The sequence below is a fragment of the Notolepis coatsorum genome, assembly GCF_963971535.1.
Source record: "Notolepis coatsorum genome assembly, chromosome: 15".
Classification (NCBI taxonomy): Eukaryota; Metazoa; Chordata; class Actinopteri; order Aulopiformes; family Paralepididae; genus Notolepis; species Notolepis coatsorum.
This window is the reverse complement of record NC_140179.1, coordinates 6,073,113-6,217,291: the sequence shown is the minus strand read 5'-3', so window position 1 is coordinate 6,217,291 and position 144,179 is coordinate 6,073,113. Positions and strand designations below refer to the sequence as shown.

Genomic DNA, 144,179 nt, shown 5'->3' with positions numbered 1-144,179 from the left:
TTATCTCCCGTTAACCGTTTCCCCCCAGATTTCATAATAAAACATAAGATGACATGGCATTTTATCTTTACTTTCTATGGCATTTTTAAGACCTCTGAAAATGGATTTAAGACATTTTAAGACAAACTAAGGCCTTAATTATTGATAAACAAATTTAAGACCTTTTAAGACTTTTTAAGGATCCGCGGACACCCTGATACAATTTTAGAGACGCAGCAGCCGCCATCACCCCAGTCATCACACACATAATAAACCTCTCTATAAAACAGGGGCACGTCCCCAAGGACTTCAAAATTGCGAGAGTGACCCCTCTACACAAAAAGGGCAGCAAATTAGACCCAGGCAACTACCGCCCTGTTTCTATTCTTACCTCCATCTCGAAAGTCATGGAGAAAATAGTCTATGAACAGGTCAAAAAGTACTTGGCGGAAAAAAATCTAATCTACGAATTCCAATCTGGCTTCAGAACGTCCCACTCCACTGACACATGCCTCCTCTATTTGAACGACCACATCAAACAAGAGGTGGACGCGGGCAAATACTGCGGCATGGTCATGCTGGACCTACAGAAGGCCTTCGACACTGTCAATCACTCCATTCTAATGGACAAGCTAAAAGCAATTGGTTTTGATAGCTTATCAGTGAGCTGGATGCAATCCTACCTGGAGGGGAGAGAACAGATGGTAGAGGTAAACGGTACTCTATCCCCCCCCCCTCACAGTGAGCTGTGGTGTTCCACAAGGAAGCATACTAGGACCGCTACTCTTCCTAATTTATGCAAATGACATGTCGTCAGCCAGTGACTGCAACTTGTTCCTGTTTGCGGACGACTCAGCCCTGCTGGTCTCTGACAAGAACAAATTGCAGGTTGAAAAAACCCTCAGCACAGAACTAGGCAAAATCTGCATATGGCTTGCTGATAACAAACTATCATTACACATGGGCAAAACAGAGTCCATTCTCTTCGGTTCAAATAACAAACTCAGCAAGACCGACGGATTCTCAGTTACAGTGGGTGACAATATTGTCACAAGGAAAGACGAAATTACCTACCTGGGTTCCATCCTAGAGGCAAATCTTTCCTGTGACAAAATGGCATCCAATGTAATAAAAAAAGTCAACCAACGAACTAGATTCTTGTACCGGATCTCCTCTCTGGTAAACAAGAATACCCTGAAGACTCTGGCAGGAGCACTCATTCAAGGGTACTATGACTATGCGTGCACCTCATGGTACCAAAGCACCTCAAAGGCGCTTAAAACAAAATTACAAACATCACAAAACAAACTGGTCAGACTACTACTTGACCTGAACCCCAGAACCCACCTCACCCCTGCCCACTTTGCCAACCTAGGATGGCTTAGAGTAGACGACAGAGTACAGCAACTTGCAATGGGCCTGGTCTACAAGATACACTATACGACCGGGGTGCCCATGTACATGTCAAAATACTTCCCAAAGGTCAGTGAATACCACAACCACTACACCAGAGGAAGCTCAACAAATCATGTTAAACCCAGATTCGGCTCAAACAAGGGACTAAACACGTTTCGCAATTATGCCACAACAATGTGGAACGCCCTACCCAAAGCTGTAAAGGAATGTGAATCCCTGCCCACATTCAAAACCGCTCTAAAGAGCACCTACGGGAGGCTGCAATTCGAAACTGGCCACCGTAAATGCCCAAAACCCCCACCACCTCCTAATAGACAGTCTCCTCACCACCGCATGTATATATTCCCTCCCCGCCGTATGTATTTTTCCCTCCCACCCACCCCCTCCTAATGTACAGTCCCCTCCCCATCATATGTATATACTCTGTCAGGATCTAAGGGTAACAGTACTGTATATTTGAATACCGTTATGTCACAAATGTATCAGTACTAAATACCTATATGTCCCTATGCCATAAATGTCATGTATGTTGTGTATGTCATAAATGTCTATATGAATTGAAAATGGGGGACCCTGATGGAAACAAGACAAACGTCTTTCTCAGGTCTGCATCCCCTTAACAATTGTATGTATTGAGCCGTACTGTATTGTACCCATTCTGCTAAATAAAGTTTTCATTCATTCATTCATGGTTATCCGACCATCTGTATCAGACCATACTTCCTGCAATTATAATAACTTTAATAATAATAACTTTATTTGTATAGCACTTTTCATACAGAGGTTGCAGTTCAAAGTGCTTCACAACAGTAAAAACACAGGCATGGGTGAGCATAGCAGGGTATGGTAAATCAGTGTTTCACATTAGGATCTAGCATCCTAATAGGCTCTCTATTCAGTAATACAAATAATAAAGTAGTTTAAAATGATTAAGTTTAAAAATAGTCTAAAAATTATAAAATAGAACAGACATACAACAGTAAAAAATGTAAATAGCAAGGTTACAGTAAAAAGTGTGAAAAATAGTTTAAAATTATTCAGTTTAAAAATAGTCATCAGTAAGAAGTAAAAAGTGTGATAACCGACACATGAATTCAACTCAATATTCAACTTCCGTTTCACGACTATAGCAACTCCACGGGATCTCGTTCCAAAGGAAGTGTGACTAATGTTATGATATATGTTGTCCGCTAGCGTTGCTTTGTCTTCCACTAAAAGGTGCGTTTCGCTTAGAAGAGCCACATCAACCTGTTTGTTTTTCATCAGTGTGCGTTTGTTTATTTATTCCCCCAGTATTCCAGATTATTATATTGAAACTAGCCATAATCTATACATGTTGTTGTGTGCTTGTTGGTAATGCGTCTGGAGTACGAATTCACAATGGATATATATCCAATTATTGAGGTCCCGTTGAGAGCTGAGCTTAAAAACATACATATATACAAATAATCCCCTAAACCCCCCTCCCTCAAAGAGCTGTACAAGGCTGTGTTCCTTTGACACCACCTTCGCGTACAACTCCCTCCCTTACACCACCGGTTAGCCCAGAGTGAGCCATTTATCCTTAACTTTCCTATGCTAATTGCCATAGGATCGAAAACTTTAATTCTAATTTAATAGAATGTCACTTGTGGCCTAGCCACTCTCCTTTTAATGTAATAAAAAATAAAATAAAAAATATGCCTCAATTAGTATACTCATTTGAACCTTCTACTAACATGTATGTTGGAACCTTTCAGAAAACAGAGAAAAAGAAAGAAAGATGTTTAGAACTAAATTATAGAAATCCCTAAAGTTAGGAAACAATTGCTTAAAATTTTAAAATAACTTTGCCAAGCTTACACCTTTAGATGAAAATGAGGTTTTTAAATCCTTGTATGCAGTTAGTCCCCCGACAAGGGTGGGCATTAAACCGTTATGAAGGTTTATTGATCTTCCATATCTGGTTCATGTGCAGGTACATACCGAATGTTATTGTTCCCAGGCCTTCATTGTAAAAGTCCAGTGTATTCTAGAAAGTTAGCCACCGATCATGACTTGTATAAAACTGATGTTATGTTCCAGGGTATTCTTCCTGCCATAGAGTTATGTCATTCCAGTGTATTCCAGTATATTCCAATATGACAGAGCGATCGAAAAAGAATCCAGAATGTTCCAAAATGTCGACGTCAGATCATAACCTGCACAAAACCATAAATCTATAAATATAGTGTCTAGCGTTTCGTATTAAACTATTTGTACCTCAGTGTTGTCAAAAAGCTTGTTTGATGCCGTTTTTGAAGTCCGAGCCATAGCAAAGTTATCCAGCATAGATAAAAAAAAAAAAAAGAAAAAAAGATGAATAAGCTTGTCATCCACGATGTGTTTCCTTCATGTACTCTTCGGCCGCTTCAGGCGAACGTAGCCCGATCCTTTTTCCATTTTCCCCCACAATGGAAAGAAACGCTGGATAACGTAGGCTGGGATGGAGATTTTTCTCATAGAGCTGCTGCATCACATCTACGTGTGTTCTCAGTCCTGTACTGCTCAGGTTCTGAGTCAGATTCAGAAGTTGCCATGTGTTTGCCACTTGAAGTCGTTGGTGACCTGCGCTGAATGGCAGTTTTGGATTCAGCAGATTGTCCGTTTGTTATCATACATATCATACAATCGGACTCATCAGAAGTTTCCTTGCTTTCGGTTGTGGTTGGAAGTCTCCTCTCTTCGCACTTGCGTACATTCTTTGCAAAATCGCCATCATCATCTCTCAGAGTCAGACATCGGGTAAAGGAGGCCTCTGCGATAGGCTACGTCTGACGTGTCCTCGCCTTCTTCCTTACAATCTGACTTGGAGGGAGATCTTCGGAAGCTTTTTGGAAATGAATCAAGATGTTGAGTAGTCAGAACTGTGTTCAGTTTCAGATGTACTTAGGTCCCCATCACATTCAGGGTCAGACTCAACTTCACATGAAGGAGTCATTTGTGGCCTCGGGTTCTGATCCCCGGTCTGAATGTCGCTGTCCTCCTCCTCTGGGGCAGAAAAAATGGCACAGTGTGCATAATTTATGTCTTTCGCCTTTAGGAAACTGTTGAAAGAGTCAAAAACCTCTACGTCAGAGGAGGCAGACGCCGCTGCTAGTTTTGAGGTAGAGTCTAGATCCATGGATTGTTCATGTTGCAGATCTTCATGTTCCAACCCTTCCACTTTAAGTGAAGCTTCAGTCTTCACCGCACTTTCACACTGTGAAGAGTTAAAGAGTGCATGTTTAGAGGATTCAGTACATTATAGGCTCAAATCTCTGATTCATACATCCCATGCATACTGATGTGGATACACAGATACTGATACTGAAGAGGATACCAGGCTAAAATACTGCAGGTACTGAGGGTGATACCAGGCTAAAATACTGCAGGTACTGAGGGTGATACCATGCTAAAATACTGCAGGTACTGAGGGTGATACCAGGCTAAAATACTGCAGGTACTGAGGGTGATACCATGCTAAAATACTGCAGGTACTGAAGAGGATACCAGGCTAAAATAATGCAGGTACTGAGGGTGATAATAGGCTAAAATACTGCAGGTACTGAGGGTGATAATAGGCTAAAATACTGAAGGTACTGAGGGTGATACCAGGCTAAACTACTGCAGGTACTGAGGGTGATACCAGGCTGAAAATACTGCAGGTTCTGAGGGTGATAACAGGCTAAAATACTGCAGGTACTGAGGGTGATGCCAGGCTAAAATACTGCAGGTAGGGTATATTTGTAGTTGTGAAGATAATCTACCTCACTTGGAGTGTGAATGTGATATATCCCAGGAAACTACTCAACCTCTATATATACTAGAGAATAGTCAGATTTAACTTCAGTTAGTAAATATAAAGAAGTCAGATTTAACTTCAGTTAGTAAATATAGAAAAGTCAGATTTAATTTCAGTTAGTAAATATAGAGAAGTCAGATTTAATTTCAGTTACTAAATATAGAGAAGTCAGATTTAACTTCAGTTAGTAAATATTGAGAATAGTCATATTTAACTTCAGTTAGTAAATATAAAGTCCGATTTAATTTCAGTTAGTAAATATAGAGAATAGTCATATTTAACCTCAGTTAGTAAATAGAGAATAGTCCGATTTAACTTCAGTTAGTAAATACAGAGAAGTCAGATTTAACTTCAGTTAGTAAATATAGAGAATAGTCAGATTTTACTTCAGTTAGTAAATACAGTATAGTTAATAGTCAAGATTTAATTTCAGTTAGTAAATATAGAGAAGTCAGATTTAACCTGTTAGTAAATATAGAGAAGTCAGATTTAAGTTAAGTTAGTAAATATAAAGAATAGTCAGATTTTACCTCAGTTAGTAAATATAAAGAATAGTCATATTTTACCCGTTTGTAAATATAGATAATAGAAGATTTAATTGCAGTTAGTAAATATAGAGAATAGCTACTGATGTGTATGATATGGACCTTCCGTATGAATCCTACAATGTGATTGTAAGGAGGAAAAATTATTCACACATCCTTACATGAACATATTCTGTACACTATGTTCTCAATCACTCTATAGCCATGAATGGACTCCTGTCTCTGCTCAGTATCTGCTTCTGACACTATAAGGTAAACGGCCTATGATATATAAACAGCAATGGGAGATGTACCGTATGGACTAATATGGACATAGACGAGACACAGTATATGCATCATGAGAACTTACATGTCAGAATTTACATGTTAAAGCCCCCGTGCCTTATAAATGGCCTTTTCCAGTGTTTAGCATTGTTTTCTAGCAATGTGGGGTTGTATCAATGGGGTCTGTGTCTCTAATTCTCATTTTGGCTCATCAGTCCAGTCTCGAGTTCATGAGATCCTCCCTCACTGAACTAAGCTATTCTGAATTTCGCGTACCTGTGACGTCCAATAATTCTCATCTGCATAACTAACGCCTCTATGGTTGTATAACTAATGCCCCCTCTATGGTTGTAGAACTAATGCCCCCTCTATGGTTGTAGAACTAATGCCCCCTCTATGGTTGTAGAACTAACGCGCCCTCTATGGTTGTAGAACTAACGCCCCCTCTATGGTTGTAGAACTAATGCCCCCTCTATGGTTGTAGAACTAATGCCCCCTCTATGGTTGTAGAACTAATGCCCCCTCTATGGTTGTAGAACTAACGCCCCCTCTATGGTTGTAGCCACACTCAACCATTCGCTCAACAACAGAGCGAGTGGAAATACTGACACTTCCTCAAACTGGTTGAAATGGCGTGGGTGCCGACAGAGAGCAGAGAACGAGCGAGCGAGAGAGGAAGAGAGATAGAGAGGAAGAGAGAGAGAGACAGAGGGACACGGAGCATTTACACACACTCCCGACCGCGCGCACATGGGGAAACACACACGCAGTTGGGAGCACTCGCATATCACTGCCAACCTGCTGCAAAATATCATTGCGCACGTTCCCACACGCGCGCGCCCGTATTCCGATCCGTGCAATAATATTCACAGGGGTATATATTGTCATTTGAAACAAGTTACCAATGCATTATCCAACGGCGAAATTAATTAGTATCCCCCTCAATCTCTCTATGTCTCTGTCTGCCAGTGCAGACTGTGGGTGACTGTCACTCAAATCGCTTATGGGCGGAGCCCAGCCCAAAACAGCTTGAAATCTTGAAATACAAAACAATGAATTTTTTTTAAATACACCTTACAGATGTGTTCCATAGACTCACAGGAATTGTGTAACATTGCCCAAATAGTGAAACACGGGACCTTTAAATATGTATCAAGTAATATGATCCTTTGTCTGTGAGATATAAAACATTACTGTGTTACGGTCTCTTCTATCCTCTGCCCTTTATCCTCTCCTCCCTTCTTCCCAACTCTATTACTGATGAAAGAGCATTTTTACTGCACAAACTGTATGGATCCATATTAGGGCTGCATGATTTTGGGGAAATATCTAATAGCGATTTTTCGGACAGATTGCGATTCAATTTGCACACACACAGATGAAGGAAGAATGGCTTATAGTAGACTTAATGATTTTAGAATATTTCAGCTAATGAAGTAAAATGTTTATCATCATCAACTATCCACTTCGTTTTTATAGTGTAATGTTTTACTACTTAAATGATAATTGAACGTACAGTGGAGAGAGGGAGGGAGGGAGAGAGACAGGCTCAGCCCCGCCCACCCCGATCGATTGATAGCATGCTATACTCGAGCGATTGTGAATTACTTGTGGAGGAAAACACTGTACAAAATAAACGTCTTTTCCAGTGTTTTAGACTTTGCTCTTTTATTTTGAAACCCCCCGACCGGAAGTATTGTTGTTATTATCGCTAGCGGAACCTATCTATGAGCGGACAACTTGTGTCGTCCATTTCTATGTTTTTGAGTTAACATTAATACAAATGTTGAGATTGTTGGTGAACAACTAACTTTAGGTTCGTTTTAACATTAGATGCAGCTACAGGCAATCGATGAGGAGGAATCTTTTAATCGGCAGCGCGTCAAAGCCGTATATAATAGAATAGCCCTGTGGTGCATAGGCACGACAGCGCAGATCGAAACTACCTGTTGGATTAAATTAATTGATGTTTAACTTGTCCCTGTGTCCAGTCCTTTCGGTCACTAGCCCCACCAGTTCATTGTAAACAATGATGCATGTAATTGTATTAACGTTATTGTGTGTTGTAGCTATGTTATACATTCTGAATGGCATTAACGTTAGTTGGTTAGCTATTTAGCTAATGTTGATAGCATTGAATAGCATCTACGCTAGCTGGCTACAACGAATTCTCACAAGCTGGTTCGAGTTCTCATAGCCGCGAGTATTCTCATAGCCGCAAGTAATCGATTACTCACGCCCATCTCTATTCCCTACTATTGAAACTCCGGTTTTCTGTCTGTGAGCAGGGTTAGCTAGCTTAGGTTAGTTAGCGCCGTGGCTAACGTTAGTTTCCCCCGACGTGGGCATCAGGAATGACGAGGATGCAAAGCTTGTTAGACGCATTGGAGTTTTCACTGCACATAGAAAATACGACCAAATAGGCACACTCTGGAGCCCTGCTGTAACGTCTTCACACACGTTTCATGGGCTGTTGTTGTTGGGCGTATACGTAGCTACCTTGGGCTACTTCTGATTGGTGAGCAATGAGAGCACAGCACTTCTGATTGGTAAGCATGACTGACTAGCAAGAAAAAACCTTGAATCAGACTCGCTGTATAACGTATCCCAAATCGCAGGCTTTTCGATTTGCTAATTGCGTAATTTCAAATCACGATTTCGATTTAAAATCGATCAATCATTCAGCCCTAATCCATATTATAATTAATCGTTCAGCCCTAATCCATAGTATAATAAACAATCTTATTGAACTTCAGGAATGGTCTCCTAATCATTCGGATATTAATTTCAATATTAGTATTCCGATTTCTATTCGTAACACTTTAATCGCCGAAGACGCTGTTCAGCGTCTTTCCCCACCATGCTTATTCTGCCGAAGACGCTGGACGGCGTCTTTGATATCAATATTTCAAAAATCTGTGATCGAAATCATATTTCTCCCCCGGAGACATTATATGTACTGGTGAGCCCCTCTCAATTCTCCAACGGTTGAAGAGCGCCATCTGGTGGCCGATCGGCCGCTCGCCCAAACAGGAAGTGATGCGGATGAAGTGGTGCTCACCCATATTTCGTCCGGGCACTCGCTATCATTAGCAGGACTCCATCTTGACACAATGGATGTCGATCGGTTGCAAATAACTCTATAAACATCATGATTTGGACGTATATACTATTATACAACCTGGAAATGGATCGGGTATTTCTACATCCCATAATAGGAATATCTCTGCTCCACGCTCATCGCCCAACGCTATGAGGAAGCTACGGTAAGATTCAGCGTTTTTTTTTAACGTGTTCCATATAAACTGCTCTGATGATCATATCACCCACACTAGATGAATGATAACGTTGCCCACGGAATTATAAACGACCCCCCGCCCAACATCAGATCATACGTAGTAACTCCTAGAAGCACGTCCAGTTGACATTTTTTATCTCGCACAGATTCCTACCAAATTGTATTTGATCATCAATATAATGCATTTAGGGCTATAAATCAAGTTCTGGAGAAAGCTGCAGAAAACGATAAAAACATACTTATACTTTAGACCGTATTTTAGTATGAATATGTGAATGAAAAAGTATAACGTTGCTACACCCTGAACAATAGATATAGGACGTTGAATGGGCCATAGTAATGTCAATTTAGAAATACAATTTAAAAAGTTATAGCCCTGCAAAGAAGGGGAACTTCTCCATGTTAAATAGGGCTGGCGAGGGATGGTAAATTATGAATTTAACCCCGGTGATCAAAGTGTTAATACCTCAGACCACAGATCTTGATTTACATAGAAACACATCATTACAGTGATATAACCACCTGCATAAACAGTGGCTCAGGAGGGAGAGCAGTCGTCTGGTAATCAGAAGGTTCCCGGTTAGATTCCAGCTCGTCCTGGGCAGTGTGTCGAAGTGTCCTTGAGCTAGAAACATAACCCCTAACTGCTCTCGATAAGTAGGTTGGCATCTTGCATGGTGTCCTCTGCCGTCTGTAGTGTTGTTTAAGTTCTCTCATCGTCTTGAAGCTCTTCCCACACTGGTCACAGCAGTAAGGTTTCTCTCCTGTGTGTACCATGTGGTGACTTTTAAGATATGCCTTTGTCTTGAAGCTCTTCCCACACTGGTCACAGCAGTAAAGTTTCTCTGCTGTGTGTACCATGTGATGTCTTTTAAGTTCTCCCATCGTCTTGAAGCTCTTCCCACACTGGTCACAGAAGTAAAGTTTCTCTCCTGTGTGTACCATGTGGTGACATTTAAGATATGCCTTTGTCTTGAAGCTCATATCGCACTGGTCACAGCAGTAAGGTTTCTCTCCTGTATGTACCATGTGGTGACTTTTAAGTTCTTTCATCGTCTTGAAGCTCTTCCCACACTGGTCACAGCAGTAAAGTTTCTCTCCTGTGTGTACCATGTGGTGACTTTTAAGATATGCCTTTGTCTTGAAGCTCATATCACACTGGTCACAGCAGTAAGGTTTCTCTCCTGTGTGTACCATGTGGTGTTGTTTAAGCGCAACCTTTGTCTTGAAGCTCTTCCCACACTGGTCACAGCAGTAAGGTTTCTCTCCAGTGTGTACCATGTGGTGACTTTTAAGTTCTGCCTTTGTCTTGAAGCTCTCTCCACACTGGTCACAGCAGTAAGGTTTCTCTCCTGTGTGTACCATGTGGTGTAGTTTAAGTTCTTTCATCGTCTTGAAGCTCTTCCCACACTGGTCACAGAAGTAAAGTTTCTCTCCTGTGTGTACCATGTGGTGTCTTTTAAGTTCTGCCTTTGTCTTGAAGCTCTTCCCACACTGGTCACAGCAGTAAGGTTTCTCTGCTGTGTGTACCATGTGGTGTCTTTTAAGTTCTGCCTTGGTCTTGAAGCTCTTCCCACACTGGTCACAGCAGTAAGGTTTCTCTTCTGTGTGTACCATGTGGTGACTTTTAAGCTCTGACTTTCGCTTGAAGCTCATATCACACTGGTCACAGCAGTAAGGTTTCTCTCCTGTGTGTATCATGTGGTGTTGTTTAAGCACCCTCTTTGTCTTGAAGCTCTCCCCACACTGGTCACAGCAGTAAGGTTTCCCTTCTGTGTGTACCATGTGGTGACTTTTAAGCTCTCCCTTTGTCTTGAAGCTATACCCACACTGGTCACAGCAGTAAGGTTTCTCTCCTGTGTGTACCATGTGGTGTTGTTTAAGCTCTCTCATCGTCTTGTAGCTCTTCCCACACTGGTCACAGCAGTAAGGTTTCTCTCCAGTGTGTACCCTGTGGTGTTGTTTAAGTTCTGACTTTGTCTTGAAGCTCTCCCCACACTGGTCACAGCAGTAAGGTTTCTCTCCTGTGTGTACCATGTGGTGTCTTTTAAGTTCTCCCATCGTCTTGTAGCTCTTCCCACACTGGTCACAGCAGTAAGGTTTCTCTGCTGTGTGCACCACGTGGTGTTGTTTAAGTTCTCCCTTTGTCTTGAAGCTCCTCCCACACTGGTCACAGCAGTAAGGTTTCTCTCCTGTGTGTACCATGTGGTGTGTTTTAAGACATCTCTTTGTTTGGAAGCTCCTCCCACACTGGCCACAGCAGTAAGGTTTCTCTCCTGTGTGTACCATGTGGTGACTTTTAAGCTCAGCCTTTGTCTTGAAGCTCTCCCCACACTGGTCACAGGAATGGCGTCTCAATTCCTCCATGTCTCTATTGGTTGCCGGGCAGCAGGACAGGGGTTGGATCTGGGGAACAGAGAGAGACAGAAACATTCAAATGAAGAGATAGGTTTGTAAACTGGCAGTCTAAGGCTATGTGTAGATGTATACTTTAAGACATTCTGATGAACCCTGCCTTACAGTGAAATTACAGAGGTGACTGTTCATTCTCCACTGGAAACATAGCATGAGGTGACTGTTCATTCTCCACTGGAAACATAGCATGAGGTGACTGTTCATTCTCCACTGGACACATAGCATGAGGTGACTGTTCATTATCCACTGGACACATAGCATGAGGTGACTGTTCATTCTCCACTGGACACATAGCATGAGGTGACTGTTCATTCTCCACTGGAAACATAGCATGAGGTGACTGTTCATTCTCCACTGGACACATAGCATGAGGTGACTGTTCATTCTCCACTGGACACATAGCATGAGGTGACTGTTCATTCTCCATTGGACATTACAGGAAAAATGGCAATTTGTCCAAAACACTAATTATGATACTGTAGTTCTATTCTGGCAACAGCTGGTTCCATACAGTAGATGATTTGTGCATTTTTCAATCAGTACATATTTGTTTTTATTAAAAATGAGGAAGTAGCCCAGTATATACGCTTAGGCCACAATGTCTGACCACCTCCCTGCCAGAAGCACCATGACCTGCTTATTGTGTCAAGACACATCCCAACAGTGTCAGACAGACTCTCTAACTCTCTCCACCTGGTCAACCAAGACCACAGTGTCAAACACTCTCTAAAGCTCCCTACCTGATCAACCAAGACCACAGTGTCAAACAGACTCTCTAAAGCTCTCCACCTGGTCAACCAAGACCACAGTGTCAAACAGACTCTCTAAAGCTCTCCACCTGATCAACCAAGACCACAGTGTCAAACAGACTCTCTAAAGCTCTCCACCTGGTCAACCAAGACCACAGTGTCAAACAGACTCTCTAAAGCTCCCTACCTGATCAACTAAGACCACAGTGTCAAACAGACTCTCTAAAGCTCCCTACCTGGTCAACCAAGACCACAGTGTCAAACAGACTCTCTAACTCTCTCCACCTGTTCAACCAAGACCACAATGTCAGACAGACTAAGGCTCTCCACCTGATCAACTAAGACCACAGTGTAAAACAGACTCATGCTCTCCACATCAAGACCAAGATAGCGGTGCGAGCAGGCGCAGCGGCTACCCTCTGTCCCGATAATGCGGCGTTTACATTTTTTTATTGTTATTACTCGTCGTGTGCGAGTGTTGATCGCGCTTATCCACCTCAAGGCAAACATACAGCCATGAGAGCCTGATCGACATCGGCATATGGTATTTAGTGAATTAAATCCGGTGCACGTTGAGGAGCTACGGGCCATTGGATTACTCCGGCAGCCCACCACTCCACCACTGAGTCGTGCCCGCTGAGGACGCGCCGCAGGCGGTGCAAGAGGAAGCAGAAGCAGGGGCAAGCGTGGAGGTATACGAGCTAGGCTAGCGGCTAACCCAAACAAGCCAGCTATACCATCTATCTATCCTACTCGCTAACGTACGCTCCCTGGACAATAAACGGGACCACATACACCGACACAGCAGGCGGCGAGAGAGTGTCGTTTTTCACCTTTAGGAAACTGTTGAAAGAGTCAAACATGAGCTAACATGCTACCGGGCGGACATGTTCCTCACGGAAGAAGGCAAGACCTGCGGCGGCGGGGTCTGTGTTTACATCAGAGATGCTTGGTGTCAAGACACTGGTGGTACGTAAACACTGCTCAGCCCTGGTTGAGTTAATGTTCCTAAAGTGTCGGCCATTCTACCTACCGAGGGAGTTTACATCCCCCCCTGCTCTAACAACAACGACAGAACTATAGGAACTGAACAACGCCATCTGTGAGCAACAGACAGCCCATCCAGATGGATTTCTCATCATGGCTGGCGATTTCAACCAAACCTTAAGTCTCTATGCTCACAACTTCAACATGTTGATTTTCCTACACAGGTAAAAAACACACTGGACCTTGTGTACAACCCTGAGACGAGTATACAAGGCTACACCCCTCCCCCACCTGGGTGCTTCTGATCACACTACTGTCATGCTAATGCCAGCATACAGGCCAAGGGCTAAAGTCACCAGACCAGTTCAGAAGCAAGTGCAGGTGTGGCCAGAGGATGCCTCCTCAACACTTCAAGACTGCTTTGACACCACAGCCTGGGATAATGTTTAAGCAGGCAGCCACCTATAACCATCACACCAACATCCGTGAATATACAGAGACAGTCACTGCCTACATCAGTAAATGCATCAATCAGAAACCATGGCTGACAGGGGAAGTCCATGGTTTACTGAGGGCCCGGAATAGGCTTGGGCGGTATGACGGTATTACGATATACCGGGGTATTTAGAAATACCGACGGTATTGAAAATCAATACCGTCCGTCACCGTCAAAATCACAGATGCGCTTCAGCTTCTATTACAGTGAAACAGAGTTGAGTGTAGTGCACACACGCGCCAGCAGAGGGCGAGACCAGTCTAGTGGAGCGAGTGGGTCACAACGGTGTTCACGTGTTTTGAATGACCGACAGAAACAGGTTGAATGGGGGTAGAGATGGGGGGAAGACACTCTGAGAAAGTTACGGCTTTGTCCGGGAATCGAACTTGCTACCCCAGATCCGTGACGAGCACGGTTGTCCCCGGCGCCGAAATAGCGCTCGAGGTACGCGGTGAGCTACTGGAGCTCCCCCGGTGTTCACGTTTTACGGTAATGTTGCGACAGTGCTGTGAAAATACCGTAAAGCGTTGTGACGAGAGTTGGTGTGTGTTGTTGTGGAGTGGTGCACTGGTGGAGCAAGCAAATAATCAGTCTATTATTATATGTGAACTAAAGAGTACAAGGTTTACACAACAGCCCCCACCAGCCTTTTTATTGTATTTGTACCGTCCTGTACTATCCGCTGTCAGCTGTTTATCTCTCTCTGTGAGCTACTGAGCTTGATTAGCTAGCGTTAGCTCACGCTAACTAGCGTTAGCTCTGCGGCTAATCTTAAGATTACCCTGAACTAAATCAATGACTAGGTTATAAAGCATTAGAGTAGTTTTCACTGCACATTAGAGTAGTTTTCACCCCCCCCCCCCCCCCCCCGCTGATGAAAATGAAAGTCATACCGTCAAATACCGTGCACCGGGGTATTATGTGATAAAGGTATAACGGTGTGAAAAAAAGGATACCGCCCAAGCCTAGCCCGGAACACCGCCTGCCCTGGCCTGAGAACAGCCAGGGCCGACTTAGACATTGGCATCAAAAATGCAAAAAGGCAGTACACGAGGGCGGTTAGGTGGCCGAGCGGAGATTGCGTTCGTCACCAACCCCGGAGCTGTGAGCTGGATTCGCCTGTTCGAATCCAGCTCACAGCTCCGGGGTTGTCACCAGCTTGGCTGGCCGTCCACACTAATACAATTGGCTGTATTAGAGGGTGGGAGAAGCTGGCGGGGTGGGTCCGGGTCGTTGTAAACAGCGACTCCTACAGTTCGGTCGGGGCGCCTGCTAAGCGCGGATAGGACCTGAGGGGGATAGTGTGGTCCTCCCACACGCTACGCCCTCTCAGTGTGAATCCACGCTGCCAGGTGAAAAGAAGCGGTGATTGGCTGGACGTGTGTCGGAGGAAGCACGTGGTAGCCTCCACTCTCCCAGATGATCTGACTGTGGGGGGTAAGTGCGCAGCGACCAGGAAGGGATTGGGAATTGGCATACGACTAACATTGGGATGGGAGAAAATCGGAGAAAAAAAAAAAAAAAGAAAAAAAAAAAAAAAAAAAAAGGCAGTACACAAATAGGCGCGTTCACACCGGGATTAATTGGTTCAGAAAATTGTTGTTTTTTCCTTGCGAACGGTGACATCATCAGTGGACGTGTCATATTCTAGGCTGTCAGGACAAGCAAAAACTTTTTCGAGGTTCAGCATTGCACTCAATCGATCCATTCAACAGGAAGCGATTTGTGACTGATCTCAAAATGAGATTAGATTCCAATGTATTGTTATTATACAGCACAAGTACAATACACCATCCAACCAGAGAGGATAAAGAAATGCTACAGAAATAAATATGCATGGAGAAAGGTAGTGAGCCAAAGTGTGCAAGCACACACACACACGTACTGTATACGTTCAAAATTAATCATTCCAGCAAAGTAGGCTTCTATTATTCTAATGACTTGTTTTATTGCGTATCATAGTAGTAAGTCCTACTGTAGAACATGACATATTAGCATGACATCTGATTTATTAATGCCAATACTAACCGACTGCGCAATCGGCTCTTGACAAGTGTAAACTATGGATTAGTCAGTTGCAGTCAACGTCGGACCCTTTAGCTCAACTGGTTAGTGTGGCTGCCTGTGGATCCTATGGTCACAGGTTCAAATCTCTTGGTTTCACAACTTCCTTTCTTATTTCATTCATTTATTTTTTTCTGGAGCATTTCTTTATCCACTTTGGTTGGATGGTGTATTGTACTTGTGCTGTATAATGACAATACATTTGAATCGGATCTCATCTTGAGATTGCTACCTGTTGAGTACATGGTGCAGATGCAATGCCGAACCTTTGAAGCTGTTTTGATGACGGAGGATGGTGGAGCGTTGGGTTCTGTTTAAATAGGTGTACACACGGGCTGGTTCACCAGAAAGCACCAAGGTTCAGAGGCTCCAGAACAGAGCCGGAGTCTTGCCGGAGTGAAAACGCCCAAAGAGGATAGAGCACCGTTTCAGTGACAGCAGAGACACCAGGAGCCTGTGGCGGGGGATTCAGACCATCACAGACTACAAACCCTGACCACAGACCTGTGACAGTGACACCATTCTGCTGAACAACCTGAAGCGCCTCTACTTCCTCCGCAAACTGAGAAGAGCTGGAGCCTCAGTTCCCATCTTGTGCTCCTTCTACTTGGGCACCATCGAGAGCCTCCTGACCAGCTGCATAACCGCGTGCAGGGCTGTACAGTGCGACATATATATTGCACGTGCTACAGCAACAGCGGTCTGTGCGATGGATGGATTTACTTCGGTTCATATAGATACTCTTATTTTGAAAATCCTGTAGCGGGTCTCATTTCTGCCCACGCGCAGCTCCAGCTAGGCTCCGAAAGCTAGCAACGTTCAGGTGCATATGATACTCTTATTTAAAAAAAAAACTCTTGTGACAACTCGACGAGTCATATCCGCCCTATCCGTGCTTCTGCAAGCAGAGCAGCGCGTTGGTCGGTTGGTGCGCACTGCTGCCTTAACACAGCAGTGCGCCTACACGTCCCGAAATAAGTCTGTGGTGTTTTTTTTTCTCTCGCAACAGGTCAAATGCATCTACATGCTTTGCCCCGTCGCCATTCCTTTATGCGCACATCGCCCGAAATTAACGTTTATGTACCATTACAATCACTACAACGTTAGCAAGCTAACAAGCTAATCCTGATCAGAGGCAGATGCGCAGAGCCAGCAGACACAGTGTGGACTGGGGAAAGGGAAATGGGGGGGCACTCTCTCCCCTTCCCTGTGTGTGCGTGCGTGCGGAAAGACGATGAAGTCACTAGTCAGGACAGGAGTATATTATAGTAAACTGAGGATGGACAGATAATGTTGATATTCAAATATAAACAAGTTTCGAGAGGAGTGGAAGTTTGAAGACAGACTAGACTACAATATGATGCGGGGGTGGTGAGTTGAAACAGTGTGTGTGTGTGAATGAATGAATGAAAACTTTATTTAACAGATTGTAGAATGGGTACAGTACAGTACGGCTCAATACACACAATTGTTAAGGGGATGCAGACCAAAGAAAGACGTTTGTCTTGTTTACATCAGGGTCCCCCATTGTGTGCGTGTGTGTGTCCCAACCGACCCCACTTCTATGTTTCAATAAATTATTTGCATTTAAAACTATTAAACGCCGACTCATTCCTTCAGTCCACTAAAAATTATGCTAATATTCCTTATGTTGTTTATGATATTAATTGAAAATAGCATATGAGAGTATCATAGTAATAATAACACATGGCGATATACTAAATGACAGCCAAACATGGCACTGCAACTAAATAACAAATACAATAGGCACATTTGTGACTGTTACAAATATAACACGTTTTATGCTTGTGCTACAAGATTTTGGCCTGTGCTACAAAACTATCAACCTCTGTAGCACCAGTGCTATGTGCAAAAAAAGTTAACGTACAGCCCTGCGCGTGGTACGAGGGTTGCACAGCATCCTGCCACAAGACCCTGCAACGGTCAGAACAGCTGAGAGGATCGTTGGTGCCCCCCTCCCCTCCCTCCAGGACATCTACAACACACGCCTGGCCTGCAAAGCACTCATCACCCACCCTGCCCTCCGGGAGAATGAGGAGCCTCTGAGCTAGGACGAGCAGACTGAAAGGCAGCTTCATCCATCAGGCTGTCGGGAAGCTGAACTCTCTCCCAGCTCTGCCCCTCTCTTACTCTGCCCCCACAGACTCTGGACTAGGAACCCACAACCCACTGACACACACACCATCCCACAGACACACACTGCCACTTTACTAACTCACTGCCACTTTATTTTATTTGACTATGTACTACCGCTGGTAGGAAGATTTGCACTAAGTTCTCTTTTACCTCTTTTATTTAAGTCACTCATGCATTTATTTTTAGCTACTGTTTATATTGTACATAGAGCTGCCGCGGTATTGATGTTTTCCTTACCGCACACATTTGCAAAATATTTCCTACCGCCGCGGTATTACCGCACACACGCACACACAAAAAAAAAAGTTTGAATGCATTTTTTTTGTAGTCTACTCTTTATATAGCATATAGCCTGCCTCTAGTCTAAATGTCTATCTTTAGAGGATGACTTTGCAGCATGAATATTGTTTGGGATTCGGCATGCACGCATTCGTTATTAAAAGTGAAACACGGATTCGAAGTCTCCCCTCGGTGTCGCGCCCGCCGGTTACCCCCCCGACCCTTTCTTCTTCTTCTTATTATAACGTTACTACTTATGATTACAAAGGCATTCGATTTGTGGCAATAACGTTAGTATAGTTACACGTTCGTATTTACCGGACCACATAGCAAGGCAAGCGTTACTCAATTAATATCTAAGTTCCTTTCTTTGCTCAGAGCGTGCCGAGTTGTACCCATTCTGCGGTCTGTTAATAAAGTTTTCAATCAGACAAGTGTATAGAACGAAGGGCTTTTATTATAACATTTCGTTGCAGTAAAATCATTATGCCTCGTTCCCTGAGGAGCGACGGCGTCGGTAATCCACTCCGGTCTCCGGTGGGAGCTAACGTACTATTAGCCGTGTTGTGATGGCTGAGATTCAGGAAGTAAACGCACTGCAAGATGCTCCAAGCATGTGACGCGTATCTCTTCTGACCAATCAGTGGTCTGCAGTGTTTCATGTGACTTTTCTGGTACCCAATAGGGTCGCTTGGAATCTCGACAGAGAAGTAGGGTATATCTGCAGAGCCGCAAGCCCAACGAGAGCGTAATAATAATAATAATATAATAAAAAACAGCGGTGATGCCGGTATTCAGCCCAACGCTGCGGTGGGCATGATGTAACAGCGATACCGCGGTAATACCGATATCGCGGCAGCTCTAATTGTACATAGTCCTGTATATTGTGTTGTATATTGTGTCCTATATTACTTTGTTTATATTGTAGAGATCTTTTTATATACACTGTGGGAAGGGGGGAACGTAATTACATTTTCTGTATGTCTTGCACATTATGGGAAATGACAATAAAGTTGACTTTGATGATCAACCAAGACCACAGTGCCAAACAGACTGGGGCGGGATCCACAAAGAATGGATTGCACAGTGCTAATTGCACCCTTACTTACAATTCATTATGAATTGAAAATGGGGGACTCCAATGGAAACAAGACGAAAGTCTCTCTCTGGTCTGCATCCCCTTAACAAGTGTGTATTGAGCCATACTGTATTGTACCCATTCTGCAATCTGTTAATAACATTTTCAATCAAACCTATCGATATTTTTTATTAGTATATTTTTTTAATATATATATACTTTTTTTTATTATTATTTAAACACATTTATGTTAATCTTGCAGCAATTCTTTGTCATTGCCGCCATCTTTAGTGTTACAGATTTCCCCATTCAAAACGACCACAGTGATCCTTCTCATTTTATAGTCGGAGGTCTCTGGATGTGATGGAGGAGTGCACTGCATATTGAATGCACAGTGCAGAGTTGCAATTCAACTGAATTTACATGAAATGGGGATGTTTTAACTAAAACATGCCACAAGACCTAGTATAGTATAAAGTATTATTTTTTTTTACACGTGCAAAGAAAATCGATAAGTGATGCCACTTATCGATTTCACGCAGTTATCGATAAATCAATAAGTGGTCTCAGACTTATGTCAAAAACAGACTGAAATTCTCCACCTGGTCAACCAAGACCACAAAGTTTCTCTCAAAACTCACCTGCACACTGATAAATCAGCCCAAAGACATTGTCTGGACTAATGAAATGCATGAAACATCCACACGCTCCACACTCATGGTCGGAAGATCACCGTTTCAGGCCCCAGTCAAGGCCGTTGTGGGAAAGTGGTGTTGCACTCGGCCCTCTGGACCTGGTGGTGTTGTTGTTTAGCAGGGAGCACTCTGTCCTCTGGACCTGGTGGTGTTGTTGTCCAGCAGGGAGCACTCTGTCCTCTGGACCTGGTGGTGTTGTTGTTTAGCAGGGAGCACTCTGTCCTCTGGACCTGGTGGTGTTGTTGTCCAGCAGGGAGCACTCGGTCCTCTGGACCTGGTGGTGTTGTTATCCAGCAGGGAGCACTCTGTCCTCTGGACTTGGTGGTGTTGTTGTTTAGCAGGGAGCACTCTGTCCTCTGGACCTGGTGGTGTTGTTGTTTAGCAGGGAGCACTCTGTCCTCTGGACCTGGTGGTGTTGTTGTCCAGCAGGGAGCACTCTGTCCTCTGGACTTGGTGGTGTTGTTATCCAGCAGGGAGCACTCTGTCCTCTGGACTTGGTGGTGTTGTTATCCAGCAGGGAGCACTCTATGTATCTTAGCTAACTGACTAATCGTTCCAAGAATCAGGAATAATCCAACATCAATCTCTGAGCAGGGTTTCACTCACACTAGTCTGAGCAGGGTTTTGGTCCGAGATGTTAGAAAAGGTACACAACAGGGGTACATTGTACATCCCACTATCAAAGTATCTACTTTAATCTGCTGTGCGAACTAAGTGTGGTTGGTTAGAGTATCTCTCTCTCCACGCCTCTCTCTCGCTAAGAGACAATAGGCTACAGTAGACACCAAGTCAAGCCCAACCCAGCCAAGAACAAGACTAGGCAAGCCTAGTTAAGCAAGACCCAGCCAAGAATGAGACTAGGCAAGCCTAGTTAAGCAAGACCCAGCCAAGAATGAGACTAGGCAAGCCTAGTTAAGCAAGACCCAGCCAAGAACGAGACTAGGCAAGCCTAGTTAAGCAATTATTTCTTTTTTTAATACACTATATCTATATTTTTTATCATGTAAAGGTTGTTATATAAAATGTGCAAATGCATTATGCAAAAGAAACTCACTGTAATATTTTCCTCCCCATCTTACCGTTGACAATCTCTTGAGGCGGATTTCCAAGAGTCTTGTCTGTAGTTTAGCTCCACTTTTCTCTCCAAGCTCCTCGTAACCTTGGATTACAAACCAGTCTGTGTCCTTTTCTGAAACTGAGAGAACCGTCATAGCCACACTTTTGAAACTAAATATTGAAGAAATTCAAATTCGAAATAATGTATTCCCATCCCACGTCATTCTCACCGTCCTCTTTTTCACTTTCTGCCTCATCTTCCTCTTCTTTACCAATTTCATCTTCTCAGTTTTCACCCCCTCCCTTCTCTTCCTCTGCTGCAAGTCCACTATGTGAGCTCCAGTCTTCATCGCTCTCATCGTCTTCTTCCTCATCCTCCTCCGACGACTCTGGACAGTAAAAAGATATACAGCCAACATCTGCATCAAGCAAGAACACTGCAACAAGCCAGCAAAGTACTATATCTATGTTGGGGAAAATACTAGGGCTATCACTAAGGATTATTTTGTTATCGATTAATCAGTTGATTATTTTATCAATTAGTCGATTCATCTAAACCAGCCATAAATACTACATCTATGTTGGGTAGGGCTGGGCGATATGGAAAAAAATCATATCGCGATAACGATATGATAATTTTATTTTATTTCTCGATATCGATAATTATCGAATTGTTATAAGTATAAAAAAAAATTAATTTTTTTTTTTAACAACAGATGTATGTTTATTTTGCAGCAATTCTTTGTCATTGCCGCCATCTTTAGTGTTACATCCCCTCACACTCCAGTTCTCAGGCTGCAGCTGGTTTAAAAGCTAAAGTAAACCGGCTTCTCTGCTGGCTGTGGCTCCAGAGGAGTTGAACAGTTCTGGCTCTGCTAGTTTATTTTCGATCTTTTGGCGCTTTTTTGGTGGACAAACCACCGCACATGTGCACTGTGACTCGTGACTGGAGTCTAGTTCTGCTAGCACACATAGCCTACTGTGTACAGACGGTTTTAAAATGTATTTTAAATTAGAAAGCAAACAAAATAAATGGACAAGAGAAAAAGAAATCTGAATTTGGTCAGTATTGTCATTTGGACAAGCAAAGCCATTACTTTAAGTTGCAGGCAAGAAAGACAAGTCTGTCCACTGTCTCTGGTTTTAAAACTGCCCTGTTGCAGGTAAAACAAAAAATAAAAAAAATAAATAAAAATAAAAAACGATTTTTCGATTTCTTTTTTATTTCGATATTCGATATCGATTATTAAAATATATCGCGATATTTATCGTTATCGTTATATCGCCCAGCCCTAATGTTGGGGAAAATACTGATGTCTCTGTTCTCTCAGTTAGTTTACTATGTGTACAGATGTAGTGAAGATGTCTTTGTTCTCCGTTAGTTTACTGTGGGGCAAATTCACAAAGGGATTGCGTGGCTTTTTCTGATGCTATGCTTTGTGCAAATAGCTCCGAAACACAGTTTGTTATTCACAAAGCAAGCGCAAAGGGTGAAATGCGGTGCTAACTGCGTTGCCATCAGCATTGCGTCGGTGCCATCTGTGGGTATTTAAATGAGGTAATATGGGCGGAACATGTGCCCCTTTCTATGCAAATTAGCCTCATCGCAAAAACACAAATTCACAAAGATCTGTGCTAATTGCCACGCAACGCTATTTACGCCTTCAGAGATTTGGTGGTAACTAAGCACATTTATAAAGGGGTGTCATTGCCAGCGTCTCGGGTGATCATGGCAGCAGTAATTGTTGCCAGGAAAAGGCATCGTAATGCCAGGCGTGCTCGTGAAAGAATATTTCTAATGAGAATATAATTTTTTGATTTAGGCAAGACCGAAATCATCCGGAGACACAGGTTGCCAGCTCAAGCAATTCTTGATATACTCTATGAAATCAAGGATGATATTGATCCAACCACCCAGAGATCTTATTTATTATTTAAATATTGTTATTTAACGTTGTCGGCTTCCCCAATGTTGTCGGCGCTATTAACACTTTGAGTGCCAACGACGAGATTTCTCGTTAGTTCATGCCAACCGTTGAGTGCCAGAGTGACCTCATTTTTGATAGTTATCTTTTTATTATCGATTTCCATTCATTTTTCATCAATGTAGCTTCACGTTACCAGTGGGGATCTGTCTGAACTCGAACAGGGAAAATACCGCCCCCTATCGTCTCTCTCGGATGGTACTGCACCCCTTTGGATTGGATTGAATGAAACACATGGAGAAAAAAAAGTCCTGCTTCCACATTTTATTTGTCAGACAAGTAACCGGAGACGATCCAAGTAATCGACCACCACCAGAACAGCGGAAAATGTGTGATTCCAGTACCCAGCGTTGGATCAATAAACGCGATCGATATTTGGAATGGCGATCAGGAATTGGAATAATCTTTTTGGAGAACATCTGATCTGAGGTAAGGAATCTATTTTACCAGTCTTGGGATAATCAGAGCTATTTTCACCTATATATCAGCGTGTGCCATATGTGTGTATCTGTGTGTGCGATCAGGAAATAAGAGAATCGACTTTTCAGCCCGCTTCTATAGCGTGCATAAGTACACATATACTATCGATAATCGAGCGTTTATTTGAAAACGATTCATAAATAGGCCGAAAAATTACAACGTGTTTTGTGTATTCCAGTGTATTTCCAGTAAAGGGCGATTATCACAGAATCTTCTGACATTTTCTGAAACGTTCAAGAAACAAGCGTTTTTCAAAATGGTATAAAACGGAAATGAACAGATTAAAAAACTATCCGTTTCGACAATGTTGACTGCAAACAAGTCATTGATAAGCGACGGCCCTATTATACACATAGCCATAATTTAAGATATAGTTTATGCGTTAGCAAATATGAGAGCTCTATCATTGAAGTGGGTGGTGGCACGCAACAGAGTTCCGGGGCACCGGACCCGTGGCACTCAACGTGTTAACACATTGGGTGCCATGCAGTATTCTTTGCAGGGCTATAACTTTTTAAATATTATAGCTATATCAACATTACTATGGCCCATTCAACATCGGGTATCTATCGTTCCGGATGTGGGAACGTTATATTTTTCCATTCATACATTGTCGTGTTAGTACCGTCGAGAATATAAGTATGTTTTTAGACTGTATAGCAGTAATTCCTAGAATGCGCGTTATAGGCCCCGACGGCGTGAATATTAAAGGCAACCAACTTGTGTTCAGCCTTTCGTTCAGCGTTTCTGATTGGCCACACGGCCACGTGACCGCGCTACGTGACCGCGCTGCCGCGCGGCAGAGAGTTGCACCGCCCGCGGCAGCAGCCGTCTTCTGTTGTAGAATTGTTTACATCAGGGTGAACGCTATTGTATTCGCAAATATGAGAGCCAGCAATACGCAGCTCCAGTTAACCTAATTTATACCGTAATGAATCATTAAAAAAATATACCGTTAACTGGAATATGTTGTTTCTTTACACATATGTTGGGATTATGTAATTGGTTTGTCATGACAAAACAATAAAAATAGCTACTTTACATCAGGGTGAACGCTGTTAGTAACGCTGCCACCACCCACTTCAATGACAGAGCTCTCATATTTGCGAATGCATAAACTATATCTTAAATGATGGCTATGTGTCTAATATGGCTGTCGTGAAGTCATTGATAAGCGACAGCCATATTAGACACATAGCCATAATTTAAGATCTAGTCCTAACAGTTATTTATTCTAGTACATTTGTGATGTCATAATCAAACAATCTAGAACATTTGTGTATCTATTCAACAATTCTCTCAGAAGATCTCATTGTGCATCTTGAAACAGTACTGACCAGTAGCCTACTGAACAGATGGACTAAACAACATAGATTGAAGCCTGCATTTCATTATCACTGGAGATACATTTCTCACTCACCATTGTATTTTATATGAAAATAATTGTAAGTAGGTGAATTCTACACATCTGACAACGCCATCTGACAATATCATAATGATGTGTTTTCTATATTATATCCACAATCATTAATCTAAAAAATTGTATGGGCGTAAATACATGTTAAGATATTCAAAATCGTCACAGCAGTATAGTTTGTTTATACTTCAGAAGCAGGGAGCGAAATTAACTTTTTGACTCACCGGCCAGTGGCGGGTAGATGGGAAGAATCTACCCGCCAAGCATATTTCTTACCCGCCAACTTTTTTTTGATACATTTTTTTCTTTTTTATTATTATTTTATATATATTTTTTTTTAATAAAATATATATATTATATAATCATACTTGTGGTTGTGTTATCTGCGAGACATCGCCACCTCGCTGTCTGCAAACAGCTCCACTGTGTGTATACTCAAGTGGCCTCCAGCTCCAGCAAGGATTCTCCGGGGGTGCAGCTGGACCCTAAACGCTACATTCAGCATGCAAAAGAATTCTCCGGCGCTGCACCTGGACCCTAGTCAGCAGCCCTCACTCATGCGATGTAAACCAGGGACTCGAATACGCATGTTGTTGTTGTTATGTTGTAGGACATTGATGCCAAGAGCTATCTGTAGCTACTGCTGGATGGCGTTGGGACAACGCCTCAGTGAACTATTTAGTTTACTGCGACATTTCGTAGTGACTAGTTACCTAGCCAACGGAGGTATTATGCACTGGACTATTGCTGGAGGATTTGTTGATGTCGGGAGCTATACGTAGCTAGCCGGCTGGATAACGTTACACAATGCCTCGTGTATTAAACTAAGTGAATAGTTGACTGGGTCATTTTGTAACGGTAGCTAACGTTATCTCACGAAGGTCCCACACTGACTAGACTAACGTCACGGTGAGGCAATAGCCTCTGTTTACATGCAGGCATACAGGGGTAGGAGCAGCAGTGCTAAGTGCTAACTAACGTCACGGTGACTCGGAGGCAATAGCCTCTGTTTACATGCAGCATACAGAAACAGGTGGGGAGGGGGTAGCAGTGCGCGGTGCGCGCTTCATGTCTGCTGAGACAGTGAGTGAGAACTCCGCTAAAGAATTTGATCATGATTTTCGGTTTTCACATGACTATTTGATTGAGCGCCACACGGCGCTCAGACGTCTCAGTGGGAGGCGCCAAACGTAAAAACTGAGCGCAAATGGCGGGTGGCGCTCTCTAATTTCGGTCCCTGTTCAGAAGTGATGTACAGTGACGAGTGAATCTGGTAGTTGGTTGTTAAAAACGCGAAATAACATAACGTTACAGCGTACAGTTTCTAGTTCAGTCAGCAGCCTCCACTGATGTTATGATGTTACAAACGCGAAATAACATTATACATTATGCTCCGCGAAATAACATTATACATTATGCTCCGCGCTTCATTCATTCATTTCATAATCAGTCAGCAGCCTGCGTCCTCCACTGATGTTATGACGCTTCCTCCACTGATGGATTTCATTTGGGACCGCTGCCGCTTGCCTGCCGTGTTCGCGGCAAAAGGGGGCGGGGGGGTCGTGGCCAATCAGAGAAAAGCTGAACACAAGTTGGTTGCCTTTAATATTCACGCGCCCCGATGCGTATAATACATTATTGATTGGTGTTTCGTCACTATACACGCTATATAAGAAATGTCAAATGCATATGATCGCTATACATTATGCTCCATCATGGGTGAAGGAAAGGGGGGGGGGGGTCGTTTATGATTCCTTGATTGTCACCAACGGCTTTCTTTAGTAAGACACCATACGTTGATCGGACAGATTGCAATGAAATAAATGGACAATCGAGCTGGAAATAACGTTAGATTCCTCTTACTTCTGGCCGATGCGTCTGGAGAAAAGAAATTCCAATTATTTGACGTCGATCTGCTAGATTCATTTTCTGTTTGTATGACGCAATAAACGCCGAAAGCGGGGGGAAAAAAAGTGTCATTCCCACAAAAAAATACCGAAAAAGCTTAAACTCAAAATATTTCTAAACACGTTTTATATTAACTTAATATGTCAACGAAAATGTAACAGATAATAGAATATATAACGGATAATAAATAACAGCCACCAACCACCTCAAACTGAACCTAAGCTAAACAGAATTGCTCCACCTACCGGCCAAATCCTCCCCCCTGACCGACCTTTCCATCACAGTCGAGAATGCAGCTGTGACCGCGTCCCCGACCGCCAAGACCAGTTGAACTTCTCCGCTCACATCGCAGCGACAACCAGGACCTGCAGATTCCTCCTGAGCAACGTCAGAAGGATCCGCCCCTTCCTGACAAAAGAAGCCACCCAACTCCTCGTCCAATCAACAGTCATCTCCCGCCTCGCACTACTGCAACGCACTGCTTGCTGGCCTCCCGGCCACTGCCACCAAGCCTCTTCAACTCATTCAGAACGCAGCGGCCCGCCTGATCTCAAACCTACCGAAGTCGGCCCATGTCACCCCACTTCTTAGGGACCTGCACTGGCTCCCCATTGCTGCACGAATCCGCTTCAAGGCCCTCGACCTGGCATACCGTGCAGCAAAGGGAACCGCTCCCGCCTACCTCCGGTCAATGGTCTCTAACTACACACCCTCAAGACCCCTACGCTCTGCGTCTTCTGGCCGTCTCAGACCCACTCCTATCAGAGCTCCGGGAGGGTCATCAAGGAGAACCTGCCTTTTCTTTTCTTGTCCTAATAAACTAACCTACACTGTAGCACTCAACACTTTGATGAACATTGTTACTCAGCTGACAGAGTTGTGCCCTTCCTGATGACTTGTCATACAGAACTTGTAAGTCGCTTTGGATAAAAGAGTCAGCTAAATGACATGTAAATGTAACAGATAAGCGCATAAAACGCTGAAAATAACCAACTGTACTAAGCACCAAGAGTATTTTCAAAGAGGCTATTATTATTATTATTATTATTATTATTATTATTATTATTTTGCAACAAGATAGCCTAATAGAACATAAATAGCCTGTCTCAGCTGACTCACATGGTCCCGGGGTGTCAGACATGAGCGCATGCAGCCTGGTCACAATCAGTCCAAACACACTCACTCGGATGGTACCGATGTCGCAGACTTTGCCAGCTCTGCCAGCCGGGGAATCCCCCCGCAAGTGACGGTAACATAGCTTTCGGTCGTCAGGGCAGTCCAGCTGCCTGTCGTCAGGGCAACCTTGCGACCTAGTTCTCTCCACAAGAGCTCCTCTCTCCATTACGCACGTCTGACGGCCGAATCTGTCCGACGGCGCACTTGAGTATATATGAAATTATATTAAATATAGAAATAGATGTGTTCGCGGGGCGGCTGGGTGGCGCAGAGGAGATTGCGCTCGTCACCAATGCAAGAGGCTCCGGTCTCGAATCCCGGTGTCAGCATTGCCTCCGGCTTGGGCCAGTCGTCATACTATCTCAATTGGCAGAGGTAGCGGGTGGAAGTCGATGGGTGGGGATTGGACGTTGTGGACAGTGACTCCTACAGGTCTGTTGGGGGACGCCTGCACAGCAGAGACAGGAAGTAGCGGGGTTAGTGTGAGCCTCCCATGCGTTACACCTCGCCACTGAGAGTCTGCGCTGTCTGGTGAAAAGATGCGACAGGCTGCCTCCTCATGTACCGGAGGGGACACATGATGCAAGGCTTCTATCCTCCCTACGACCGACCAGTGGGAGGCATAGTCGAGCAACGTTCAAGACGGGGGAGGGGAGAATTGGAAATACGAAATTGGGATGGGAGAAAAATAGAAAATAAGGAGAAAGTGGATAAAAAAAAAGTATATGTGTTCGTTAGAGAACAATTATTTCAATAATATATGCCATATTCTATGCCTACTGTACAGCCAGCCTTTATGCACGGAGAGATACTTTCAATTTTGACAGAGAAGATAATCTCCCGATTCAGATATAATTGAATACAATCGGTTCCAAAGATATTTAATGTTGTAGGAATATTTTCACACCACCAACAAAGTACTGGGTCCGTTGTCTCTTATTCAGAATGGATTTGTTGCCAGCTGTCATTTCTGCCCGTCTCCTCTCCGACACTTGAGACCGAACGAAAAATAACAATGGGTACATACTAGGGGTGTAACGGTACACAAAAACCACGGTTCGGTACGTACCTCCGTTTTGAAGTCACGGTTCGGTACAGGTTTTCGGCACAGTGAGGGAAAGTTTGGCTTTCTATGTTCCACTCAGGGGTGATGTAGTTAGTGTGCAGTAACTAATTGTACTTGTAGGGATGTCAAAGAATATTCTATATTGAAATTAATAATTGACTTGTTAAAAAAATATATATATATATATTAGATTAGATTGTGAAAAAAGACAGCCCCCGGTGGGCGGTCGTTAGTGGTTAACATACTGTTGTATTAGTTCGGTACACAGCCGTATTCAACCTAAGGTCCAGTACTGAAACGGTTCGGTACGGATACGTGTACCTTTATACCCCTAGTACATACTAGAAATAAGCTTTTGAATCAATTCCAATCCCTCTAGTCCAGGGGTGGCCAACCAGTCGGAGACTAAGAGCCACAAAAATTACTGTGGTACCACAAAGAGCCACACCATATACCAGCGTTTCTCAACCTTTTTTTTCAGTCACGGCTAGGGATGGGTATCGTTAGGATTTTATCGATACTACTACTCTTATCGATACTGCTTAACGGTTCGGTACTTTATCGATACTCTTATCGGTTCTTTTTGGTTATTTTGCACACAAAAAAAACATTTATTAAGAACAGAATCGACATTGCTTTATTATTCTTTTATATAACTAAATATAAATAAATATAATTTCTTCAGCAGCAAGAAATGAGGAGGTACTGAGAAGAGCGGATATGCAAGGAGGACAGCTGCTGAATATATATATATATATATATATACCTATCTGTTTGTATTCACAGCTAACATGTACACATGATCGACATAAGTATAATACTAGGCATGTCTGTAGGGAAACGTTCACACTGCTACTACCAAAAACCAATGCAGCAAAGAAAACTGTTATATAGAGCCATGTCATATTGGAATAAACTGCCAGTACATCTTACTCAGATAACCAGTAAGATAAGTTTTAAAAATAATTTGAAAAGAGCATTGAGAGAAAAAGAAATTAGTTTACATTAAAGAAAAACAGATACTGTAGTTTACACTGTAAATATATGACTGTCTGAGAGTTTAATCCCTTTTATTGTATTTTCTGTGATCCGATACTCTGTGTACTGTAATGCTATTTGGAAATATTTTTATATTTTTACATGTAGGAATATTGGAATATATTTTTTAAATGTATGCTACTATAATGTTATGTATGTATGTACTGTTTTTGTTGTGTGTGGACCCCAGGAAGACTAGTTGTTGCTGCGGTGATGACTAATGGGGATCCGAAAATAAAGATAAAGATAAAGGAGAGGTTGAAAAAGAGAAAGATGGAGTTGTGCGGGCATGTTCTGAGAGGATCCAGCGGGGAGATGTTCAAGAAGGTGGTGATGGGGAAGGTGGATGGAAAGATAGGAAGTGGAAGACCAAGAAGAGGCTGGGTAGACGACGTCTGTGATTGGAGCGGAGTGAGAGGCGGAGTCACGGAGTTGGAGAGAAGAAGTGGGGACAGAATGGGTTGGAGAGTGATAGGCAACCTTCGGAACGAAGAAGCCACCTAATGATGATGAGCAACAGCAGCAGCAATGTTTTAAATGTGTCTGAATTATAGACTTTTTATAATTAACAACAAATGTAATGCTGTTGTACAGCAAAAGTTCAAACAAACAGTTGCATGCCAACAAATAAAATAACAATAAAATGAATAAATAAAATATTAAATAAATAAATAAATAAATAGGCTACACATCTCTCTTTGTGTTACAAATTGTGCTCACTGATATGAACATGGGCCTCTTTACTTACTTAAAAAAAAAGGAAACATCAAGAAATATGTTTATGGTATTCCACCATGCCTTGTGTGTTTTTATTTTATAATCATGATGCTGAAGTCGGAGTCATACACAGCGATGCAGTCGTGCACACACGCCGTTACACGCCGTTGTAGTAGATCACTGAGGCAGAAGTGCGCGCGGATGTGCATGCGCGCACACAAAAATGCGTTCACAATCGTCACTGGACTCGTCGCGCCGTGCGGCAAGTACCCGGCCGGCACTTATCACCTAGACTTTGCATAATAATAGGATACCGATAGCATAACAACGAGAAGAGCCAAACCAAAATACAAGCCCTGTACCAATTGGTGGGGGGTTGCTTGATCTGTGGTCCCGACTGGAAGGATGAGACATTAAGTTTACATTTTACATTTACATTTAGTCATTTAGCTGACGCTTTTATCCAAAGCGACTTACAAGTTCTGTACGACAAGCCATCAGGAAGGGCACAACTCTATCAGCTGAGTAACAATGTTCGTCAAAGTGTTGAGTGCTACAGTGTAGGTTAGTTTATTAGGACAAGTGCATGACAGTATGGTTAGTTAGGGTTAGATCATTTTTTTTTTTTTTTTTTTTTTTAATTCAGATAATGGTTGAAGAAGTGCGTCTTTAGTCGACGGCGAAAGATTGGACGTGTTTCGGCTGTCCTAACTGGGGTGGGTAGTTCATTCCACCATTGTGGGGCAAGGACTGAGAATAGGCGACTTCTCTTTGATGACCCTCCCGGAGCTTGGATAGGAGTAGGTCTGAGGCGGCCAGAAGAAGCAGAGCGTAGGGGTCTTGAGGGTGTGTAGTTAGAGACCATTGACCGGAGGTAGGCGGGAGCAGTTCCCTTTGCCGCACGGTATGCTAGGTCAAGGGCCTTGAAGCGGATTCGTGCAGCAATGGGGAGCCAGTGCAGGTCCCTAAGAAGTGGGGTGACATGGGCCGACTTTGGTAGGTTTGAGATCAGGCGGGCCGCTGCGTTCTGAATGAGTTGAAGAGGCTTAGTGGCAGTGGCCGGGAGGCCAGCGAGCAGTGCGTTGCAGTAGTCGAGGCGGGAGATGACTGTTGATTGGACGAGGAGTTGGGTGGATTCTTTTGTCAGGAAGGGGCGGATCCTTCTGACGTTGCTCAGGAGGAATCGGCAGGTTCTGGTTGTCGCTGCGATGTGAGCAGAGAAGTTCAACTGGTCGTCGAGGACAACACCAAGGTTCTTGGCGGTCGGGGACGCGGTCACAGCTGCATTCTCGACTGTGATGGAAAGGTCGGTCAGGGGGGAGGATTTGGCCGGCAGGTGGAGCAATTCTGTTTTGCTTAGGTTCAGTTTGAGGTGGTTGGTCGTCATCCAGGCGGAGATGTCGGACAGACAGGCCGAGATCCGCTCAGAGACGTGGATATCTGAGGGAGGGAAGGAGAGGAAGAGTTGAGTATCGTCGGCATAACAGTGGTAGGAGAAGCCATGAGACGTGATAATGTTACCCAGTGATTTAGTGTAGAGGGAGAAGAGAAGGGGTCCTAAAACCGAGCCCTGGGGGACACCCGTCCGCAGGGGGCGGGTGGCCGACAGGGTCCCTCTCCATGACACTTGGTAGGAGCGGTCATTGAGGTATGATGACAACCATGTCAGCGCAGAGCCAGCCACTCCCATTCCTGCGAGGGCCGCGAGGAGGATCTGGTGGTTGACTGTGTCGAAGGCTGCAGATAGATCTAGGAGAATCAGGACAGAGGAGAGGCCTTTCGCTTTTGCTAAGTGAAGTGCCTCTGTGACCGCAATGAGGGCTGTCTCTGTGGAGTGACCAGTTCTGAAGCCTGACTGATTAGGGTCTAGGAGGTCATTCTGTAAGAGATAAGCAGTAAGTTGGTTGGATACAGCACGTTCAAGTGTTTTAGAAAGGAAGGAGAGAAGAGAGACAGGACGGTAGTTGCCTATGACGGTAGGGTTCAGGTTGTGCTTCAGTCTCTGAAGGAAACTGTCTTTCTGTAAACTAACTCCAAGTTACATTGTTAATTTAGTTTGTATTTACTTTTCTTGTTTAAGTTAATTCAATTAAAGAAATTGTAACTACAATTACATTAAAAACATTTATGCATAATCATTAGGGATGCACCGATATGAAAATTGGCCACCGATACCGATTGTTCAACTAACACAATCGGCCGATACCGATACTTGTGGCAAAAAATAAGTATTTGTAAAAAATTTGTGTTTTATTTTTTTACTTTTTTTAATTAAACTACTGTATATTTGTATGTGTATGTTTGTATTTGTAGGCCTCTTTACTTACTTAAAAAAAGGAAACATCAAGAAATATGTTTATGGTATCACTATCCCTCTACCAGTATCGTCTGGCGGCCTGCAGAGGGATACTATTTTGTATTTTCTCAACCAGAGCTTTCAACCAAAGCAATGGAACCATTTTGATTGACAGTCGATTCGGCCAATTACGCCACACCGCTAGCACCCACCTCCTGCTGTTCTTGCCACCAATCGGCAAGCGTTTATTCATTTTCTACTTCGGGGCATGCCGCCATTGATCTGCTTGCGAGAATGCGAGTCAAACTCAGAACCACAACAAGCTAATACGTTAGCTGCCCGGCAGTGCCCGCCGACCAGCGCGCTCCACAGGATGGCCAAACGAGACAATGATTTTACTGCAACAAATGTTATAATAAAACAAAGCCTTTCTATACATTTGTCTGGTTGAAAACTTTATTAACAGATTGCAGAATGGGTAGTTGGGTACGGAATGAGCAACGGAATGGAACCGAGCTATGAACGGCTTGCTTGCTATCTTCGGGTAAATACTATGCTGATGTAATTGAACGTGTAACTAACTATATAACGTTAACACTTTAACTGCCGAGGTTAAATTCATGATATACCATCCCTTGCCAGCTCTATTTGTCTATGGAGAAGTTCCCCTTCTTTGCAGGGCTATAACTTTTTAAATTCTATTGCTAGATTGCCATTATTAGGGCCCATTCAATGTCCTATATGTATTGTTCAGGGTGTATGAATGTTAAACTTTTTCATTCACATATTCATACTAAAATATGGTCTAAAGTATAAGTATGTTTTTATCTTTTTCTGCAGCTTTCTCCAGAACGTGATTTATAGCTCCAAATGCATTATATTGATGATGAAATACAGTTTGATAGCGATCTGTGCCAGATAAAAAATTTCAACTGGAGGTACATCTAGAAGTTACTACACGTCATCTGATGTTGACCGGATGGACGAGGGGGCGTTTATAATTCCGTGGGCAGCGTTATACCATTCATCTAATGTGGGTCATATGTTCATCAGATCAGTTAGTAAAGAAGACGTTAGAGAATAACGCTGAATCTTACCGTGGCTTCCTCGCGCCACTGGCAGATGATCGTGGAACAGAATTTTTCCATTATGGGATGTCGAAATACCCGATCTATTTCCAGGTTGTATAATAGTATATACGTCCAAATCATGTTGTTTTTTCGAGTTATTTCCACCGATCGATGGTCACTGTGTGAAGACAGAGTCTCTCTAGCATTAGCGAGTGGTCGGACCCCATATGGAGTGAGTCCTGCCGGGTTAAAGGTTGACATCCGGTTTCGATCTGCCACCAGATGGCGCTCTTGAACCGCTAGAGGATTGAGAGGAGATCAGAACTGTGTGTCAAGGCTCCAGAACGGAAATATGATTTCGATCACAGATTTTTGAAATATTGATATCAAAGACGAGTTACGGCGTCCTCGGCAACTTGAGCATGGCGGGGAATGACGAGTTCCGGCGTTTTCGGCAGTTAAAGTGTTAATGCCACAAAACAAATGTTTGTGTCATTTTAACAGCAGATACTTTCTTAAATGCCATCCTCCCGACAGAGCGGTGTTGATGGGGAGCTCTGATGGGTTCGCTTGGTTGTGTTATTAGAATTGAACAGCTAACCGAAAGCTAGCATTAACTAATGTTAAAGGTTTAGCCATAATGTTACGTTGGCTAAAGTTGGGGCTATTCATAATCCAGCAATAATGGCTGCAGACCTGCAGTACAGCAAGTTGGCAAAGGAGTATTCCAACGTAAATCACATTTTCACCAGTAACGTTAGTCTTCTGCCTCCCCGTAGCTCATGCTAGCTAACCTAGCTCATGTTAGCGTAGTCACTGAGCGACCACCTCGCGTACACAATTAATGACATGTTGCGGACAGCCATATCGGTGACAATGTTTAGCTTTTAGTGCCAAATGATAAGAGTCTGAAGCGGAGTCTCAAAAGAGAATGTTGAATATTTAGTAGTAACTTTGATGCAGTAGCTTGTGTGTGTGTGGGGGACAGTGGACTGGACGCGACGCCGTTGCGCGACTGAATTTATCGGCTACTGCCATCGGCACATTCGAGCTTATCGGCCGATAGGCCGATTGCAGTCAACAAGGCACTTATCGGCCGATACCGATACCCGACAGATACATCGGTGCACCCCTAATAATCATCTGTTCTGTGCGCAACTGAAGGAACATGTATGCGCATGCGCGGGAGGGCGCGTGGCGTTTGGGCAGTTCCCATATTACGACTGCACCACTGGTCATACAATACTATTTTGATTGACAGTCGATTCTGCCAATTACATCACACCGCTTGCACCCACCTCTGCTGTTCTGGCATTGAGTCGGAAACCGGTGCATATTGACAGGAGGAAGTGGCACAGCCAAAAGTGAATGTAGTCTTTTGAAGGAAGAGATTTAGGGCTTTCGAATTTCGAAAAACTACCCTACCCAGCTCACACCAGCCCCTGTCAATCATCTGACTTCCGGATTTACTTTTTTATTTCTCTTATTTTTTGGGATTATCTCCCACAAACCTGAACGTTATTGCCATAAAACAGAACACAGTTTATCTACCTTTCTTTGAACGTATTGCAAAAAACGGTGTTGCAATACGATAAGAAATGGTGGAGAAATTTACATTATAAAAAAGATGGCAGAATTCAGTACTGCATCTACAAAACCTTCCGTTTAATCATCTTCCCTTTATTCATTTGCTTAGATTTTTCAGGTCTGGTCAATTTTAGCATGGTGTTATTCACAGTTAAAGATAATATATATATATTTTTTAAATAGAATTGATATTCTCGTTTGGTTCATTATAATTTACTCAAGCCTAGTAACAGACACTATTTCTGACACCGATCTTAGATTCAGATACCAAGAACATGCAAATGGACCATTTAATTTTTTTTAAATGTTTATTCTACGTCATTATGGAATGAGTGACATAAAAAAAAGTTTAAAAAAAACAATAATTTTTTTTTTTTTATATATACATTGTCGGGCAAAGAGCTGGGTTGGCCACCCCTGCTCTAGACCTACCTGACCAAAAATGTCAGGAATGGGACAAACTTATTTCAAGGTACATCTGGCAAGGGCGGAGACCTAGAATTAGATACAAGTAGTCTACAACTAGCAAAAAGCAGGAGAGGGGTAGCACTTCCATGTTTGAAGGACTATTATATTGCAGCTCAATTAAGACCAATGACGTGTTGGTGTAATCCAGAATATTTTGCCAGGTGGAAGGAGATTGAGATGGCGGTAACAGAAGAGTATCCAATTCAAGCTGCAATTGGGGATAAGGCTTTGTTGAATGATTTAAGGGAGTTGGGAAATCCATGGATTAGTTTACCACTTAAGTTGTGGAGTAAGGTACCAGCTCCAAAAAATATAAAAGTAGCCATAAAAGTTTTGGGATGGTGTGCGTATGACCCAGATTTTGTACCCAAAAGAATGGACGTAAGGTTTAAAGGGTGGGAGACTCTAGGCCTAACAGCATATTGTACCTTTTTACATCAGGGGTCCATGAAGAGCTTTCAAGATCTGAAGTTGCAGCATGGTTTGAAAAATTAAGATTTTTACATATATCTTCAAGTTCGGCACTATATCGAGCAACTACTGAAGCGAAGTAAACAAACGCTTTATGAAAATATTTTATTAAAAGTTGTCAGAGAGGCTCATGTCTCGAACTCAAACCAAAAAAACATCTCAAGACTCTATATGGGATTACAACAGACGAAAGGTCATTCATTGTATGTAAAAACAGAAATGGGAAAGGGAGGGAAACCTAAATATAACGGAAGAGGAATGGGAGGATTTATGTGAAATACTGGAAAACATCACGTTCACCAGTATGGAGAGAATTTTGTTGGAAATCCCTGATTAGGTTCTTTAGTACTCCAGCTCAAGGGAGTCATCATACCAAATCTTACAAATGCTGGAGACAGTGTGGCCTCTCAGAGGCAAATCATTACCACATATTCTGGTCATGTCCCTTGCTGATGCCTTTCTGGAGGGAGGTCCATACAAGTATTCCAGGAGGCGGTCAGGTGGCGTAGCGGAGATTGTCACCAATGCAAGAGGCTGCGGTCTCGACTCCCGGAGAGTCAGCATTGCCTTGGCTCGGGCTGATCGCTATACTAACTCGTTTGGCTGAGTTAGGGGGAGGGGAGCCTTGGGTGGGTCCTGGGCGTTGTGGACAGCGACCCCTACAGTTCGGTCGGGGCGCCTGCTCAGCGAAGGTAGGATCTGGTGAGAGGTAGTGCGACCTCCCACACGTTACACTCTCCCAGTGAGAATCTGCGCGGCCAGGCTGGCTGCCAGCTGGTTGCACATGCGTCGGAGGAAAGCATGTGACAGTCTCCGGCCTCTCGGACCAACAGTAGGGGAAAGTGCGCAACAACCAGGAAGGGGGTTGGGAATTGGCATAACAACTAACAGTGTTTGTTTAAGGTGTACAGAAATGTCCATTCGGGATAATTGTCAAGTGAACCTTGTGTAAAGGGAGTTGAGTGTCAGGAAGATGCACCCCAACATATTATCTGTTATTTTTGGTTATTGTTTTTGTTTGTCTAGAAAAAAATAAGTATAGGATGTTATTGACTGTATGGGTCCTCAATGTACTGGTACTTCTGCACTATAACTTAGAATTATTAACAATTGATGCAATTTGTACTGCAGAAGGCTGAGATAAATGAAGGAGAAGTCAAGATATTGTTTGTATGGACCATGGTGAAAATCAATAAAAAGATAATAAAAAAAGCAATGCGTCAAATAAACAAAATAAAATACGAAATACAAATGGTGGAAAATACTGTTATGTCTAAGAGCTTCCCTCTCCCTCATTTCGGGTTTATTTTTTAAACTGCTCTGCGAGCCAACTGCGCCGACATATATCAGGAGCAAATTGCACACCTATGGGTGTGTTTGCGCCAAGATATCACCTGCGCAATATCTTTAGTGAATAGCTCACAAAGACAAATAGAGCGAATTGCGGGCACTAATCGTACACAGTTAAGGGTGCTATTAGCATGCGCAATCCATTCTTTGTGAATTCGCCCCTATGTGACTTCCTTCCCAAGTAGTCTAGTAGATAGAGGGGGGTATCATGCACCCCCCAGAAATATACTTCTAACCAGACCAAGTAAGAAATCTTATGTATAAATGTATTTGCCGGGTAAATGACTCTGTAAATGAGATCTTCTTGGTTCTGTCCTTCAATCCCAGCAGTGGAAACACTGAGACAGTTGTCTTTATGCAAGACATTAATCTGTATTTTCTTTTCTTTTATGGTGCTTTTATATGTAATTTAGTCAATGTATTGTCCTGTCTTTTATATGGACCCCGAGTCCGTAATGAAATGTAGATTGATTGACATCCATGAGGTGTTTAGGAATGATAGAAATTAAGAACAAAATTACTTAAATGAAGTGGTAAAATAATCACCTCTGGCAAGCTTGTCTTTGTCCAGCAGACCATCCTTGTTGCCACGGGTGATGGGAAGCGTGTGGACGCCTGGACAATCCATTAGGGTTCTCTAGACATTGACACAAAGATGCCCAAAACAAATTCATCATGGTGGACGCAGTGGATTATTTGCCAAAAAACTAAAGGCTAAATTACAGCAGGTTAAGAGAAAAAGATACCTTCATGTCATGGTTCATAATGTACCGAAAATAGCCTAAATCTGCCAGACTTATTGTTGTTGTACTGTACTTGTGCTGTATAATGACAGCTAATCTAATCTAAATGATGGAAACCTCCACTTCCTAACTAGTTGAAATAAAGGAAAACGGGAAAAAAGGAAATGTTAGCTTTAGGCTAGAGCATGTTTACTTTAGTCAGTCTTACTTTCACTTTTACACTAAACTCTGAGTCTCTTCTAAGGTAGCCTCCAAACCATGCAACGTAAAATATGATTGTTCTAACAGAACGGAACAATCACAAACTGAGAAGGTTTAAGCAAACAACACATTATTGGATATGTGACATGTTACAATATGACTGTAGTGTCTACTGTATGTCAATGTATGTAATATATGTTATGATTAATTGAAAATGGGGGACCCTGATGTAAACAAGACGAAAGTCTTTCTCTGGTCTGCATCCCCTTAACAATTGTATGTATTGTGCCGTACTGTATTGTACCCATTCTGCAATCTGTTAATAAAATGTTCAATCAATCAATCATGACTTACCAAAGAGCAGATAACTCGTTCCAGATGTGAAAAAGGCAGATGTGTATACTGAGTGACCACAGACATGTAGGATAGTTCTATATACTGACCACAGACATGTAGGATAGTTTTATATACTGACCATAGACATGTAGGCAGGCCTGTACAGTGCGACATATATCTCGCACGTGCTACAGCAACAGCGGTCTGTGCGATGGATGGATTTACTTCAGTAGCACTGGTGCGATAGGGATTCGGTTCATATAGATACTCTTATTTTGAAAATCCTGTAGCGGGTCTCATTTCTGCCCACGCGCAGCTCCAGCTAGGCTCCGAAAGCTAGCAACGTTCAGGTGCATATGATAATCTTATTTTGAAAAAACTCTTGTGACAACTCGACGAGTCATATCCGCCCTATCCGTGCGCCTTCTGCAAGCAGAGCAGCGCGTTGGTCGGTTGCTGCGTTAACAGCAGTGCGCCTACACGTCCCGAAATAAGTCCGTGGTGTTTTTTTCTTCTCGCAACGGGTCAAATGCATCTACATGCTTTGCACCGTCGCCATTCCTTTATGCGCACATCGCCCGAAATTAACGTTTATGTACCATTACAATCACTACAACGTTAGCAAGCTAACAAGCTAATCCTGATCACAGGCAGAGCCAGCAGACACAGTGTGGAAAGGGAAATGGGGGGGCACTCTCTCCCCTTCCCTGTGTGTGCGTGCGTTTGGAAAGATGATGAAGTCACTAGTCAGGACAGGAGTATATTATAGTAAACTGAGGATGGACAGATAATGTTGATATTCAAATAAACAAGTTTCGAGAGGAGTGGAAGTTTGAAGACAGACTAGACTACAATATGATGCGGGGGTGGTGAGTTGAAACAGTGTGTGTGAATGAATGAATGAGAACTTTATTTAACAGATTGCAGAATGGGTACAGTACAGTATGGCTCAATACACACAATTGTTAAGGGGATGCAGACCTGAGAAAGACGTTTGTCTTGTTTACATCAGGGTCCCCCATTGTGTGTGTGTGTGTGTGTGTGTGTGTCCCAACCGACCCCACTTCTATGTTTCAATAAATTATTTGCATTTAAAACTATTAACGCTGACTCATTCCTTCAGTCCACTCAAAATTATGCTAATATTCCTTATGTTGTTTATGATATTAATTGAAAATAGCATATGAGAGTATCATAGTAATAATAACACATGGCGATATACTAAATGACAGCCAAACATGGCACTGCAACTAAATAACACAAATACAATAGGCACATTTGTGACTGTTACAAATATAACAAGTTTTATACTTGTGCTACAAGATTTTGGCCTGTGCTACAAAACTATCAACCTCTGTAGCACCAGTGCTATGTGCAAAAAAAGTTAACGTACAGCCCTGCATGTAGGATAGTTTTATATACTGACCATAGACATGTAGGATAGTTTTATATACTGACCATAGACATGTAGGATAGTTCTACTGATCACAGATATGTAGGATAGTTCTATGAATGAATGAATGAATGAAAACTTTATTTAACAGATTGCAGAATGGGTACAATACAGTACGGCTCAATACATACAATTGTTAAGGGGATGCAGACCTGAGAAAGACGTTTGTCTTGTTTCCATCAGGGTCCCCCATTTTCAATTCATATAGACATTTATGACATACACAACATACATGACATTTATGGCATAGGGACATATAGGTATTTAGTACTGATACATTTGTGACAAACGGTATTCAAATATACAGTACTGTTACCCCTAGATCCTGACAGAGTATATACATATGATGGGGAGGGGACTGTACATTAGTCCCACACTATGTGAATGAATGAATGAAAACTTTATTTAACAGATTGCAGAATGGGTACAATACAGTACGGCTCAATACACACAATTGTTAAGGGGATGCAGACCAGAGAAAGACGTTTGTCTTGTTTACATCAGGGTCCCCCTTTGTACTGATCACACAGACATGTAGGATAGTTCTATGTACTGATCCCAGACATGTAGGATAGTTCTATATACTGATCCCAGACATGTAGGATAGTTCTATGTACTGACCACAGACATGTAGGATAGTTCTATGTACTGACCACAGACATGTAGGATTAGGGCTGGGCGATATGACGATATTATATAAATATCGGGTACAGTTCATTAACAATACACTTTTTCAACGTATCGTGGATATCGTGATGTTTTGCCCAATAGGATTGTGTCGCGTCAATCTGGTCCACACGTTACTCGTTCATATCTCAGCCTGTGTTGAGATATGCCCATTCCGCAGTCTGTTAATAAAGTTTTCAATCAGACAGATGTATGGAAAGTGTTACAAAGGATCAGATTAAACCGAATATATATATTTATTTATTGATATATATTGCATAGTATTTGTATATCGTTTGATATCCCCTGTATATTCCTTGTACATATACACGGAATATCCCTTTAGCCCAGACCATAATAGTTCATTCTCCTATTGGACAGCGGTCCACCGGCGCCAGGGACCGGCCTCCGGAGTCAGGTTCAAAGTCACCGTCAAGACGTGTCTGGACATGCCCGGCCTTGCCCAGGGATACGCGACAGAAATGAGATTGGAACTAGTTTGTTCACTGTGCGTATAAATACGGCGCAGGTGAATATAGAAGCCCCTTACCCCCTTACCCTTCTTAGCCCCTTAGCGAGTTACCAATAAGTTGAAGCCTCACCCACGATACAACGTGCGGTGAAGTATGGCCTGTTTGGCCCCAGAATAGAGCATTGAGACCGCGTGCGAATTAGCAACTGAATTGTCAGAGTTTGGCGCTATACCGTCGAGTGCGACATATTTCTATTAAGTCATTAATAGTCTATTTGTGTATAGTGTATTGTGCGGTTAAAGTTCTACAGTGACCAGCATCTCCAACGCTTCCTCGTGTTAGCTAGAGTTCTTATCCAGGCTGGGCTGACCACATGGCGCTTTCACCCGAGGAGACCTAGACGAGAACCGTATGGACATGTACACTGGATTAATCTACCCGACGACTACATAGCCCTTTGCGGCTGGAATATATTTGCTTTGGTCCTGTGATTTATGGAGCGGATAATCGCCGACGCCTGCACGTGTTGGATTTACCCCGCGAGGAGTCAAGTCGAGTCGGCGCCTCAGAGAGCCTGAGGCCGACTAGCTTTCTTCACTGTGGAGCTACAGTCTACGGAGAACCAAGCTGTATTCGTCTGTGGATCAAGAGGCTACTGCACCGGCTTCTGTACCTGAAGTCTCCCTAGTCATCGTTGACCAGACGTTCTACTACCGACAGATCTTCTACCCCTGCTGGCTTACAACCAGGGGGAACCCCTTCCAGTATCTCCCGCTATATTACTAGTGTACCATAGATATAATTCCCTAAGATTCAGGTTGTATAATTACCTCCTGCGTAACCAGAGAATGGACATTCGTTATTGATTTGCCTACGCATATTCCTTTGCCTTACAAGTGCATTCGAAGAATAATGTAAAGTATCCTATGTACCTTTTGCTCCATTAAATATTTGATTATACCTTTGTTTGGAACCGATTTCATTGTGGGAAGTGTTCATCATATTCATATATCGTGTACTGTATGGCCAGTAATTAAAGTACATAAAGCGGTAGTGGTTTAATGATACCATACTTATCAATACAGTCAGGGAATTGTACCCCTCAGTTACAGAAAGGCTTTTATCATAACATTCGTTGAGGTAAAATCATTATGGCTCATTTAGTCATCCTGTGGTGCACTGGTCTCCTACTAGTCGGTTGCGGGGAGCTAATGTAAGTAGCTTTGTTGATGTCAGCACACCGGACATTCAGGAAGTCAAAAACTAATGGCGCTTGCCGATTGGTGCTAAGAACAGCAGGGCGGGTGCAAGCGGTGTGACGTAATTGGCAGACTCGACTGTCAATCAAAATTATTCTGTTGTCCGTCAGAATGAATGAATGAAAACTTTATTAACATATTGCAATGGGTACAATACAGTACAGGAGGATGAAGACCAGAAAAAGACTTTCGGCTTTTTTACATAACGGTCCTCCATTTTCAATTCATCAAAACATTTAGAGACATACAAATATACAGTAGTTTCATAAAAATTCTAAAATGCTATTGATTGATTGATTGATTTATTTATTTAAAACTTTATTAACATATTGCAGAATGGGTACAGTACAGCTCAATACATACAATTGTTAAGGGGATGCAGACCAGAGAAAGACTTTTGTGTTGTTTACATCAGGGTCCCCCATTTTCAATTCATCATATTTCGTATCTAAATCATATAATATCTCATTGCTAAATATATGCAATATATTATAATCTAATAATCCAATAATCTAAATCTAATATATAATATAAAAATGCTAAATGCATGGGTATTTTATTTTGTCTTTAATGTTAGCTTGCAAACTCAAATACTGTCTTGGTAAGCCTCATAATGAATCGTTTGGGGTAAAAAAGAAAAACATCGTGATGTGTATCGTGTATCGCCGAAAGGTCAGAAAATATCGTGATATCATATTTAGGCCATATCGCCCAGCCCTATGTAGGATCGTTTTATGTACTGATCACAGACATGTAGGATAGTTTTATGTACTGATCACAGACATGTAGGATAGTTTTATGTACTGATCATAGACATGTAGGATCGTTTTATGTACTGATCACAGACATGTAGGATAGTTTTATGTACTGACCACAGACATGTAGGATAGTGTTATGGGAGATTAATAATATAATAATGAGCAATAACTTGTTCCGAGTCCAAAAGTTGAAATAAGGAAATAGAAAATAGATTTAATTCCTCACATAGATCAATTGATAAGGAATGCACAGTTGAAGATCAGACCATGTAAACAAATGTCCGATCACCAAGTGAGGACGATCTCTCGTTCGGCAAGACCGTTAATACAAAATTAATATATACATATGACGTGGAAGGAGCTGGAACATCACCCTGAGGATTGGCTGAAATGACTATTATGGCTGCCTTACAAGGAAAACAGAGCGGATCCCATAACAATGTCACTTATGGCCTTATAGCAAGGATCAACATAGTTCATAACCATATTGTTTTGACTGGCTAATGTGTGCTTCTCTTAAAGAGAAACGCACACATTACGTTGATATCTGATGACAGCGCCCTCTCATACAATACCACAATGGTATGATAATATATTTCCACGACAATAGTTATATGTACTGAACACAGACATGTAGGATAGTTCTATGAACCGACCACAGATATGTAACTGTTACTAACAGTGTTAGGGTAGTTAAGTACCAATAACAGATATAGTTAACTTAACTTATATGTACTTGTGTTAATTTGCGTATCGTAAATGTCTCTCGTCGCCTACTTTATCAATTTCGATGGAAGCTGGAATCAAAATGCTTGAATCTTCCGAGAGATTGTATCAAAGCTTCGTAACAAAGACCTGCTGTGTCAAGCTAGCGACAACAATCACCATTTTAATATCACCAAACCCTAAACACCACCAACACGTAGTCCATAGTAAACTATAGCTCAATACAGCAGAAACACCAGTATAGCATCACTTGTAAAAGGTGTAAGACATTTTAAAACATTGCCTACCTGGCATTATCCAGTTTGATAAAAGATAAGTGGTAAAGGAGTGTAGGTCCGCATCAGGCCGCGGTCCTAGAGGAGGAATGATGACGCAGCTCCTTATGTGGTTACAATGCGCATGCGTGCCGAACGGTGACAGACCACCGCGACACTTCCGGTATTCTGAAATCATTGGAGAGAGAGTGGCGTCTCTACCATAGATATCTATGGTCTCTACTGGGGGGGAGAAATTAATGAATGTGGATGAATGAATGAATGAAAACTTTATTTAACAGATTGCAGAATGGGTACAATACAGTACGGCTCAATACATACAATTGTTAAGGGGATGCAGACCTGAGAAAGACGTTTGTCTTGTTTCCATCAGGGTCCCCCATTTTCAATTCATATAGACATTTATGACATAAACAACATACATGACATTTATGGCATAGGGACATATAGATATAGGTATTTAGTACTGATACATTTGTGACATAAACGGTATTCAAATATACAGTATTGTTACCCCTAGATCCTGACAGAGTATATACATATGATGGGGAGGGGACTGTACATTAGGAGGGGGTGGGTGGGTGGGAGAGAAATATACATACGGCGGGAGGGAATATATACATGCGGTGGGGAGGAGACTGTCTATTAGGAGGTGGTGGGGGTTTTGGGCATTTACGGTGGCCAGTTTCGAATTGCAGCCTCCCGTAGGTGCTCTTTAAGAGCGGTTTTGAATGTGGGCAGGGATTCACATTCCTTTACAGCTTTGGGTAGGGTGTTCCACATTGTTGTGGCATAATTGCTAAACGTGTTTAGTCCCTTGTTTGAGCCGAATCTGGGTTTAACATGATTTGTTGAGCTTCCTCTGGTGTAGTGGTTGTGGTATTCACTGACCTTTGGGAAGTATTTTGACATGTACATGGGCACCCCGGTCGTATAGTGTATCTTGTAGACCAGGCCCATTGCAAGTTGCTGTACTCTGTCGTCTACTCTAAGCCATCCTAGGTTGTCAAAGTGGGCAGGGGTGAGGTGGGTTCTGGGGTTCAGGTCAAGTAGTAGTCTGACCAGTTTGTTTTGTGATGTTTGTAATTTTGTTTTAAGCGCCTTTGAGGTGCTTTGGTACCATGAGGTGCATGCATAGTCATAGTACCCTTGAATGAGTGCTCCTGCCAGAGTCTTCAGGGTATTCTTGTTTACCAGAGAGGAGATCCGGTACAAGAATCTAGTTCGTTGGTTGACTTTTTTTTATTACATTGGATGCCATTTTGTCACAGGAAAGATTTGCCTCTAGGATGGAACCCAGGTAGGTAATTTCATCTTTCCTTGTGACAATATTGTCACCCACTGTAACTGAGAAGCCGTCGGTCTTGCTGAGTTTGTTATTTGAACCGAAGAGAATGGACTCTGTTTTGCCCATGTGTAATGATAGTTTGTTATCAGCGAGCCATATGCAGATTTTGCCTAGTTCCGAGCTGAGGGTTTTTTCAACCTGGATGAGAGGCGTTTTGCCCATTTCCACGCCAAACAACCTGCAAACTACCTGGCGTTCTATCTGTTAAACAGAGTGCGTTGCGGTGGCGATTGAATAGAACTCAATTGACTCATTGATCATCTTTAGCCTCGTAGGCATATTTATTTCTCAGGCGGGGCGAGATGCGGTCGTAGTGCCGCTATATATATCAACAACAATCATTGACAAATAATAGACCGGAACAGGAATGGAAAGGAAACGTCAGTGACGTCACGTACTGGATTTACTACATCGCCCTCTGTAGAACACAAATGAGCAAGGGCGTACATAATAATAATACATTTAACACCCCCACTCGAACTTAGCTTATTGTGGTACAAAACAAATATATATATATATATATATATATATATATATATATATATATATATATATATATATATATATATATATATATATATATATATATATATATATATATATATATATATATATATATATATATATATATATATATATATATATATATATATTCTCCCTCTTTGGCCTTCAATACAAAATAAACAACAACAAAAAAAACATATTGGCACATCCATGCTTTTCTTTCAATCTAACTAAGTGCCAAACAAATACTGAGCAAACTTCTTCAGTTGTAGCTTAGTGGCTGGTTGTCATCACATCAGCAATCATGTTTGTCAGTAGGACAATATTCCAAACATATCCTCCCACTATTCACAGTTTCTCTTATGAAGTGATATTTTATATCAATATGTTTACATCTTTGCCTGTTTACAGGATTCCTGGCTAGTGCAATAGCTCCTTGGTTATCATCATAAACCTTGGTTTGTGCATACTGACATCCATCAATACCCTTGAGTAGCTGTTGCAAATACATACACTCCTGTATGGCTGATGCTAAGGCCATGTATTCTGCCTCGCAGGTAGAAAGTGCAACTGTTGGTTGTCTTCTACTCTTCCATGAAATGAGAGAGCTTCTCTCACTTAGACTGGCACAGTACCCTGTGGTACTACGTCTGTCTACAACGTCTGATGCCCAGTCAGCATCACTGTGGACTATTAGGCCTAGTTCACCTGTATCATTATTTTAAAAACATAAGCCACGGTCTGTTGTACCCTTAAGATACCTGAACACATGTTTTACAGTGTTCCAATGCTCTTCACTTGGTTCAGAAAGATTCTGGGAAAGTTTACTGATTACAAAACTTAAATCTGGTCTAGTGCATGTAGCCAAATAGATCAAACTTCCCACTGCCTCTCTATACATCCTCGGGTCTCCAAATTTTTCTGCATTTTCTGTGTATTCAAGTTTTGATTCACATGGGGTCTCTCTGGACCTACACTCTTGCATTCCAAATCTGGAGAGGATTTTGTTCACATACCTCTGTTGTGACATTGTGACTTGACCCTCTGACTGGTTAAAATCTATCCCTAGAAAATGTTTTAATTTTCCCAGATCCTTCATTTTAAACCTCTCAGCAAGCATCATTTTGACACCTTTCACAACCTCCTCATTGTTACCAGCAATGATTAAATCATCAACAAATACAATTAGAATCACTTTTTCATTTTGTTTTTCCCTTGTGTATTGGCAGTTATCAGCAGGATTTTGTTCAAAACCATTCTCAGTGAGATATGCATGTAACAGAGCATTCCAGTTTCTGCCTGACTGCTTTAGACCGTATAGGGATTTCTGTAATTTGCATATTAGCTTTTCTCCTGTTTCTGACTTTATCTCATAACCTTCAGGTTGTTCCACATAGACCTCACGATCAATTGGTGCATGCAGGTATGCAGTTTTGACATCCAATTGATGTAAAACTAAATCTTCCTGCACTGCCTTTTGCATGACCACTCTAACCGTTGTCATGTCATAATCATCAACATCAACATACATTTCTGTACATAAATGGATTCCTTTGGTTTCTTTGTATTTAATATAATGCATTTCATTGTTATTTCTGTGTATATGTAGCAACCTGAAAAATGACTATTATTCAGATGTGCTGACTTGCCTTTCTATCTCCCCTGATGCACCAAGACATTCTAATTAGTCTCAGCTAATATTCTCTCGAACAATGATGCTCGCCCCTCCTTGCTCTACTCACTGGAATATGGATTATAAACGGCATTACTGGATTCTATTCTACCATCCTTTTCCCTGTGTGGCTAGTTGGCGGCCAGCAGGGGGCGGTGGCAGGCAGAGAGCGTACGTGAGAGACGGAGAAGGAAGTGGACGGGAGTGCGAGGAAGCAGCCTCTTCGACATTGAACTTGGACCGGAGCGGTCGTGTCTGGAGAGCCCCGTATTGAACCTGAGGATATTACGGGTTATCCTATGAATGTGCTCGTAGTGGAGCCTTGCATGTTTCTCCCTGAATAGCCCTAGTGATATACCACGAGTTATCCTAGAATAAGAACGGTATAGCCGAGTTGGGCTTAAGTTAAAGTTATTCCCTCTAGCGAGGCGTCCCCGCCAGCGTGGCGCGAAGAGAACCGGTGCTTAGGAGCACCCTGCGTATTGATATATCCCGTCTAGCAGAAGGGCTGTTTGGGACCCAGAGTTTAGCTGCAGTGTGAGTGAGGGCAAGGTAGATCCGCGTGCCGACCCAGCACCAACTCTACAACCAGATCTGCACCCGGCTGCCTTCAGAGACCAGATCTGCACCCGGCTGCCTTCAGAGACCGACAGAGGTCGCTACCACCCAGCACATGCTCTCAGCCCAACACTGCCCTCTGCTCCAACTCCGCCGAGAGCGTTCGACGCCATCTTGCCTTCCGGACGACGGTGGCGCGGCGAGGCCGCCATTTTGGATGAGTACAAATGAGCGTCTATGCTCCGGAGCCTTACACCGTACACAGTGTGGTGCAGCCCGCGGGCGAAGTCAGCGTTGCTATTATTACAGTTCATAAGGGGAACCCCAAACAATATATGCCGGCATTAATATAGGACCTGTGTTTGGTACAGTGGGCCCACATTTTTTAGTTCTTTTGAGTGTGATAAAGTGTATGTTGATTGACGGTCATGCCTCTTAACTTCCTGTCTTGTTCAAACTGTTTCTCCCTGGGGTCGAAGGTATTATTGTATAAGTGTTATATGTTATTATTCTAATTATTAGTAATTGGGAATAATGATAGTGTATGCCATTTGACTCATTGCAGTAATACTTGTCACTGCCCAAGTGCCCAGTATAATTAATACTAAACAACTAAGACAGGAATTGTTGTGTGTGCGTGTCCATTCCTGTGCCCAGTATTAACTCTTTTGGTGTGGGTAACGTATATATGATTGACCCCTTCCTACCCAACTCTCCCCTTTTCATTGTAAGGTTTCTAGTGGTCATCAAGGGAGGGTACTGCTTGCGGGAGGGACGAATCCATTTAGGCATATCAGTCACTAGGTGTGGGAGGGCCCACGGAGGTAATCAGGGAAGTGAGAGCGAGTTGGGGAGTACTGCTGACCGCCCCGGAGAGGCGAGGAGGACCAGAGTACCAAACCAGGTTGGTAAATCCCGGGCCCCATTCCCTCCCACTACCGGGTCCCGGTTTGACGCTCCAGGCCCAAAGACGAGGGTGCAGTCAGACGGAGCTCTACTGTGTCCAGCTACCTTGTGACTGCCAGCAACCGTTCCCACGAAGCAGGGATAATCCACCCTGCTACATATAGTTATTCTATTGACCCTTTTCATTATCTTACCCTATTGGTTGCTGTGTGGCGCTGTCGCCAACGACACAATCCTCCCATTGAGAACAAAACAAGTCAAAGTCAGTCAGCTTTATTGTCACTTCTCGTAATGTGCAAGAGATACAGAGAAATTAAAGTTGAATCTTCTCTCATGTTATGCACTACTTATTGACTCCAGTGAATATCTACTCATTGGTATAATAAGTCAGATGATCAGCCAGAGAGAAACTTAATTTTACAAAACATAGCAATTTTATGCATGGACCCATTGACCATAATTATTCACACAGTGGTCATTTTGCTCTTAAGTCATGCTCAGGTTGGGAACAAGAAGGAGAAGAAGTGTTTATTTGTCATGCAGCAACACACACATGTAAGATGGGCGACACACAGGAACACACACATGCATTGGGTTGCCAATTAAATGCCTCTCTGTGCCCATCCTTCCGCCCAAGGACAGCCAGGAGCAGACATGGCCTGCGGCGTGGGAAACCCTTGCGAGCACCGGGAGAACATGCAAACTCCACACAGAAAGGCTACCTGGCAACCTGGCAACCCGGCAACCTGGTCCCCAAGCCGTAATCGAACCCAGGACCTTCTTGCCGTGAGGCGACAGTGTTTTAACCACTACATCACCAGGTGGAAAGGAATCTCAACCTGAGCTTGACTTTAGAGCAAAATGGCCACCATGTGAATTGAAACAGCCAGGCCTGTATACGTCCACTCTGCATCACCTCTATCTCTATCCTATCTCTATCAGCTGTTGTGGACAGTAGCCTGATCCAAAAGTGTTTATTAAGAGTCAATTGGCATGTCTTCACCCATTCCCAGTATGAACACGAGGGGACTGTAATGAAATGACATGTTTTTAGTTTGAGGACATTGGTCGTGGAGTTACCTACGTGCAGTTAGCTTGATTGTCCAGCTGGTGGAGCCAGAGCTCCTTGTGTATCTGCAACGCGAGAGAACAGAACAGAAAAACAGGGAGAGATTGGATCGTAAAGTCAACTTGATGTCATCCGCTGATCGTTCGGTTAAGGTTATTCGTGTTCTTTGTCTATATGATTCAGATTCGTAGAAAATATATGCAACTCTTCCTCTTTTAGGTGTTTTTGAGTTTTGATATTTAGCTCGCATCCTATTGGAGGGTGGCTGCCACGTGACGAGGATGTCTTGGGAAGTATACTTGAATAGCGTTACATTGTTCTTAAATAATTCCTCTACGGTTACATTTGTATAAATGTAGACATATCCATATTATATCGGTCGCTACACGCATGTGGCCTGAGAGTATTTATCTTACACGTCAAGAGATATTATTATGCATCATCTCTGCATAAACCCACGACCGAGAGTGAGTTGTCTGGAAATGACGTCACTCCGCCTGAGGGTTGTTCGATCTGATCGCCCGCGATTACTTTTAAATTTTCAGCAAAAAGATTATTCCAATTAAACAATTTTTGGAGCAGTGAACAACTGCGCATCTTGTCAAAAATCAAGTCCTTCCTCTCCCCCACCGATAAAGTTTCAATTTTGTTTATTATTTCACATAATAAAATACAGAATACTTTATGATGAAATGCTTGTTTCTGTATGAGCCCCTGAGAGCGTGCTACATACAGCGAGCCCACAGTTTATATACTGGTACCCACAGTTGCTCTCGTGCCTTTTAATCCAATCGGAACATAAAGTGAGTGGGCCAATACACAAAATACCCAATATGCCACACATGGTAACAATTGATCAGCCAAATGTTATGATGGCAATATATAAAAAGCTGTCAAATATATGTAACATGTTGACATACATTTTCATGATCAATCACCTCTAATATGAAACACCATCTTCCTGACTGCTATTATGGAAAAATCACGTGTTCTTCCTTTATTACAATATTTAGTGTAATATTCCTTTACCCCTTAAAATATTAGGGACTCAGGTCCTGCTACCCAGATCCAGCTTATCAGTATTCATCCCACACCGTTATCATATGAGAACTGCCTGACCTTTTTTTCTGTATGCAAAACCTTGATTTATTTTACTATAAGGCTGAACGTATCCTTGGCCTCGTGGCTCACTTCTCAGATTGTCTTCCGCTCTCTGTATCGAACTGAGACTGTGTGCACAGAATAAACTATCTTTTTTTCCTATCCATTGACTATATCAATTTCTCTTAAGTTCACCAGACTTGGGGGGGGGAGGGGATTCCATAAGGGGGGGGGGGGTCCTTTGGAACAGTTTGGAATAAGGATGGCACTTGGGATAGTATCTTTGCCAGTAGCCACCAGTAGTTCCTCAAATGACACTGGTTGGTCTGAACCACTGTGGTTCATACTGTAACTTGAAGTCTGACCAACCCTGAACCCCACCGTCATAGGCAACTATCGTCCTGTCTCTCTTCTCTCCTTCCTTTCTAAAACACTTGAACGTCCTGTATCCAACCAACTTACTGCTTATCTCTTACAGAATGACCTCTGACCTAGACCCTAATCAGTCTGGCTTCCGGACTGGCCACTCCACAGAAACGGCCCTCATTGCAGTCACAGAGGCACTTCACTTAGCAAAAGCGAAAGGCCTCTCCTCTGTCCTGATTCTCCTAGATCTATCTGCAGCCTTCGACACAGTCAACCATCAGATCCTCCTCGCGGCCCTCGCAGAAATGGGAGTGGCTGGATCTGCGCTGACATGGCTGACATCATACCTCAACGACCGCTCCTACCAATTTTATTAACAGATTGCAGAATGGGTACAATACAGTACGGCTCAATACACACAATTGTTAAGGGGATATCCTATATATGCTGCCGCTGACTCTCCCGACTCAATTACTCAAACAGTATGACAAAGTCATTAATGTATATTTGTGGGGGGGCAAAAGGCCGCTATTTGGACGGGGCAAAATGTATTCAGCAAAGGAAAATGGCGGCTTATCCCTGCCTAAGCTAGACTGGTATCACTATGCGTTCTCACTCTCCCAGCTCTCCAAATTGAATCACTCGACTGAGGAGGCACCTGCTTGGGTCAGGATAGAAGAGGAAATGGTATATCCCTCATCTCTGGAATCCTTCCTGACACAATCAGACAGACCTATACCTTTTAAGAACCCTCTAATGGCGTTTGCCAGGGAAACTTGGAATCAATCGCACAGGCTGACTGGTGATAGCCCATATCTGACTACAAGAGCCTCTATATGGTATAATAAAAAACTAAAGATTGGTAAGAAATCAGTCATATGGGACGACTGGATTAAAAGGGGGATACATGTACTAGGTGATATAGCCGGGGAAGATGGGGTATTACCTTTTGAGGATATTAGAGAGGACTTTGGTATAGATAATAAAAACTTCTATAAATTCCTACAGATTAGACATTGTATATCATCATCAATGGGAGGGCCAAAATGTGGCCCGATTACTGCAATTCAAGAAATATTTTATAAAGGATGGCGTAGGAAAGGCGGTGCGTCAAGATTCTATGATGTTATAAGGGAACATAATGCACCCAAGTTGGCGGGTCTGAGGTTGAGCTGGGAGAACGATGTACGTGAGGATATTACTGAGGAAATATGGGAGAAGCTGGTGTCCAAATGGGGTAAATTCTCTCGGGAGGCACAATCACAACTTATCTTTTACAAAGTTTTAAACAGAAGCTATTGGACGCCTAGTAAACTGGCCAGACTAAAATTAAGGGACAGTGACATCTGCTGGAGATGTGAGAAGGAGACAGGCACTTTACTACATGTTATACGAATGTGAGAAAGTCCGGAAAATGTGGGATCAAATTGTGATATTCCTAAGTAAAGTTCTGAATGTAAAGGTAAATAACTCCCCAATGGCATGTGTTTTGGGTATAGTACCGAAAGGGATTAAACTGCCTAAATACGGGGGAATGTGGTATAGAATGGCCATGATATCAGGATGTAGAATTGCATTACGACATTGGAAATCACCCATTGATATTACTTTTAAAGAATGGATGGAACTAATGTTCCGGACAGCATCATATGAAAGGGTGACATATAGAGTCGCAGGGAGAGAGGATATCTTTGCTGAGGTATGGGACAGTTTTCTACACCTGACTGAACGGTCTGGGGACGAATGATTAAGGTGGGGTTACAGTGTTATCAAGGATGAATGTGAAAAAGGGGATCTGACCTGATGGTACCTATACTTTATATTGTATTATGTATGTATATGCATAGATTGTATGTCCGGATGGTGTATCTATGGAATGGCCACTTTCTCTATCACACTCTCACATGCGCATATCTAGCCAGCCGCATACGCATGTCTAGGACACACATACTCGTATCGTATGTGTACATAACAGAATTACACACACTCATATGCACAAGGCTGAGATATACATGCCAGAGGCACACATACATGCACATACTCACTTGTAGGAAACAGGCATACACACACGTACTTATACACATAGTTGAAGCATAAGCTCTCACTTACACATATAGGGGATATACACATACATAGGGGACACACACATACATAGCTGAGACGCACATGCATATACATACCTGAGATACTGTTGAATGCTACAGGTCGCCTCTATACATCTCAATCACCTACTCGAGATATAAACCTGCGGCCGCTCGATATCCCCCGGCGAGGTGCTAAACTCGCCAAGTTCTCGAGTCAATTTACTATTTCTGTCTAGATTACTTCAAGTCACTGGTCTTGTGATATCCAGTTGATATGAAATGTAATCATGAAGAGTTGTTAATCTCTTCTTGTTTGAAATAAACCGAATATTTTGTTTAGGAGAACTATTATATCATGTAATAAAAATAATATTATTATTATCATTATCATCATTATCATCATTTTACGAAAGGGCTTGTAATACTGCTCATTTGAAAGCTTGGTTGTATTACTACTTTTTTAATAAGTATTACCACTGTACTAACACGTAATCATTGTTTGCACTCCCTGGCCCCTCCTGTCCTCCTCCTCCTCCGTCAACGGAACCGACCGTCTTGAACCCTGCAGTGATTCAGACGGTCGAGGTCCCACATTCGACAGAGTCAGTCTGGACACAGAGACACCGGAACCCGCAAACAACACTCATCTACATGCTTAGTATTTCTTATCAGTACATAGCATATACATATATAAATATATATATTTTAGCTGAAAAGCATTAACCAGTCAATTGATTCAATCTGTATTTCAGGACATAGTCACCTCAGAGGAAATCAGGGCGCGGCTGGTATTTGCTGGCAGGGATCAGTCCAAGAACTCAATGGATTATAAAAAGTCATCTTTATTTCAATGAAGTTACAGAAAAAGACTAAATAAAAAATATCCATTACAGTTTAAAAGATTATATAAAAACAAAACATGTCATCTGCATCTTGTCTTCCAAGTCACACACTGGTAAAAACTTCAAAATCTCTCAAAGAAGTCTGTAGGCACCATTCTTCTTCTCTCTCCTTCTCCGTGTAAAAAATCCCTTTGTGCTCTCGCCCGTTGGCCCTTTTTATAAGGTCCGTCACGTCACGCCATCATCAGTACATAGCTCCAATCACTGTACAGTACGTGTCATATCCCTCCTTCAGTTATTTGTTACTTTGCAGTTACATATCAAATCAAGTAATTCATAAGAATACAATGCCCCTCTGACTAGAGCTCCCTCTTCTTGGCCTTGCATTCCAGCCGGTCACTTCCCTACTGCATGGGGCCTCTTTCGTTCTGAGACGAGGACGAGGCAGACTGCCGTAATATATCTTACATAGCCCACCACATACATATACAGATATATACAGGTACAATAGGTTACAGGTACAATACAGTACTCGGTGTACTATATTACATTAGTTTACATTACATTATAGTCATTATAGTCTGCTCTCCTCTCCTTCCTCTTCTGATTCAAGACTTCAACCAGCAACCCTTCCCGTCTGAAAGGGTTAACATTACACAGCTCTTTCTCCTCTGTCTCTGTCTCTCTCCTCTCCAGAGGCCCACATTCCGCTGGTTCACTCCCTTTTCACAGCTTTTCACAGACATTTTCTATGGAGACATTTAAAGGCTCAGTTCCATTTTTTTATAAGTAGAGCCATCATAGAGCTGTCTTTCCAGAGTTCAGTTTAAAGATTTATAATGGTCATATAGGAACGACCCAGGATGTCATTGTCAAAAAGTGTCACTTGTTCTGTGGCACTTCTCACCCACTCTGTCATTCTGGGCGGTCATTGTCCATCATCAACTGAATAATGAAGCATATAATTACATGTGAAAAATAGGTATATACGGCTATATTGGAACGACTCAGGATGTCATTGTCAAAAAGTGTCACTTGTTCTGTGGCACTTCTCACCCACTCTGTCATTCTGGGCGGTCATTTTCCATTGTCTTAATAGCGTCTGTACTGGGGGACGAGATGGCGATTGTGGGGTCACGTGGCTGTGACTCTCCACACCCCCTCTGCCATCTCGGTACCTTGTTACCCTGGTAGCCGGCGGGAAGACTTGCATCTGTTGTTCCCTGGCTGGACGGCTCGACAGGATAGGGGTCACGTTGTTGCTTGGTATCCGGCGGGAAGACTTGCATCTGTTGTTCCCGGCCGATGCACCCAGGCTGTTGTCGTCTCGGTCATCTTGGTCATCTTGGTCATCTTGGTCATCTTGGTCATCTTGGTCATCTTGGTCGTCTTGGGGTCGCCCCCTCTGACCTCTTGGATCTCTCCCATAGTTTGAGGTAGGTTGATTTGTCACTTCTCGGGCGACCCCCACGGGTCCCCGAGAATTGTAGCAGCAGTCCTCTATTGAAGTGTGGTTGCCCTGGTCGTGTGACCCTGTCCGTAGGCCTCGCAGGACATCACAGATACAGTCCACAGAGGACTCATTCCTTTTCTCTCTTTCAGGTCCATTCAGGGCTCTCGTCGCCCTGTAACCTGGGTCCAGGCCGATGTCTCTCTGTCCGGTCTGGGAGGTCTAGGAGGTCTGGGAGGTCTAGATGAGGACCCTGAGGATGCTCTGGAGCTTGACCTATCCCGGTCTTCCTCCATTTCCGATTTCTGACCTGAGTCAGTATATTCCTTTTTGCCATTCGCTGCGTCGTCCGCTGACTCCGGGGGACCCCCCCCCCCTGTCCAAGAATGCGGCACTGGTTCAGGTTTTGTCCCTTTACCAGCGCACCTTTACCAGCGCACATTGTTCACAGGCCTTTCGGACTGTTATCGCTCTTTGTTTGGCTTTATGTATGAGAATGTTGTTAGTTCTCAGGTATACCAACATCCTCCTGCTTCCGGCATGTCCAAGGTTATCATATACCTGTCCGATCATGTGAGTAGCCTCGTCCTGTTAGCAATGGCTAGTTAGCCTGCTATTCGCTCCTATTCGCAATGGCTATTTCAGCCTGCTCGCAATGGCTATTTCAGCCTGCTATTCGCAATGGCTATTTCAGCCTGCTATTCGCAATGGCTATTTCAGCCTGCTATTCGCAATGGCTATTTCAGCCTGCTATTCGCAATGGCTATTTCAGCCTGCTATTCACAAAGTAGAGTTTTTTCTACTTAAGTTCTGACTTTAAGTAAGCATTTAGTTACTTCAAGTTCAAGTGACTTTAGGGCTCCCTAGCCCTATTAGTCGCGAGTAAACGCCACTTCAAGTGGTTTCTTATGAACCCTCTCTTGTTCCTGATAGATTTTTTACCTCTTAGGCTGTCTGCTGCGCTTTGCAGACCTCTACGTCACTCATTGTTCCAGATCTCGAGCACTTAGGAGGAGTCTTGGTTGGAGAGGATTGCTTGCTGATAAGATCACACTTGAGTAAGGTTTTAACTCAAATCTGTAATAAATTTTACTCCAGAGGCCCCTGACCGCAGTTATTTCAGTTCATATTCTTTCGGCTTTTGATACCTATTCAATTAGCATAAAGCCCAACTCACGAATGTTCTAAGCCCCAGAACCTCCAATCCGTTTTGACAGACCTATAAACCAGTGACTCGGCCGCCCAAGCATCACAGCGTCCTGTATGCTGAAGCTTCCGAGTCCCCACAAATCTGATAGGCCCGTCGGATATAGAGACCCTGATGCTCGCTCTGTCCCCCCGCGTCAAGGTGCTAAGCTTGATGAGAGTTTGCAGAGTCTCAATTTTTATCCATAGGCGCTGGTGAGTGTACATCTCACGCAGCTGATATGGTTGGTACAGGTGCTAACCTACCAGATGGTAGCTGTCAGGAAATCCCCTTTGCATGAAATAGATTACAAATTCTTTCGTCCTCTCTACTCTGGTTTAGAGAAAAGACGGACATCTTTACAGTATTTGTGTTGAGAAAGCATTTTGACTTGGTCATACAGCATGCATTCCGTCCGTAACTGGTCTCGGGACCATGCTGCGCATTTGGCTGCAAGACGGTTACCACCTGGTACACCGATGAATAGCTTTTCAAGCAGTAAGCCTGATCTTTGCCTAGGCGTTCCACGTATGACTGATTCTGCTGCAACAGTGAGAGACAAGCTCCCGTCTCGCACCTGTGGGATTAGTTTCTCCACCATATTTTCCCCTGGATCTTGACCGGGGATTCTTACTTCCATTTCCATCATTTGGGCCATTGAAGCCCCTTCGGGGACCTCCAGTCCTTTGAGGTGTCTCAAAATGCGAGCGGCCTCCGGGTCATCATAGAGAGGTGACCCATGGAAAATCTGAGCACACTTATGGATATAAGCAGCCTGGGTCTCCCCTCGAAGCATTTCTGGGGCCAGTTTTTTGAGCACTTGGGTTTTGCTTAACAATTCTTGTGCTTTGTTGCTTTCTCCATATTGGGTGCTGTCACGCAGACTCCTGCCTGTATGTGAACTCTTTCCTCTCGGTCGGTAAATGTCTCCGGGAGATTGGGCTAGTATGGAGTGAGGGCTCACTTCCGGTCGGTGTTCCTCTGTGCTGTGTCTCAGGGCTCGGATTGGGCTTATGGACGGGGCCTCGTTCAACCAGTTTCTTTCTCTCTTGGCTATTTCAGCCATGGCCCTGTCTAGCTTGTACACCTGTTCACGTAGTATGTCATAGCCTGCATGTAAGTGTGCATGCTTGTATGGTTCTGTTACCCCAGGGTGAGACAACACTTTTTCTGCCACGGGTGACCGGGCTAAGGCCTGAGCCGTTCCCCATCTCACGGGATATGCTGGCATAATATCCCCTGTTTTCTTTCCTTCCAAGTCTCCTTCACTCTCTTCGGAGACGTCCTCCAATCCTGAGCTCCAGGTCAAGCCCGAGGGTGACTGAAAGGTGGTGCCTTTCAGAGTGGGCCCCTTGCCTATAGGTCTCAGTTTGACCGGTTTCGCTCTCTTGTTTCGAGGTCTAGGAGGTTCGCCCCTCGGGTACCGAACTCTCTCCCTAGATCTTGATCGAGATGAAGACTTGGAGGATGCTCTGGAGCTTGACCTATCCCGGTCTCCCTCCATTCCTGAGTCCTGATTTAGGTCAGTATACTCCTGTTCGCTACTTGCTGGGTCGTCCCCTGAGTCCGGGGGACGGCCTAGAAGTCTATGGATACTCCTGGCCTGAGATCGCGCAGGTTCCGCCTTTTCAGGTTCGAACGGTACTGTCGGTCTCCTGGGTGTGGATGATCTCCCTCTCTCCGCTGCTCGGGAGGAGTTCTGGGAGTTGGACCTTTCTTTCCTGGGTACGGGTCCCGATCCCTTAGGGTTCGGAGGGGGAGTGAGAGGTACCAATGCAGGCTCATCGTCCTCGTCTTCCTCACCCTCCCCGGCTCTATCCACGGCCAGGGTTATTGACTCATGGTCCCTAGGTTCCATCATGAGACGGATCTCCGTGTGCCCTGCACTCCTTAGGCTTGAGATCGCGCTGATTACAGCTTTCCCCAACCATATGCCTCTTTGGCCATATCCTCGAGACCTGCCCCACATCAGGTTTATGGCTAGTCGGTAGGGCATGTCCTTAGTACCGTGGCCAGCATAGATTTCCCTTTTCTGCAGTAGTTCCTTTATACGGGACACCAGTCTGTCCCAGTTTATGTGTGAGGACTCTATCTCCTTGTATTGGTCTTGACTTAGTGTCACATGGACAATTTTCTCCGCGTGAAACACCTCATAATCACACTCTGTGATTACTGCCTTGCCTGGTTTCAGGGGCTTTTTGGTCCTTTTTTCCATTACCTGTTTCCTCAGGTTTCGGTAGTAAGAGCCTCCTGCCGTTACCATGCTTGTTTCCCATCTACCATAGTTCGTCAATGACGGTCCAGTGAAGGTGAGGATTGACCATGGTGTATCAGAGTTATCGGTCCAGACTGGGTGGTTAGTGACTGTTATGTTTGGTGATTGTCTGTGAGACCTTGTAGATGTCACTCTCACCCCTGAGTGTTCACCACGGGGAGATATATAGGTTGCTCTCGCTTGCCTCACTTCCTCGTGACCACGTGGTCCTGGGCTTATGCACTGCAGGGAGTGATCTCGCTCCTGCAGCTCCTTCAGCTCCTCCTCAAACTCCTCCTTCTCCAGACGAGACTGCAGCAGCTCCTGTTTGGTGCTTCGCAGTTCGTCTCTGGTGGTGTGGAACTGCTCCATCCAGTGGGCACTCTCGTCCCTGCAGTCCTCTAGCTGCTGCTGCAGGGAGCGCACCGAGGTGTTCACACGCTGCCGCTCTGCCTCGATACCTGCCAGAGACTGGGACACCTGCTCCATGCTGCTCCTCAGCCTCTCCATGTCGGTGCTGTACTGCTCCCTGAGGGTCTCGGATCTCCCGGTCGTGCGTGGCCACCTCGTCCTTCAGCGCCCCCTTCAGGGCCGTGAGCTCCCGCTCCCGCTGCCTCAGCGTCTCCTGGAGCTGGAGGTTGTCATCCAGTTAGCATTCAGTTCACTCCTGGCTTGTTGGCGGATGGCGAGCTAGTTAGCTTCCGTCTGGCTAAAGCCAGCTCATGGGTGTTAGCACTGGCTTGTTAGCCGATGTAGTGCTAGTTAGCTTCCGTCTGGCTACGGCCAGCTCCTGGGTCTTCCGTCTAGCCAGCTCATGGGTCGCACCGTCTGGCTAGCTCATGGGTCTTCCGTCTGGCTAGAGCCAGCTCATGGGTGTTAGCACTGGCTTGTTAGCCGATGGTGAGCTAGTTAGCTTCCGTCTGGCTTCGTGTCACGTAGCCTCGGGCTAGGTAGCCATCCAGTTAGCATTCAGTTCACTCCTGGCTTGTTGGCGGATGGCGAGCTAGTTAGCTTCCGTCTGGCTAAAGCCAGCTCATGGGTGTTAGCACTGGCTTGTTAGCCGATGTAGTGCTAGTTAGCTTCCGTCTGGCTACGGCCAGCTCCTGGGTCTTCCGTCTAGCCAGCTCATGGGTCGCACCGTCTGGCTAGCTCATGGGTCTTCCGTCTGGCTAAAGCCAGCTCATGGGTGTTAGCACTGGCTTGTTAGCCGATGTAGTGCTAGTTAGCTTGCAGTTCTGTGAATTCGTTTTGGCTCGCTTCACATCCACACTCCGCTCCTTACAGGGTGTCTCTGGGCTAGGGAGCCCTCGCCTTTCTGTGAACGGCCGTTTTGGCTCGCTTCACATCCACACTCCGCTCCTTACAGGGTGTCTCTGGGCTAGGGAGCCCTCGCCTTTCTGTGAACGGCCGGTTTGGCTCGCTTCACATCCACACTCCGCTCATACAAAGTGTCTCCCTCGCCTTTCTGTGAACGGCCGTTTTGGCTCGCTTCACATCCACACTCCGCTCATACAAAGTGTCTCTGGGCTAGGGAGCCCTCGCCTTTCTGTGAACGGCCGTTTTGGCTCGCTTCACATCCACACTCCGCTCCTTACAGGGTGTCTCTGGGCTAGGGAGCCCTCGCCTTTCTGTGAACGGCCGTTTTGGCTCGCTTCACATCCACACTCCGCTCATACAAAGTGTCTCTGGGCTAGGGAGCCCTCGCCTTTCTGTGAACGGCCGTTTTGGCTCGCTTCACATCCACACTCCGCTCATACAAAGTGTCTCTGGGCTAGGGAGCCCTCGCCTTTCTGTGAACGGCCGTTTTGGCTCGCTTCACATCCACACTCCGCTCATACAAAGTGTCTCTGGGCTAGGGAGCCCTCGCCTTTCTGTGAACGGCCGTTTTGGCTCGCTTCACATCCACACTCCGCTCATACAAAGTGTCTCTGGGCTAGGGAGCCCTCGCCTTTCTGTGAACGGCCGTTTTGGCTCGCTTCACATCCACACTCCGCTCATACAAAGTGTCTCTGGGCTAGGGAGCCCTCGCCTTTCTGTGAACGGCCGTTTTGGCTCGCTTCACATCCACACTCCGCTCATACAAAGTGTCTCTGGGCTAGGGAGCCCTCGCCTTTCTGTGAACGGCCGTTTTGGCTCGCTTCACATCCACACTCCGCTCATACAAAGTGTCTCTGGGCTAGGGAGCCCTCGCCTTTCTGTGAACGGCCGTTTTGGCTCGCTTCACATCCACACTCCGCTCATACAAAGTGTCTCTGGGCTAGGGAGCCCTCGCCTTTCTGTGAACGGCCGTTTTGGCTCGCTTCACATCCACACTCCGCTCATACAAAGTGTCTCTGGGCTAGGGAGCCCTCGCCTTTCTGTGAACGGCCGTTTTGGCTCGCTTCACATCCACACTCCGCTCATACAAAGTGTCTCTGGGCTAGGGAGCCCTCGCCTTTCTGTGAACGGCCGTTTTGGCTCGCTTCACATCCACACTCCGCTCACACAAAGTGTCTCTCTAAACTGCCAGACATTTTAGAGAGAGGGTTTTTTTTACCCCTTTTTTTTTTTTTATCCAATTTTGCGGGCTCAACCGCTCCACCAGCAATGCCCCCACTATGCAGATGCCTTTAATTTGCCACTGCTCTCCATCGAGGGCCCTACAGATCAATATCCTTTGACTGGTGTATTCTAAAACTCGGTTCTCCGTTTTTTTTTTTTTCAATATTTCTAGTTTATTTTATTTTGGCTGTTATCTTACCGATCTCAGCCCTAACCAGGGACGCCATGTTGAATGCTACAGGTCGCCTCTATACATCTCAATCACCTACTCGAGATATAAACCTGCGGCCGCTCGATATCCCCCGGCGAGGTGCTAAACTCGCCAAGTTCTCGAGTCAATTTACTATTTCTGTCTAGATTACTTCAAGTCACTGGTCTTGTGATATCCAGTTGATATGAAATGTAATCATGAAGAGTTGTTAATCTCTTCTTGTTTGAAATAAACCGAATATTTTGTTTAGGAGAACTATTATATCATGTAATAAAAATAATATTATTATTATCATTATCATCATTATCATCATTTTACGAAAGGGCTTGTAATACTGCTCATTTGAAAGCTTGGTTGTATTACTACTTTTTTAATAAGTATTACCACTGTACTAACACGTAATCATTGTTTGCACTCCCTGGCCCCTCCTGTCCTCCTCCTCCTCCGTCAACGGAACCGACCGTCTTGAACCCTGCAGTGATTCAGACGGTCGAGGTCCCACATTCGACAGAGTCAGTCTGGACACAGAGACACCGGAACCCGCAAACAACACTCATCTACATGCTTAGTATTTCTTATCAGTACATAGCATATACATATATAAATATATATATTTTAGCTGAAAAGCATTAACCAGTCAATTGATTCAATCTGTATTTCAGGACATAGTCACCTCAGAGGAAATCAGGGCGCGGCTGGTATTTGCTGGCAGGGATCAGTCCAAGAACTCAATGGATTATAAAAAGTCATCTTTATTTCAATGAAGTTACAGAAAAAGACTAAATAAAAAATATCCATTACAGTTTAAAAGATTATATAAAAACAAAACATGTCATCTGCATCTTGTCTTCCAAGTCACACACTGGTAAAAACTTCAAAATCTCTCAAAGAAGTCTGTAGGCACCATTCTTCTTCTCTCTCCTTCTCCGTGTAAAAAATCCCTTTGTGCTCTCGCCCGTTGGCCCTTTTTATAAGGTCCGTCACGTCACGCCATCATCAGTACATAGCTCCAATCACTGTACAGTACGTGTCATATCCCTCCTTCAGTTATTTGTTACTTTGCAGTTACATATCAAATCAAGTAATTCATAAGAATACAATGCCCCTCTGACTAGAGCTCCCTCTTCTTGGCCTTGCATTCCAGCCGGTCACTTCCCTACTGCATGGGGCCTCTTTCGTTCTGAGACGAGGACGAGGCAGACTGCCGTAATATATCTTACATAGCCCACCACATACATATACAGATATATACAGGTACAATAGGTTACAGGTACAATACAGTACTCGGTGTACTATATTACATTAGTTTACATTACATTATAGTCATTATAGTCTGCTCTCCTCTCCTTCCTCTTCTGATTCAAGACTTCAACCAGCAACCCTTCCCGTCTGAAAGGGTTAACATTACACAGCTCTTTCTCCTCTGTCTCTGTCTCTCTCCTCTCCAGAGGCCCACATTCCGCTGGTTCACTCCCTTTTCACAGCTTTTCACAGACATTTTCTATGGAGACATTTAAAGGCTCAGTTCCATTTTTTTATAAGTAGAGCCATCATAGAGCTGTCTTTCCAGAGTTCAGTTTAAAGATTTATAATGGTCATATAGGAACGACCCAGGATGTCATTGTCAAAAAGTGTCACTTGTTCTGTGGCACTTCTCACCCACTCTGTCATTCTGGGCGGTCATTGTCCATCATCAACTGAATAATGAAGCATATAATTACATGTGAAAAATAGGTATATACGGCTATATTGGAACGACTCAGGATGTCATTGTCAAAAAGTGTCACTTGTTCTGTGGCACTTCTCACCCACTCTGTCATTCTGGGCGGTCATTTTCCATTGTCTTAATAGCGTCTGTACTGGGGGACGAGATGGCGATTGTGGGGTCACGTGGCTGTGACTCTCCACAGATACATACTCACACATGGATACGAGACACACAAAAGGTAGGATTACAGTCACATACCTGAGAGATGCACACACACACACGTATGAGACATACACACATACTTACGTGATACACGTACCCACATACACATATCGGAGACACACATTCATACATGCTCTCACGCACACCTACATATATCTGAGACGCATCCTCTCACATGAAATATGGAGAAAGATGGCATCCCGATAGAAGATGCAGCACATACCTGCTCGCAGGTAGATCGGTCTACATATAAAGCATGTGCATCAGGGATATATATGCACAATGTATAGTAATGTAATGTTTTTAATTTCCATGTCAGTTGTTAATGTGTTTGTATGAGTCTTTTACATGTTTTGTATGTTGTTACAAAAAAGAAAAAGACGAATCTTGGATGTTGCATATTATGCTGTGGAGAGATATATTTTGAATATTGGAGAGATTTGTGCAAAAATATCAATAAAAAAAAATTGTTAAGGGGATGCAGACCAGAGAAAGAGGTTCGTCTTGTTTACATCAGGGTCCCCCATTTTCAATTCATAGTGTAAAGATAAAGCAGCTCTACCCGTATCTCTCCGAATAGCCTTTTAATCAAAAGCCTCAATCCAGGGATGGAAGTTTTTTTAGTGCATTGTAAATGGTAATAGTGGAATATTCCAATGTTAACAAATATTTCCAGTGTAAACAAACCACTTACAGCCACAAAATACAGAAGATATAATTAATAACATTAATAATACTAACTTAATAACTGCATCAACAAACAACCCATTAAGATTTAAGATTTTAAGATGTTTATTAAGGACAATGCAAATTAATGAACATCATTTACACGAGTGTATGCATAACATCACAGCATGATAGGGACGTAAAATATGCCGGGAATAGCACAGGGCTAATTTCCACCCGTAGTCCGAACATTAAACAAACACAAAACGGACCTTACAACGTTAATTCATAAAAACTGACATCACTGAGACAGAGGTCTCTTTTTCAAGGGTGATCTGGCCAAGAATTCAAGAAGAATCATTGGTACCCCCGACCAGATCCAATCTTCCCCCATCACCAGCATCTCCTTCACAGGCCATGACCTTCCCCTCTCATCCACCGTCACCAACTTTTAATCCCTTTTCACATTCTGCAGTGCTGCATGGAATGACCTTTGTGCACTACACTGTAGTGTAGTGGTTGGATAGGATAGGATGGAATAGACACAGAGCTCCCTGCCCCCTCCCCCTCAGGTTTGGTGTGAACGATGGTCTGACTCAGGCCATGGTTAGACTAGGTGTTTTTGTTTTGTTTTGTTGCTGAATGAATACGTTTGCTGTCCCTGTTAAATAGAAATGCCGTTTTGGCAGGAAAACGCATTGCCCTACTGACACAGCTGAAATTGTGTTTCCGTTTTGGAAAAACACCAAAACTCGCAGACAACGTGTCGTGTAATCTGCGCGGAGCCGTTTTGCCCAATGCCCATGCGCAGTAGAGACCAAGGCCAAATCCTCCGCCTCCCAACATGCATGTCAACAAACCAGCAGCCACGCAAGAGTCGATTGCATGAGCAGCTCAGAGCTCCTCTTTCAACATAACAAGCATTAAACAAAATGGCCCAGTCATCTATTCACTTTTGTTTAATACATGAGGCGTTGTCTCTAATGTTATCTAGCTACTGATAGCTCCCGATATCATCAGTTTGGTGCTGGCTGGCTAACTAACGTGAGCTAACGTTAGCTGCTAGCCACAATGCTATACTGTTATACTGGCATATTCCATTCACGTTAGCATGTAAGCTAACAAAATCGGCGCCGATGAGACTAAACTCCGGTTTTGGTGTTCAATTGTGTTGATATTAGTTTTGTTTCATCAACAAATGAGGCAGAACACAGTGAATGTATCCGTTTTGTTTATTGCACGTTCTTTGCTGAAAAATAAGTGATAAATCAAATCAAATTTATTTATAAGGCCCGACAACACACATTAATGTCCCCATGGGCCGTACATGTCTACATGCTACAGTGGCTAAATAGCTCAAGGAGGCATTTAAAGATGGCGGCTTGTTGATATTTTTTGCAGGAAGTGTATTGGCACATTCAAGTTCTGATTGGTTGAAAATTGCCTTCATGTTCGCCACCTACTTCTTTGGCATTGTACTACATCACTGCTCAGGAGGCAAAACGAAAGTGCTCAGGTTGCAAAACGAATGTCTAACTCGGCTGCCGCTACGTTGCGACCTGGAAAAGCGAAACTCATCCTGAAAACAAAACGAAAACACCCTCTGTGTAACCGACGCCTCAGGCAGATCACCGTTCACACCAAACCTGTGAATGTGAATACCATGAAATGGGTTGCATTCCATGCGCTATTGTTATGCGAGGTAGCCATGTACACGCGTTCTTGAGTGCACGAGCATGCGCGCGCACACATCCGTGCACGCGCTTCTGCTCACGTCGTGCAACCCCGTCCCATGAGCAGGAATGCATTGCTCATGGGACGGGGTTGCATGACGTGCAACCATGCTTTTGAGAGCAGAAGCGCGTGCGTGCACACAGGAATGTGCTGGCTGCACTCGACTGATGCGCTAAGTACTTTGCATATCAATAGCGCCGGTCGTCAGGTGTGTTCAAATACGTTCTGATACATTCACACAAAACTAGTTAATGAAATGTGTTACATTCCTTTCGTAGAGGCAATTACACACTGTCTTTAGTATGCAAGGGAACATTTATGCGCATGCGCGGGAGCGCGCGCACGTTCCCGGGAGCGCGCGTGTACGTGGCGTCATTAGCGTGCGTGCACCCAGTGTTGAAAAGTGTTGAAATGAGCAACGAAACACTGAGCCTGACATACTGTAATACACAAACTATAAAGTAACCATCATGGTGCTGTTCTCAAAATACCCTCTAGGAGGCAGCATTGTGTAGCTGTGTAGCATGGTGTCTCACTTGAAGTTACACTCATGAACACACACACACGCACGCGCGCACACACGAATGCATGCCTGCGTGCGCGCACAAACACACACACACACTGTACAAGAACTGTTATTCCTTTAGAGATATTCCAGGCACTAGATTGCAGAAGGTTTAAAATAGAGCAGGTGTGATTCACACAAACCACCACCACTCATTAGGATGTAATGCCACATTTTTTACACTCTGTACCCAGTCTCTGGCCATCATATTTAATGTCAGTATGTTGATGTTAGGTGTGTCTGTGTGTGTGTCTGTCTGTCTGTGTGTTAGGGCTGACCTCGACTAGTCGAATAATCGATCGAAAGGAGCCGTAGTCGACTGCCAACCTCTTAGTCGAATGCAAAAAATATAAAAAATCATTCTTTCCAAAAGCAAAGAGGCCTAGAAGCATGGCTAACGCTAATGGCGCACATACCAGCGAGGCTAACTGCCCCAGAAAACGGGCACAGAGGCACTGAAAGAGGATTTCACACACTAGACATATCAAGATGTATCCATCAGTGGACCAATTGCATGCTTTTGCAGAGAACAAGAAGCCTTCAGTCGACTCCTTCAGACATTAAGCACCCCCCACAGCCCAAATGGAATGACCCCCATGGAATGACCCCCCCCCCCCATTTGAATATCAGTCGACTATCTGCAAATTTCGGCCAATCAAAGTCGACTATACAAATCCTTAGTCGGGGACAGGCCCACTGGCTGGACATGCATCATCAGGCTATAAACTGTTCCAGTCGTGAACTGAAGAGAAACTGAATTGATTTAATAACATCCTGGATTTTGTATTGAAATAAATATTAAATGGCGTTTTTTATATATATGTTTCATTGTAGCCCAATCCCACTCATTGACTATAGCTATTGGGGGAGGGAGCATGAAGCTTGCAAGTAAATCATTGATTTAAAAAAGCTAAATATGAGAGGCCTACCACCTTATTCCTTTCAAATAGCTGTGACTCCCCTCTCTGCACAGGGGGCCCGTATTCATAAAGTCCCCTCAAAGTAGCAGTGCTGCTGATCTCATAGCCGGGCCTTAAGATTTAGCGGGCCCGTTTCAACATCAAATGAAACAGCAAATAATGAGGTTCATGAACTGTATACTACCTCAAATCAAATGTATTTGTAAAGCCCACAATCACAAGGTAATGTCCCTGTGGGCCGGACAAGTCTTCTTTAAACAAGTCAAGAAGAAACATCACAATAAATCAATAACAAAACAAAAACACCATAAAATCCAAAATAAATGTAAAATAAATAAATGCAACACTCCCAGACATACCCCAGTGAAGGTAAGGAAAAATTCACTAAAAACCTAGCAATAGGAAAAAAAAACACCACAGGCAATGTGGAGGAGAGAAACCTTAGAAGGGGATCCTCCTTCTTGGATGTTGATGATAGTGTTGCTATGGATGATCGATGGGTGGAGAATAAAACAGGCGAAATAGTTGGTATGTATGTATATATATATGTGTAATAATTTTTTTTTTTAAAACAACAGAATCACAATAGGAAGCCAATGAAAATAAAATATTTCAGGCAAATCTGTGCATCAGGCAGGAAGCTGGCCACTGTGTCTAACTTGGCACGACACAGTTCAATTCGATTTCCATGACTTTCGTTTATTTTTTAGATTAGATTAGGGCCTTCTCTGGAGGGCTTAGAAAAGCCTTCTTTTGAAGAGGGCAAACCTTCTCTTGAAGAGGCCATGCCTTTTTTTGAAGAGGCCGAACCTTCTCTTGAAGAGGCCGAACCTTCTCTTGAAGAGGCCGAACCTTCTCTTGAAGAGGCCAAACCTTCTCTTGAAGAGGCCAAACCTTCTCTTGAAGAGGCCGAACCTTCTCTTGAAGAGGCCGAACCTTCTCTTGAAGAGGCCGAACCTTCTCTTGAAGAGGCCAAACCTTCTCTTGAAGAGGCCAAACCTTCTCTTGAAGAGGCCGAACCTTCTCTTGAAGAGGCCGAACCTTCTCTTGAAGAGGCCAAACCTTCTCTTGAAGACGACAAGCCTTCTCTTGAAGAGGCCAAACCTTCTCTTGAAGAGGCCAAACCTTCTCTTGAAGAGGTCAAACCTTCTCTTGAAGAGGTCAAGCCTTCTCTGGAGGATGATGTGCCTTATCTGAACTGAAATGTTTTCTAGAAGTTTTCCCTCTGGTGCAGTGTACATCAGTTTCCTCTTCAGCCTACATGTGTTATTTTTTTTTTGTATTTTATTTTTTAATTATTTTTTAAACATAACATCAAATTAGACACACAAGCATTAACAGTAAACATCCAATGAAATCACCATTTGAATCATTATAAATGTAGTATACGAGATATATACCTAATACTTGCTATCTAATACCCTACATACATATGCTCTCGCTCGCTCGCTCGCAGTAATAATCAACAATTATTTGTAAATAGAAGAAAATTCATTCATTGTCCTTGTGTTACATAAAACCCATCTGTGGCCTCGCGTAGAGGAAGGGCGTAAATACATGTTAAGATATTCAAAATCGTCACAGCAGTATAGTTTGTTTATACTTCAGAAGTATGATATTTGAACATGGTCCCCAAAATGAATGGAAGCGAATGAGGAGCCTGACACCTGGGAGGAATGCGGGTGTTGCAGCGTTGGGGATGTTTAAAAAATATAATTTAATATAGGGTAGGGTGAACAAACGTCCTCTTTTGCCCGGACATGTCCTCTTTTCACGCCCTGTCCGGGCCGTCCGGGGGGGGTTTATAAATTCATGATAATGTCCGGCTTTCACGGACCGTTTGCATATACTTAAAATGTCTGGCGCATTGCACAGAATACTACAGTAATCTGTTGCGTGTGTGACGTAATCCCTGAGAAGCTTTGTGGGCGGCTCTACAACTACGCTCACAAACAGAGGAAGAGAAAGGATACACGCAGAGGGGACAGAGCGCACCGCAGCTCACGTTCACAATGCCAAAGAATGTACTGGAAAACAGAGGATGCTGTAAAGTAAATGCAGCGGAGGGAGGGTGCGTTTGCATTTCATACTCTGAAACATCACAATCTATGGATTGCACAAGTGCCTTGCTAAAAAAGGCATTTCCAGACTCTGACACTGCCAAAAAGTTCAGTAGTGCGCGCACTAAATCCGAAGCCAATTGTTATAGCGCCCCACTCGACTCGATTGATGTCGCACATGAAGCACTCAAATCAAACCACGGAGCAGTGAAAATATTGCAATCATAATACAGTACTTTGACTGGAAGAGGGGTGGGCATGCAAACAAAATGAATCAAGGTTAAATACATCAAATGAGACAGCAGAAACCATTGCACAATATCTCATTGAAACATGGCAAGAAAAAAACGATTTGTCTGAAAAATATATTTGTTAACTGGATTTTCTATTTTCTATTATTTCATATATTTTGTTATTTATTTTTGTCCAGTAAGACTTGAAAAGAGAGCTATTATTTTGTTACAGGTTGATTTTTAAGTTATTATTGTGCCATTGAGATTTGTCTAGGCATAATCAAGCATGCTGATTGTTGAGTAAATTTGGTTTGGTGTGTCTTTGGTTATAGAGAGATATTGTTGTGTTATACAGTAAAATAATACTTGTATATCCATAGAGAGGAGGCATACTTTAAATATATTAAAACAATAATTCATCTTTGAGTAAACGTTGAGTATCATCAGGCATGCGTTGCTCATGGGACGGGGGTTGCACGCCGTGCAACCAGTCTGTGAGCAGAAGCACGCACATGCACGGATGTGCACACGCGCGCACACAGGAATGTGCTGCACTCGACTGATGAGCCAACTCGCTAAGTACTACTTTGCATAACAATATGGCCGGTCGTCAGGTGTGTTCAAATACGTTCTCAGATACATTCACACAAAACTTGTGAATGAAATGTGTTACATTCCATTCGTAGAGGCAATTAGGCACTGTCTTTAGTCTGTGCTATGCGAGGGAACATCTATGCGCATGCGTGGGAGCGTGCGCACGCGGCATCATTAAAACATAGTGCAACCAGTCGTCCCATGAGCAACGCATGCTTGAGTATCATTAAGTATCTCGAGGCTGGGGGGACATGTCCTCTTTTTTGGAAATCAAAATATGGTCACCCTAATTTAATATATAATATAATATAATAATTTGTGCTTCACCTAAAAATCTGGTCAGCAGCCTCCACTGATGTAGCGTGATTCAAACCCCCTCAATGTGCAGTTTCTAGTTAATCAGTCAGCAGCCTCCACTGATGTACAGTGACGAGTGAATCTGGTAGTTGGTTTATGACGTTAAAAACACGAAATAACATATAACGTTACAGCGTACAGTTTCTAGTTAATCAGTCAGGCGTCAGCCTCCACACTGATGTACAGTGACTGACGTTAAAAACGCGAAATAACATAACGTTACAGCGTACAGTTTCTAGTTAATCAGTCAGGCGTCAGCCTCCACTGATGTATAGTGACGCGTGACGCGAAATAACATTATACATTATATAACATTACAATGTACAGTTTCTAGTTAATCAGTCAGCAGCCTCCACTGATGTACAGTGACGCAAGAATCGCGTAGGTGTTTTGATAAATGCGTTGTGTATTCGCGTGATTCGATTCGGACAAAGATTACAGCTCCGCATTTAATTTCCGGGACCTGCCGCTCGCAGGGACCTCTGCCGCGCTTGCGGCAAAAGGGGGCGGGCTAGCGGCGTGGGGTCGTGGCCAATCAGAGAAAAGCTGAACACAAGTTGGTTGCCTTTAATGTTCACGCCCCCCGGACCCCCACTTGGATAATCCATCCATTTTCATTCGTTTCTAACCAGGCACTACAATTCATAATTATGCTAGCTTTTATTCTCTCCACCATTTCTAACCAGATTGCAATTTTGGTTTCACTGACACCTAAAATTCTTGCTGTAGAAATAGATAAATCACATCGAGATAGGTAAGAACCCATACCTTCCGGCACATTTTTTCCGGTTGAAACCATTGTGATGTTATCAGCTTTTTAGCCGCTGTGAGACCAAATAAAACTAGTCTCTTTAGCTGTATAGGGGCTGCAAACTGAAAAACATCATTCAACAGCAATACAGAGGGGTGTACAGGTATGTTCAGAAATAAGAATTCTGATAATTGTTGGGACACTTCTTTCCAGAATATCTTAACCGGTGGGCAATCCCAATACATGTGCATAAATGTACCCTCATCCCCATTTGTACATAAGGAACATCTGGAGTCTTGTTTAAGTCCCATTCTGTTCAATCTTATAGGAGTCAGGTATGCAGGGGCGTAACTGACGCCGGGGACATCGGAAAGTGTCCCCCCCACGTTTTACCGTCCAAAGAGCTGAGTCTGACTACCTTTTCTATTATTATGCAAAGAGCAGTAGATGGGGGTCGCATTCTTGCCCTGCACGGGCCAAGTACCCACTCGCTAAAGTACTTGTCTTTGCATAATAATAGCTCGGGTCGTCAGCCTAGGTGTGTGTTAAAATACGTCAAACATATTGTTTACACTGTCTTTCTTCTATTATAACCCTCCCAAATCATATTCAGAAAGTATCACAGAGACTTCTATTGACCAAGGAATTAGTTATTATTTCGCGGTTTATTCACATAACGTTATATTGTTTACACTGTCTTTCTTCTATTATAACCCTCCCAAATCATATTCAGAAAGTATCACAGAGACTTCTATTGACCAAGGAATTAGTTATTATTTCGCGGGTTTATTCACATAACGTTATATTGTTTACACTGTCTTTCTTCTATTATAACCCTCCCAAATCATATTCAGAAAGTATCACAGAGACTTCTATTGACCAAGGAATTAGTTATTATTTCGCGGTTTATTCACATAACGTTATATTGTTTACACTGTCTTTCTTCTATTATAACCCTCCCAAATCATATTCAGAAAGGCACACACAACATATTCCAGTTAACGGTATATTTTTTTAATGATTCGTTATGGCGTAATCAATACTTCCATGCGTATAAATTGCGTTCGCGACCTCCGTGTTTTGGGGGTAGTCATCAGAAACCTCGGATCCGGGATTCGCTCCCATCCGTCGGGCAAGAACTGTGGGTTTTCAGCCTCTCTCTCTGGAGCTTAACGGAGTTTCTGGAGGAGTTTCTGGAGGAGCTTGTCGCGGCTTCGCTCAACCAATCAGAGAGGGGTCTGCAGAAATAGAGTTCAACCAATCAGAGAGGGGTCTGCAGAAATGCGGCTACGAAATGTAGAGACGCAGAGGGGGGGGGCGGTTAGGGCCCCCCCCCCCCATCGACGTCACTCGCCACGCCCCCAAATCTGTCCCCGGCACACATTGAGAGAGAGTTACGCCACTGCAGGTATGTCCTATGAATATAATTAAGATTAATTTGTTGATGGTCCGGGTTTACGTGACGCAATTCGAACGTTTGCCCAGACTTCTTGCCAATCAAAATGTATTTCCAAGTCTGGTATATCCCTCCTCCAGACTGAGTCTAGGGGGAGGATTCCATACGAGGACGTTAGTAAGTGATGATAAAAATCAGATACGAAGCCTCTCGATGTCTCTCTTTCATAGAAGAATTTGTGATATCTGTGGTGCTCAATTGGTATCCTTAATGGGACTCCATGAGCCTTCAAACAATCCAATAACTGTGCGTAAAAATAATATGTGGAACTGGTGAGGTTAAATTTTTTATGTATGTCTTGATAGCTACAAAAACCCTGTTTGTTGAAAACATCTCCCAATGTGTGTATGCCCTGCTTTTCCCATTTGGGGTATCTTATAGGTCATTTTCCAATCAGGAGTGCATTGTTATTGAATAGGGGAGTATGACTATGCCATTTATGTTGGTTAGAATATTTGTTGTGTGTTTCACACCATATCCGGATCACATGAGTAATAAGGGGGCCAAATTTCAATTCGCATTGCTTAATTAATAATATGGTGTATACCAGTGGTCACCAACCCGTCGATCTTGATCGACTGGTCGATCTTTGAGACTGTCCCTGTAGATCTTTCCATGAAAAAAAAAAAATTATCTTACCCTGAGAGTCCACATTAGTTCTAATTTTGTTTTGATGTGAAAAGTGATGCTGCACTTAGCACTGACTGAGAAAGTACACATACAGTTCTACTTTTGTTTTGATGTGAAAAGTGATGCTGCACTTAGCACTGACTGAGAAAGTACACATACAGTTCTACTTTTGTTTTGATGTGAAAATGATGCTGCACTTAGCACTGACTGAGAAAGTACACATTACAGTTCTACTTTATAAAATGCTAATTGTAAATATGTTTGTCAATGTTAATAATATGAGAAAGTCCACATTACAGTTCTACCTTTGTTTTGATGTGAAAAGTGATGCTGCACTTAGCACTGACTGAGAAAGTACACATTACAGTTCTACTTTATAAAATGCTAATTGTAAATATGTTTGTCAATGTTAATAATATGAGAAAGTCCACATTACAGTTCTACTTTTGTTCTGATGTGAAAAGTGATGCTGCACTTAGCACTAACTGCACTTAGCACTGACTGAGAAAGTACACATTACAGTTTTACTTTATAAAATGCTAATTGTAAATATGTTTGTCAATGTTAATAATATGAGAAAGTCCACATTACAGTTTGTTGAATGCCCACGCTGGCTCTTAGGTCAGATCGATAACTTCATAACTCATTGGTCTGCCTATCTACACCTCAAACAGCGTCCTGTGAAGTGGTTGACACGCAGAACCAACCGAGTCTACAAAATGTTGTTGTTACCACTGACCGACAAGAGACAGCGAATGCACCGTTCCGACCCCCGTCAGTCATCGACCTTAGGTCGAGTGATTGAAGTTGCGGAATCTTTTATTTTATTTGCACTGGGACGGGCTCTCTTTAATTAGATGAGGTCCATTTTCCCTATCCTATGTACACGTATTATCACTATATGGCTTTACTTGATAATCCCAGAATGCACCTTTAGTCCTTAATGCATAATCATAAGTCTCCTTTTACTCCGTAGGGATAAAGCCTATAGTTATAGTTATATCCCCATTATAGCTAGGGATAAAGCCACTTACACATATTATCACTATATGGCATTACTTGATAAAACCAGGTTTATCAGAATCCACCTTTAGTCCTTAATGCATAATCATAAGTCTCCTTTTACTCCGTAGGGATAAAGCCTCTTATTCTATTGTTTTACATCATTAATAAAAAATGCATGGGGTGAAGTTACAAATGCAGAACACATTTCAATGCTTACCCGGCCGTCTGAGAGTGAAGAAAAGATACAAAGGATATTTATAGAGGTAATTTTAATTAGAAAAAGCTAGTTACAAAAAGATACTGAAGTGGAAAGCACCCAATTCAGTTTAAAATAAGCACAGAACAAAACATCTCATCATGGACGGCTTGTGCCCCGTGTCTGGCAGCATTCTTCTCATCTCTCAAAAAAGTCTCTAAGCACCATTCTTCTTCTCTCTCCAGCTCAGTGTAAAATCTGGCTCTTGAAAGGGCAACCGTCCCTTTTATATCCATCTTACAATATTTCCGATTGGTCTAAACACAGTGAAGTCACAGGCTGTCATTTACGTAATTCGTATGAGCTCCTCCTTCTTGGTACTAACGTTACTTCTCGTTACCTAGTGGTTTTTTAAGTAACAGAAAGTCCCTTATTCCTTCAGAACAGACAACGGCTTTGTCTATGGTGACCACGTGATATCGTACCATGTACGAGGCCTCTCCAGTATCTCTTAAGGATCCCTCCAGACAAACAGTTTTTACACATTATTCTGTTAGTATTATTCTCTACTGACACTCAATTTATAAGCATGCCATTTTGAAAACTTTTACTGTACACATCAAACATTTAATTGTTATATAGTTTATTTTTTTAAGATCTCCCTCTATAGATTCAAGACTTCAACCAGTAACCCTTCCCGTCTGAAAGGGTTAGCCTCTTACAGCTCTCTCTCTCCTTTGCTGGGGCCCACATTCCTCAGGGTGCCTCCCTTCTGCATGTGGTCTGTGAAGAACAGACCCTTCTTATGGAGATTTTAAAGGCTCAGTTCCATTTGTTTTTAAAGTAGAGCCCTCATAGAGTTATTTTTCCAGAGTTCAGTTTATACTGGTCACATAGGAACGACTCAGGATGTCATTGTATTGTCCAAAAGTGTCGCTTGTTGATCTGTGGCACTTCACACATACGATACTGGTATAGGGTTCAATTCCCTGTTCTACCTAATACCATACAACTATTCGGTCTCTCTCTCTTTGTCTATGTCTCTTTCCTTCTCTCCATCTCTGTCTGTCTCTCTGTCTATATCTCTGTGTGTGTGTGCGTGTGTGTGTGTCTCTCTCTCACACTATGTCTCTTTCTTTGTGTGTGTGTGCGTGTGTGTGTGTCTCTCTCTCACACTATGTCTCTCTCCTTGTGTGTGTGTGCGTGTGTGTGTGTCTCTCTCTCACACTATGTCTCTCTCTCTCTCCCCTCTGCTGAGGCCCACATTCCCCAGGTTGCCTCCCGTTTCACAGACACCAGGCACCTTTTCTGCAGATATTAAAGGCTCATTTCCATTTTTTATAAGTAGAGCCAGCATAAAGCTATCCTCCAGAGTTCAGTTTAAAGATTATACTGGTCACATAGGAACGACTCAGGATGTCATTGTCCAAGAGTGTCACTTGTTCTGTGACACTTTACACCCCCTCTGTCATCCTGGTCGGTCATTTTCCATTGTCTTAATAGCGTCTGTACTGGGGGACGAGATGGCGATTGTGGGGTCACGTGGCTGTGACTCTCCACACAGTTCTACTTTTGTTTTGATGTGAAAAGTGATACTGCATAAGATGACTGCACTTAGCACTGACTGAGAAAGTACATAATAGTTCTACTTTGACGTTTTAATGTTGGACCAAAGCATTGCATGTAATTAGAATACAAGCAAATAAAAGTAATTTAGTTTAAAGTACAATCTTGGCTGTCTTTTTCTCTCAACGCTTCAATAGGTAGATCTTGCCTTCACCAAAAAAAAAAGTGATCTTGGGCTTAAAAAGGTTGGTGACCACTGGTGTATACTATGTCCTGCAGTCTATGTGGTGCTACTATATTTTCTTCTAAGTTTCTCCAGGATACAGATGCTTGGGAATCAAACCAGGTTGTCAGTGGTCTTAAAGAGTACGCTTTAAAATAGTGGTAAAAGTCTGGAAATGCCATACCTCCGTCGGCTTTGTTTCTCTGTGCGGTGGATCTTTTTATTCTTGGAGGTTTGTTATTCCAAATAAATTTGTATGCAGTGGAGTGTAATTTTTTCCAGTAACCATCAGGAGGGGGTAACGGTAACATTGAGCTAATGAAGTTGATTCTAGGTAAAACATCCATCTTAATTATTGATACTCATGCCTGTACTGAGTTTTTAAGTTTGGACCACCTGTCAAAGTCGTATTTGATCTTATCTTGGAATTTTATGTAATTGTACTTGACCGTTTGGCTTATAGTAGGGAATACCTCAACTCCTAAACATCTGAAGTGTTTAACCATTGGTATTTTTTCTGGAAGGAGTATATTCTTTGCAGGGGCATTAAGTGGAAGGAAGGCCAACTTTGGCCAATTTATCCTAAATCCCGATAGATTACCAAAGTCATCAATCAACTTGAGAAGCTGAGGCATTGAAGTGTTAGGGTTTTGCATGAACAATATTACGTTGTCCGCATATAAACTAATATGTTGTGTGCCCTTAATTTCGATTGGTTCTATGGATTGGGATAGTCATATATTGTGCTAAAGGCTCTAATGATAAAGCGAATAGTCCGGGACTAAGAGGGCAACCCTGTCTGGAAGAGCGCGATACCGGAAAGATTTCGGAGGTGATTATACCTGTTGTAATCATGGCCGATGGGTCTTTGTATAATACTTTAATCATATCAATGAATCCTTTTCCTAATCCCATCCTTTCTAGTACTGCCCATAAATAAGACCATTCCAACCTATCAAAGGCTTTCATCGCATCCAGGGACAACATCGCTATAGGTGGGGTGTCATCCTTGCTGGCATCTAACACGTGTAATAACAGTCTTATATTATCCGTGATCAAGCCTCTTATGAAGCCAGTCTGATCAGGATGAAACAAAGACGTCATATGCTTTTGAAGTCTGATGGCTAATACCTTGGAATACAGCTTGATATCGGTTCCGAGGAGGCTCAAGGGTCTATAACTACCGCAATCGGTGGGGTCTTTGTCTTTTTTAAGGAGGACTGTTATGAGTGCAATATTGTCGATCTTATGGAAATTCCCCTCCTTAATTGAGTATAAAATCATATTAAGTGTAGCTGAGGGGCTACACAACCCGGACTGTATTAAAGATTGTTTAGATTAAACCACTACTAAATATTATTACTTGCCAGACAGTACAGTTAGATAAATATGGCAGACACTCAATTGACGGCACGGGGACAAGGATATCAAGTTTACAGTATTTTAATCGTCATATCAATATACAACTGAATTATCACATTGCTCTTTTAATAGTAGAATGTCAGAGTATCAAAGTCAGGGGGAATGAATATTTCCTAGGTTAAGAATACTCGACCGGAGCTCTGCAGGGAGTGAGAGTAGGTGATACAGGGCAAAGCAAGGGGGGTAGCTGGAGACGATGATTTCCCTCTCTGGAGTTGTAATCTCCGGAGGAATTGAAGAATGGTCGGATAATCCTGTGGTCACTGAAGAAAAGGGGTCTCGTACGGAACCGGTCCTTGTAATCCTAGCGCCCGATGGCAGGGTTAATAGCTCTTAATCCAAAGCCCGATGGCATAGATGGTAGCTAGCTAGCTTCGTTTGTACTGGAAGCTAGCCCGATGACGGTCTTCAGGGAGTAGTTAGATCCAAACGCAGATGGTTTTAACTATACGTTTCTCCACGTTACTTCGCTTACACCAGTCACTATACTGCGCCAATAATGGCTCTACAATATTATGGTCGTATCTAAGTAGCTACTAGCTATCCGTAACGATACACCGCTGGTAGGTCTGTGTACAACTGTACCAAACGTATTACAATCTCGCTCTGCTGCTTCTCCTGTTCTGATACTGCCGACTCGTTACTTCCACTGCTGTTAGGTTACTGCTCACACGGCTGCTTGCGCCATCTACAATATATATACTCAGACTGATTTCTAGAGCGCAGCCGATTTACCTGTCCGGAATCAATGCGCCTGCTATGGGCATGTCTGAACTTGCCCGGACACGTCTTTGAACTCTGTCTGAGGGGCTCGTCTGCTGGCGCCTCCAATGTCAAGGGCGGTGCCCAATGAGGCGAGCGAATAATACTATGGTGCAAACGGATGGCTTAAAGGTATATAGCTTATATATATAAACAATATACAAGTTATACAAAATAATAAACGCAGACTTTCAGTATTAATCTGGACCCTTCAGAACATAATAGGGGTCCTATTACATCCCAGCATGAGAGGTACATTTCTGGTGGGATACCGTCCCTTCCAGGAGCCTTACCACTTTGCATTTCAGATATGGCCTCCCTAAGTTCAACTAGTGTGATGGGTGTTTCTAGCTGTTTAGTGTCATCCTCTGATAGTTTAGGAAGGTTAATTTGATTAAGATATATGTCCATTTTGTTTTGATCGAAGGCCATTTCTGATTTGTACAAGTTGGAGTAAAACTTTTTGAATGTCTCGTTGATTTTTTTAGGGTCTGAAAGAAGTCCTTGCTGTGCCTTAATAGTAGGGATATCTGCAAATTTTGCGTTGGCTCGTATCTGCATAGCTAGTAGGTGACTTGGTTTAGAACCATGAAAGTAATACTGTTGTCTTGTGCTACGTATTTGAACTTCAGATTGTTGTTTTAAAATGGCATTAATCTCTTTTTTTAACAGTAATTTGAGATTCCAATCGAACCGAGTAGTTGTATTGTAAAGAGGAAAATAACGTAGAGTAAAGCGTTTCCAGCTCTGCCAGTTTTGAACAACAATTCTTGCGTATTTGAGGAAAAGACCCCGGTAAAATTCTTGATAAATCCCTTTACCGACATCCATAATATTCTGGGGTCCTGTACCGATTGCGCATTCTCCAGCAGGAATACAGCAAGAGCTTCTTTGAATTGTGTAATGAATTCCTTGTTTTTCAGCAATATCGAGTTAAATCGCCATCTTGGGGCTCGGGATGACAGTATACCAAATGATCCTTTTAAGAGTAAATAACAGTGATCTGTGCATTGGGTACCATTTCCACGTCATAGTTATCAAATAGTCTAGGGGATGCAAAAACATAATCTATTCTGGAAAATGTGTTGTGTCTTGCAGATCGACAAGAGTACTTTCGGATCGTAGGGTTGAGTGATCGCCATAGGTCATTTACACCTATATTCTTAGACCAATCCTTTAATGCATTAGATTAGAATGATCATTGGAAAAGGTGGGATAAGATTTATCCATTCCGGGATCCCAAATGGCATTAAAATCCGCGCCAATTATAAATGAGTATTCAGGAAAGTTTAACATTGTTCTGGTAAGTGTAGCGTAGAAATTGGCCTCGTAAAGATTTGGGGCATATGCCGCTACCAACGCTATTTTCCTGTATACACAGGGTATCTGCAGGTTTAGCCCAGTCATATTTAATGCTTTTTAAGACTTTTGAATGCCACTCAGAATTAAATTTAATACCAATTTCACAATAACAAAAATCATGCAACGACACCAATTAGTTTAAGTTTAGGGACACATTGGTCCAAAGATGTTTATTAAAACATAACTTGGAAACTTAAAAATCTTGAACTTAAAGGAGTAACTGGATTGGATGAATTTCAACAAAGGGGTGACCAAACATAAATAGCAAATATAGCTATACAAAATATACCAGGGGCCAAGCAGCAAGTGCAACAGCCACCGTCAGAACACATAACTATTACCACCCTCCCCAGGGTATCAAAAAAGTCAACCAACAAACAAGATTCTTGTGCCGGATCTCCTCTCTGGTAAACAAGAATACCCTGAAGACTCTAACAGGAGCACTCATTCAAGGGTACTACAACTATGCTTGCACCTCATGGTACCAAAGCACCTCAAAGGCCCTAAAAACAAGATTACAAACATCACAAAACAAACTGGTCAGACTACTGCTTAACCTCACTCCTAAAACCCACTTTACCCCTGCCCACATTCAAAACCGCTCTTAAAGAGCACCTACGGGAGGCTGCAATTAGAAACTGGGCACCGTAAATGTCCAACCCCCCCCCCCCCCCCTAATGTACAGTCTCCTCCCCATCATATGTATATATTTTATGTTAGGATCTCTGGGTAACAGTACTGTATATTTGCATATCGTATGTCACAATTGTAACACTACAGTACTATATAGTATACCTGTATGTCATGTATGTCCCTATGCCATAAATGTCATGTCATGTATGTTGAGTATGTCATAAATGTCATGTCACTATAATTGAAAATGGGGGACCCTGATGTAAACAAGACACACGTCTTTCTCTGGTCTGCATCCCCTTAACAATTGTGTGTATTGAGCCGTACTGTATTGTAGCCATTCTGCAATCTGTTAAATAAAGTTTTCATTCATTCATCCAGTTGTTTTGTTTTTGTGGTTTTGGTTGAATTAATGAATACTTTGTTTAACAGATTGCAGAATGGGTACAATACAGTACGGCTCAATACACACAATTGTTAAGGGGATGCAGACCAGAGAAAGACGTTTGTCTTGTTTACATCAGGGTCCCCCATTTTCAATTCATAGTGACATTTATGACACTCAACATACATGACATTTATGGCATAGGGACATACAGGTATATAGTACTGTACCGTTACATTTGTGACATATACGATATGCAAATATACAGTACTGTTACCCATAGATCCTAACATACATGGGAGGATACTGTACGTCATTAGGAGGGGGTGGGTGGGAGGAAAAAATACATAGTGGGTGAAGCTCTCATCGAACATAAACACAAACGTGTCCTTGTTTACATCCGTGAATAGATTATTTTCAAGTTAAGACCTCATCTTCAAGCTTTGGCGTGGAGCCGAATGTTATCCGGACTTCTGTTGGTGCAGATGTTATAGTCCTACCTGAGATGGCGCAGCTGGTGTGGAGGCAGGGGCCGAAAATAAATGCGAAATAGTAGTTTGCAGGCGGTTTTTGCAGAGCGCTCAGCATGTGCGACGCGACTGCTCTTTTTTTTTTGTTGCAGCAGGGCTTGTAATGGTCTTTGACTGGGACCAACCATCGCGCAAACAGTGGATTGTCGAGCCAGTTCTCGTTAAATTGGCACTTTCCCATATTAACGAGTGCAAATGCTAAACTAAACTAAACGTAACGTTAGCGTTATCGCTTCGCCTTGCTAACATTAGCTAGACTCCGTTGCTGAAATGGTTCCCCGGCCAACACATTACACAAGGAGTTGTGTTGGTTCCGCCCCATTCCGGTCTGCGTGATTCTACAATGAAAAGTCAAACTTTATCTCCCGTTAACCGTTTCCCCCCAGATTTCATAATAAAACATAAGATGACATGGCATTTTATCTTTCCTTTCTATGGCATTTTTAAGACCTCTGAAAATGGATTTAAGACATTTTAAGACAAACTAAGGCCTTAATTATTGATAAACAAATTTAAGACCTTTTAAGACTTTTTAAGGATCCGCGGACACCCTGATACAATTTTAGAGACGCAGCAGCCGCCATCACCCCAGTCATCACACACATAATAAACCTCTCTATAAAACAGGGGCACGTCCCCAAGGACTTCAAAATTGCGAGAGTGACCCCTCTACACAAAAAGGGCAGTAAATTAGACCCAGGCAACTACCACCCTGTTTCTATTCTTACCTCCATCTCGAAAGTCATGGAGAAAATAGTCTATGAACAGGTCGAAAAGTACTTGGCGGAAAAAAATCTAATCTACGAATTCCAATCTGGCTTCAGAACGTCCCACTCCACTGACACATGCCTCCTCTATTTGAACGACCACATCAAACAAGAGGTGGACGCGGGCAAATACTGCGGCATGGTCATGCTGGACCTACAGAAGGCCTTCGACACTGTCAATCACTCCATTCTAATGGACAAGCTAAAAGCAATTGGTTTTGATAGCTTATCAGTGAGCTGGATGCAATCCTACCTGGAGGGGAGAGAACAGATGGTAGAGGTAAACGGTACTCTATCCCCCCCCCTCACAGTGAGCTGTGGTGTTCCACAAGGAAGCATACTAGGACCGCTACTCTTCCTAATTTATGCAAATGACATGTCGTCAGCCTGTGACTGCAACTTGTTCCTGTTTGCGGACGACTCAGCCCTGCTGGTCTCTGACAAGAACAAATTGCAGGTTGAAAAAACCCTCAGCACGGAACTAGGCAAAATCTGCATATGGCTTGCTGATAACAAACTATCATTACACATGGGCAAAACAGAGTCCATTCTCTTCGGTTCAAATAACAAACTCAGCAAGACCGACGGATTCTCAGTTACAGTGGGTGACAATATTGTCACAAGGAAAGACGAAATTACCTACCTGGGTTCCATCCTAGAGGCAAATCTTTCCTGTGACAAAATGGCATCCAATGTAATAAAAAAAGTCAACCAACGAACTAGATTCTTGTACCGGATCTCCTCTCTGGTAAACAAGAATACCCTGAAGACTCTGGCAGGAGCACTCATTCAAGGGTACTATGACTATGCGTGCACCTCATGGTACCAAAGCACCTCAAAGGCGCTTAAAACAAAATTACAAACATCACAAAACAAACTGGTCAGACTACTACTTGACCTGAACCCCAGAACCCACCTCACCCCTGCCCACTTTGCCAACCTAGGATGGCTTAGAGTAGACGACAGAGTACAGCAACTTGCAATGGGCCTGGTCTACAAGATACACTATACGACCGGGGTGCCCATGTACATGTCAAAATACTTCCCAAAGGTCAGTGAATACCACAACCACTACACCAGAGGAAGCTCAACAAATCATGTTAAACCCAGATTCGGCTCAAACAAGGGACTAAACACGTTTCGCAATTATGCCACAACAATGTGGAACGCCCTACCCAAAGCTGTAAAGGAATGTGAATCCCTGCCCACATTCAAAACCGCTCTAAAGAGCACCTACGGGAGGCTGCAATTCGAAACTGGCCACCGTAAATGCCCAAAACCCCCACCACCTCCTAATAGACAGTCTCCTCACCACCGCATGTATATATTCCCTCCCCGCCGTATGTATTTTTCCCTCCCACCCACCCCCTCCTAATGTACAGTCCCCTCCCCATCATATGTATATACTCTGTCAGGATCTAAGGGTAACAGTACTGTATATTTGAATACCGTTATGTCACAAATGTATCAGTACTAAATACCTATATGTCCCTATGCCATAAATGTCATGTATGTTGTGTATGTCATAAATGTCTATATGAATTGAAAATGGGGGACCCTGATGGAAACAAGACAAACGTCTTTCTCAGGTCTGCATCCCCTTAACAATTGTATGTATTGAGCCGTACTGTATTGTACCCATTCTGCAATCTGTTAAATAAAGTTCTCATTCATTCATTCATGGTTATCCGACCATCTGTATCAGACCATACTTCCTGCAATTATAATAACTTTAATAATAATAACTTTATTTGTATAGCACTTTTCATACAGAGGTTGCAGTTCAAAGTGCTTCACAACAGTAAAAATACAGGCATGGGTGAGCATAGCAGGGTATGGTAAATCAGTGTTTCACATTAGGATCTAGCATCCTAATAGGCTCTCTATTCAGTAATACAAATAATAAAGTAGTTTAAAATGATTAAGTTTAAAAATAGTCTAAAAATTATAAAATAGAACGGACATACAACAGTAAAAAATGTAAATAGCAAGGTGACAGTAAAAAGTGTGAAAAATAGTTTAAAATTATTCAGTTTAAAAATAGTCATCAGTAAGAAGTAAAGTGTGATAACCGACACATGAATTCAACTCAATATTCAACTTCCGTTTCACGACTATAGCAACTCCACGGGATCTCGTTCCAAAGGAAGTGTGACTAATGTTATGATATATGTTGTCCGCTAGCGTTGCTTTGTCTTCCACTAAAAAGGTGCGTTTCGCTTAGAAGAGCCACATCAACCTGTTTGTTTTTCATCAGTGTGCGTTTGTTTATTTATTCCCCCAGTATTCCAGATTATTATATTGAAACTAGCCATAATCTATACATGTTGTTGTGTGCTTGTTGGTAATGCGTCTGGAGTACGAATTCACAATGGATATATATCCAATTATTGAGGTCCCGTTGAGAGCTGAGCTTAAAAACATACATATATACAAATAATCCCCTAAACCCCCCTCCCTCAAAGAGCTGTACAACTAAGGCTGTGTTCCTTTGACACCACCTTCGCGTACAACTCCCTCCCTTACACCACCGGTTAGCCCAGAGTGAGCCATTTATCCTTAACTTTCCTATGCTAATTGCCATAGGATCGAAAACTTTAATTCTAATTTAATAGAATGTCACTTGTGGCCTAGCCACTCTCCTTTTAATGTAATAAAAAATAAAATAAAAAATATGCCTCAATTAGTATACTCATTTGAACCTTCTACTAACATGCATGTTGGAACCTTTCAGAAAACAGAGAAAAAGAAAGAAAGATGTTTAGAACTAAATTATAGAAATCCCTAAAGTTAGGAAACAATTGCTTAAAATTTTAAAATAACTTTGCCAAGCTTACACCTTTAGATGAAAATGAGGTTTTTAAATCCTTGTATGCAGTTCGTCCCCCGACAAGGGTGGGCATTAAACCGTTATGAAGATTTATTGATCTTCCATATCTGGTTCATGTGCAGGTACATACCGAATGTTATTGTTCCCAGGCCTTCATTGTAAAAGTCCAGTGTATTCTAGAAAGTTAGCCACCGATCATGACTTGTATAAAACTGATGTTATGTTCCAGGGTATTCTTCCTGCCATAGAGTTATGTCATTCCAGTGTATTCCAGTATATTCCAATATGACAGAGCGATCGAAAAAGAATCCAGAATGTTCCAAAATGTCGACGTCAGATCATTGCCTGCACAAAACCATAAATCTATAAATATAGTGTCTAGCGTTTCGTATTAAACTATTTGTACCTCAGTGTTGTCAAAAAGCTTGTTTGATGCCGTTTTTGAAGTCCGAGCCATAGCAAAGTTATCCAGCATAGATAAAAAAAAAAAAAGAAAAAAAAAAAAGATGAATAAGCTTGTCATCCACGATGTGTTTCCTTCATGTACTCTTCGGCCGCTTCAGGCGAACGTAGCCCGATCCTTTTTCCATTTTCCCCCACAATGGAAAGAAACGCTGGATAACGTAGGCTGGGACAGAGATTTTTCTCATAGAGCTGCTGCATCACATCTACGTGTGTTCTCAGTCCTGTACTGCTCAGGTTCCGAGTCAGAAGTTGCCATGTGGTTGCCACTTGAAGTCGTTGGTGACCTGCGCTGAATGGCAGTTTTGGATTCAGCAGATTGTCCGTTTGTTATCATACATATCATACAATCGGACTCATCAGAAGTTTCCTTGCTTTCGGTTGTGGTTGGAAGTCTCCTCTCTTCGCACTTGCGTACATTCTTTGCAAAATCGCCATCATCATCTCTCAGAGTCAGACATCGGGTAAAGGAGGCCTCTGCGATAGGCTACGTCTGACGTGTCCTCGCCTTCTTCCTTACAATCTGACTTGGAGGGAGATCTTCGGAAGCTTTTTGGAAATGAATCAAGATGTTGAGTAGTCAGAACTGTGTTCAGTTTCAGATGTACTTAGGTCCCCATCACATTCAGGGTCAGACTCAACTTCACATGAAGGAGTCATTTGTGGCCTCGGGTTCTGATCCCCGGTCTGAATGTCGCTGTCCTCCTCCTCTGGGGCAGAAAAAATGGCACAGTGTGCATAATTTATGTCTTTCGCCTTTAGGAAACTGTTGAAAGAGTCAAAAACCTCTACGTCAGAGGAGGCAGACGCCGCTGCTAGTTTTGAGGTAGAGTCTAGATCCATGGATTGTTCATGTTGCAGATCTTCATGTTCCAACCCTTCCACTTTAAGTGAAGCTTCAGTCTTCACCGCACTTTCACACTGTGAAGAGTTAAAGAGTGCATGTTTAGAGGATTCAGTACATTATAGGCTCAAATCTCTGATTCATACATCCCATGCATACTGATGTGGATACACAGATACTGATACTGAAGAGGATACCAGGCTAAAATACTGCAGGTACTGAGGGTGATACCAGGCTAAAATACTGCAGGTACTGAGGGTGATACCATGCTAAAATACTGCAGGTACTGAAGAGGATACCAGGCTAAAATAATGCAGGTACTGAGGGTGATAATAGGCTAAAATACTGCAGGTACTGAGGGTGATAATAGGCTAAAATACTGAAGGTACTGAGGGTGATACCAGGCTAAACTACTGCAGGTACTGAGGGTGATACCAGGCTGAAAATACTGCAGGTTCTGAGGGTGATAACAGGCTAAAATACTGCAGGTACTGAGGGTGATACCAGGCTAAAATACTGCAGGTAGGGTATATTTGTAGTTGTGAAGATAATCTACCTCACTTGGAGTGTGAATGTGATATATCCCAGGAAACTACTCAACCTCTATATATACTAGAGAATAGTCAGATTTAACTTCAGTTAGTAAATATAAAGAAGTCAGATTTAACTTCAGTTAGTAAATATAGAAAAGTCAGATTTAATTTCAGTTAGTAAATATAGAGAAGTCAGATTTAATTTCAGTTACTAAATATAGAGAAGTCAGATTTAACTTCAGTTAGTAAATATTGAGAATAGTCATATTTAACTTCAGTTAGTAAATATAAAGTCCGATTTAATTTCAGTTAGTAAATATAGAGAATAGTCATATTTAACCCCAGTTAGTAAATAGAGAATAGTCCGATTTAACTTCAGTTAGTAAATACAGAGAAGTCCGATTTAACTTCAGTTAGTAAATATAGAGAATAGTCAGATTTTACTTCAGTTAGTAAATACAGTATAGTTAATAGTCAAGATTTAATTTCAGTTAGTAAATATAGAGAAGTCAGATTTAACCTGTTAGTAAATATAGAGAAGTCAGATTTAACCTCAGTTAGTAAATATAGAGAATAGTCAGACTTAACCCGTTAGTAAATATAGAGAAGTCAGATTTAAGTTAAGTTAGTAAATATAAAGAATAGTCAGATTTTACCCGTTTGTAAATATAGATAGAAGATTTAATTGCAGTTAGTAAATATAGAGAATAGCTACTGATGTGTATGATATGGACCTTCCGTATGAATCCTACAATGTGATTGTAAGGAGGAAAAATTATTCACACATCCTTACATGAACATATTCTGTACACTATGTTCTCAATCACTCTATAGCCATGAATGGACTCCTGTTTCTGCTCAGTATCTGCCACTATAAGGTAAACGGCCTATGATATATAAACAGCAATGGGAGATGTACCGTATGGACTAATATGGACATAGACGAGACACAGTATATGCATCATGAGAACTTACATGTCAGAATTTACATGTTAAAGCCCCAGTGCCTTATAAATGGCCTTTTCCAGTGTTTAGCATTGTTTTCTAGCAATGTGGGGTTGTATCAATGGGGTCTGTGTCTCTAATTCTCATTTTGGCTCATCAGTCCAGTCTCGAGTTCATGAGATCCTCCCTCACTGAACTAAGCTATTCTGAATTTCGCGTACCTGTGACGTCCAAGAATTCTCATCTGCATAACTAACGCCTCTATGGTTGTATAACTAATGCCCCCTCTATGGTTGTAGAACTAATGCCCCCTCTATGGTTGTAGAACTAATGCCCCCTCTATGGTTGTAGAACTAACGCCCCCTCTATGGTTGTAGAACTAACGCCCCCTCTATGGTTGTATAACTAATGCCCCCTCTATGGTTGTAGAACTAATGCCCCCTCTATGGTTGTAGAACTAACGCCCCCTCTATGGTTGTAGAACTAACGCCCCCTCTATGGTTGTAGCCACACTCAACCATTCGCTCAACAACAGAGCGAGTGGAAATACTGACACTTCCTCAAACTGGTTGAAATGGCGTGGGTGCCGACAGAGAGCAGAGAACGAGCGAGCGAGAGAGGAAGAGAGAGATAGAGAGGAAGAGAGAGAGAGACAGAGGGACACGGAGCATTTACACACACTCCCGACCGCGCGCACATGGGGAAACACACACACGCAGTTGGGAGCACTCGCATATCACTGCCAACCTGCTGCAAAATATCATTGCGCACGTATTCCGATCCGTGCAATAATATTCACAGGGGTATATATTGTCATTTGAAACAAGTTACCAATGCATTATCCAACGGCGAAATTAATTAGTATCCCCCTCAATCTCTCTATGTCTCTGTCTGCCAGTGCAGACTGTGGGTGACTGTCACTCAAATCGCTTATGGGCGGAGCCCAGCCCAAAACAGCTTGAAATCTTGAAATACAAAACAATGAATTTTTTTTAAATACACCTTACAGATGTGTTCCATAGACTCACAGGAATTGTGTAACATTGCCCAAATAGTGAAACACGGGACCTTTAAATATGTATCAAGTAATATGATCCTTTGTCTGTGAGATATAAAACATTACTGTGTTACGGTCTCTTCTATCCTCTGCCCTTTATCCTCTCCTCCCTTCTTCCCCACTCTATTACTGATGAAAGAGCATTTTTACTGCACAAACTGTATGGATCCATATTAGGGCTGCATGATTTTGGGGAAATATCTAATAGCGATTTTTCGGACAGATTGCGATTCAATTTGCACACACACAGATAAAGGAAGAATGGCTTATAGTAGACTTAATGATTTTAGAATATCTCAGCTAATGAAGTAAAATGTTTATCATCATCAACTATCCACTTCGTTTTTATAGTGTAATGTTTTACTACTTAAATGATAATTGAACGTACAGTGGAGAGAGGGAGGGAGGGAGAGAGAGACAGGCTCAGCCCCGCCCACCCCGATCGATTGATAGCATGCTATACTCGAGCGATTGTGAATTACTTGTGGAGGAAAACACTGTACAAAATAAACGTCTTTTCCGGTGTTTTAGACTTTGCTCTTTTATTTTGAAACCCCCCGACCGGAAGTATTGTTGTTATTATCGCTAGCGGAACCTATCTATGAGCGGACAACTTGTGTCGTCCATTTCTATGTTTTTGAGTTAACGTTAATACAAATGTTGAGATTGTTGGTGAACAACTAACTTTAGGTTCGTTTTAACATTAGATGCAGCTACAGGCAATCGATGAGGAGGAATCTTTTAATCGGCAGCAAAGCCGTATATAATAGAATAGCCCTGTGGTGCATAGGCACGACAGCGCAGATCGAAACTACCTGTTGGATTAAATTAATTGATGTTTAACTTGTCCCTGTGTCCAGTCCTTTCGGTCACTAGCCCCACCAGTTCATTGTAAACAATGATGCATGTAATTGTATTAACCTTATTGTGTGTTGTAGCTATGTTATACATTCTGAATGGCATTAACGTTAGTTGGTTAGCTATTTAGCTAATGTTGATAGCATTGAATAGCATCTACGCTAGCTGGCTACAACGAATTCTCACAAGCTGGTTTGAGTTCTCATAGCCGCAAGTAATCGATTACTCACGCCCATCTCTATTCCCTACTATTGAAACTCCGCTGTTTTCTGTCTGTGAGCAGGGTTAGCTAGCTTAGGTTAGTTAGCGCCGTGGCTAACGTTAGTTTCCCCCGACGTGGGCATCAGGAATGACGAGGATGCAAAGCTTGTTAGACGCATTGGAGTTTTCACTGCACATAGAAAATACGACCAAATAGGCACACTCTGGAGCCCTGCTGTAACGTCTTCACACACGTTTCACGGGCTGTTGTTGGGCGTATACGTAGCTACCTTGGGCTACTTCCGATTGGTGAGCAATGAGAGCACAGCACTTCTGATTGGTAAGCATGACTGACTAGCAAGAAAAAACCTTGAATCAGACTCGCTGTATAACGTATCCCAAATCGCAGGCTTTTCGATTTGCTAATTGCGTAATTTCAAATCACGATTTCGATTTAAAATCGATCAATCATTCAGCCCTAATCCATATTATAATTAATCGTTCAGCCCTAATCCATAGTATAATAAACAATCTTATTGAACTTCAGGAATGGTCTCCTAATCATTCGGATATTAATTTCAATATTAGTATTCCGATTTCTATTCGTAACACTTTAATCGCCGAAGACGCTGTTCAGCGTCTTTCCCCACCATGCTTATTCTGCCGAAGACGCTGGACAGCGTCTTTGATATCAATATTTCAAAAATCTGTGATCGAAATCATATTTCTCCCCCGGAGACATTATATGTACTGGTGAGCCCCTCTCAATTCTCCAACGGTTCAAGAGCGCCATCTGGTGGCCGATCGGCCGCTCGCCCAAACAGGAAGTGATGCGGATGAAGTGGTGCTCACCCATATTTCGTCCGGGCACTCGCTATCATTAGCAGGACTCCATCTTGACACAATGGATGTCGATCGGTTGCAAATAACTCTATAAACATCATAATTTGGACGTATATACTATTATACAACCTGGAAATGGATCGGGTATTTCTACATCCCATAATAGGAATATCTTTGCTCCACGCTCATCGCCCAACGCTATGAGGAAGCTACGGTAAGATTCAGCGTTTTTTTTTAACGTGTTCCATATAAACTGCTCCGATGATCATATCACCCACACTAGATGAATGATATAACGTTGCCCACGGAATTATAAACGACCCCCCGCCCAACATCAGATCATACGTAGTAACTCCTAGAAGCACGTCCAGTTGACATTTTTTATCTCGCACAGATTCCTACCAAATTGTATTTGATCATCAATATAATGCATTTAGGGCTATAAATCAAGTTCTGGAGAAAGCTGCAGAAAACGATAAAAACATACTTATACTTTAGACCGTATTTTAGTATGAATATGTGAATGAAAAAGTATAACGTTGCTACACCCTGAACAATAGATATAGGACGTTGAATGGGCCATAGTAATGTCAATTTAGAAATACAATTTAAAAAGTTATAGCCCTGCAAAGAAGGGGAACTTCTCCATGTTAAATAGGGCTGGCGAGGGATGGTAAATTATGAATTTAACCCCGGTGATCAAAGTGTTAATACCTCAGACCACAGATCTTGATTTACATAGAAACACATCATTACAGTGATATAACCACCTGCATAAACAGTGGCTCAGGAGGGAGAGCAGTCGTCTGGTAATCAGAAGGTTCCCGGTTAGATTCCAGCTCGTCCTGGGCAGTGTGTCGAAGTGTCCTTGAGCTAGAAACATAACCCCTAACTGCTCTCGATAAGTAGGTTGGCATCTTGCATGGTGTCCTCCGCTGTCTGTAGTGTTTTTTAAGTTCTCCCATCGTCTTGAAGCTCTTCCCACACTGGTCACAGCAGTAAGGTTTCTCTCCTGTGTGTACCATGTGGTGACTTTTAAGATATGCCTTTGTCTTGAAGCTCTTCCCACACTGGTCACAGCAGTAAAGTTTCTCTGCTGTGTGTACCATGTGATGTCTTTTAAGTTCTCCCATCGTCTTGAAGCTCTTCCCACACTGGTCACAGAAGTAAAGTTTCTCTCCTGTGTGTAACATGTGGTGACATTTAAGATATGCCTTTGTCTTGAAGCTCATATCACACTGGTCACAGCAGTAAGGTTTCTCTCCTGTGTGTACCATGTGGTGACTTTTAAGTTCTTTCATCGTCTTGAAGCTCTTCCCACACTGGTCACAGCAGTAAAGTTTCTCTCCTGTGTGTACCATGTGGTGACTTTTAAGATATGCCTTTGTCTTGAAGCTCATATCACACTGGTCACAGCAGTAAGGTTTCTCATCCGTGTGTACCATGTGGTGTTGTTTAAGCGCAACCTTTGTCTTGAAGCTCTTCCCACACTGGTCACAGCAGTAAGGTTTCTCTCCAGTGTGTACCATGTGGTGACTTTTAAGTTCTTTCATCGTCTTGAAGCTCTTCCCACACTGGTCACAGAAGTAAAGTTTCTCTCCTGTGTGTACCATGTGGTGTCTTTTAAGTTCATTCATCGTCTTGAAGCTCTTCCCACACTGGTCACAGCAGTAAGGTTTCTCTCCTGTGTGTACCATGTGGTGTCTTTTAAGTTCTGCCTTTGTCTTGAAGCTCTTCCCACACTGGTCACAGCAGTAAGGTTTCTCTTCTGTGTGTACCATGTGGTGACTTTTAAGCTCTGACTTTCGCTTGAAGCTCATATCACACTGGTCACAGCAGTAAGGTTTCTCTCCTGTGTGTATCATGTGGTGTCTTTCAAGATCTGACTTTCTCTTGAAGCTCTCCCCACACTGGTCACAGCAGTAAGGTTTCTCTCCAGTGTGTACCCTGTGGTGTTGTTTAAGTTCTGACTTTGTCTTGAAGCTATACCCACACTGGTCACAGCAGTAAGGTTTCTCTCCTGTGTGTACCATGTGGTGTTGTTTAAGCTCTCTCATCGTCTTGTAGCTCTTCCCACACTGGTCACAGCAGTAAGGTTTCTCTCCAGTGTGTACCCTGTGGTGTTGTTTAAGTTCTGACTTTGTCTTGAAGCTCTCCCCACACTGGTCACAGCAGTAAGGTTTCTCTCCTGTGTGTACCATGTGGTGTCTTTTAAGTTCTCCCATCGTCTTGTAGCTCTTCCCACACTGGTCACAGCAGTAAGGTTTCTCTGCTGTGTGCACCACGTGGTGTTGTTTAAGTTCTCCCTTTGTCTTGAAGCTCCTCCCACACTGGTCACAGCAGTAAGGTTTCTCTCCTGTGTGTACCATGTGGTGTGTTTTAAGACATCTCTTTGTTTGGAAGCTCCTCCCACACTGGCCACAGCAGTAAGGTTTCTCTCCTGTGTGTACCATGTGGTGACTTTTAAGCTCAGCCTTTGTCTTGAAGCTCTCCCCACACTGGTCACAGGAATGGCGTCTCAATTCCTCCATGTCTCTATTGGTTGCCGGGCAGCAGGACAGGGGTTGGATCTGGGGAACAGAGAGACAGAAACATTCAAATGAAGAGATAGGTTTGTAAACTGGCAGTCTAAGGCTATGTGTAGATGTATACTTTAAGACATTCTGATTAACCCTGCCTTACAGTGAAATTACAGAGGTGACTGTTCATTCTCCACTGGAAACATAGCATGAGGTGACTGTTCATTATCCACTGGACACATAGCATGAGGTGACTGTTCATTCTCCACTGGACACATAGCATGAGGTGACTGTTCATTCTCCACTGGAAACATAGCATGAGGTGACTGTTCATTCTCCACTGGACACATAGCATGAGGTGACTGTTCATTCTCCACTGGACACATAGCATGAGGTGACTGTTCATTCTCCATTGGACATTACAGGAAAAATGGCAATTTGTCCAAAACACTAATTATGATACTGTAGTTCTATTCTGGCAACAGCTGGTTCCATACAGTAGATGATTTGTGCATTTTTCAATCAGTACATATTTGTTTTTATTAAAAATGAGGAAGTAGCCCAGTATATACGCTTAGGCCACAATGTCTGACCACCTCCCTGCCAGAAGCACCATGACCTGCTTATTGTGTCAAGACACATCCCAACAGTGTCAGACAGACTCTCTAACTCTCTCCACCTGGTCAACCAAGACCACAGTGTCAAACACTCTCTAAAGCTCCCTACCTGATCAACCAAGACCACAGTGTCAAACAGACTCTCTAAAGCTCTCCACCTGGTCAACCAAGACCAGTGTCAAACAGACTCTCTAAAGCTCTCCACCTGATCAACCAAGACCACAGTGTCAAACAGACTCTCTAAAGCTCTCCACCTGGTCAACCAAGACCAGTGTCAAACAGACTCTCTAAAGCTCTCCACCTGGTCAACCAAGACCACAGTGTCAAACAGACTCTCTAAAGCTCCCTACCTGATCAACTAAGACCACAGTGTCAAACAGACTCTCTAAAGCTCCCTACCTGGTCAACCAAGACCACAGTGTCAAACAGACTCTCTAACTCTCTCCACCTGTTCAACCAAGACCACAATGTCAGACAGACTAAGGCTCTCCACCTGATCAACTAAGACCACAGTGTCAAACAGACTAAGGCTCTCCACATCAAGACCAAGATGGCGGTGCGAGCAGGCGCAGCGGCTACCCTCTGTCCCGATAATGCAGCGTTTACTTGTTTTAATTGTTATTACTCGTCGTGTGCGAGTGTTGATCGCGCTTATCCACCTCAAGGCAAACATACAGCCATGAGAGCCTGATCGACATCGGCATATGGTATTTAGTGAATTAAATCCGGTGCACGTTGAGGAGCTACGGGCCATTGGATTACTCCGGCAGCCCACCACTGAGTCGTGCCCGCTGAGGACGCGCCGCAGGCGGTGCAAGAGGAAGCAGAAGCAGGGGCAAGCGTGGAGGTATACGAGCTAGGCTAGCGGCTAACCCAAACAAGCCAGCTATACCATCTATCTATCCTACTCGCTAATAGGGATGGGAATTGATAGGATTTTATCGATACGATTCCATTATCGATTCTGCTTATCGATTCGATTCTTTATCGATTCCCTTATCGATACCTGATCAATTTATAATTTAAATAAATAAATTGAAAATGCAACAGAACTACATTTAGTCATTTAGCTGACGCTTTTATCCAAAGCGACTTACAAGTTCTGTACGACAAGCCATCAGGAAGGGCACAACTCTATCAGCTGAGCAACAATGTTCATCAAAGTGTTGAGTGCTAAAGTGTAGGTTAGTTTATTAGGACAAGTGCATGACAGTACGGTTAGTTAGGGTTAGATATATTTTTTTTTATTCAGATAATGGTTGAAGAAGTGCGTCTTTAGTCGACGGCGAAAGATTGGATGGGTTTCGGCTGTCCTAACTGGGGTGGGTAGTTCATTCCACCATTGTGGGGCAAGGACTGAGAATAGGCGACTTCTCTTTGATGACCCTCCCGGAGCTCGGATAGGAGTAGGTCTGAGGCGGCCAGAAGATGCAGAGCGTAGGGGTCTAAGCTGGTTAGAATAACATGCAACTTGACATTTCTGATTGTCATTTATTGTTGAGCCCCCATGTCAGAAAAATACAAAAACTGTAAAAAATAAAACATTAACTATAGCCTACACTTAAATAAAATAATGTATTTGAGATTCTCTTAAAATGTATTTATTTTTTTATTCTTAAACTAATTTAATCTATTGAATAACAGGTTGTTATTCCTCTGACTTCTGTCTCTCACTCACACACTCTCTCTCTCACACACACACACACACACACACACACAGAGAGAGAGAGCTCCCCGGGCCCCTGTCCTATAAGGTATTGGCTTGTGTTGCTACACGGACACATTTGTATGTTGCACCACTGTACTTCCTGGCTTACAGTCTTGTAAACAAACATTCCGTCTCTCATTATATGTGAACTAAAGAGTACAAGGTTTACACAACAGCCCCCACCTGCTGTTTTATTGTATTTGTACCTGTACTATCCGCTGTCAGCTGTTTATCTCTCTTTGTGAGCTTGATTAAATAGCGTTAGCTCACGTTAGCGCCGCGGCTAATTTTAGCTCAGCCTGATCTAAATCAATGACTAGGTTCTAAAGCATTCAAGTAGTTTTCACTGCACATAGAAGTAGCCAAACAGCAGGAGCATTTCGGGAGCATATTACCAAAACCCAGGCAATTTCGAGCAATTAAGGAATCAAATAGAGTCTGCCATGGCTACATGCTAACGGCTAACATTATTGCGCAACTGTAGGCAGCGATAAGGGAATCGAAAGTCACGGGAGCCACACGGTTCCAGGCATCGGCCAATTAGGAACCGGTTCCCAACGGGAACCGGTTTTCGATTCCCATCCCTACTCGCTAACGTACGCTCCCTGGACAATAAACGGGACCACATACACCGACACAGCAGGCGGCGAGAGAGTGTCGTTTTTCACCTTTAGGAAACTGTTGAAAGAGTCAAACATGAGCTAACATGCTACCGGGCGGACATGTTCCTCACGGAAGAAGGCAAGACCTGCGGCGGCGGGGTCTGTGTTTACATCAGAGATGCTTGGTGTCAAGACACTGGTGGTACGTAAACACTGCTCAGCCCTGGTTGAGTTAATGTTCCTAAAGTGTCGGCCATTCTACCTACCGAGGGAGTTTACATCCCCCCCTGCTCTAACAACAACGACAGAACTATAGGAACTGAACAACGCCATCTGTGAGCAACAGACAGCCCATCCAGATGGATTTCTCATCATGGCTGGCGATTTCAACCAAACCTTAAGTCTGTATGCTCACAACTTCAACATGTTGATTTTCCTACACAGGTAAAAAACACACTGGACCTTGTGTACAACCCTGAGAGGAGTATACAAGGCTACACCCCTCCCCCACCTGGGTGCTTCTGATCACACTACTGTCATGCTAATGCCAGCATACAGGCCAAGGGCTAAAGTCACCAGACCAGTTCAGAAGCAAGTGCAGGTGTGGCCAGAGGATGCCTCCTCAACACTTCAAGACTGCTTTGACACCACAGCCTGGGATAATGTTTAAGCAGGCAGCCACCTATAACCATCACACCAACATCCGTGAATATACAGAGACAGTCACTGCCTACATCAGTAAATGCATCGATCAGAAACCATGGCTGACAGGGGAAGTCCATGGTTTACTGAGGGCCCGGAATAGGCTTGGGCGGTATGACGGTATTACAATATACCGGGGTATTTAGAAATACCGACGGTATTGAAAATCAATACCGTCCGTCACCGTCAAAATCACAGATGCGCTTCAGCTTCTATTACAGTGAAACAGAGTTGAGTGTAGTGCACACACGCGCCAGCAGAGGGCGAGACCAGTCTAGTGGAGCGAGTGGGTCACAACGGTGTTCACGTGTTTTTTTTTTTTTTTTTTTTTTTTAAACTGGCAATTCCGCTGGCTCTTCTTGCGTTTATCGCTTTTTCTCTGGTCAAGAATGACCGACAGAAACAGGTTGAATGGGGGTAGAGATGGGGGGAAGACACTCTGAGAAAGTTACGGCTTTGTCCGGGAATCGAACTTGCTACCCCAGATCCGTGACGAGCACGGTTGTCCCCGGCGCCGAAATAGCGCTCGAGGTACGCGGTGAGCTACTGGAGCTCCCCCGGTGTTCACGTTTTACGGTAATGTTGCGACAGTGCTGTGAAAATACCGTAAAGCGTTGTGACGAGAGTTGGTGTGTGTTGTTGTGGAGTGGTGCACTGGTGGAGCAAGCAAATAATCAGTCTATTATTATATGTGAACTAAAGAGTACAAGGTTTACACAACAGCCCCCACCAGCCTTTTTATTGTATTTGTACCGTCCTGTACTATCCGCTGTCAGCTGTTTATCTCTCTCTGTGAGCTACTGAGCTTGATTAGCTAGCGTTAGCTCACGCTAACTAGCGTTAGCTCTGCGGCTAATCTTAAGATTACCCTGAACTAAATCAATGACTAGGTTATAAAGCATTAGAGTAGTTTTCACTGCACATAGAAGTAGCCAAACAACGGGAGCATTTCGGGAGCATATGACCAAAACTCATGCAATTTCGAGCCCTTAACGAATCAAATAGTCTGCCAAGGCTAGATGCTAACGCAGTAACGCTAACGGTGCAGGCTTCTGACTACCAATCTGAGAGCTGACGATGATTTGTTTACTTGGTAACACGGGTTGCCACCCCACCCCCCCCCCCCCCCCCCGCTGATGAAAATGAAAGTCATACCGTCAAATACCGTGCACCGGGGTATTATGTGACAAAGGTATAACTGTGTGAAAAAAAGGATACCGCCCAAACCTAGCCCGGAACACCGCCTGCCCTGGCCCGAGAACAGCCAGGGCCGACTTAGACATTGGCATCAAAAATGCAAAAAGGCAGTACACGAGGGCGGTTAGGTGGCCGAGCGGAGATTGGGTTCGTCACCAACCCCGGAGCTGTGAGCTGGATTCGCCTGTTCGAATCCAGCTCACAGCTCCGGGGTTGTCACCAGCTTGGCTGGCCGTCCACACTAATACAATTGGCTGTATTAGAGGGTGGGAGAAGCTGGCGGGGTGGGTCCGGGTCGTTGTAAACAGCGACTCCTACAGTTCGGTCGGGGCGCCTGCTAAGCGCGGATAGGACCTGAGGGGGATAGTGTGGTCCTCCCACACGCTACGCCCTCTCAGTGAGAATCCACGCTGCCAGGTGAAAAGAAGCGGTGATTGGCTGGACGTGTGTCGGAGGAAGCACGTGGTAGCCTCCACTCTCCCAGATGATCTGACTGTGGGGTAGGGTGCATCAAAATACACATTTCCAGCGTATTGATTTGTATGGGTGCTAAAAGTGTTACCATCCATGTAAAAACAATACATGCAAAATATTTTTGCAATACGAGGTGATTTAGATGTGCAACGGTACATCAGTACATGCTGTCCTCTCCCAACATGGCCTGCTGTTAGTGTCTGTGTGTGTGTGTGTGTGTGAGTTGCAACATTGTTTCATCTCGCACCTGGTCCTGCAATTTTTGGGGGGTTGGGCAGGATGGGCCTATAAATAGCTTTACCTGTGTGGCTCTGCATCACAGTTTACTCAATACCCCCAACTCCACCATCACCCACCACATGATCCAGCTCTCCAACTATATCTCCAGCTATCCAGTTCTCACAAGATGGCGTCGCCGCCCTTAGGCTCCCGCCAGAGCAGCCGCAGCCTGGTCTTTGGTCTGGGCCCCAGCATAACCAATGCAGATGCCATCATCACTGGTGCCAAACTGCCAAGTGGTCGCCAGATCTTGCGGTGCATGCTGTACAACTGCGACACGCAACTGCATGCCAAGCGGCCAGGTTTGACCGGAGCCTTGTCACGGTTCCATGCGGCTAAGGACGTTTTGGAGCAGGTGCAGCCATTTTATGGAAAGGCCAATATTCCAATGGTGAGTGATCGTCGAGCATGCGTCAAGATAGTAGCGCTTGTCGATGCTAGCAACAAGCTGCGGCAAATTCCAAAGGCCAGGCGCTCCAGTGAGGCTACAGCTCGACGCAATGGAGCACAAGCTGGATGCCACATTCCCGCTGTGGTCTCCAAATGCAGAGGAGCTGATCTGTGATCCAGAGGACATTGCTTTCCTGGCCAGCATGAAGGGCGACAGAGTGGCCACATTTGGAGCATTGGATGCCAATCTGCAATCCAAGTTGAAGCGGTGACAGGAGCGTGAAGCAGCGCAGCAGGCATGCTTTACCAAGGAGCAGCAGGAGATGACTGCGAGGTCCAGCATGGCGGTGGTGTTGGAAAGCGAAAGTGATGAAGACAGCAATGCAGATGAAACAGCTGCTCCACCGGCTGAGAACACACCCACCCGTGAGCGTAAGAAGACTGGCACCACAGCCTTCATTCCATCAGACATTCTCAGCCGGCCGAGTCTTGCGTCACTGGCTACACGGTTGAAGATCACACCAATGCAGCAGGCTGCCTTCACGCGCGGTCTGATCGAGGAATCCGGTGGCAATTCGGCAATGGTCTCCACATCCTACGCAACAGCAGACCGAGCGCGCCGCCACGTGTTGCAGGCCATCAGTGAGGACCAGCAAGAACAGTGGACACCACCTCCCATGTGCACCTTGCACTGGGACAGCAAGTTGACGCCAATGCTCAACAATGTGCGCCAGTTGGAGGAGCGTCTGACAGTGGTGATCGGAGACGCGGAGCGGCTCAAACTGCTTGGTGTGCCAGCATACATGAAGGGGACTGATGAGGCATGTGGAATGATCATTGCCCGGCTGACATGCAAGCTGCTGCAGGACTGGTGCTGCACCGATCAGGTTGTCAACATGGCATTTGACACCACCGCGTCAAACACTGGCCATCTCACGGCAGCCTGCATTGCCATCCAGCTCTCACTGGGTCGACCACTGCTCTGGTCCGGGTGCCGGCACCACATCGGCGAGGTGCTCCTCAGCCACATCTTCACTGAGACGTCTTGGAGACGTCACGCTCGCCAGAGGTTACATTGTTTACACGTCTGCGCGACAACTGGAACCTGTTGCCACACAAGGACAGCGGCCCATTGGCCCGCTACATTCCTGGCGATGCCGAAACACCGTTCCTGGGCAAGTTGCGTGCTGAACTAATTGTGTGCGCTGCAGGAGTGCTCGACTACAAGCGAGGCGACTATCGCGAGTTCGTGCAGCTATGTCTTGTGTATCTGAGTGCAGACAGTGCAGAGCACACTCCAGTTAACTTCCAACGACCGGGAGCACTGCACAAGGCGCGGTGGATGGCTAAGCTGCTCTACACTCTCAAGCTGGCCTTGATGGAGCAGCACATTGCCTTGCTTCCTCAGGGGACCATCACTACGCAGCAGCAGGTGCTGAAGATTCGGGCGTTTCCCAACTTCATCACGCACATCTACGCAACGTGGTGGTTGACCTGCGACACGGCCGTAGATGCGGCATGGAATGACCTTACGCTCTACCACAACCTGTACGCATACAAGTCTGTTGACGAGGGCATCGCAGCATCAGCGATTAAGGCGCTGAAGCGGCACCTATGGTACCTGTCAGGCGAGATGCTGCCCCTGGCACTCTTCAGCACCAAGGTGCCAGTTGGCGAGCAGCGCGCACTTGCAGATGCTATATTGGAGCACAAGCCGGCTGATATATCCATGCAAGCCCCACAGCTCCGCTTTGGCACTGGCTTCGGCAAGCCAAAGTTTCCAACCCTCTCGCCGACCACCAGCTTGGCTGACCTCGCCAACCCAGACTGCTGGTTCGGCATGCACCTGCTGCACATCGATCCCGCGTTTCTTTCACTGGATGTAGAGGATTGGGTTACCAGTACAGCATTTCAGATGGGTGCAGTGAATGTACGTGCCATCAATGTTGTGAATGACTGTGCCGAGCGTGGCGTCAAACTGACTTTGTGGCAGCAGCCAGGAGCGAGGAGCACCTGCAGAATGTGCTACAGGCAGTTGAGCATGACCGCTCAACACAGCCAAATCTTCGCTGCTGCAAGCGCAAGCTGGACCAGGTCTAGGACTCTAGGATGCTTGAGACATGTTTGAAAGACTATTTCAATGTTGTTATCAAACATTTTTCTTCTTAAATGTTAGGGTTAATAAATGTTGTTCTCAAAAACCATTTCTTGCCGTTTTTGAAATTGCCTTGTCATGTTATCTAGTAAAATGCCCAAAAAGGCCAATTTTCATATATTTCACATGCTGTGTGGTACCTCTAAATCTCAACGAATCTTTCCCAAACTTTGCACAAATCATTTTTATGTTTGTCCGAACAGAATGCAACCCCACACAGATTGATATGTTGAGATTAAATTTTTGCATTGCAATTTGTAAGTGCGCAGCGACCAGGAAGGGATTGGGAATTGGCATACGACTAACATTGGGATGGGAGAAAATCGGAGGAAAATGAAAAAAAAAAAAAAAAAATAAAAAAAAAGGCAGTACACAAATAGGCGCGTTCACACCGGGATTAATTGGTTCAGAAAATTGTTGTTTTTTCCTTGCGAACGGTGACATCATCAGTGGACGTGTCATATTCTAGGCTGTCAGGACAAGCAAAAACTTTTTCGAGGTTCAGCATTGCACTCAATCGATCCATTCAACAGGAAGCGATTTGTGACTGATCTCAAAATGAGATTAGATTCCAATGTATTGTTATTATACAGCACAAGTACAATACACCATCCAACCAGAGAGGATAAAGAAATGCTACAGAAATAAATATGCATGGAGAAAGGTAGTGAGCCAAAGCGCGCAAGCACACACACACACGTACTGTATACGTTCAAAATGAATCATTCCAGCAAAGTAGGCTTCTATTATTCTAATGACATGTTTTATTGCGTATCATAGTAGTAAGTCCTACTGTAGAACATGACATATTAGCATGACATCTGATTTATTAATGCCAATACTAACCGACTGCGCAATCGGCTCTTGACAAGTGTAAACTATGGATTAGTCAGTTGCAGTCAACGTCGGACCCTTTAGCTCAACTGGTTAGTGTGGCTGCCTGTGGATCCTATGGTCCCAGGTTCAAATCTCTTTGTTTCACAACTTCTTTTTCATTTCATTCATTTATTTTTTTCTGGAGCATTTCTTTATCCACTTTGGTTGGATGGTGTATTGTACTTGTGCTGTATAATGACAATACATTTGAATCGGATCTCATCTTGAGATTGCTACCTGTTGAGTACATGGTGCAGATGCAATGCCGAACCTTTGAAGCTGTTTTGATGACGGAGGATGGTGGAGCGTTGGGTTCTGTTTAAATAGGTGTACACACGGGCTGGTTCACCAGAAAGCACCAAGGTTCAGAGGCTCCAGAACAGAGCCGGAGTCTTGCCGGAGTGAAAACGCCCAAAGAGGACAGAGCACCGTTTCAGTGACAGCAGAGACACCAGGAGCCTGTGGCGGGGGATTCAGACCATCACAGACTACAAACCCTGACCACAGACCTGTGACAGTGACACCATTCTGCTGAACAACCTGAAGCGCCTCTACTTCCTCCGCAAACTGAGAAGAGCTGGAGCCTCAGTTCCCATCTTGTGCTCCTTCTACTGGGGCACCATAGAGAGCCTCCTGACCAGCTGCATAACCGCGTGCAGGGCTGTACAGTGCGACATATATATTGCACGTGCTACAGCAACAGCGGTCTGTGCGATGGATGGATTTACTTCGGTTCATATAGATACTCTTATTTTGAAAATCCTGTAGCGGGTCTCATTTCTGCCCACGCGCAGCTCCAGCTAGGCTCCGAAAGCTAGCAACGTTCAGGTGCATATGATACTCTTATTTTAAAAAAACTCGTGACAACTCGACGAGTCATATCCGCCCTATCCGTGCTTCTGCAAGCAGAGCAGCGCGTTGGTCGGTTGGTGCGCACTGCTGCCTTAACACAGCAGTGCGCCTACATGTCCCGAAATAAGTCTGGTGTTTTTTTCTTTCTCGCAACAGGTCAAATGCATCTACATGCTTTGCCCCGTCGCCATTCCTTTATGCGCACATCGCCCGAAATTAACGTTTATGTACCATTACAATCACTACAACGTTAGCAAGCTAACAAGCTAATCCTGATCAGAGGCAGATGCGCAGAGCCAGCAGACACAGTGTGGACTGGGGAAAGGGAAATGGGGGGGCACTCTCTCCCCTTCCCTGTGTGTGCGTGCGTTTGGAAAGACGATGAAGTCACTAGTCAGGACAGGAGTATATTATAGTAAACTGAGGATGGACAGATAATGTTGATATTCAAATATAAACAAGTTTCGAGAGGAGTGGAAGTTTGAAGACAGACTAGACTACAATATGATGCGGGGGTGGTGAGTTGAAACAGTGTGTGTGTGTGAATGAATGAATGAAAACTTTATTTAACAGATTGCAGAATGGGTACAGTACAGTACGGCTCAATACACAATTGTTAAGGGGATGCAGACCAAAGAAAGACGTTTGTCTGGTTTACATCAGGGTCCCCCATTGTGTGCGTGTGTGTGTCCCAACCGACCCCACTTCTATGTTTCAATAAATTATTTGCATTTAAAACTATTAAACGCCCACTCATTCCTTCAGTCCACTAAAAATTATGCTAATATTCCTTATGTTGTTTATGATATTAATTGAAAATAGCATATGAGAGTATCATAGTAATAATAACACATGGCGATATACTAAATGACAGCCAAACATGGCACTGCAACTAAATAACAAATACAATAGGCACATTTGTGACTGTTACAAATATAACATGTTTTATGCTTGTGCTACAAGATTTTGGCCTGTGCTACAAAACTATCAACCTCTGTAGCACCAGTGCTATGTGCAAAAAAAGTTAACGTACAGCCCTGCGCGTGGTACGAGGGTTGCACGGCATCCTGCCACAAGACCCTGCAACGGTCAGAACAGCTGAGAGGATCGTTGGTGCCCCCCTCCCCTCCCTCCAGGACATCTACAACACACGCCTGGCCTGCAAAGCACTCATCACCCACCCTGCCCTCCGGGAGAATGAGGAGCCTCTGAGCTAGGACGAGCAGACTGAAAGGCAGCTTCATCCATCAGGCTGTCGGGAAGCTGAACTCTCTCCCAGCTCTCCCCCTCTCTTACTCTGCCCCCACAGACTCTGGACTAGGAACCCACAACCCACTGACACACACACCATCCCACAGACACACACTGCCACTTTACTAACTCACTGCCACTTTATTTTATTTGACTATGTACTACCGCTGGTAGGAAGATTTGCACTAAGTTCTCTTTTACCTCTTTTATTTAAGTCACTCATGCATTTATTTTTAGCTACTGTTTATATTGTACATAGTCCTGTATATTGTGTTGTATATTGTGTCCTATATTACTTTGTTTATATTGTAGAGATCTTTTTATATACACTGTGGGAAGGGGGGAACGTAATTACATTTTCTGTATGTCTTGCACATTATGGGAAATGACAATAAAGTTGACTTTGATGATCAACCAAGACCACAGTGTCAAACAGACTGGGGCGGGATCCACAAAGAATGGATTGCACAGTGCTAATTGCACCCTTACTTACAATTCATCATGAATTGAAAATGGGGGACTCCAATGGAAACAAGACGAAAGTCTCTCTCTGGTCTGCATCCCCTTAACAATTGTGTGTATTGAGCCATACTGTATTGTACCCATTCTGCAATCTGTTAATAACATTTTCAATCAAACCTATCGATATTGTTTATTAGTATATTTTTTTAATATATGTAACTGAGGGGTACAATTCCCTGACTGTATTGATAAGTATGGTATCATTAAACCACTACCGCTTTATGTACTTTAACTACTGGCCACACAGTACATGATATAGATATGATGAACACTTTCCCACCATGAAACCAAGTCCACACAAATGTATAAGTCGAATATTTAATATATAGCAAAGGGTATATACAACGTTCACTTAATGACATTTATGATTTGAATGCACTTGTAAGGCAAATGAGTATTCGTAGGCAAATCAACATTGAATGTCCAATCTCTGGTTACGCAGGAAGCAAGTATACAACCTGGTTCTTTAGGGAACTATAGCGATGGTACTCAATGATTATAGCTGGATATACTAAAGGGGGTGCCGCTGGTTGTAAGTCAGTAGGGGGGGGGGGGGGGGGGGGGGTTAGGAGAGCCGCTGGCGATATCCCATCTGGCCAACGATTTCTTGGGAGAATTCAGAGTGCTGAACACGGTGCCCACAGAACCTTGGTCCACAGATGAATACCGTTGGGCCCTCTTGTAGACGGTAGCTGCCGGTCCACAACGAAGAGACGTGAGGCGACCTCACTCGGGGTAGAGCGCCGTCTCACCTGGACTCCTCTCGGGGGTAGTTCCAACACTCACCAGTGTTGGCTGTTATCCATGGCATAAATCAAAGCACCCAAAGCAAGTAGATAATCCAAGCCGTGTAGGGCTCGCCGTCGTCCGGGTAAGGTAATCCAATGTGCAGGTCCACTCGTCCTAGCCCAGAACTCCTCGGATGAAAGCACCACACGTGGTCTGCCCAGCCTGGTTAAGACTCTAGATAACGCGAGGAAACGATGGGGGTACTGCTCACTTTATAACTCTAACAGAACGATGCACCATACATAGACTATTATTAACTTAATAGAAATACGTCCCACTCGACGGTATAGTGCCAAACTATGACAATTCAACTATTAATCCACACGATGTCTCAATGCCATTCTGAGGCCAAGTTGACCATACTGCACCACACGTGTATCGTGGGTGAGGCTTAACGTCTTGCCACTAGGTTGGAGGGTAAAGAACTAAGGGCTAAGGGACTAAAAAGAAAGTTCTACTTTACTTGCGCCATATATATATGCGCTGTGAACAAATAGTACCATTCGTATTTCGCCAGACGTATTCCTACGCGGAACCGGGCTAGTAACGACATGTTCGTCGGCACGATTGAACTTGAACCAAGGGGCTTGGCTGCTGGCGCCAAGTTCTTGTCCAATGAGAGAATGAAACTATTATGGGCTGTTAGTAGACTAAAGGGATATTCAGTGTATATGTACAAGGAATATACAAGGGATATCAAACGATATACAAATACTATTAAATATATATCCATAAATAAATATATATATTCGGTTTAATCTGATCCTTCACAACAATATATATATACTTTTTTTTATTATTATTTAAACACATTTATGTTAATCTTGCAGCAATTCTTTGTCATTGCCGCCATCTTTAGTGTTACAGATTTCCCCATTCAAAACTACCACAGTGATCCTTCTCATTTTATAGTCGGAGGTCTCTGGATGTGATGGAGGAGTGCACTGCATATTGAATGCACAGTGCAGAGTTGCAATTCAACTGAATGTACATGAAATGGGGATGTTTTAACTAAAACATGCCACAAGACCTAGTATAGTATAAAGTATATATATTTTTTTACACGTGCAAAGAAAATCGATAAGTGATGACACTTATCGATTTCACGCAGTTATCGATAAATCAATAGGTGGTCTCAGACTTATGTCAAAAACAGACTGAAATTCTCCACCTGGTCAACCAAGACCACAAAGTTTCTCTCAAAACTCACCTGCACACTGATAAATCAGCCCAAAGACATTGTCTGGACTAATGAAATGCATGAAACATCCACACGCTCCACACTCATGGTCGGAAGATCACCGTTTCAGGCCCCAGTCAAGGCCGTTGTGGGAAAGTGGTGTTGCACTCGGCCCTCTGGACCTGGTGGTGTTGTTGTTTAGCAGGGAGCACTCTGTCCTCTGGACCTGGTGGTTTTGTTGTCCAGCAGGGAGCACTCTGTCCTCTGGACTTGGTGGTGTTGTTATCCAGCAGGGAGCACTCTGTCCTCTGGACTTGGTGGTGTTGTTGTCCAGCAGGGAGCACTCTATGTATCTTAGCTAACTGACTAATCGTTCCAAGAATCAGGAATAATCCAACATCAATCTCTGAGCAGGGTTTCACTCACACTAGTCTGAGCAGGGTTTTGGTCTGAGATTTGTTAGAAAAGGTACACAACAGGGGTACATTGTACATCCCACTATCAAAGTATCTACTTTAATCTGCTGTGCGAACTAAGTGTGGTTGGTTAGAGTATCTCTCTCTCCACGCCTCTCTCTCGCTAAGAGACAATAGGCTACAGTAGACACCAAGTCAAGCCCAACCCAGCCAAGAACAAGACTAGGCAAGCCTAGTTAAGCAAGACCCAGCCAAGAATGAGACTAGGCAAGCCTAGTTAAGCAAGACCCAGCCAAGAATGAGACTAGGCAAGCCTAGTTAAGCAAGACCCAGCCAAGAACGAGACTAGGCAAGCCTAGTTAAGCAATTATTTCTTTTTTTAATACACTATATCTATATTTTTTATCATGTAAAGGTTGTTATATAAAATGTGCAAATGCATTATGCAAAAGAAACTCACTGTAATATTTTCCTCCCCATCTTACCGTTGACAATCTCTTGAGCCGGATTTCCAAGTGTCTTGTCTGTAGTTTAGCTCCACTTTTCTCTCCAAGCTCCTCGTAACCTTGGATTACAAACCAGTCTGTGTCCTTTTCTGAAACTGAGAGAACCGTCATAGCCACACTTTTGAAACTAAATATTGAAGAAATTCAAATTCGAAATAATGTATTCCCATCCCACGTCATTCTCACCGTCCTCTTTTTCACTTTCTGCCTCATCTTCCTCTTCTTTACCAATTTCATCTTCTGAGTTTTCACCCCCTCCCTTCTCTTCCTCTGCTGCAAGTCCACTATGTGAGCTCCAGTCTTCATCGCTCTCATCGTCTTCTTCCTCATCCTCCTCCGACGACTCTGGACAGTAAAAAGATATACAGCCAACATCTGCATCAAGCAAGAACACTGCAACAAGCCAGCAAAGTACTATATCTATGTTGGGGAAAATACTAGGGCTATCACTAAGGATTATTTTGTTATCGATTAATCAGTTGATTATTTTATCAATTAGTCGATTCATCTAAACCAGCCATAAATACTACATCTATGTTGGGTAGGGCTGGGCGATATGGAAAAAAAATCATATCGCGATAACGATATGATAATTTTATTTTATTTCTCGATATCGATAATTATCGAATTGTTATAAGTATAAAACATTCATACAGATGTATGTTTATTTTGCAGCAATTCTTTGTCATTGCCGCCATCTTTAGTGTTACATCCCCTCACACTCCAGTTCTCAGGCTGCAGCTGGTTTAAAAGCTAAAGTAAACCGGCTTCTCTGCTGGCTGTGGCTCCAGAGGAGTTGAACAGTTCTGGCTCTGCTAGTTTATTTTCGATCTTTTGGCGCTTTTTTGGTGGACAAACCACCGCACATGTGCACCGTGACTCGTGACTGGAGTCTAGTTCTGCTAGCACACATAGCCTACTGTGTACAGACGGTTTAAAAATGTATTTTAAATTAGAAAGCAAACAAAATAAATGGACAAGAGAAAAAGAAATCTGAATTTGGTCAGTATTGTCATTTGGACAAGCAAAGCCATTACTTTAAGTTGCAGGCAAGAAAGACAAGTCTGTCCACTGTCTCTGGTTTTAAAACTGCCCTGTTGCAGGTAAAACAAAAAATAAAAAAAATAAATAAAAAGAAAAAACGATTTTTCGATTTCTTTTTTATTTCGATATTCGATATCGATTATTAAAATATATCGCGATATTTATCGTTATCGTTATATCGCCCAGCCCTAATGTTGGGGAAAATACTGATGTCTCTGTTCTCTCAGTTAGTTTACTATGTGTACAGATGTAGTGAAGATGTCTCTGTTCTCAGTTAGTTTACTATGTGTACAGATGTAGTGAAGATGTCTTTGTTCTCCGTTAGTTTACTGTGGGGCAAATTCACAAAGGGATTGCGTGGCTTTTTCTGATGCTATGCCTGTGCAAATAGCTCCGAAACACAGTTTGTTATTCACAAAGCAAGCGCAAAGGGTGAAATGCGGTGCTAACTGCGTTGCCATCAGCATTGCGTCGGTGCCATCTGTGGGTATTTAAATGAGGTAATATGGGCGGAACATGTGCCCCTTTCTATGCAAATTAGCCTCATCGCAAAAACACAAATTCACAAAGATCTGTGCTAATTGCCACGCAACGCTATTTACGCCTTCAGAGATTTGGTGGTAACTAAGCACATTTATAAAGGGGTGTCATTGCCAGCGTCTCAGGTGATCATGGCAGCAGTAATTGTTGCCAGGAAAAGGCATCGTAATGCCAGGCGTGCTCGTGAAAGAATATTTCTAATGAGAATATAATTTTTTGATTTAGGCAAGACCGAAATCATCCGGAGACACAGGTTGCCAGCTCAAGCAATTCTTGATATACTCTATGAAATCAAGGATGATATTGATCCAACCACCCAGAGATCTTATTTATTATTTAAATATTGTTATTTAACGTTGTCGGCTTCCCCAATGTTGTCGGCGCTATTAACACTTTGAGTGCCAACGACGAGATTTCTCGTTAGTTCATGCCAACCGTTGAGTGCCAGAGTGACCTCATTTTTGATAGTTATCTTTTTATTATCGATTTCCATTCATTTTTCATCAATGTAGCTTCACGTTACCAGTGGGGATCTGTCTGAACTCGAACAGGGAAAATACCGCCCCCTATCGTCTCTCTCGGATGGTACTGCACCCCTTTGGATTGGATTGAATGAAACACATGGAGAAAAAAAAGTCCTGCTTCCACATTTTATTTGTCAGACAAGTAACCGGAGACGATCCAAGTAATCGACCACCACCAGAACAGCGGAAAATGTGTGATTCCAGTACCCAGCGTTGGATCAATAAACGCGATCGATATTTGGAATGGCGATCAGGAATTGGAATAATCTTTTTGGAGAACATCTGATCTGAGGTAAGGAATCTATTTTACCAGTCTTGGGATAATCAGAGCTATTTTCACCTATATATCAGCGTGTGCCATATGTGTGTATCTGTGTGTGCGATCAGGAAATAAGAGAATCGACTTTTCAGCCCGCTTCTATAGCGTGCATAAGTACACATATACTATCGATAATCGAGCGTTTATTTGAAAACGATTAATAAATAGGCCGAAAAATTACAACGTGTTTTGTGTATTCCAGTGTATTTCCAGTAAAGGGCGATTATCACAGAATCTTCTGACATTTTCTGAAACGTTCAAGAAACAAGCGTTTTTCAAAATGGTATAAAACGGAAATGAACAGATTAAAAAACTATCCGTTTCGACAATGTTGACTGCAAACAAGTCATTGATAAGCGACGGCCCTATTATACACATAGCCATAATTTAAGATATAGTTTATGCGTTAGCAAATATGAGAGCTCCATCATTGAAGTGGGTGGTGGCACGCAACAGGGTTCCGGGGCACCGGACCCGTGGCACTCAACGTGTTAACACATTGGGTGCCATGCAGTATTCTTTGCAGGGCTATAACTTTTTAAATATTATAGCTATATCAACATTACTATGGCCCATTCAACATCGGGTATCTATCGTTCCGGATGTGGGAACGTTATATTTTTCCATTCATACATTGTCGTGTTAGTACCGTCGAGAATATAAGTATGTTTTTAGACTGTATAGCAGTAATTCCTAGAATGCGCGTTATAGGCCCCGACGGCGTGAATAATAAAGGCAACCAACTTGTGTTCAGCCTTTCGTTCAGCGTTTCTGATTGGCCACACGGCCACGTGACCGCGCTACGCGACCGCGCTGCCGCGCGGCAGAGAGTTGCGCCGCCCGCGGCAGCAGCCGTCTTCTGTTGTAGAATTGTTTACATCAGGGTGAACGCTATTGTATTCGCAAATATGAGAGCCAGCAATACGCAGCTCCAGTTAACCTAATTTATACCGTAATGAATCATTAAAAAAATATACCGTTAACTGGAATATGTTGTTTCTTTACACATATGTTGGGATTATGTAATTGGTTTGTCATGACAAAACAATAAAAACAGCTACTTTACATCAGGGTGAACGCTGTTAGTAACGCTGCCACCACCCACTTCAATGACAGAGCTCTCATATTTGCGAATGCATAAACTATATCTTAAATGATGGCTATGTGTCTAATATGGCTGTCGTGAAGTCATTGATAAGCGACAGCCATATTAGACACATAGCCATAATTTAAGATCTAGTCCTAACAGTTATTTATTCTAGTACATTTGTGATGTCACAGTATGATGTCATAATCAAACATTCTAGAACATTTGTGTATCTATTCAACAATTCTCTCAGAAGATCTCATTGTGCATCTTGAAACAGTACTGACCAGTAGCCTACTGAACAGATGGACTAAACAACATAGATTGAAGCCTGCATTTCATTATCACTGGAGATACATTTCTCACTCACCATTGTATTTTATATGAAAATAATTGTAAGTAGGTGAATTCTACACATCTGACAACGCCATCTGACAATATCATAATGATGTGTTTTCTATATTATATCCACAATCATTAATCTAAAAAATTGTATGGGCGTAAATACATGTTAAGATATTCAAAATCGTCACAGCAGTATAGTTTGTTTATACTTCAGAAGCAGGGAGCGAAATTAACTTTTTGACTCACCGGCCAGTGGCGGGTAGATGGGAAGAATCTACCCGCCAAGCATATTTCTTACCCGCCAACTTTTTTTTGATAAATTTTTTTCTTTATTATTATTTTATATATATATTTTTTTAATAAAATATATATATTATATAATCATACTTGTGGTTGTGTTATCTGCGAGACATCGCCACTTCGCTGTCTGCAAACAGCTCCACTGTCTGTGTGTATACTCAAGTGGCCTCCAGCTCCAGCAAGGATTCTCCGGGGGTGCAGCTGGACCCTAAACGCTACATTCAGCATGCAAAAGAATTCTCCGGCGCTGCACCTGGACCCTAGTCAGCAGCCCTCACTCATGCGATGTAAACCAGGGACTCGAATACGCATGTTGTTGTTGTTATGTTGTAGGACATTGATGCCAAGAGCTATCTGTAGCTACTGCTGGATGGCGTTGGGACAACGCCTCAGTGAACTATTTAGTTTACTGCGACATTTCGTAGTGACTAGTTACCTAGCCAACGGAGGTATTATGCACTGGACTATTGCTGGAGGATTTGTTGATGTCGGGAGCTATCCGTAGCTAGCCGGCTGGATACCGTTACACAATGCCTCGTGTATTAAACTAAGTGAATAGTTGACTGGGTCATTTTGTAACGGTAGCTAACGTTATCTCACGAAGGTCCCACACTGACTAGACTAACATCACGGTGAGGCAATAGCCTCTGTTTACATGCAGGCATACAGGGGTAGGAGCAGCAGTGCTAAGTGCTAACTAACGTCACGGTGACTCGGAGGCAATAGCCTCTGTTTACATGCAGCATACAGAAACAGGTGGGGAGGGGGTAGCAGTGCGCGGTGCGCGCTTCATGTCTGCTGAGACAGCGAGTGAGAACTCCGCTAAAGAATTTGATCATGATTTTCGGTTTTCACATGACTATTTGATTGAGCGCCACACGGCGCTCAGACGTCTCAGTGGGAGGCGCCAAACGTAAAAACTGAGCGCAAATGGCGGGTGGCGCTCTCTAATTTCGGTCCCTGTTCAGAAGTGATGTACAGTGACGAGTGAATCTGGTAGTTGGTTGTTAAAAACGCGAAATAACATAACGTTACAGCGTACAGTTTCTAGTTCAGTCAGCAGCCTCCACTGATGTTATGATGTTACAAACGCGAAATAACATTATACATTATGCTCCGCGAAATAACATTATACATTATGCTCCGCGCTTCATTCATAATCAGTCAGCAGCCTGCGTCCTCCACTGATGTTATGACGCTTCCTCCACTGATGGATTTCATTTGGGACCGCTGCCGCTTGCCTGCCGTGTTCGCGGCATTGGTTGCCTTTAATATTCACGCGCCCCGATGCGTATAATACATTATTGATTGGTGTTTCGTCACTATACACGCTATATAAGAAATGTCAAATGCATATGATCGCTATACATTATGCTCCATCATGGGTGAAGGAAAGGGGGGGGGGGGGTCGTTTATGATTCCTTGATTGTCACCAACGGCTTTCTTTAGTAAAGACACCATACGTTGATCGGACAGATTGCAATGAAATAAATGGACAATCGAGCTGGAAATAACGTTAGATTCCTCTTACTTCTGGCCGATGCGTCTGGAGAAAAGAAATTCCAATTATTTGACGTCGATCTGCTAGATTCATTTTCTGTTTGTATGACGCAATAAACGCCGAAAGCGGGGGAAAAAAAAAGTGTCATTCCCACAAAAAAATACTGAAAAAGCTTAAACTCAAAATATTTCTAAACACGTTTTATATTAACTTAATATGTCAACGAAAATGTAACAGATAATAGAATATATAACGGATAATAAATAACAGCCACCAACCACCTCAAACTGAACCTAAGCTAAACAGAATTGCTCCACCTACCGGCCAAATCCTCCCCCCTGACCGACCTTTCCATCACAGTCGAGAATGCAGCTGTGACCGCGTCCCCGACCGCCAAGACCAGTTGAACTTCTCCGCTCACATCGCAGCGACAACCAGGACCTGCAGATTCCTCCTGAGCAACGTCAGAAGGATCCGCCCCTTCCTGACAAAAGAAGCCACCCAACTCCTCGTCCAATCAACAGTCATCTCCCGCCTCGCACTACTGCAACGCACTGCTTGCTGGCCTCCCGGCCACTGCCACCAAGCCTCTTCAACTCATTCAGAACGCAGCGGCCCGCCTGATCTCAAACCTACCGAAGTCGGCCCATGTCACCCCACTTCTTAGGGACCTGCACTGGCTCCCCATTGCTGCACGTATCCGCTTCAAGGCCCTCGACCTGGCATACCGTGCAGCAAAGGGAACCGCTCCCGCCTACCTCCGGTCAATGGTCTCTAACTACACACCCTCAAGACCCCTACGCTCTGCATCTTCTGGCCGTCTCAGACCCACTCCTATCAGAGCTCCGGGAGGGTCATCAAGGAGAACCTGCCTTTTCTTTTCTTGTCCTAATAAACTAACCTACACTGTAGCACTCAACACTTTGATGAACATTGTTACTCAGCTGACAGAGTTGTGCCCTTCCTGATGACTTGTCATACAGAACTTGTAAGTCGCTTTGGATAAAAGAGTCAGCTAAATGACATGTAAATGTAACAGATAAGCGCATAAAACGCTGAAAATAACCAACTGTACTAAGCACCAAGAGTATTTTCAAAGAGGCTATTATTATTATTATTTGGCAAATTATATTAAATATAGAAATAGATGTGTTCGCGGGGCGGCGCAGAGGAGATTGCGCTCGTCACCAATGCAAGAGGCTCCGGTCTCGAATCCCGGTGTCAGCATTGCCTCCGGCTTGGGCCAGTCGTCATACTATCTCAATTGGCAGAGGTAGCGGGTGGAAGTCGATGGGTGGGGATTGGACGTTGTGGACAGCGACTCCTACAGGTCTGTTGGGGGACGCCTGCACAGCAGAGACAGGAAGTAGCGGGGTTAGTGTGAGCCTCCCATGCGTTACACCTCGCCACTGAGAGTCTGCGCTGTCTGGTGAAAAGATGCGACAGGCTGCCTCCTCATGTACCGGAGGGGACACATGATGCAAGGCTTCTATCCTCCCTACGACCGACCAGTGGGAGGCATAGTCGAGCAACGTTCAAGACGGGGGAGGGGAGAATTGGAAATACGAAATTGGGATGGGAGAAAAATAGAAAATAAGGAGAAAGTGGATAAAAAAAGTATATGTGTTCGTTAGAGAACAATTATTTCAATAATATATGCCATATTCTATGCCTACTGTACAGCCAGCCTTTATGCACGGAGAGATACTTTCAATTTTGACAGAGAAGATAATCTCCCGATTCAGATATAATTGAATACAATCGGTTCCAAAGATATTTAATGTTGTAGGAATATTTTCACACCACCAACAAAGTACTGGGTCCGTTGTCTCTTATTCAGAATGGATTTGTTGCCAGCTGTCATTTCTGCCCGTCTCCTCTCCGACACTTGAGACCGAACGAAAAATAACAATGGGTACATACTAGGGGTGTAACGGTACACAAAAACCACGGTTCGGTACGTACCTCCGTTTTGAAGTCACGGTTCGGTACAGGTTTTCGGTACAGTGAGGGAAAGTTTGGCTTTCTATGTTCCACTCAGGGGTGATGTAGTGTGCAGTAACTAATTGTACTTGTAGGGATGTCAAAGAATATTCTATATTGAAATTAATAATTGACTTGTTAAAAAAAAATATATATATATATATATATTAGATTAGATTGTGAAAAAAGACACAGACCGGGGGGCGGTCGTTAGTGGTTAACATACTGTTGTATTAGTTCGGTACACAGCCGTATTCAACCTAAGGTCCAGTACTGAAACGGTTCGGTACGGATACGTGTACCTTTATACCCCTAGTACATACTAGAAATAAGCTTTTGAATCAATTCCAATCCCTCTAGTCCAGGGGTGGCCAACCAGTCGGAGACTAAGAGCCACAAAAATTACTGTGGTACCACAAAGAGCCACACCATATACCAGCGTTTCTCAACCTTTTTTTTCAGTCACGGCTAGGGATGGGTATAGTTAGGATTTTATCGATACTACTACTCTTATCGATACTGCTTAACGGTTCGGTACTTTATCGATACTCTTATCGGTTCTTTTTGGTTATTTTGCACACAAAAAAAACATTTATTAAGAACAGAATCGACATTGCTTTATTATTCTTTTATATAACTAAATATAAATAAATATAATTTCTTCAGCAGCAAGAAATGAGGAGGTACTGAGAAGAGCGGATATGCAAGGAGGACAGCTGCTGAATATATATATATATATATATATATATATATATATACCTATCTGTTTGTATTCACAGCTAACATGTACACATGATCGACATAAGTATAATACTAGGCATGTCTGTAGGGAAACGTTCACACTGCTACTACCAAAAACCAATGCAGCAAAGAAAACTGTTATATAGAGCCATGTCATATTGGAATAAACTGCCAGTACATCTTACTCAGATAACCAGTAAGATAAGTTTTAAAAATAATTTGAAAAGAGCATTGAGAGAAAAAGAAATTAGTTTACATTAAAGAAAAACAGATACTGTAGTTTACACTGTAAATATATGACTGTCTGAGAGTTTAATCCCTTTTATTGTATTTTCTGTGATCCGATACTCTGTGTACTGTAATGCTATTTGGAAATATTTTTATATTTTTACATGTAGGAATATTGGAATATATTTTTTAAATGTATGCTACTATAATGTTATGTATGTATGTACTGTTTTTGTTGTGTGTGGACCCCAGGAAGACTAGTTGTTGCTGCGGTGATGACTAATGGGGATCCGTAATAAAGATAAAGGAGAGGTTGAAAAAGAGAAAGATGGAGTTGTGCGGGCATGTTCTGAGAGGATCCAGCGGGGAGATGTTCAAGAAGGTGGTGATGGGGAAGGTGGATGGAAAGATAGGAAGTGGAAGACCAAGAAGGGGCTGGGTAGACGACGTCTGTGATTGGAGCGGAGTGAGAGGCGGAGTCACGGAGTTGGAGAGAAGAAGTGGGGACAGAATGGGTTGGAGAGTGATAGGCAACCTTCGGAACGAAGAAGCCACCTAATGATGATGAGCAACAGCAGCAGCAATGTTTTAAATGTGTCTGAATTATAGACTTTTTATAATTAACAACAAATGTAATGCTGTTGTACAGCAAAAGTTCAAACAAACAGTTGCATGCCAACAAATAAAATAACAATAAAATGAATAAATAAAATATTAAATAAATAAATAAATAAATAAATAAATAAATAGGCTACACATCTCTCTTTGTGTTACAAATTGTGCTCACTGATATGAACATGGGCCTCTTTACTTACTTAAAAAAAAAGGAAACATCAAGAAATATGTTTATGGTATTCCACCATGCCTTGTGTGTTTTTATTTTATAATCATGGTGCTGAAGTCGGAGTCATACACAGCGATGCAGTGGGGCACACACGCGGTTACACGCTGTTGTAGTAGATCACTGAGGCAGAAGTGCGCGCGGATGTGCATGCGCGCACACAAAAATGCGTTCACAATTGTCACTGGACTCGTCGCGCCGTGCGGCAAGTACCCGGCCGGCACTTATCACCTAGACTTTGCATAATAATAGGATACCGATAGCATAACAACGAGAAGAGCCAAACCAAAATACAAGCCCTGTACCAATTGGTGGGGGGTTGCTTGATCTGTGGTCCCGACTGGAAGGATGAGACATTAAGTTGTGCTTCAGTCTCTGAAGGAAACTGTCTTTCTGTAAACTAACTCCAAGTTACATTGTTAATTTAGTTTGTATTTACTTTTCTTGTTTAAGTTAATTCAATTAAAGAAATTGTAACTACAATTACATTAAAAACATTTATGCATAATCATTAGGGATGCACCGATATGAAAATTGGCCACCGATACCGATTGTTCAACTAACACAATCGGCCGATACCGATACCGATACTTGTGGCAAAAAATAAGTATTTGTAATTTTTTTTTATGTTTAATTTTTTTACTTTTTTTAATTAAACTACTGTATATTTGTATGTGTATGTTTGTATTTGTAGGCCTCTTTACTTACTTAAAAAAAGGAAACATCAAGAAATATGTTTATGGTATCACTATCCCTCTACCAGTATCGTCTGGCGGCCTGCAGAGGGATACTATTTTGTATTTTCTCAACCAGAGCTTTCAACCAAAGCAATGGAACCATTTTGATTGACAGTCCATTCGGCCAATTACGCCACTCCGCTAGCACCCACCTCCTGCTGTTCTTACCACCAATCGGCAAGCGTTTATTCATTTTCTACTTCGGGGCATGCCGCCATTGATCTGCTTGCGAGAATGCGAGTCAAACTCAGAACCACAACAAGCTAATACGTTAAGCTGCCCGGCAGTGCCCGCCGACCAGCGCGCTCCACAGGATGGCCAAACGAGACAATGATTTTACTGCAACAAATGTTATAATAAAACAAAGCCTTTCTATACATTTGTCTGGTTGAAAACTTTATTAACAGATTGCAGAATGGGTAGTTGGGTACGGAATGAGCAACGGAATGGAACCGAGCTATGAACGGCTTGCTTGCTATCTTCGGGTAAATACTATGCTGATGTAATTGAACGTGTAACTAACTATATAACGTTAACACTTTAACTGCCAAGGTTAAATTCATGATATACCATCCCTTGCCAGCTCTATTTGTCTATGGAGAAGTTCCCCTTCTTTGCAGGGCTATAACTTTTTAAATTCTATTGCTAGATTGCCATTATTAGGGCCCATTCAATGTCCTATATGTATTGTTCAGGGTGTATGAACGTTAAACTTTTTCATTCACATATTCATACTAAAATATGGTCTAAAGTATAAGTATGTTTTTATCTTTTTCTGCAGCTTTCTCCAGAACGTGATTTATAGCTCCAAATGCATTATATTGATGATGAAATACAGTTTGATAGCGATCTGTGCCAGATAAAAAATTTCAACTGGAGGTACATCTAGAAGTTACTACACGTCATCTGATGTTGACCGGATGGACGAGGGGGCGTTTATAATTCCGTGGGCAGCGTTATACCATTCATCTAATGTGGGTCATATGTTCATCAGATCAGTTAGTAAAGAAGACGTTAGAGAATAACGCTGAATCTTACCGTGGCTTCCTCGCGCCACTGGCAGATGATCGTGGAACAGAATTTTTCCATTATGGGATGTCGAAATACCCGATCTATTTCCAGGTTGTATAATAGTATATACGTCCAAATCATGTTGTTTTTTCGAGTTATTTCCACCGATCGATGTTCACTGTGTGAAGACAGAGTCTCTCTAGCATTAGCGAGTGGTCGGACCCCATATGGAGTGAGTCCTGCCGGGTTAAAGGTTGACATCCGGTTTCGATCTGCCACCAGATGGCGCTCTTGAACCGCTAGAGGATTGAGAGGAGATCAGAACTGTGTGTCAAGGCTCCAGAACGGAAATATGATTTCGATCACAGATTTTTGAAATATTGATATCAAAGACGAGTTACGGCGTCCTCGGCAACTTGAGCATGGCGGGGAATGACGAGTTCCGGCGTTTTCGGCAGTTAAAGTGTTAATGCCACAAAACAAATGTTTGTGTCATTTTAACAGCAGATACTTTCTTAAATGCCATCCTCCCGACAGAGCGGTGTTGATGGGGAGCTCTGATGGGTTCGCTTGGTTGTGTTATTAGAATTGAACAGCTAACCGAAAGCTAGCGTTAACTAATGTTAAAGGTTTAGCCATAATGTTACGTTGGCTAAAGTTGGGGCTATTCGTAATCCAGCAATAATGGCTGCAGACCTGCAAGCAAAGTACAGCAAGTTGGCAAAGGAGTATTCCAACGTAAATCACATTTTCACCAGTAACGTTAGTCTTCTGCCTCCCCGTAGCTCATGCTAGCTAACCTAGCTCATGTTAGCGTAGTCACTGAGCGACCACCTCGCGTACACAATTAATGACATGTTGCGGACAGCCATATCGGTGACAATGTTTAGCTTTTAGTGCCAAATGATAAGAGTCTGAAGCGGAGTCTCAAAAGAGAATGTTGAATATTTAGTAGTAACTTTGATGCAGTAGCTTGTGTGTGTGTGGGGGACAGTGGACTGGACGCGACGCCGTTGCGCGACTGAATTTATCGGCTACTGCCATCGGCACATTCGAGCTTATCGGCCGATAGGCCGATTGCAGTCAACAAGGCACTTATCGGCCGATACCGATACCCGACCGATACATCGGTGCACCCCTAATAATCATCTGTTCTGTGCGCAACTGAAGGAACATGTATGCGCATGCGCGGGAGGGCGCGTGGCGTTTGGGCAGTTCCCATATTACGACTGCACCACTGGTCATACAATACTATTTTGATTGACAGTCGATTCTGCCAATTACATCACACCGCTTGCACCCACCTCTGCTGTTGTGGCATTGAGTCGGAAACCGGTGCATATTGACAGGAGGAAGTGGCACAGCCAAAAGTGAATGTAGTCTTTTGAAGGAAGAGATTCAGGGCTTTCGAATTTCGAAAAACTACCCTACCCAGCTCACACCAGCCCCTGTCAATCATCTGACTTCCGGATTTACTTTTTTATTTCTCTTATTTTTTGGGATTATCTCCCACAAACCTGAACGTTATTGCCATAAAACAGAACACAGTTTATCTACCCTTCTTTGAACGTATTGCAAAAAACGGTGTTGCAATACGATAAAAAATGGTGGAGAAATTTACATTATAAAAAAGATGGCAGAATTCAGTACTGCATCTACAAAACCTTCCGTTTAATCATCTTCCCTTTATTCATTTGCTTAGATTTTTCAGGTCTGGTCAATTTTAGCATGGTGTTATTCACAGTTAAAGATAATATATATTTTTTTTTAAATAGAATTGATATTCTCGTTTGGTTCATTATAATTTACTCAAGCCTAGTAACAGACACTATTTCTGACACCGATCATAGATTCAGATACCAAGAACATGCAAATGGACAATTTAATTTTTTTTAAATGTTTATTCTACGTCATTATGGAATGAGTGACATAAAAAAAAGTTAAAAAAAAACAATACCTTTTTTTTTTTTTTTTTTATATACATTGTCGGGCAAAGAGCTGGGTTGGCCACCCCTGCTCTAGACCTACCTGACCAAAAATGTCAGGAATGGGACAAACTTATTTCAAGGTACATCTGGCAAGGGCGGAGACCTAGAATTAGATACAAGTAGTCTACAACTAGCAAAAAGCAGGAGAGGGGTAGCACTTCCATGTTTGAAGGACTATTATATTGCAGCTCAATTAAGACCAATGACGTGTTGGTGTAATCCAGAATATTTTGCCAGGTGGAAGGAGATTGAGATGGCGGTAACAGAAGAGTATCCAATTCAAGCTGTAATTGGGGATAAGGCTTTGTTGAATGATTTAAGGGAGTTGGGAAATCCATGAATTAGTTTACCACTTAAGTTGTGGAGTAAGGTAACAGCTCCAAAAAATATAAAAGTAGCCATAAAAGTTTTGGGATGACCCAGATTTTGTACCCAAAAGAATGGACGTAAGGTTTAAAGGGTGGGAGACTCTAGGCCTAACAGCATATTGTACCTTTTTACATCAGGGGTCCATGAAGAGCTTTCAAGATCTGAAGTTGCAGCATGGTTTGAAAAATGAATATTTTTACAAATATTTTGGCACTATATCGAGCAACTACTGAAGCGAAGTAAACAAACGCTTTATGAAAATATTTTATTAAAAGTCGTCAGAGGCTCATGTCTCGAACTCAAACCAAAAAACCATCTCAAGACTCTATATGGGATTACAACAGACGAAAGGTAATTCATTGTATGTAAAAACAGAAATGGGAGGGAAACATAAATATAACGGAAGAGGAATGGGAGGATTTATGTGAAATAACGTTCACCAGTATGGAGAGAATTTTGTTGGAAATCCCTGATTAGGTTCTTTAGTACTCCAGCTCAAGGGAGTCATCATACCAAATCTTTCAACTGCTGGAGACAGTGTGGCCTCTCAGAGGCAAATCATTACCACATATTCTGGTCATGTCCCTTGCTGATGCCTTTCTGGAGGGAGGTCCATACGAGCGGAGATTGTGCTCGTCACCAATGCAAGAGGCTGCGGTCTCAACTCCCGGAGAGTCAGCATTGCCTTGGCTCGGGCTGATCGCTATACTAACTCGTTTGGCTGAGTTAGGGGGAGGGGAGCCTTGGGTGGGTCCTGGGCGTTGTGGACAGCGACCCCTACAGTTCGGTCGGGGCGCCTGCTCAGTATAGGATGTTATTAACTGTATGGGTCCTCAATATACTGGTACTTCTGCACTGTAACTTAGAATTATTAACAATTGATGCAATTTGTACTGCAGAAGGCTGAGATAAATGAAGGAGAAGTCAAGATATTGTTTGTATGGACCATGGTGAAAATCAATAAAAAGATTTTAAAAAAAAGCAATGCGTCAAATAAACAAAATACAATACAAAATACAAATGGTGGAAAATACTGTTATGTCTAAGAGCTTCCCTCTCCCTCATTTCGGGTTTATTTTTTAAACTGCTCTGCGAGCCAACTGCGCCGACATATATCAGGAGCAAATTGCACACCTATGGGTGTGTTTGCTCTAAGATATCACCTGCGCAATATCTTTAGTGAATAGCTCACAAAGACAAATAGAGCGAATTGCGGGCACTAATCGTACACAGTTAAGGGTGCTATTAGCATGCGCAATCCATTCTTTGTGAATTCGCCCCTATGTGACTTCCTTCCCAAGTAGTCTAGTAGATAGAGGGGGGTATCATGCACCCCCCAGAAATATACTTCTAACCAGACCAAGTAATAAATCTTATGTATAAATGTATTTGCCGGGTAAATGACTCTGTAAATGAGATCTTCTTGGTTCTGTCCTTCAATCCCAGCAGTGGAAACACTGAGACAGTTGTCTTTATGCAAGACATTAAACTGTATTTTCTTTTCTTTTCTTTTAAACTATGTTTTTTATGGTGCTTTTATATGTAATTTAGTCAATGTATTGTCCTGTCTTTTATATGGACCCCGAGTCCGTAATGAAATGTAGATTGATTGACATCCATGAGGTGTTTAGGAATGATAGAAATTAAGAACAAAATTACTTAAATGAAGTGGTAAAATAATCACCTCTGGCAAGCTTGTCTTTGTCCAGCAGACCATCCTTGTTGCCACGGGTGATGGGAAGCGTGTGGACATCTGGACAATCCATTAGGGTTCTCTAGACATTGACACAAAGATGCCCAAAACAAATTCATCATGGTGGACGCAGTGGATTATTTGCCAAAAAACTAAAGGCTAAATTACAGCAGGTTAAGAGAAAAAGATACCTTCATGTCATGGTCCATAATGTACCAAAAATAGCCTAAATCTGCCAGACTTATTTTTGTTGTACTGTACTTGTGCTGTATAATGACAGCTAATCTAATCTAAATGACGGAAACCTCCACTTCCTAACTTGAAATAAAGGTTTGAAACAGGAAAAAAGGAAATGTTAGCTTTAGGCTAGAGCATGTTTACTTTAGTCAGTCTTACTTTCACTTTTACACTAAACTCTGAGTCTCTTCTAAGGTAGCCTCCAAACCATGCAATGTAAAATATGATTGTTCTAACAGAACAGAACAATCACAAACTGAGAAGGTTTTAGTCAAGGTTTAAGCAAACAACACATTGGATATGTGACATGTTACAATATGACTGTAGTGTCTACTGTATGTAATACAGGGGAGGAAATTAGGCCACTTTACTCGCCAAATGCGAGTATTTTTTACGTTTGGCGAGTGATTCATGAAGACCACTCGCCAGTCTGGCGAGTATACAAAAAAAAAAACATTCTGCAATCACTGCACTGGCAAACGGTGCGCGTCTTCTGAGTGCTTAGTTGACAGTGCCACGAGAGCACTGCACAAGACCACCCGCGGACATATAATGTTTAATAAAAGTTCGCGCAGTACTGGCCAACCCACGGACATATAATGATAAAAGTCCTGCGTTACTAGGCTAGCCATCAGGAGCACTCTCAAACGGATAACGTTAAACACAGCAGAAGATGGAAAACAGACAGACTGACCAACGGGGAACTGCATCCAACCCTAGCACAACCCTCGAGTATAAGTTACTAAGGACACATTTAAATCACAGAGGTGTAATGTTAGTCTTAGCTTCTAGTTAGCGTTTTAGCGATAGCTGCTTGCTAGCTAACGTTAGCCCCGTGTGCTCAAAGCAGCCAGCTAGGTGTATCTGTTATGACTATAATGTTTCCAAAAAAGCACCGGACTACGACGTAAGGTTAGACATTTTATTTCATGCTCAAAAGCCCCTGGCTTGCACATCGCAGTCACGAAAGGGGCTAGCTAAGCTCAACCAGTGCACTGTGTACAACAGCACACCAACCCAACTGACGTTACCACGGTACTTCACAGCACTGTCGTAAGACCACCGTGCTGTCTTAAAGGCACAGTGTGCCTACCCAGATGCATACACAACATTGACGAGGCTTGACAACCGAGGTTCAAAGTTAACTTGATTGATTGATTGAAAATTTTATTAACAGATTGCAGAATGGGTACAATACAGTACGGCTCAATACACACAATTGTTAAGGGGAGGCAGACCAGAGAAAGACTTTCGTCTTGTTTACATCAGGGTCCCCCATTTTCAATTCATCATAACATATGACATACAGATAGACTACTGCTACATCTATACATTTCACATCTATCTATACACTTCACAACATACTTCGGTTTTTTTCTTTCACTGCCCAACCCAGCATCTTTCACTGCCCAGTTCAGCCCAACCCAGTCCAGAATAGATACCTCTTTCATGTTAATATGTTTTATGCTAATATTGTGAAGAGTAGAGATTAATGTTTTATGCTAATAAATATTTTAAAGAGTAGAGACACGGTGTGATTATTTTACTATGATTGAAAATCTATTTAGACGAAGACATACAAAGAAGTAATTATCACAATTGGCGATTTTTTTTGTCTGGTAAAAAATCTGTTTGGCTGGTAAAAAAAATCAGATACTCGCCAGTTGGCTGGTAAGCCAAAAAGTTAGTTTCCTCCCCTGGTAATATATGTTATGATGAATTGAAAATGGGGGACCCTGATGTAAACAAGACGAAAGTCTTTCTCTGGTCTGCATCCCCTTAACAATTGTATGTATTGTGCCGTACTGTATTGTACCCATTCTGCAATCTGTTAATAAAATGTTCAATCAATCAATCATGACTTACCAAAGAGCAGATAACTCGTTCCAGATGTGAAAAAGGCAGGTGTGTATACTGACCACAGACATGTAGGATAGTTCTATATACTGACCATAGACATGTAGGATAGTTCTATGTACTGACCATAGACATGTAGGCAGGGCTGTACGTTAACTTTTTTTGCACATAGCACTGGTGCTACAGAGGTTGATAGTTTTGTAGCACAGGCCAAAATCTTGTAGCACAAGTATAAAACTTGTTATATTTGTAACAGTCACAAATGTGCCTATTGTATTTGTGTTATTTAGTTGCAGTGCCATGTTTGGCTGTCATTTAGTATATCGCCATGTGTTATTATTACTATGATACTCTCATATGCTATTTTCAATTAATATCATAAACAACATAAGGAATATTAGCATAATTTTGAGTGGACTGAAGGAATGAGTCAGCGTTAATAGTTTTAAATGCAAATTATTTATTGAAACATAGAAGTGGGGTCGGTTGGGACACACACACACACACAATGGGGGACCCTGATGTAAACAAGACAAACGTCTTTCTCAGGTCTGCATCCCCTTAACAATTGTGTGTATTGAGCCATACTGTACTGTACCCATTCTGCAATCTGTTAAATAAAGTTCTCATTCATTCATTCACACACACTGTTTCAACTCACCACCCCCGCATCATATTGTAGTCTAGTCTGTCTTCAAACTTCCACTCCTCTCGAAACTTGTTTATTTGAATATCAACATTATCTGTCCATCCTCAGTTTACTATAATATACTCCTGTCCTGACTAGTGACTTCATCATCTTTCCAAACGCACGCACAGTCGCACACACACAGGGAAGGGGAGAGAGTGCCCCCCCATTTCCCTTTCCACACTGTGTCTGCTGGCTCTGCCTGTGATCAGGATTAGCTTGTCAGCTTGCTAACGTTGTAGTGATTGTAATGGTACATAAACGTTAATTTCGGGCGATGTGCGCATAAAGGAATGGCGACGGTGCAAAGCATGTAGATGCATTTGACCCGTTGCGAGAAGAAAAAAACACCACGGACTTATTTCGGGACGTGTAGGCGCACTGCTGTGTTAACGCAGCAACCGACCAACGCGCTGCTCTGCTTGCAGAAGGCGCACGGATAGGGCGGATATGACTCGTCGAGTTGTCACAAGAGTTTTTTCAAAATAAGATTATCATATGCACCTGAACGTTGCTAGCTTTCGGAGCCTAGCTGGAGCTGCACGTGGGCAGAAATGAGACCCGCTACAGGATTTTCAAAATAAGAGTATCTATATGAACCGAATCCCTATCGCACCAGTGCTACTGAAGTAAATCCATCCATCGCACAGACCGCTGTTGCTGTAGCACGTGCGAGATATATGTCGCACTGTACAGGCCTGGTAGGATAGTTCTATGTACTGATCACAGACATGTAGGATAGTTTTATGTACTGACCACAGATATGTAGGATAGTTTTATATACTGACCATAGACATGTAGGATCGTTCTATGTACTGACCACAGATATGTAGGATAGTTCTATGTACTGATCACAGACATGTGGGATAGTTCTATGTGAATGAATGAATGAATGAAAACTTTATTTAACAGATTGCAGAATGGGTACAATACAGTACGGCTCAATACACACAATTGTTAAGGGGATGCAGACCAGAGAAAGACGTTTGTCTTGTTTACATCAGGGTCCCCCTTTGTACTGATCACCGACATGTAGGATAGTTCTATGTACTGATCACAGACATGTAGGATAGTTTTATATACTGATCACAGACATGTAGGATAGTTTTATATACTGACCATAGACATGTAGGATAGTTCTATGTACTGATCACAGACATGTAGGATAGTTATATGTACTGAACACAGATAGGATAGTTCTATCGAAGTCAACTTCCTGCCTGCTGCTACGCAACTGCAGCGTGGGGGGAAACGGCCCCGCCTGGTACATTGTGTACGGTTCATTTAGTGCAGAAACGGATTGTTAAAGCGGCAAATTAAAGACAATCAAGCGGAATTCTCTTCAGTCCTTCACAATGCCAAAGAGCTGCTGTGTTACGCGTTGTACTAATGACAAAAACAGAAATCCAAATCGCAAGTTTTATACCATCATGGAGGAAAAAGTGGCTGTGGCTAACTTTCGGCTAACTCGCTCTGCTGTTGTGGTTGTGGTAGCTACATGCTAAGCTAACGTTAATCACATCGAACCGATAGGAGCTTATCTAATCTTACGTGGATGTTTGATCGGGTAGTGGCACACGTGGTACCACCACGTAAGATTAGATAAGATAAACTCCTATCGGTTCGATGTGATTAACGTTAGCTTAGCATGTAGCTACCACGACCACAACACCAGAGCTAGTTAGCCGAAAGTTAGCCACAGCCACTTTTTCCTCCATGATGGTATAAAACTTGCGATTTGGATTTCTGTGTTTGTTATGTTATTAGTACAAAACGTAACATAGCAGCTTCAATTTGGGTATTCGAGTGTATGTCAAGTCAATCAGGGGGAGCTTCTTTGAATCATATCTCGCCTTAGAATCACCAGAAAGGCTTTCGAAATAGTGAAATGCCATGTTGGCCTCAATATTTTCAAAACAAATCGTATGAAAATGTTATGAAATGAACAAGAATGTGATAAAACATGTAATAAAAACAGACCTCAACACATGCATTTGATACTAGAAATCCGTATGGTCCCCCTATACCAAGATGGCGGCGGTCTCGTGACATCAGAGTGTCTTCTGTTACTAACAGTGTTAGGGTAGTTAAGTACCAATAACAGATATAGTTAACTTAACTTATATGTACTTGTGTTAATTTGCGTATCGTAAATAGATCGTCGCCTACTTTATCAATTTCGATTGGAAGCTGGAATCAAAATGCTTGAATCTTCTGAGAGATTGTATCCAAGCTTCGTAACAAAGACCTGCTGTGTCAAGCTAGCGACAACAATCACCATTTTAATATCACCAAAGCCTAAACACCACCAACACGTAGTCCATAGTAAACTATAGCTCAATAGAAACACCAGTATAGCATCACTTGTAAAAGGTGTAAGACATTTTAAAACATTGCCTACCTGGCATTATCCAGTTTGATAAAAGATAAGTGATGGTAACGGAGTGTAGGTCCGCATCAGGCCGCGGTCCTAGAGGAGGAATGATGAAGCAGCTCCTTATGTGGTTACAATGCGCATGCGTGCCGAACGGCGACAGACTACCGCGACACTTCCGGTATTCTGAAATCATTGGAGAGAGAGTGGGGGGGGGGGGGGGAGAAAATGTGGATGAGAGGCGTGCTTACGAAACCAAGCCGCATTTCTCGTAGACGCTCTCTTGATTGATTGATTGATTGATTGATTGATTGATTGAAAACTTTATTAACAGATTGCAGAATGGGTACAGTACAGTACAGCTCAATACATACAATTGTTAAGGGGATGCAGACCAGAGAAAGACTTTCGTCTTGTTTACATCAGGGTCCCCCATTTTCAATTCATCATAACATATATGACATACATCATCATGACATACAGATAGACAGTACTGCTACATCTATACATTTATGACATACCAGATTTGCAATTACAGTACTGTTTGTGATACAAAAAGAGTCCAAAAAAAAAAAGGAGTATATACATTTGACGTAGAAACTGTACATTGGATTGGGTAGGTGGGGGTGGGGGGGGACTGTACATTGGAGGTGGTTGGGTGGGTGGGGGGGGGTTGGGTAGGAGTGGGCGGGGGGGGGGGGTAGGAGGGGTGGGTGGGGGACACTGTACAACTGTACAAACAAAACTGTACATTGGATTATTGACAAGACCATACTTGGTAATTTACTGTACATTGGAGGGGGTTGTGTTCGGACATTTACAGGGGCCAAACACTTAGGTGTTTTTTGAGAGTGTTTTTGAAAGTGGGTAGTGATTCACATTCCTTTACAGCTTTGGGTAGGGCGTTCCACATTGATGTGGCATAATTGCGAAACGTGTTTAGTCCCTTGTTTGAGCCGAATCTGGGTTTAACATGATTTGTGGAGCTCCCTCTGGTGTTGTGATCGTGGTATTCACTGACCTTTGGGAAGTATTTTGTCATGTACATGGGTACCTTGGTCGTGTAGTGTATCTTGTAGACCAGGCCCATTGCAAGTTGCTGTACTCTGTCGTCTACTCTAAGCCATCCTAGGTTGTCAAAGTGGGCAGGGGTGAGGTGGGTTCTAGGAGTAAGGTCAAGCAGTAGTCTGACCAGTTTGTTTTGAGATGTTTGTAATTTTGTTTTTAGCGCCTTTGAGGTGCTTTGGTACCATGAGGTGCAAGCATAGTCGTAGTACCCTTGAATGAGTGCTCCTGCTAGAGTCTTCAGGGTATTCTTGTTTACCAGTGAGGAGATCCGGTACAAGAATTGAGTTCGTTGGTTGACTTTTTTTATTACATTGGATGCCATTTTGTCACAGGAATGATTTGCCTCTAGGATGGAACCCAGGTAGGTAATATCTTCTTTCCTTGTGACAATATTGTCACCCACTGTAACTGAGAAGCCGTCGGTCTTGCTGAGTTTGTTATTTGAACCGAAGAGAATGGACTCTGTTTTGCCCATGTGTAATGATAGTTTGTTATCAGCGAGCCATATGCAGATTTTGTCTAGTTCTGAGCTGAGGGTTTTTTCAACCTGTAACTTGTTCTTGTCATAGACCAGCAGGGCTGAGTCGTCCGCAAACAGGAACAAGTTGCAGTCACAAGCTGACGACATGTCATTTGCATAAATTAGGAACAGTAGCGGACCTAGTATGCTTCCTTGTGGAACACCACAGCTTACTGTGAGGGGGGGGGATAGGGTACCGTTTACCTCCACCATCTGCTCTCCCCTCCAGGTAGGATTGCATCCAGCTCACTGATAGACTATCAAAACCAATTGCTTTTAGCTTGTCAATCAGAATGGTGTGATTGACAGTGTCGAAGGCCTTTTGTAGGTCCAGCATGACCATGCCGCAGTATTTGCCCGCGTCCACCTCTTGTTTGATGTGGTCGTTTAAATAGAGAAGGCATGTGTCAGTGGAGTGGGATGTTCTGAAGCCAGATTGGAATTCGTAGATTAGATTTTTTTCCGCAAGGTATTTTTCGACCTGTTCGTATACAATACGCCACTGACACGTTTGCCCAATCCGTGACGAGCTGTGTCTTTGCCCATTTCCACGCCAAACAGCCTGCAAACTACCTGACGTTCTATCGCCATGCTCTAAGACAAACTCTAACCTTAACTAACTTCGAAAGAGTGCCTAAGCTTAACCAGTGTAGAAACAGGCGTCGGCCAATCAGAGAGCGTCTCCGAGAAATGCCGCTTGGTTTCGTAATCACACAGATGAGAGCGTTACGGCTACTGCGGTCAAGCCAGCCTGCAATTCGGAAATCACAGTCAAGTGGTACACGGTCCCGTTTATTTTAGTTTGCGCATACACTTGCCTTATTACCTTAACCTATTGCTAAACTAACGTATTGATGATAATATACATTCTACATGCTTTTGTGACATGTTAGTGATGTTAATACTTGAAAAAGTTTGATAAAAAAATCCCCAAAAATATGCAACACTCTGAAAGATATTGATCTATGACCATAATGTCATTTTGGGCTCGGTACCGACCCTAAGGGGTGGAACAGTACTTCTATTCTATTAACATATATGCTTACTACATGTATCTATTCTATTCACAGCTTACTACATGTATGTATCTATTGCTACAGTATGTCCGCCCATCACAAACATGCAAACTGTCTAACACCTGTCCCGTCTCCCTGTCTCCCTGTGTGAGTGGATGTCTTGTAGTGATGACCAGAGTGGTGGACGTCATTACATGTATATGTACATGCTTACCAACTGTTTCGCCTGTTTATAGCAACACTACTATCACCGACATCTAAGAAGGGAGATCCCCCCTTGAACAGCCCTTCTAATGGCACTTTTCCACTGCATGGTACCTACTCTACTCTACTCTACTCTACTCTACTCTACTCGCTTTAGGTACCTGGTACTTGGTTCCTTTTCCACTGCATGTACTAAAATAAAGTACTCAGTTTGTCTCCGTGTGGGGAGGCGGGGCTGCTGGTGTACAGCTGAGAGCTCCATAGCTCTGTGAGAGCTCCAGCATAGCTATGTCCGTGAGCTAGTAGGCGCAAGCCAGAATAAAACACAGTTTTCAATCAATCAATCAATAACAACATTAACGAGACTCTCGTTGTGTCTATTCTGCTAACGCTAACGTTACCTCTCATTGTGTCTATTCTACAAGCGTTAACGTTAGCTAGGCTGTCTATGCTAACGTTAACGTTAGCATTAGGCTAACAAGCTGTAACGTTACCAGTCGCGTCTATTTGCTAACGTTAGCATTAGGTAATAACCGGTTTAAAATGGATGGTGATTACCTCACGTTGTGTCTATTCTACTAGCATTAACGTTACTCATACAAACAATCAATATCGAGTTATATTGATCACGCTATGTACGATAGCCATGCTAAAACGCTAGCACAACATTAGCACAACATAAGCTTAAGCCTTAACAAGTCAGCGATCTTTTTGCAAGACTAAACTCTCCGCTCGGTGGCAAATTGTGTTGATGTCGGTTTTGTTTAATCAATAAATGAGGCAGAATACACAGTGACTGTATCGTTTGTTTATTGAACTTGTGCCTGCTGCAACCATAATGAAATCCTATGCGAGACATTAAAGATGGCGGCTTTCTGTTTTCGTTCAGACCAGGTTCAGACTCTCCAACGAGTGACGCGTCTCTCTTCTGACCAATCAGTGGTCTGCAGTGTTTCACGTGACTTTTCTAGTACCAGTTCTACCCGCTTGGCATGCGCTTGGAACCACGACAGAGCAGGGACTAAAAAAGTACCCAAAAAGTACCGAAAAAGTACCTGGTACCAGGTACTTTGGTAATGGAAAACCGAAAATACCGAGTAGAGTAGAGAGTAGAGTAGGTACCATGCAGTGGAAAAGCGCCATAAGGTTTCTCCCCTCCACATTGCCTGTGGTGCTTTTTTCCTATTGCTAGGTTTTTTGTGAGTTTTTCCTTACCTTCGTGTGGGGTATGTCTGGGAGTGTTGCATTCATTTATTTATTTTACATTTTATTTTGGATTTCATGGTGTTTTTGTTTTGTTCTTGATTCATTGTGATGTTTCTTCTTGACTTGTTTAAAGAAGACGTGTCCGGCCCATGGGGACATTAACGTGTGTTTTGTCGGACTTTACAAATACATTTTATTAGATTTTATTCTCAAGCATGAACTACATACAATCCAAATATGGCTCGTGCCTCACAGATGACAACGTCTCATCTTACAGCCCCAATAAAGAAAAGCTCTGCAGTGATGTTCAGGAACAGAAATCACATTAAACAGCTGAGAACATGATCATTTAATAGGCTATTATTTAGCACAAAAAATACATTTATTTTATAACCTGATGTAGTTGTGTTTTATGTTCAGGCTTGATGGTTTATTGCTGTACATGGCTGAGGAAAAAACAAGGGGATGACAACTAACTGAAATGGACTGAAGTCATAATTAAATACAAACTGGCCTATTTTATGTTTACTCTTTTTAAAGCTATTAGGCTGCAGATATACTGTATGTTTTATTTATTTCAAAGTGGACTACTTTTTATTTCATACATTTTCCACAAATAAGGGAAGGACTCAACTAGACCTGCATAGTTCTGTGTTTTATTTCAAAGTAGGTCTACAGATGCCAGTGTTTCTTCTCCTCTTCTGTGTTTCATTTCAAAGTAGGTCTACAGATGCCAGTGTTAATTCTGCTCTTCATAACTATTTTCTTTCATAAATGCAACAAACTATAGTTATTTTACAGTGGGTGACAAAATGGAAATTAAAATATTGGCACCAAAGGAAGTTCAAAGTGAGTCAGAAGCTCCTAAAGAACTTCTACTCAATATGCACAATAGAGAGCATCCTGACTGGCAACACCATGAAGGTAGTAGAAAGTAGTATAGGCAACAGAGTATAGGCAACTATCCTATTAATGAGAATAAACTGAGGTTATTCTTGATTTTTGAAAATATATATGTTTTATGGCAACTCAATGAAGTATGAATCAGTGTGAGGATTTGGAATTGACATGTTGTGTGTCAGCCAGTAGAGGTCAGTAGAGAATTACAAAGAGCTGTCCCACAGAGAGAGAGAGAGAGAGAGAGAGAGAGAGAGAGAGAGAGAGAGAGAGAGAGAGAGAGAGAGAGAGAGAGAGAGAGAGAGAGAGAGAGAGAGAGAGAGAGAGAGAGAGAGAGAGGGGGGGGGGGGGGGGGGGGGCGGGTGGTTAGGGAGGGGGAGAGCGGGTTTAGGGAGGGTTTAAAAACAGAGGAAGGTATTGAGAGAAGAAGGTAAAAACGAATGGATGAGAGGTGATGAGAGTTGGATGATTTATTTTCCAGGGCAGGTTCACTGAGACGCCCTGCTTCACACTTACACTGGTGGTGGTACACTGTATACTAGGTACATTCACTGGTGGAACACTATGTATACTAGGTACATTCACTGGTGGTACACTGTATACTAGGTGCATTCACTGGTGGAACACTATGTATACTAGGTACATTCACTGGTGGTACACTGTGTATACTAGGTACATTCACTGGTGGAACACTATGTATACTAGGTGCATTCACTGGTGGAACACTATGTATACTAGGTACATTCACTGGTGGAACACTGTGTATACCAGGTACATTCACTGGTGGAACACTATGTATACTAGGTACATTCACTGGTGGAACACTGCATATACTAGGTACATTCACTGGTGGAACACTGTGTATACTAGGTACATTCACTGGTGGAACACTGTGTATACTAGGTACATTCACTGGTGGAACACTGTGTATACTAGGTACATTCACTGGTGGTACACTGTGTATACTAGGTACATTCACTGGTGGAACACTATGTATACTAGGTACATTCACTGGTGGAACACTATGTATACCAGGTACATTCACTGGTGGAACACTATGTATACTAGGTACATTCACTGGTGGAACACTATGTATACTAGGTACATTCACTGGTGGTACACTGTGTATACTAGGTACATTCACTGGTGGTACACTGTATACTAGGTACATTCACTGGTGGTACACTGTGTATACTAGGTACATTCACTGGTGGTACACTGTGTATACTAGGTACATTCACTGGTGGTACACTGTATACTAGGTACATTCACTGGTGGTACACTGTGTATACTAGGTACATTCACTGGTGGTACACTGTGTATACTAGGTACATTCACTGGTGGTACACTGTATACTAGGTACATTCACTGGTGGTACACTGTGTATACTAGGTACATTCACTGGTGGTACACTGTGTATACTAGGTACATTCACTGGTGGAACACTATGTATACTAGGTACATTCACTGGTGGAACACTGTGTATACTAGGTACATTCACTGGTGGAACACTATGTATACTAGGTACATTCACTGGTGGAACACTATGTATACCAGGTACATTCACTGGTGGAACACTGTGTATACTAGGTACATTCACTGGTGGAACACTATGTATACTAGGTACATTCACTGGTGGAACACTGTGTATACTAGGTACATTCACTGGTGGAACACTGTGTATACTAGGTACATTCACTGGTGGAACACTATGTATACTAGGTACATTCACTGGTGGAACACTATGTATACCAGGTACATTCACTGGTGGAACACTGTGTATACTAGGTACATTCACTGGTGGAACACTATGTATACTAGGTACATTCACTGGTGGAACACTATGTATACTAGGTACATTCACTGGTGGAACACTATGTATACTAGGTACATTCACTGGTGGAACACTATGTATACTAGGTACATTCACTGGTGGAACACTATGTATACTAGGTACATTCACTGGTGGTACACTATGTATACTAGGTACATTCACTGGTGGAACACTATGTATACCAGGTACATTCACTGGTGGTACACTATGTATACTAGGTACATTCACTGGTGGAACACTATGTATACTAGGTACATTCACTGGTGGTACACTGTGTATACTAGGTGGTACATTCACTGGTGGAACACTGTGTATACTAGGTGGTACATTCACTGGTGGAACACTGTGTATACTAGGTGGTACATTCACTGGTGGTACACTGTGTATACTAGGTGGTACATTCACTGGTGGAACACTATGTATACTAGGTACATTCACTGGTGGAACACTATGTATACTAGGTACATTCACTGGTGGAACACTATGTATACTAGGTACATTCACTGGTGGAACACTATGTATACTAGGTACATTCACTGGTGGTACACTGTATACTAGGTACATTCACTGGTGGAACACTATGTATACCAGGTACATTCACTGGTGGTACACTATGTATACTAGGTACATTCACTGGTGGAACACTGTGTATACTAGGTACATTCACTGGTGGAACACTATGTATACTAGGTACATTCACTGGTGGAACACTATGTATACTAGGTACATTCACTGGTGGAACACTATGTATACTAGGTACATTCACTGGTGGTACACTGTATACTAGGTACATTCACTGGTGGAACACTATGTATACCAGGTACATTCACTGGTGGTACACTATGTATACTAGGTACATTCACTGGTGGAACACTATGTATACTAGGTACATTCACTGGTGGTACACTGTATACTAGGTACATTCACTGGTGGAACACTATGTATACTAGGTACATTCACTGGTGGTACACTGTGTATACTAGGTACATTCACTGGTGGTACACTGTGTATACCAGGTACATTCAGAGAGAGAGAGAGAGAGAGAGAGAGAGAGAGAGAGAGAGAGAGAGAGAAAGAGAGAAAGAGAGAGAGAGAGAGAGAGAGAGAGAGAGAGAGAGAGAGAGAGAGAGAGAGAGAGAGAGAGAGAGAGAGAAAATGAGGACGGGGACATGAGAAAGAGATATACAGAAAGACAGTCCCTCAGAGAGAGACAGAGGAGGGCTGAAGAAAAAGTGAGAAAAAGTGAAGGGAACAGGGAAAAGGGGAGGGTCAGTCTGTATGGTGTTCTGTCCTCTCTTCCTCCAGAAGTCTGTCTGTATGGTGTCCTGTTCTCTCTTCCTCCAGCAGTCAGTCTGTCTGGTGTTCTGTCCTCTCTTCCTCCAGAAGTCTGTCTGTATGGTGTCCTGTTCTCTCTTCCTCCAGCAGTCAGTCTGTCTGGTGTCCTGTCCTCTCTTCCTCCAGCAGTCAGTCTGTATGGTGTGTCCTGTTCTCTCTTCCTCCAGCAGTGTGGATTCACCAGGAAGGGTTGAACATAGCAGCTCAGCTGGAGGTCTCCTCCTAGCTCTGTTGTAATAATTTCCTCTGGATGAACCACATTGTACAGGGGTGTAAAAAGTACCCAGAAATTATACTTAATTAAGTGAAAGTATGGGTACTGTTAACAGAATTCGGCTATAGGGCGACAATAATGTGGTCAAGAGGCATGATTTCTATCTTGAGCCCAAACTGGCGTGGTTTATTTAATCACATGTTAAGCAGCAGTTGCTATCGGTCTTCTCTTACTGAGAGACATGGGGGGAGAGAAGGAAATGGGAGGCTACATTTTCATTTATACTCGCCACAAGATGGTGTACCTGAGTGGCTCCGCCTAGAGCGCCCTCTAGTGGAAACAGATATATATATGCAACTAAACAGTTACTAATGTAAACAGCCATATGTGCAGTTAGACAGTTACTAACAATCCTACACAGAATCTCTGACTTCAACACTCCCACTTAGGTTTGTATTAGCATACTGGCTGACTTCTTGGAAAAACATTTTACAAAGGAAATAATATAATCACAAAAACATCAACAGAACACGGCAGTCAATATCTACACACCAAACATGGCCTCTGCAAATCTCTTCAATTTCAATTTGGAGGCAGGTTTCGTCATTGCGTCTGCTACCATGTCGTCCGTGGGACAATACATCAGTGTCATCCTTTCTTCTCTGATGACAGATCTAATGAAATGATATTTTATATCGACATGTTTACATCTCTGCCGACACACAGGGTTTCTAGCAATCGCAATGGTTCCCTGGTTGTCCTCATAAACAACAGTCTTCTTATATACATAGGTATCCATCCCTTCGAGCAGTTGTTCCAGGTAGATACACTCCTGTATGGTCATAGCTAGAGCCATATATTCGGCTTCACAAGTTGATAAAGCCACGGTGGGCTGTTTCTTTGTTTTCCACGAAACCAATGAGCTGTTTGCATTCAAACTCACACAATATCTGGTGGTACTCCTTCTATCTGTGGTGTCAGCTGCCCAGTCTGCATCACTGTAGGCTTTAAGCCCTAGGCCCTTGCTGCTCTTTCTGAAATACAGTTGTCTGTCGGCTGTACCTTTAAGATAACAAAAACATGTTTTACCGTAATCCAGTGCTCCTCTGTGGGATCAGCAAAATGCTGTGACAACTTACTCACTACAAAACAGGTCAGGGCGAGTACATGTCGTCAAATAGATGAGGCTACCCACTGCTTCCCTGTACATTTTTACATCTGTCAGTTTCTGAGCATCCTCCTGGTAGTCCAGCTTTTGATCACATGGTGTATCCCTTGTTCTACATTCCTGCATGCCAAATGTTTCAGAATATTTTCCACATATCTCTTCTGGGATACTGTTACACAATTGGCAGACTGCTCAAAATCCATACCTAGAAAGTGTTTTAACCTCCCAAGGTCTTTCATCTTAAATCTATTGGAGAGCATCTCTTTCACCTGAGCTAGGCTCCCGGTGTTGTCCGCTGCTATGATCAAATCGTCTACCCAGATGACGATGATCACTTTCCCCGACTCCTTTGATTCCCTCGAGTAAACACAGGGGTCTACTGGGTTCTGTAGGAAGTGATCTTTGATAAGGCATGTATGAAGCATCTCGTTCCAATTTCGCCCAGACTGTTTTAGGCCGTAAATGGATTTTTCCAGCTTACACACTAACTTCTCTTTTTCCTTTTCGTAACCCTCGGGTTGTTCCATATAGATCTCCCTATCTATGGGTGCGTGCAGATAGGCTGTCTTCACATCCATATGATGTAGAATCAGATAGTCCTCAGCTGCTTTCTGAACCACTACCCTTACACTGGTCAGATTGGCTGTGGGGGAGAATGTTTCACCATAGTCTATCCCCTCCCTCTGACTGAAACCCTTAGCTACAAACCTAGCTTTGTATTTATCGTGGCCTTCAATTCCCTCCTTGATTGAATACACCCATTTTCCTCCCACTGTCTGTCTGCCCTCCAGTAATTTGGTGAGAGTGAAGGTGTGGTTGTCCTCTAGGGACCTCATCTCCTCGTCCATCGCTCTCTCCCATTTACTTGCTTCAGGGGACATTATGGCCTCTTTAAAGGTCTGAGGGACCCCACTGACTACCCTGTAGCAGTAATCAACGGTGATGGGTGTACTGTCCTCCTCGTCACTCCCTTTCCGAGCATAGTCTGTCAGATACTTTGGGGGTCTGTGTTCCCTCGAGGGGTACCTCCCACTGCTTGGGGCACTCGGCGCCACCCTCGGGTGCTCCTCGTCACCGCCCTCTGGGGGTGGCTGACTGTCTGCCTGCACGACCGTGCCAAGTACACTGGGCTGATGTGTCTCGGTTTCTACACACCTTACTCTGGAGTTCAGCTCTGGCTCCTCTGTCTGTGTCTCGCCCTCACATGTTGTCTTTGTGACAAACTTGACTAACCTGTGTTCCTGCACTATCCCTTTACCGGGATAATAAACCAGGAAAGCGGGGCTTCCCTTGTCGTGCCCTACAAAGAGCCCTTTTACACACCTGGACTCTAGCTTTCCTCTGTCCTGCAGGTACGCATAACACTCTGATCCAAAACGGTGCATTCTGGCTAGATTACACGTCTTTCCTGTCTGTGCTGTATATGGGGTGGTGCCCGTGTACTTATTGAAGCACCTGTTTCTGGTGTAGGCGGCTTCTTGTACCGCATAGTGCCATAGGCTCTTAGGTAAGTTACTGCCTACTAGCTTACGCCTAGCCATCTCGAAAAGGGTGCGCCATTCTCTCTCTGCCACTCCGTTCTGGTGTGGGGAATATGGACATGACGTCTCGTGTCTTATCCTGTTCTTCCTCAACAGTGATTGAAACTCTCTGTTTGTGAATTCGGTCCCGTTGTCGGACCTCAAACATCTTACAGTACCATAAGGGGCTATGTCCGCCAGGAATTTTTCCGTGGCCTGGAGTGTGTCACTTTTTGCTTTAAGAAAGTAAACAAACACTGCCCCTGTGTACACGTCTGTAAAAGACTGTACATATCTAAAGCCTCCTATGGACTCGTTCCTTACTGGACCGGCAAGGTCTGTGTTAACCAACGCAAGCGGTACTTTAAATCTTTCTGTGGGATTCCTCTTTCTCGATTGAGCAAACTTCCCCTTTATGCACACGACACATTCTTTATCAGGTCTACGCTTTTCGCCTTCAATGTGCATGCCTTCTGTCACCGTTTGCAGTTTCAGTAAATCCTCGTAATTACAATGACCCATAATCTCATGCCATGTCTGAATATCGTGGCTGGCGGTTACTTTACACATATTATTGTCATTACACTCTGTTTTCAGGTAATACATTCTCTGATACACGTCTATGTCAAATTGTATACCGTTGGGCTCTACAAGAACATTTTTACCTACCATGAAGGACACTCTGGCCCCATTCGCAGCAGCAGCCATTACAGAGAATAGTCCTTATGGGAACGATGGCACATAGAGAGCATTCCTTAACGTCACTGTACGCCGGGGCCCCCCGCTGTCCGTGAGGTATACCTGTGCGTCCCCTCTTCCTCTCGCCAACCCATGGATGCGCCTTCCGTCTGCCAGCTCCATGCTGTGTCCCTCCGGGAGGAAAGTTCTGTCAAAGCTCTTGAACAGACTCCTGTCGTTGATGACGTGGGACGACGCACCTGTGTCCACGATCAGTCCCTTCCTTTGGGCCTGTTGCAGCTGCGTTGGCCTGGTGACATACGCCGTCTGCGCCCTGGGGATGAAGTCCTCTCGTTCCGCTACTCTCCAGTCGTCACCTCGATCCGTCTCATGCCTACTATCGCCGCCATCTTGTCCATGCGCGTGTCGCGTGCCCTGGTCGCGTTTCATCGTGCACGCTCTGCTTGCGTGCCGCGGTGATCTGCAGGGGCCACACCAGACAGTCCTCGTGCAGTTACTTCTCCGATGGCCTTTCTCTCCACATCGCCAACACGCCTGCTCCGTCGTGGTCCTGGTCCTCTCCCTTGGCGTCGCTCGGGCCTTTAGCGCCCTCTCTCTCGCCTCCGCGGCAGCTGGTTGGGTATCTTCTGAGGCCTCGAAGTTCCTTAACTTAGCCTTGAACTGTCCCAACGTCATGTCCGTTGAACCATGTGTTACCAGGAGTGTGAACGGTTTGTACAGCTCCGGTAGTCCTCTCATTATCATCGCCATCATTAGCCCATCGCTTGGTGCTTCTCCGGCACCCCTCAATGACGTCGTGATTCGCTCCGCTCTGTTGACGTATTCGGTCACAGTCTCGGTTGGTCCCTTCCTCAGGGTCGTCAGTGCTATGTAGAGGGCCATGACTCGGGGTCTTCCTCGCCCGATGAAATGCTCTCTCAGTACCGCCAGGCTTTCTCTGCCTCTGTCTTTAGTGTCGCGGAATATCAGCCCCAGGCTGGTGTCGTCGAGCATCGGCGCTAACTCGCAGTACGCGCTGGCGTTCCGCTGGTCGTCCAGGGCTTGCTCTTCCGCTGTCAGTTCTCCGGTGGGGGCCGTCAGGATCGTCTCCTTCAGCCCCGTACCGTGCATGTGGCATAGCATGCGCTCTTCCCAGAGTTCATAGTTCTCTGCTTTTCCATTGAATGGTGGCCCTTTGTTCCTCCCTCTGGCCGCCACGCGTTCCAAGGTGGGGTTCTCCCCCTCGCCTCCGCCGTGCCCAGCGGGCGCCACACGCTCCGAGGCGGGGTTCTCCCCCTCGCCTCCGCCGTGCTCAGCATGCTCCGTCTCCCCCGGCGCTGCCTCCTCGGGGCTCTTGGTCGCTGCCTTCCAGCGACTCCCGGCTGCTGCCTTCTTGACTCTCCTGTGGGTCTTCTTGGCTTTCATGTTCACCGTTGATGGTAGGCGTAGCTTTAGCTCTCATTGGCCTAGCGTCTAGCCGCGCGGTGCTCCCGGCGCTAACCTAGCCTGTACTTCAGCTAATCTTGCTACCCTTATTATTTCGCCCTGGCGTTATCTGGGCCCATAACCTGTTAACAGAATTCGGCTATAGGGCGACAATAATGTGGTCAAGAGGCATGATTTCTATCTTGAGCCCAAACTGGCGTGGTTTATTTAATCACATGTTTTTTTTTTTATACTTTATTGTGTCAAACAAAAACATTTTACATTTAGGTATAGTAAGTGTACCCACATACACATATACAACTGCACCTGTCCATACCTACATACGTACATACCCACAAAAATGTACATACGCATATTCCAAATCTTGACACTTTTTTTTTTTTTTTTTGTACCCATCACCCATACAAAAAACAGGAGACGAAAACACAAACAAAGGGGCGAGCACCAGCATAGATCCCGGACCGGCACACATCCAACATCCATCCCTACCCGTCCCCACACACACACAAGAAAAACAACAAACAACAACAAAAATAATAACAGCAAACAAATAAGAAATTAATAGAAAAAAGAAACCAACCAAAAAACTAAAAATTTAAATAAAATAATAATAATAAGTAAAAAGGCTTGAATATTCATTGTAGGTATACAGTAGCTGTAGGCCTAAGGGGTGTTCCCCAACAATTGATCAGTAGATCATCACTGTTTCCTGTTACTTAAAATCTTCCTTAAAGACTGATCTGTCTGTCAACTAGTACCCCTCCATAGTTTAAAGAGACCCCATCTTTTTCCCAGCATATTTTCATTCTTATTGATTTTGTAGGTTACCTTTTCCATACTATATATGTCCTCAGTTGCTATCGGTCTTCTCTTACTGAGAGACATGGGGGAGAGAAGGAAATGGGAGGATACATTTTCATTTATACTCGCCACAAGATGGTGTACCTGAGTGGCTCCGCCTAGAGCGCCCTCTAGTGGAAACAGATATATATGCAACTAAACAGTTACTAATGTAAACAG

The 144,179-nt window shown here is 43.2% G+C and overlaps 2 protein-coding genes across 4 annotated transcripts; both read right to left on the bottom strand.

Moving 5' to 3' along the window:
- Positions 1-2,185: 2,185 nt before the first annotated feature.
- LOC311241356 (uncharacterized protein) lies at positions 2,186-45,303 on the bottom strand. The gene is made up of 6 exons (XM_084330143.1): positions 45,212-45,303; positions 38,856-38,946; positions 21,511-21,669; positions 21,304-21,419; positions 9,827-11,710; positions 2,186-4,615 (listed from the first exon to the last, which is right to left on the bottom strand). The coding sequence occupies exons 5-6, from the start codon at positions 11,669-11,671 to the stop codon at positions 4,259-4,261; spliced, it is 2,202 nt and encodes a 733-aa protein (XP_084186269.1). The 5' UTR covers positions 11,672-11,710; positions 21,304-21,419; positions 21,511-21,669; positions 38,856-38,946; positions 45,212-45,303; the 3' UTR covers positions 2,186-4,258.
- A 40,500-nt stretch (positions 45,304-85,803) lies between these two features.
- LOC311241693 (uncharacterized protein) lies at positions 85,804-130,137 on the bottom strand. Of its 3 annotated transcripts, XM_084330574.1 has the most exons (6): positions 130,081-130,137; positions 124,889-124,979; positions 109,833-109,991; positions 109,626-109,741; positions 93,382-95,181; positions 85,804-88,251 (listed from the first exon to the last, which is right to left on the bottom strand). In XM_084330574.1, the coding sequence occupies exons 2-6, from the start codon at positions 124,968-124,970 to the stop codon at positions 87,895-87,897; spliced, it is 2,514 nt and encodes an 837-aa protein (XP_084186700.1). In that variant the 5' UTR covers positions 124,971-124,979; positions 130,081-130,137; the 3' UTR covers positions 85,804-87,894. The 3 variants fall into 3 exon arrangements, with proteins under 3 accessions (XP_084186700.1, XP_084186702.1, XP_084186701.1); XM_084330575.1 differs by lacking the exon at positions 85,804-88,251 and having other exon boundaries at positions 93,285-95,181; XM_084330576.1 differs by lacking the exons at positions 124,889-124,979; positions 130,081-130,137 and having other exon boundaries at positions 109,601-109,741; positions 109,833-109,849.
- Between the last annotated feature and the right edge of the window lie 14,042 nt (positions 130,138-144,179).

Coding starts and splice junctions, on each gene's coding strand:
- LOC311241356 (XM_084330143.1), bottom strand. CDS start 11,671: ATGGAGGAATTGAGACGCCATTCCTGTGACCAGTGTGGGGAGAGCTTC. Junction 4,616..9,826: donor CTGAGCCACTGTTTATGCAG/GTGGTTATATCA, acceptor AACTCTTCACAG/TGTGAAAGTGCGGTGAAGAC.
- LOC311241693 (XM_084330574.1), bottom strand. CDS start 124,970: ATGGATTGTCCAGATGTCCACACGCTTCCCATCACCCGTGGCAACAAG. Junction 109,742..109,832: donor AGAAAGTGAAAAAGAGGACG/GTGAGAATGACG, acceptor CGGTTCTCTCAG/TTTCAGAAAAGGACACAGAC. Junction 88,252..93,381: donor CTGAGCCACTGTTTATGCAG/GTGGTTATATCA, acceptor AACTCTTCACAG/TGTGAAAGTGCGGTGAAGAC.